Genomic DNA, 144,179 nt, shown 5'->3' with positions numbered 1-144,179 from the left:
ACACCCTAGATAAAGATAGTATTTTGTTGACCTTAGGTCACATCAAGGACGCAGCGTTATATATGAGAGAGGCTGCGAGAGATATTGGGCTTTTGGGTTCAAGAGCCAATGCCATGGCAGTTTCTGCTAGAAGGTCCCTGTGGACCCGTCAATGGACAGGTGATGCTGACTCAAAGAGACATATGGAGGCTTTTCCTTACAAAGGTGAAGTTTTATTTGGGGAGGGCCTCGCGGACCTGGTTTCCACCGCTACCGCGGGTAACTCTTCTTTTTTGCCTTACGTTCCCCCACAGCAGAAGAAAACACCTCAATACCTGATGCAGTCCTTTTGGTCTCATAAGTTCAGAAAGGGGCGTGGCTCTTCCTTTCTTGCCAGAGGTAGAGGGAAAAGAACACCAGCTACGGCTAGTTCCCAGGACCAAAAATCCTCCCCGGCCTCTACAAAATCCACCGCATGACGCTGGGGCTCCGCTGCAGTAGTCCACACCGGTGGGGGCACGTCTTCGACTCTTCAGCCAAGTCTGGGTTCAGGCGGATTTGGATCCTTGGGTGGTCGAAATTGTATCCCAAGGCTATAGCTGGAGTTCGAAGATGTGCCTCCACACCGATTTTTCAAATCGGCCTTGCCAGCTTCTCCCCCAGAGAGGGAAATAGTTTCAGCTGCCATACAAAAGCTGTGTCAACAGCAAGTGATTATCAGGGTTCCCCTAGTGCAACAGGGGAAAGGGTTTTATTCAACCCTATTTGTGGTCCCGAAGCCGGATGGCTCGGTCAGACCAATTCTGAATCTAAAATCCCTAAACCTATATTTGAAGAGGTTCAAATTCAAGATGGAATCTCTCCGGGCAGTGATCTCCAGCCTAGAAGGGGGGGATTTTATGGTGTCACTAGACATAAAGGATGCATACCGTTATGTCCCCATATATCCTCCTCATCAGGTGTACCTGAGATTCGCTGTACAGGATTGTCATTACCAGTTTCAGATGTTACCTTTTGGGCTTTCCATGGCCCCGAGAATTTTCACCAAGGTAATGGCGGAAATGATGGTGCTCCTGCGCAAGCAGGGGGTCACAATTATCCCATACTTGGACGATCTCCTGATAAAGGCAAGATCAAGAGATCAGTTACTAAAAAGCGTGTCTCTCTCCCTGAGAGTACTACAACAACACGGCTGGATTCTAAATCTACCAAAGTCGCAGTTGGTTCCGACAACTCAGCTGTCATTTTTGGGCATGATTCTGGACATGGAAAAAAAGGAGGGTTTTTCTCCCAATGGAAAAAGCCCAGGAACTCCAGAACATGGTCAAGGACCTGCTGAAACCAAAAAGAGTGTCAGTTCATCAATGCACTCGAGTATTGGGAAAGATGGTGGCGGCCTACGAGGCCATTCCGTTCGGCAGGTTCCATGTGAGAACTTTTCAGTGGGACCTTCTGGACAAGTGGTCAGGGTCCCATCTACAGATGCATCGGAGGATAAGCCTGTCCCCCAGGGCCAGGGTCTCTCTACTGTGGTGGCTCCAGAGTGCTCACCTTCTAGAGGGTCGCAGGTTCGGCATTCAAGATTGGGTTCTTGTGACCACGGACGCAAGCCTCCGAGGATGGGGAGCAGTCACACAAGGAAAAATTTTTCAGGGAATATGGTCAAGCCAGGGGGCTTGTCTACACATCAATGTGCTGGAATTAAGGGCCATATACAACGGCTTGCAACAGGTGGAGAATCTTCTTCGCAACCTACCCGTTCTGATCCAGTCAGACAACGTCACAGCCGTGGCGCATGTAAACCGCCAGGGTGGGACAAGGAGCAGAGCAGGAATGGCAGAAGCCACCAGGATTCTTCACTGGGCGGAAAATCATGTAAGCGCTCTGTCAGCGGTCTTCATTCCGGGAGTAGCCAATTGGGAGGCAGACTTCCTCAGCAGGCACGATCTCCATCCAGGAGAGTGGGGACTTCATCAAGAGGTCTTTGCAGAGGTAACAAGTCGTTGGGGACTTCCTCAAATAGACATGATGGCATCACGCCTCAACAGAAAGCGTCGGACGTATTGTTCCAGGTCGAGGGACCCTCAGGCAGTGGCGGTGGATGCCCTGGTGACACCGTGGGTGTTTCAGTCAGTCTATGTGTTCCTTCCACTTCCACTTATCTCAAAAATATTGAGAATCATAAGACGAACAAGAGTGCAGACAATACTCATTGTCCCAGATTGGCCTCGAAGGGCCTGGTATTCAGATCTTCAGTAAATGATCACAGAAGATCTGTGGCCTCTTCCTCCCAGGGAGGACATGTTGCAACAGGGGCCCTGTGTGTTCCAAGACTTACCGCGGTTACGTTTGACGGCATGGCGGTTGAACACCAAATCCTAGCTAGGAAAGGTATTTCGGGAGAAGTCATCCCTACTCTAATCAAAGCTCGGAAGGAGGTAACGGCGAAGCACTATCACCGTATCTGGAGGAAATACGTATCTTAATGTGAAGCCAAGAATGCTCCTACGGAAGATTTTCAGCAGGGTAATTTTCTCCATTTTCTACAGACAGGAGTAGATATGGGCCTTAAGTTAGGGTCCATTAAGGTGCAGATTTCAGCCTTATCTATATTTTTTCAGAAGGAATTGGCCTCTCTTCCAGAAGTGCAGACTTTTGTAAAGGGAGTGCTGCACATCCAGCCTCCTTTTGTGCCCCCAGTGGCACCGTGAGACCTTAACGTGGTGTTACAGTTCCTTAAATCACACTGGTTTGAACCTCTTCAAACAGTTGAATTAAAATTTCTCACTTGGAAAGTGGTCATGTTGTTGGCATTGGCATCTGCGAGGCGGGTTTCTGAATTGGCGGCTTTGTCTCACAAGAGCCCCTATCTGATTTTCCATGTGGATCGAGCAGAGTTGAGGACTCGTCCTCAATTTCTGCCTAAAGTGGTTTCGTCGTTTCATATGAACCAACCTATTGTGGTGCCTGTGGCTACGCGTGACGTGGAGGATTCCAAGTCACTTGATGTAGTCAGGGCCTTAAAAATGTATGTAGCCAGGACGGCTCGGGTTAGGAAAACAGAGGCACTGTTTGTCCTGTATGCAGCCAACAAGGTTTGCGCTCCTGCTTCTAAGCAGACTATTGCTCGCTGGATCTGTAACACGATTCAGCAGGCTCATTCTACGGCTGGATTGCCGTTACAAATTCGGTAAAGGCCCATTCCACTAGGAAGGTGGGCTCTTCTTGGGCGGCTGCCCGAGGCGTCTCGGCATTACAGCTTTGCCGAGCAGCTACTTGGTCGGGTCCAAACACTTTAGCAAAATTCTACAAGTTTGATACCCTGGCTGATGAGGACCTCATGTTTGCCTAATCGGTGCTGCAGAGTCATCCGCACTCTCCCGCCCGGTCTGGAGCTTTGGTATAAACCCCATGGTCCTTACGGAGTCCCCAGCATCCTCTAGGACGTAATAGAAAATAAGATTTTAAATCTACCGGTAAATCTTTTTCTCCTAGTCCGTAGAGGATGCTGGGCGCTCGTCCCAGTGCGGACAAATTCTGCAAGGCTTGTATATAGTTGTTGCTTACATAAGGCTTATGTTACAGTTGAGATCAGTCTCTGGCTGATGCTGTTTTGTTCATACTGTTAACTGGTTTAGTATATACCATGTTGTACGGTGTGTATGGTGTGGGCTGGTATGTATCTCGCCCTTAGATTAACAAAAATCCTTTCCTCGTACTGTCTGTCTCCTCTGGGCACAGTTATCAGGCAAGGTAGCATGCCGCTCAAAATACAATAGTTTAAGCATAACGTTTTTTAACTCAGCCAGGGACGGTGCGGTACGATGAATCCAATGATTGAATATCATCTTTTTCGCTGCAGTCACCAGGATTGTGAGGAGTGAAATGAGGGAAGGATCAAGCCCCATCGACACCCAATTAGTAAAGTTGGCATGTAATAATGCCAAGGGATCTAACGATAGATTCATCGCAAATGAGGACCTAAGGAAATATAATAGCTTATACCAGAATTTTTTGATTTTTCTACATTCCCAAAAGTTATGTATGAATGAAGCAGAGGGAGCACCACACTTTAAGCATTTACCAGTTTCATCAGGTACATAGTATTTTCGCTGTGCTTGTGAAATATAGGCTCTATGAAGCACTTTAGCATGAACGTCTTGCAAAGATGAGGAACCTACAATCTGCATGGTTTTATCATAATATCGAAAAATCATATCTCCATTTTCAATCACAGGAACTTCTCTCAGCCACTTATCAATTGTCGGTAGCAATAGAGTCGTACTAGATTGGGCAAGAAGTTCTAAATAAAGAAACCGAGTTCTATATACCTGTGTTTTGAAAATAGTAAGTAAATGTAGTATAGGGTCAATGTCAGTAACATTGGGCATAGCAGCAGGTAATGTGGTAATGAAATGTCTCATCTGAAGATAAGCATAAAAGTGGAGGGAAGTCAAACCATATCGATTTTGTAAATATACAAAGGAACTCACACGTCCTCCCGTGTCAAACACATCTGCTACTGATCTGATCCCTTTCAATTTTAGTCTGAGAAAAATTGGATTATCCAAACCCGGTGTAAAAAGTGGATTACCCCAGAAGGGGATAAATCTAGAGGTTCCAGGGTGTCTCCCTAGGTTCTTATTAATAGAATTCCAAGAGAGGTATGTATCATAAAATAAAGGGTTGTATCGATGGTGGGATCTTAGATTTTGGCGTATGGAGTAATGCTCCCGGGGAGTAAGGGGATAACAGGGCACAATCTAGATCATAGTAAGTAAAACCATCTCGTTCCAAAAACCAATCAGTTACATATCGAAAAAAGAATGTGAGGGAATAACTCTGAAGATCTGGCAAGCCAAATCCCCCATTCGTGCGAGGGGCACATTGTTTCTGACGAGCAATTCTAGGTTTCTTTTGGTGCCAAATAAACTTCTGAAACAGTGTAGATAAAGTGTGAAAGTCAGTATTTGTGAGTTTAATGGGGAGTAGTTGCATAGTGTAGGAGAGTTTAGGAAAAATTATTGACTTAAGAATTGCAATTCGTCCTAATAATGACAGTGGTAATATCATCCAGCTGTCCAGTAATTTAGAAATGGCAGCTATAAGTGGAGTGAAGTTAATACTATATAATTGAGAAAGGTGAGTTGGAATGTGTATCCCAAGGTATTTGAATTTATGGGAGACCAATCTGATAGACTGCAGCGAAGAATCTGAGGCTAGGAAGGTAGTATCACCCACTAAGAGCAATAATTCCGACTACTCAACGTTGACCTTGTATCCAGAGAATTTGATAAAACTGGAGAGAATCTGAAACACTACAGGTAATGACCGAGGCGGGTCAGACAGGAATAGCAACATGTCGTCAGCAAATAAAGCAACACGAAGGTCTATGCTGCCAACTGCGATACCCCTGAACAGAGGGGACTGTCGTAGTGCGATCGCCAATGGTTCCAGGGCTATTGCAAATAATAGGGGGGACAGGGGGCATCCCTGTCGGGTCCCACGCTGTACCTCAAAAGGGGAGGATAGATAACCATTACAAGAGATCTGGGAGTTCGGGGCAATGTAGAGTGTTCGAATATAAAAAGAAATTTGGATGGTATACCGAAACATGCCATTGAGTCAAAAAGGTGGGGCCAGAGAACCAAATCAAAGGCCTTTTCGGCGTCCAGGGACAATATGGCCCTGGAGACTGGAGTATCACGGGTATGAGTGTCGTAGATGGCCGACAGCACTTTGCGGATATTTACCACCGAATTTCTACCCAGGATGAATCCCGTCTGGTCAGGGTGTATCACAGCCGGCAGGACCCGCCTCAATCTATCAGCTAAAACTTAGTAAGTAATTTATAGTCAATCTTGAGAAGTGAGATTGGCCTGTAGGAGGCTGGGTTGCTAAGGTCCCTACCTGGCTTAGGGAGTAATTTAACCACAGCAGAATTGAAATATAATGGCATAAGGTCATGTTCCAAAATATAATTAAAAAGCGTGGTCAGAAATGGCGTTATCCTAGGAGAAAGCTATTTGTAGTAGTCTGCAGTGAGGCCATCAGGGCCCGGGGATTTGCCTATTTTTAATTTTGAAATGGCTCTCTGAACGTCTTGTTCTGTAATTGTCGCAGTCAGCAATTCTTTATATTGTTGAGGCAGTTGGGGGATAGGTAAATCTTCCCAGAATTGTGGGTCTGTAGTGGTATCTATAGGCGGTGCAGAATATAATGTGTTATAATAATCCTGCATTGTACTTGCTATTTGTTTACTGGAAGTAGTAATAGTGCCATCATTCAATTTGAGAGGGTGAATTACAGCAGGGGGGTTCTGGCCTTTTAATAAATTGGTGAGTAGCTTGCCAGGTTTGTTACCAAATGTAAAAAATCTATAATCCTTTTGAAAGGAGTAGGAGGCTTCTATATTAGTGAACAAGGCATCATAGTGAGATTTCGCAGCTAGATAAGCCGCTTTATGTGGTTGGGTAGGCATATGTTGGAAAGTCTGAAAAGTGTCAGTCAACACACGTTGAGCTTCTAGATAGTCAGCCGCTTGTATTTTTCTCTGAGCTGTGACATATGAAATTATGTTACCTCTAACAACAGCTTTAGACACCTGCCAAAATAGTAAGGGGTTTTCTGTGGCTGAAGATAAATTATTTAAACAGTAATCCTCCCAAAACCCTTCGACCTTGCCTCTAAATTTCAAGGAGGTGGAGAGATTAGACGGATATCGCCAGATCTTGCAGGGTCCTTTGTCTATGGCCGTGTGGAGAGTGAACCAGGGGCGGAACTACTGGCGGGGCAGGCAGTGCATTGCACTGGGGCCCCGCCGCACTCAGGGGCCCACAGCCGCCGGCCGGCATTTAGAACAGATTGACATGCGGACGAGAGTCCGCATGTCAATCTGCGTTCTCCTCTCCCTCCTTGCTGCTCCCCTGCTCCCCCGGCCCCCCCCCCCCCCTATGTGTTGGAGGGACACGAGCGCATCGCGCGTCTCTCTGTGTCCCTCCTGGCTCTCCCCCGGCCGCTCTAAGGAAGCATGTGCCGTTCGTGAGCTCTGATTGGCTCACGAACGGCACATGCTTCATTAGACCAGCGGGGGAGAGCCAGGAGGGACACAGGAGAGACGCGCGATGCGCTCGTGTCCCTCCAACACATAGGGGGGGGAGGGGGGACCGGGGGAGCAGGCACTGGGGGGACAGATCTGGCACTGGGGACATATACCTGGCACTGGGGGGACAGATCTGGCACTGGGGACATATACCTGGCACTGGGGGGACAGATCTGGCACTGGGGACATATACCTGGCACTGGGGGGACAGATCTGGCACTGGGGACATATACCTTGCACTGGGGGGGCATATACCCGGCACTGAGGGCATGTACCTGGCACTGGGGGCATATACCTGGCACTGGGGGGGAATATCTGGCACTGTGGGAGAATATCTGGCACTGGGGGGGCATATACCCGGCACTGGGGGCATATACCTGGCACTGGGGGGGAATATCTGGCACTGGGGGCATATACCTGGCACTGGGGGGGAATATCTGGCACTGTGGGAGAATATCTGGCACTGGGGGGGCATATACCAGGCACTGGGAGCATATAACTGGCACTGGGGGAGCATGTACCTGGCACTGGGGGCATATACCTGGCACTGGGGGGGAATATCTGGCACTGTGGGAGAATATCTGGCACTGGGGGGGCATATACCCGGCACTGGGGGCATATACCTGGCACTGGGGGGGAATATCTGGCACTGGGGGCATATACCTGGCACTGGGGGGGAATATCTGGCACTGTGGGAGAATATCTGGCACTGGGGGGGCATATACCCGGCACTGGGGGCATATACCTGGCACTGGGGGGGAAGCAGGCACTGGGGGGGAATATCTGGCACTGGGGGCATATACCTGGCACTGGGGGCATATAACTGGCACTGGGGGGGCATGTACCTGGCACTGGGGGCATATACCTGGCACTGGGGGGGAATATCTGGCACTGTGGGAGAATATCTGGCACTGGGTGCATATACCTGGCACTGTGGGGGAATATCTGGCACTGGGAGCATATGTGGCACTGGGAGCACGGCCCTAGCAACAAGCACTACCCACTAGCAACGAGCATGACACCCAGTGCATGAAACCCCTGGCAACGAGCATGACATCCTGGCACTGTGCATGGAACCAAGTGCATGAAACCCCTGGCAACAAGCAGGTAATTTCTTTTTTTATTTGTTGGGACTGCCTGCCGCAATGTGTAAAAAGGGGGGACTGCCTGCCGCTATGTATAAAAATGGGGAATCTGCATGCCGCAATGTAAAAATGGGGAATCTGCCTGCCGCTATGTGTAAAAAGGTAGAATCTGCCTGCCGTAATGTGTAAAAAGGGCACGCTATCTGCCGTTATGTGTAAAAGTGTATGGTGTCTGCCGTAATGTGTAAAATGGGGACGCTGTCTGCCGTAATGTGTAAAATGGGGACGCTGCCTGCCGTAATGTGTAAAAAGTGCACGCTGTCTGCCGCTATGTGTAACGAGGGCACGCTGTCTGCCGCTATGTGTAACGAGGGCACGCTGTCTGCCATTGTGTAAAAAGTGTATGCTGTCTGCCGCTATGTGTAACGAGGGCACGCTGTCTGCCGTTATGTGTAAAAAGTGCACGCTGTCTGCCGTTATGTGTAAAAAGGGGAATCTGTTCGCTGTAAGGAGTAAAAGGGTCTCTACCTGGTGTAGTGGTGCTACTGTGCGGCGTAATTTGAAGAATGGAGACTACTGTGCACCGTTTTATGAATTGGTATTATTTTGTGGACACACCCCTTCCCCACGAAGCCACGCCACTATGTATTTTTGTGCGCGCGCCTACGGCGCGCACTGCCCATGGGGTGTACTTGGATGGGGGGCCCAAAGCATTTTGTTGCACCTGGGCCCACCGCTTGCTTGTTCCGCCACTGGAGTGAACCATTGCAGTGCATGATCTGATAAGCAAATCGGCTCGAGTTCTGCCGCCGATACTCTGGGGAATAATGAGGCAGATAAAAACATGTAGTCAATTCTGTAAAGCGTCTCATGGGCTGCAGAAAGACAGGAGAACTCTCTATCTATGGAATGATGAGTGCACCAAATGTCTAAGAGTTGTAACCGTCTGAGAAACATAGGGGTACCAAATTTCGGTAATTGGCCACCTTTCTGTTTGGGTGTTTGCCTGTCTAGGTACGGGGATGTAATTAAATTAAAATCACCGCACACCACTTGTGGTATATTTGAGTATGGCTGTAATACTAACAATAACATCTGGAAAAAGGGTTTTGAATACTGATTAGTAGAGATGAGCGAGGTTCGGTTTTACTCGGTTCTCAAAACGGCATCTTATTGGCTATCCAAAACACGTGACATCCGAACCCGCTCATCACTACTGATTAGGGGAATAGATATTGCAAAAAAGAAAATGTTGCTGTGCAAGGGAAAGCTCACATAAAACATATCTGCCTTCAGGATCTATCACAGTATGGATTAGGTCTATGGAAAGCTGCGTCTTCACTAGAATAATGACCCCTCTGTTTTTTGAATTATATAAAGCAGACGTCAAAACTTTCCAATGCATAGTGTTTAACTTCAAAACTTCTTGAGATACTAGGTGGGATTCTTGTAAAAAAGGCAATGTCAAGTTTCATCTTAGTTCAGTACAGTAGAATTTTCTTACGTTTGCAGGGGGAGTTTATGCCCCCTACATTCCACGAATCTATATGTAATGTGGCCATGTCAACATATATGGTAGTAATCTAATAACCCAGATTGCTTGAGGGGAGTATGAACACAAAGGGAAGGAGGGGGTAAGGTGAAAACATGAGGGTTAACAGACAGGGGTAAATAACAGAAATAAGAGAGTAAAGAAAAAATCTCCATTGGTGTCGACTTCCGTAGAACAAAACCGGTAGGAGCAAACTCCAAAAAACATACAGAGATGCTCCCAACACACCAGACTCATAACGTAAACAAAGCAGAAATAACAGCAAAAATAAACAAACATGAAATGCAAAGGCCTGCTGAGACCAAAATCAATAACCGCCTCACCCCCGGGGAGGAAGAGAAGAACAGCATGAATACGTTAACATATCAATGTGTAGAGATGTGCCCTGTGGGCACATCTGTGGTGTTGTCCCTAGCTGGGGACAGCGCTGGGGCAGCTTGTCTGTCCCCAGCGCTGGGTGCATGGCGGCGGGTGTCCGGTGCAGGGATTACCCTTTTCCCTGCACCGGACCAGAGGCATTCGAATCTTGGCGCCCTCCGGGAGCCAATCGCGGCTCCCGGAGCGGCAGCCAATCAGAGAGGGACGCGGCGAGCCAATCGGCGCTCGCCGCGTCATAGGCCCCGCCCCCGGCGTCTGACGTCAGACGCCGGGCGGGAGCCTGAAGGAAAGGCCGCGCCGAAGAGCGGCGAAGAAGACAGGCGGGAGCGGAGGTCAGCGCGCGCGCGGAAGAGCGCGAGGAGAAGGCCAGCGGTCGGGCTCCAGGAAGAAGATGTCGCTGGCTAGGACGGGTCAGCGGCAGAAGACGGTGCCGGAGGCCCCCGGATTAGGTGAGGCCTCAGTGAGGCTATCCTTCCCCCTCCCCTTTTCCTCCGTCGACCACCAGGGACGGGCATTAGGCCCGAGGGCACAATTCAGGCACTAGGCCTGGGGCGCAGATAGGAGTTTGGGGTCACTATTTTATTAGGTGGTTTGGGCATTAGGCCCAAGCCACCCTCCCTGTGGCACTGTTAGGCGGGCATTAGGCCCGGGGGTGTATTTTGGCCGATTAGGGATACGATAAGGTGACCTTAGGCACAAGGCCCAGGTCACCCAACGGGCAGCAAGTTAGGCGGGCGCTAGGCCCGTGGGCGAAGTCAGGCCTCCGGCCTGTGTGCAGTTAGGGGGCGCTAGGCCCAGTGAATCAGTGTTTCCTCGAGGTGAGTACAGGTGGCCCTGGGCGCTAGGCCCAGGCCACCCTGAGGTATTTAGGTGGGTAGGCCGTGCGGCGCCCACCCCCTTCCAGCGGCAGGTAGGGATTTAAAGGGACCGTGCCGTCGCTTGCATTGTGTATCGTGATGTATGTTACCGTGCGGGGCAAAGTGTGAGCTTGTTAAGTGTGTTTAGTTTTGTTGCACCACACCCACAGAGCTAGTTCGAGGGCTCTGCCGTTGTAGTTAGTATAGGGTGTGACACTAGGTTAGAGTTAGGCCCCGCACGGCTGTTTGCTTGTTTGTTTACCTCCTTACAGGGACCTGTAAGAGAAGAAGACGTTCGCAGTGCGAAACTGACGGTGAGTAACATCTGTGTGCGTTTGTCCCTTGTCTGTCCCCGAGCGCCGGAATCGGGATTGCTCACGGACGTGAGAATCCTTTTCATCACACTACGTGCGAGAGCGCGAGTGTGTGAAATCTGGGTGGCTGAGGCTTTGTGCCGGTGATGACCATTCACCCAACCGGTGCAGGTCACGGTCACCCCTGGGGTATCCCCTGTTCCAGTGGAAGAAGGGTCGATACCCCCTTTAAGGTAAATTATTCTCTCCTCAGCTCGGTCGTCGGTCAGCTCCGAGAGGGAATCGCCGTGTCCGGATCCGACTGAAGATTTCCAGGTCCGTTGGAGGTTCCGGTACCTGAAGGTGAGAGAGAGCGGCGCCTGGTGAGTACCGAGTCTACACCTGCACGGCAGCAGGCACCACCACACCGCAGCCGCACCTCTCACAAATGTATCAATGACATAGGTGAAACAGCATGAAAAATGAGTAAGTAGGTAATAGCATGCACAATGGGAGAATATCTATCAACCACCAAACTATAAATCTAAAAATCTCAGAAATAGGTGGTAACGGTGAGGAAATGCTGAGTGCTGCAATTAGTCCTTATCTGGGGCATGCAGGTCAGCGAGGTAAGATTCGGCATCGGCTACCGTAGTAAAGTCCACATAAGAAGAGCCATTATACAGGCAGAGCCTGGCTGGGTATAGCAACGCAAACTTTTTCCCCTGCTGTATCAATTGCGAGCAGAGTGGGGAGAATTCCTTTCTCACCTTGGTGAGCTCCGCGGAGTAGTCTTGGAAAAAGTGTAATTTATGGCTTTCCCAAGCCAGCGAATGAGTGTTATGGTAAGCTTGCCAGATTAATTCTTTATGTAAAAAATTCAGACACCTGAAAAGAACCACATGTGGGCAGGTGTCAGCATGCGTGCGGACCGGCCCAACTCTGTCAGCCCGTTCCATGACTAGATCCACACAGGAATCCTGGATGTTTAATAATGAGGGCAGTACGTTGCGAACAAAATCAGACAATGCTGCTCCTTTCACTGTCTCTGGGAGACCCACAAGACGGAGGTTATTTCTTCTAGACCTATTTTCAAGGTCGTCAAGCTTATTTATAATGGGATAGTGTGCTTTATCTCGTGCTTTCTGAGCTGCAGTAAGGTTCGTGACATCAGCAAATAATTCCCCCACTTGGTGCTCAGTGGTGCTGAGACGCTAAGTTAGGCTAGAAATTTGGGAATTGATACTAGCTGTTTGGGCTGCTATAAGTGGCCCTTTAGCTTCCCTGATAGCACCCACACCGCATGTCCCTGGTACCCATATGTCACTGGGGTATCAGCAGCATGGAGTACCTGGTCGCTGGGCAGTGCAGCCGTGGGAGGGCTCAGGTGAGCAGTGTCCAGGAGATCCCTGTCCAGGTCCCCAGACGTGTGTGAGGGAGAAGAGGAGGCTGAGTCGCAGGCATCCCCCGCATCCGGCGCCATTTTGGAGTCTCCCCGGCGGGACCGGCGGTTCTTGCGGTGAGGCATGGGAGGCAGCAGGAACTTGTCCATGCAGGTCCCCAAGGTCAGCAAGGCAGTGGGAAGGCAGGCAGCTGTGTGTGGAAGCCCTGGGGGGGCCGAGAAATAGGTGTCGCGGGCGGCGGTAACAGAGCTCACTGCGAGTGCAGCTCACATGCCGGAGCACAAACCGGATGTCCGCAAGATTTGTAGATGTTAGAGAATAGAGCACTCAGCGATCTGTCTCCGTCCCAGCGCAATAGGCAGCTTCCCTGCTCTAGCCTTTACCCTCTAGTGTCAGCTCAATGCGGGAGTAAGTGCCTGATGCATACCCTCCAACTGTACCTATTTGGCAGGTACAGTACCTTTTTCCCTTTTTTTATGGTCTGTACCGATTTTTGACAAATTTCCATTGAAAGTATAGGAAAGGGGGTGTGGCCAGGCCCCTTTCTAATTTATACCAATTTTTATGTGTAAAATGTTGGAGGGTATGCCTGATGTTGCTGTACGGGCGGGACCACACACTTCTTCCGAGTTCTTCTTGGGAGAGACAAACTGCACGGAAATGCAGCTTATGCTCTCCTGCATAGTGTGACTTTATCTGTCCGCAGCTGCACCCTGCATATGTGTAGCCACTGTGAAACCACTGTACTGCACTGTCATCTTGGTGTAACTTCCTACTGCTGCAGAACCTCTTCACAGTATGTGTATAACGAACTGTCACCTCTGTTCTCTGAATAAACCTCCAATCTGGTTAATTGCCATTGTGTGGACTAACATCCATATCCAACACTGCAACACTCTGCCAACAGTAGAGGGGAAGTTTCCAAATGCATACCTCCCAACATGACCCTCTCCAGGAGGGACAGAATGCTCTGCTTCTGAACTTTCCTCTTAATTTATGATTGCCATCACCTGTGCTGAAACACCTTTCTTATCCATTAACCTGTTAAACACAGGTGCAGACAATCATAAATAAAGAAAAAAGCCCAGAAGTAGAGCCTTGTGTCTCTCCTGGAGAGGGTCATGTTGGGAGATATGCAAATGCAATCCACAATCTCCCACTCTGCGGAACATTGGAGTTGGTGGTCATCCCGTGGCCCCCAAACATTGAGAACCCCAAACGCACAGTGCTGATGTGATGTGATAAGTGGGGTCAGCATTACAGGGGAGCGCCGGGCTCGACAAGGGTTCCGTCATATACGAAGATGAGCTATACAGTATGTGTATACACATATAGCTTGTCCAGGTCCGGCTGGGTTCAGGTGATGTGTTTTTTTTTATTTTTAACCCCCTGGATACCTACTGGATAAGAGGATCCACTCTGCGCAAGGCATATGTGAGTATGGATCCCCCCATGTAGTGGATTCTTCTTGGACAAGTGGGCTGAACACGTCAGGGACAAGGTAAGTATATGTGAGTGTGTGTTCTAAAGCTATACTATCTATGGTGTGTGTGTGTGTGTGTGTGTGTGTGTGTGTGTGTGTGTCCTGTATTTATTTTATAAGCCTACCCCCAGACTCCCGTTGGCTAGTTTCACAGGAGTCAGCAGATCCCCAAGGTAAAGAAAGCCAGCACATATGTTTATATGTATTAACACCCCCCCCCCCCCCATCCCATACAATAAATGGTCAGCCACCACTGGTTATTATAACACGTGTGTGTTTGATATATAGGGAAGATCTGTTAACACTAGAAAAGTACAGTACCTAATGATATTAACGCTCTTTCTCTGGTAAATTAGTCATATTTATATGAGGTTAATAACTATCTGACAAGTGCTTAGACAAAATCCTGACATCATTTTTTACTGTTTGAAATTAAACTTAATGACTCCAGCAAGGCATGAACTTATCCGAGAGCAAAAAAAAGAATATAGTAGATAATATGTAAAATATATAACGCTGTGAAAGAACCTAGGAATGTATTAACATTAATGTAATTAACATACCCTGGAGACCAGTTATTGATAAGGGGCTGAAGACTGGTCAAAGGGGTATGCAGTAACTATCAAAATGTCAACACCAGAAGGTCAACATTAATGATGTTGACATGTTTTAAATTTTTACATAATTAATGTCCACACCGGCAAAATGTCGACATAGGAAAAATCGCCAGTTAGTGTTGGGATTAGCAATAGGATTTGTAGTGTTAGTGATAGAATTAAACAAAAAAGACATTGCCAACATTTCAACAATGTCGACATTACATCAGTGTCGACATAGTTAATGTTGATATTCTGAAAATGTTGACGTTAAATGTTGATATTACAACCATGTTGACAGTCTCATGTTGACCTAATGAATGTTGAAATTGTGTATGTAGACGGGATCAGTACGAGATACCGCCGGACGGGATCCCGGCGGTCGGAATACCGACACCGGGATCCCGACCGGCACAATCCCAACAGGGGGGTGAGCGCAACGTGGCCCCTGCGGGCTTGATGCGCTGGCCCGCTGCGGGTATGGTGACTCGCTACGCTCGGCACACTAATTTATTTTCCCAGTATGGGTGTCGTGGACACCCACAGAGGGAGAATATGTCGGGATTGTGCCGGTCGGGATCCTGGTGTCGGTATTCTGACTTCCGGGATCCCCTCCGGCGCGATCTTGACCGCATCCCATGTAGATATAATATGCTACACCGGGGGTGTAGCGAGAACCTTTTGGGCCCCATAGCAATATTTTGAAGAGGCCCCTGTCCCAGTGTTTCTAGAGAGACACCGCTCTGCAGCAGTTGTTATATTTATACCCCATAGTAGTGCTCTAGTTTATTTTATGAACCATAGTAGTGCCCAAGTTCACATTATGTCACATTGTAGGGCTGCCAGAACACATTATGTAACACAGTACACCCAATTCACATTATGATATACAGGGGGTCATTCGGAGTTGTTCGCTCGCTAGCAGATTTTAGCAGCATTGCACACGCTAGGCCGCCGCCCTCTGGGAGTGTATCTTAGCTTAGCAGAATAGCGAACGAAAGATTAGCAGAATTGCAAATAGAAAATTCTTAGCAGTTTCTGAGTAGCTCCAGACCTACTCACAGATTGCGATCAGCTCAGGCCATTTCGTTCCTGGTTTGACGTCACAAACACGCCCTGCATTTGGCCAGCCACTCCCCCGTTTCTCCAGACACTCCCGCGTTTTTTCCTGCCACGCCTGCGTTTTTCCGCACACTCCCAGAAAAGGGTTAGTTCCGCCCAGAAACACCCACTTCCTGTCAATCACACTCCGATCACTTCAACGATGAAAATTCTTCGTTCGGACGTGAGTAAATCTACTAAGTTTTGTGCTAAAATACTTACCGCATGCGCACTGCGTACCATGCGCATTTTTGCCTTAATCGCTCCGTTGCGAAAATCGGCAACGTGCGAATAACTTGGAATGACCCCCACAGTGTCCCCAGTTCATATTTTGTCACATTACAGTGCACCAGTTCATATGCCACACCACATTATCGCGACTTCATATTGAGCCACATTACACTGCCCCAGTTCATATTATGTAACATTAGAACGCCCTCCAGTTCATTTTATATCACATTACAGGGGCATACCTAGATGGGTGGTATTCATGTGACCAGCGGTCAGCAGATTGATGGTCACATAAACTCCCCCAAAATCCCGCCCCCTCACTATCCCGACGGTCGGCATGCCAACCAACAGGGACCACGACACCCATAGAGTGGGAATAGAACTCGTGGCGACCACAGGTCACCACCGAGCCCTCAAGGAGCTTGCTGCACTCACCCCTCCCTGCCGGGATCCCGGCGTCGGTATGCTGCCGGGATCCCAGCATCGGTATGCTGACCGGCAGTCAGGAGACCATCGGTCAGGCATACCACACCCACCTAGATATATTGCAGGCCTCAACGCAAAAGTTTGTAAGGGCCCCTAAGTACCATCCAATAGTGAAAACTGTACTGTATATAACACATGCAACTTTGACAGGGATGGTCAGCTCTTGGCCCTGTTGCAGCTGCACTCCCTGCACCTCTGGTAGCTATGCCCTAGAAGCTTTACTTAAGTATACTTCATACTGGTAAGTTAAACGCAGTAAAGATGCTGATATTTCTCACATAGGGAAAGTTGCAAGTACACACACAGTACTGTAAATCTATCTGATATCTTAATTAGTAATGAGCGGGTTCGGTTTCTCGGAAACCGAACCCCCCCGAACTTCACCCTTTTTACACGGGTCCGAGCCATACTCGGATTCTCCCGTATGGCTCGGGTAACCCGAGCGCGCCCGAACGTCATCATCCCGCTGTCGGATTCTCGCGAGATTCGGATTCTATATAAGCAGCCGCGCGTCGCCGCCATTTTCACTCGAGCATTGGAAATGTTAGGGAGAGGACGTGGCTGGCGTCCTCTCCGTTATTGTTGAACTTGATTGTGCACTATTGCTTAATTGTGGGGAGGACTGGGGAGCAGCTGTATACTATAGGAGGAGTACTGTGCAGAGTTTTGCTGATCAGTGACCACCAGTTATCCGTTCTCTGCCTGAAAAAAACGCTCCATATCTGTGCTCAGTGTGCTGCATATATCTGTGCTCACACTGCTTAATTGTGGGGACTGGGGAGCAGCTGTATTATATAGCAGGAGTACAGTGCAGAGTTTTGCTGACAGTGACCACCAGTATACGTTGTCTGCCTGAAAAACACTCCATATCTGTGCTCAGTGTGCTGCTTGATTGTGGGGACTGTGGACCACCAGTATAATATTATATAGGAGGAGTACAGTGCAGAGTTTTGCTGACCAGTGACCACCAGTATATAATATATAGCATTACGGTACAGTAGGCCACTGCTGTACCTACCTCTGTGTTGTCAATAAGTATACTATCCATCTAGATTCTATACCTGTGGTGCATTTCAGTTGTGCAGTTTGCTGACACAGTGACCACCAGTATATATAGCAGTACGGTACGGAAGGCCACTGCTGTACCTACCTCTGTGTCGTCATTAAGTATACTATCCATCTACATTCTATACCTGTGGTGCATTTTAGTTTTGCAGTTTGCTGACACAGTGACCACCAGTATACTATATATAGCAGTACGGTACGGAAGGCCACTGCTGTACCTACCTCTGTGTCGTCATTAAGTATACTATCCATCTACATTCTATACCTGTGGTGCATTTTAGTTTTGCAGTTTGCTGACACAGTGACCACCAGTGTACTATATATAGCAGTACGGTACGGAAGGCCACTGCTGTACCTACCTCTGTGTCGTCATTAGGTATACTATCCATCTACATTCTATACCTGTGGTGCATTTTAGTTTTGCAGTGTGCTGACACAGTGACCACCAGTATACTATATACAGCAGTACGGTATGGAAGGCCACTGCTGTACCTACCTCTCTGTCGTCATTAAGTATACTATCCATCTACATTCTATACCTGTGGTGCATTTTAGTTTTGCAGTTTGCTGACACAGTGACCACCAGTATACTATATATAGCAGTACGGTACGGAAGGCCACTGCTGTACCTACCTCTGTGTCTTCATTAAGTATACTATCCATCTACATTCTATACCTGTGGTGCATTATAGTTTTGCAGTTTGCTGACACAGTGACCACCAGTATACTATATATAGCAGTACGGTACGGAAGGCCACTGCTGTACCTACCTCTGTGTCGTCATTAAGTATACTATCCATCTACATTCTATACCTGTGGTGCATTTTAGTTTTGCAGTTTGCTGACACAGTGACCACCAGTATACTATATATAGCAGTACGGTATGGAAGGCCACTGCTGTACCTACCTCTGTGTCGTCATTAAGTATACTATCCATCTACATTCTATACCTGTGGTGCATTTTAGTTTTGCAGTTTGCTGACACAGTGACCACCAGTATACTATATATAGCAGTACGGTACGGAAGGCCACTGCTGTACCTACCTCTGTGTCGTCATTAAGTATACTATCCATCTACATTCTATACCTGTGGTGCATTTTAGTTTTGCAGTTTGCTGACACAGTGACCACCAGTATACTATATATAGCAGTACGATACGGAAGGCCACTGCTGTGCCTACCTCTGTGTCGTCATTAAGTATACTATCCATCTACATTCTATACCTGTGGTGCATTTTAGTTTTGCAGTTTGCTGACACAGTGACCACCAGTATACTATATATAGCAGTATACTATATATAGCAGAAGGCCACTGCTGTACCTACCTCTGTGTCGTCATTAAGTATACTATCCATCTACATTCTATACCTGTGGTGCATTTTAGTTTTGCAGTTTGCTGACACAGTGACCACCAGTATACTATTTATAGCAGTACGGTACGGAAGGCCACTGCTGTACCTACCTCTGTGTCGTCATTAAGTATACTATCCATCTACATTCTATACCTGTGGTGCATTTTAGTTTTGCAGTTTGCTGACAGTGACCACCAGTATATATAGCAGTACGGTACGGAAGGCCACTGCTCTACCTACCTCTGTGTCGTCGAGTATACTATCCATCCATACCTGTGGTGCATTTCAGTTGTGCGCAGTATATATACTAGTAGGCCATTGCTATTGATAGTTACTGGCATATAATTCCACACATTAAAAAATGGAGAACAAAAATGTGGAGGTTAAAATAGGGAAAGATCAAGATCCACTTCCACCTCGTGCTGAAGCTGCTGCCACTAGTTATGGCCGAGACGATGAAATGCCATCAACGTCGTCTGCCAAGGCCGATGCACAATGTCATAGTAGAGAGCATGTAAAATCCAAAAAACAAAAGTTCAGTAAAATGACCCAAAAATCTAAATTGAAAGCGTCTGAGGAGAAGCATAAACTTGCCAATATGCCATTTACGACACGGAGTGGCAAGGAACGGCTGAGGCCCTGGCCTATGTTCATGGCTAGTGGTTCAGCTTCACATGAGGATGGAAGCACTCATCCTCTCGCTAGAAAAATGAAAAGACTTAAGCTGGCAAAAGCACAGCAAAGAACTGTGCGTTCTTCTAAATCACAAATACCCAAGGAGAGTCCAATTGTGTCGGTTGCGATGCCTGACCTTCCCAACACTGGACGGGAAGAGCTTGCGCCTTCCACCATTTGCACGCCCCCTGCAAGTGCTGGAAGGAGCACCCGCAGTCCAGTTCCTGATAGTCACTGTTGAAGTACACCAGGATGAGGATATGGGTGTTGCTGGCGCTGGGGAGGAAATTGACAAGGAGGATTCTGATGGTGAGGTGGTTTGTTTAAGTCAGGCACACGGGGAGACACCTGTTGTCCGTGGGACGAATATGGCCATTGACATGCCTGGTCAAAATACAAAAAAAATCAGCTCTTTGTGGAATTATTTCAACACAAATGCGTACAACAGGTGTCAAGCCGTGTGTTGCCTTTGTCAAGCTGTAATAAGTAGGGGTAAGGACGTTAACCACCTCGGAACATCCTCCCTTATACGTCACCTGCAGCGCATTCATCATAAGTCAGTGACAAGTTCAAAAACTTTGGGTGACAGCGGAAGCAGTCCACTGACCACTAAATCCCTTCCTCTTGTAACCAAGCTCCTACAAACCACACCACCAACTCCCTCAGTGTCAATTTCCTCCTTACCCAGGAAAGCCAATAGTCCTGCAGGGCATGTCACTGGCAAGTCTGACGAGTCCTCTCCTGCCTGGGATTCCTCCGATGCATCCTTGAGTGTAACGCCTACTGCTGCTGGCGCTGCTGTTGTAGCTGCTGGGAGTCGATCGTCATCCCAGAGGGGAAGTCGGAAGACCACTTGTACTACTTCCAGTAAGCAATTGACTATCCAACAGTCCTTTGCGAGGAAGATGAAATATCACAGCAGTCATCCTGCTGCAAAGCAGATAACTCAGGCCTTGGCAGCCTGGGCGGTGAGAAACGTGGTTCCGGTATCCACCGTTAATTCAGAGGCAACTAGAGACTTGATTGAGGTACTGTGTCCCCGGTACCAAATACCATCTAGGTTCCATTTCTCTAGGCAGGTGATACCGAAAATGTACACAGACCTCAGAAAAAGACTCACCAGTGTCCTAAAAAATGCAGTTGTACCCAATGTCCACTTAACCACGGACATGTGGACAAGTGGAGCAGGGCAGACTCAGGACTATATGACTGTGACAGCCCACTGGGTAGATGTATTGCCTCCCGCAGCAAGAACAGCAGCGGCGGCACCAGTAGCAGCATCTCGCAAACGCCAACTCGTTCCTAGGCAGGCTACGCTTTGTATCACCGCTTTCCAGAAGAGGCACACAGCTGACAACCTCTTACGGAAACTGAGGAAGATCATCGCAGAATGGCTTACCCCAATTGGACTCTCCTGGGGATTTGTGACATCGGACAACGCCAGCAATATTGTGCGTGCATTGCATCTGGGCAAATTCCAGCACGTCCCATGTTTTGCACATACATTGAATTTGGTGGAGCAGAATTATTTAAAAAACGACAGGGGCGTGCAAGAGATGCTGTCGGTGGCCCGAAGAATTGCGGGCCACTTTCGGCATTCAGCTACCGCGTACAGAAGACTGGAGCACCACCAAACAGTCCTGAACCTGCCCTGCCATCATCTGTAGCAAGAGGTGGTAACGAGGTGGAATTCAACCCTCTATATGCTTCAGAGGATGGAGGAGCAGCAAAAGGCCATTCAAGCCTATACATCTGCCCACGATATAGGCAAAGGAGGGGGAATGCACCTGACTCATGCACAGTGGAGAATGATTTCAACGTTGTGCAAGGTTCTGCAACCCTTAGAACTTGCCACACGTGAAGTCAGTTCAGACACTGCCAGCCTGAGTCAGGTCATTCCCCTCATCAGGCTTTTGCAGAAGAAGCTGGAGACATTGAAGGAGGAGCTAAAACAGAGCGATTCCGCTAGGCATGTGGGACTTGTGGATGGAGCCCTTAATTCGCTTAACCAGGATTCACGGGTGGTCAATCTGTTGAAATCAGAGCACTACATTTTGGCCACCGTGCTCGATCCTAGATTTAAAACCTACGTTGTATCTCTCTTTCTGGCAGACACAAGTCTGTAGAGGTTCAAAGACCTGCTGGTGAGAAAATTGTCAAGTCAAGCGGAACGTGACCCGTCAACATCTCCTCCTTCACATTCTCCCGCAACTGGGGGTGCGAGGAAAAGGCTAAGAATTCCGAGCCCACCCGCTGGCGGTGATGCAGGGCAGTCTGGAGCGAGTGCTGACATCTGGTCCGGACTGAAGGACCTGCCAACGATTACTGACATGTCGTCTACTGTCACTTCATATGATTCTCTCACCATTGTAAGAAAGGTGGAGGATTATATGAGTGACTGCATCCAAGTAGGCACGCCAGACAGTCCGTACGTATACTGGCAGGAAAAAGAGGCAATTTGGAGGCCCTTGCACAAACTGGCTTTATTCTACCTAAGTTGCCCTCCCTCCAGTGTGTACTCCGAAAGAGTGTTTAGTGAAGCCGCTCACCTTGTCAGCAATCGGCGTACGAGGTTACTTCCAGAAAATGTGGAGAAGATGATGTTCATCAAAATTAATTATAATGAATTCCTCCGTGGAGACATTCACCAGCAGCAATTGCCTCCACAAAGTACACAGGGACCTGAGATGGTGGATTCCAGTGGGGACGAATTAATAATCTGTGAGGAGGGGATGTACACAGTGAAAGGGGTGAGGAATCGGAGGATGATGATGAGGTGGACATCTTGCCTCTGTAGAGCCAGTTTGTGCAAGGAGAGATTGATTGCTTCTTTTTTTGGTGGGGGCCCAAACCAACCAGTCATTTCAGTCACAGTCGTGTGGCAGACCCTGTCGCTGAAATGATGGGTTCGTTAAAGTGTGCATGTCCTGTTTATACAACATAAGGGTGGGTGGGAGGGCCCAAGGACAATTCCATCTTGCACCTCTTTTTTCTTTCATTTTTCTTTGCATCATGTGCTGTTTGGGGACTATTTTTTTGAAGTGCCATCCTGTCTGACACTGCAGTGCCACTCCTAGATGGGCCAGGTGTTTGTGTCGGCCACTTGTGTCGCTTAGCTTAGTCACACAGCGACCTTGGTGCGCCTCTTTTTTTCTTTGCATCATGTGCTGTATGGGGACTATTTTTTTGAAGTGCCATCCTGCCTGACACTGCAGTGCCACTCCTAGATGGGCCAGGTGTTTGTGTCGGCCACTTGTGTCGCTTAGCTTAGTCACACAGCGACCTTGGTGCGCCTCTTTTTTTCTTTGCATCATGTGCTGTTTGGGGACTATTTTTTTGAAGTGCCATCCTGTCTGACACTGCAGTGCCACTCCTAGATGGGCCAGGTGTTTGTGTCGGCCACTTGTGTCGCTTAGCTTAGCCATCCAGCGACCTCGGTGTAAATTTTAGGACTAAAAATAATATTGTGAGGTGTGAGGTGTTCAGAATAGACTGGAAATGAGTGGAAATTATGGTTATTGAGGTTAATAATACTATGGGATCAAAATGACCCCCAAATTCTATGATTTAAGCTGTATTTTAGTTTTTTTTTTTAAAACACCCGAATCCAAAACACACCCGAATCCGACAAAAAAATTTCGGTGAGGTTTTGCCAAAACGCGTCCGAATCCAAAACACGGCCGCGGAACCGAATCCAAAACCAAAACACAAAACCCGAAAAATGTCCGGTGCACATTACTAATCTTAATACTGTATGCATTTTTTATATTTTCTTATTTATATCTTGTTATGGAACTGTTTTATATGTTGAATATATTTATCAGCATGTTCCATCCAATTAAGGTCAAAATCTTGGTCGAGCCTATAGCAGAATATCCCTGGGTGTTACCATAAAGGTTAATCACTATTTTATGAGATGTGTCTTATAAGCCTACATTATGGGTACACATACAGTACATCAGTTAGTGTGTGTGCATTTCCAAAAATACTGTGTTCTCCATTGCAGATTGTTTTATGGCATTCACTATGTTGGTCAATGTACTGTATGCCAGACACCAGGATGTTTAATTAACTTTATGGCAGTCATTGGAATGCTGACTGTGCTGCATTTTGTTCACTGGAATGCTGTTTGTGTAGTTTGATGGTCACTGGGATGCTATCTGTGTTGTATAGTGTTCACTAGGATCTGTCTGTGCTTTATGGCAGGCATGAAAGTGCTGTCACAGGGATGTGATCTGTGCTGTATAGTGGTCACTGGGAAGCTATATGTACTGTATGAAGGTCACTGGGATATACACTAGCCTGTATGGCACTTGCTAAGATGCTGTCTATACTGTACGATGGTCACTAGAATACTGGCTGTACTGCATGGCGGTCACTGTGATGCTATCTTTACTGCATGTTGGCCATGCATTGTCTTTACTGTATTATGTTCATATGGATGTTTTCAGTATGGTGTGTTAGTCAGGTGGATACTTTCTGTAGTATAGTGTGGCTAGAGCTCTTAGTTTTCTAACTCTGCCTACATTTGTGTAAGGCCATGCTTACATTTGACTTGGTCCCACCTACATGAAGCAGCATTACATTTTTTTTGGGGGGATTACTTTCAGTTTTCATTTCTCAATTCAGCCCTGATCATAATCAAAGTTTATTAATAAGGTACTACTGTACAAGTGCCGCTGTGATGGACAGGCAAGGAACTGTTAAAATACTGTACATAAGATACATGAACGTAACAAACAGCTACACATAATGGCAGGGTGTGTGTAAACTCTCAGAGCAGGTATAATGAGTAAGTACAGAGTCTGTATAAAATCAGTCATGTGGAGGTCACATGGTTAGAGATAACACAAATGATGGAAAGTGTGCCAATGGATAAGCACAGGGGTGACAGACATGATACAAAAGCTTTAAAGGGCTCTACCTATTTACAGGAATGGGTAAATGAAGACAGAAGGAGTGTGTACAACAGGGTCAGACTGAATAGAGGTATGAGATTTATCTAGTCAAGGTGAAGCAGGCACTGATTAAGAGATGGGGTTTAAGGGACCATTTGAATGAGTGAAAATTGGTTATGCTCTTTGTCAGACAGGGTAGGGCATTCTACACGTGGGGAATAGCATAAGTGAAGGGGGTAAGTGCAAGTCCATAAAGATAGAGGGTTAGAGTGAATGTATCTTGTGACAAGGTCAGTTACAGATGTAGCCATGCTCATCTTACTGCGAAGTGGCATGCTGCATGGCGTGCCAATTCCTAAAGGAATTATTGGGGCGATGCCAGCTGTGAATAGTCGCAGCCTGGCATGCCATGCATCAAGCCGTGTTGCAGCATGCTGCATCGCAGCAAAGATGAGCATGTACATAGCTACATCTGTATGGGTGTGGTATGGAAGGTCGACCACACTTAGGTTGACAGTGTCTAGGTTGACCACTATTGCTTGACAGTAACTAGGTCAACAGGGATACTAGGTTGACATGTTCTAGGTCAACAGGTTAAAAGGTCGACATGAGTTTTTTTATTTTTTGGGGTGTCGTTTTCACCGTACAGTGACCGGGAACCCCAATTAGTGCACTGTCTCCTCGCATGGCTCGCGTCTCTCGCCATGTTTTGGGCAAGGTGCCTCACAGGTTACTATTCCCAATCGTAGTTCAGGTGGATCGTTAAGTATGAAAAAGTTCAAAAATAGAAAAAAATTGTGAAAACATGTCGACATTTTGACCTGTCGACATAGAACATGGCGATCTAGAGACCCTGTCAACCTAGAAACCCTGTTGATCTAGTTACCGTCGACCAATAGTGGTCGACCCAGACATTGTCGACTAGAGACCGGATACCCATCTGTATATATGGGATATAAATCAGTTTAATTATTTTAACATACAAAACAGCTGGGAGACTAGCAGTGACGTGCGCTAAAGTCAATGGCTGGGGAGGCACCATCTTCTGCACTTCTCCACTACATCCCCAGCAGCACAAGTCACTTCCCACCCAGCCCACTGCCTCCGCTCTCACCAGGTATCCTGGGCAGACGTGCCCTGTGCAGAACCCCCGTTCCAGGACAGTGCAGGCGCAGGTGCTGCTGCTGTTGCTAAATGGGAGGGTGGAGGGGGAGGAAGGAGAGAGAAGAGCGCTGGCTATGTAGAGATACAGGCAGTGGGCCCCATAGGCAAACGCAGGGGGTTTTCCGGTTGCCCAGAAACCGCTCTCTTGGCAACTGGCTCAAATTTTGACAATAATAGCAATGGTATATAGGTCGTTATTCAGGTTGCATCACTACCGCAATAACCCTGGCAGCGGTGGCAGTGAACACGCACAGGTACTGCCCTGCACTTGCGTGGTCGCCGAATGCAATGTGATTGCATTGGCTGTGAATGCCTCTGCCTGATTGACAGACAGAGGCATTCGCAAGGCGGAGGCGGCAACAGAGCATCGCAGGGGTTTGCATCATTTTTCAGGGCGGCTGTGTGACGTGGCACGCAGCCGCTCTGCTCTAAGAAATGGCGGCAGACCTCCTGCATACACAGCCTAGCTGCGGCTGCAGGGGATCATAAACAGATGCTGCAACTGCCATTCTGCATGCTGGGCGGCCTTATCCTGCAATGGGTGACCCCTCAGCATGCAAAAGAATGGATTGCAGATTCTGCTTTCCATAATAATCCATAATCGTCAATCCATAATAAATAACTCCCATAATACGATTACTCGAGCTGCCGACAAATCACGCGGTTTATAATCCCTTTATAATCTTTAGGTTTCATTAAGTGGCTCTGAACATGGACTTGTCTCTTTCATCTATGCTACTTCTGATCAGCAGCCACCAGTCTTGGGGAGGGGGCAGAGGCACAGTAGGGAAGGTGGCTAAGGCAAAGTTACAAATAGGGAAAGGGGGCCAGAGGAACACTTGGGGAGAGTGGGTCAGAGGAGCATATGGTGAGGCGGATCAGAGAAACACATGGGAAGGAAGGGGCCAGAGGTACACATGGGAATGGTTGGTCAGTGGCATGTTTGAGGTAGGTCAGAGGCACATATCATGAGGGAAGATCATTGGCACAGATAGGGAGGTAGGAGGCAGTGGCACTCATGGGGAAGTGGGTCAGAGGCACAGGATCAGAGGCACTCATGGGGAGGGGGGGTAGAGGTACATATGGGAAAGGGAGATGATAGATGCACATGGGGAGGTAGGATTCAATGGCACTCATGGGGAGGTGGGGTCAGAGGCATGCTTGGTGAGGCAGGAGGCATTGGTACATATAGGAAAGGGAGATGATAGGTGCCCATGGGGAGGTAGGAGACAGAGGGAATCGTGGGAAGGGGGGCCAGAGGCATGCTTAGGGAGACAGGAAGCAGCGGTACATACTGTATGGGAAGGGGCGATGATAGGTGCACATGGGGAGGTAGGAGGCATAGATACATATGTGGAGGGGAGATGACAGGTACACATGGGGAGGTAGTAGGCAGAGGCACTCATGGGGAGGGGGGGTCAGGGACACACTTGAGGAGGCAGGGGGCAGTGGCACACATGGGAAAGACTTGCCTATATTACTGTGACAGTGCTCATCTTAGCTTATACAATTAGTGGTTATCTAGCTGTGAGTGTTCACAATACTAGCATTACCCTCAATAAGAAGTATCTACAGGTTAATAGCAATACCTATTCATGTGTGAATTGGGTCACAGGTGATATTTTACACACAGGGAAGGACTGCCTATCTGGCACTTCTGGCAAATGCCAGAAGGGTCGATGGGCTGGTGGGCCAGACAAGTCACACAGAGAGCCGGAAAGGCAGCAAACAGCGCCCGGCCACTCCCCCACCCATCTCCATGGAAATGGAGGCATGCCGCGAGGCCACGCCACCCTGACTCGCAGCATGCCCCTGTCGGTAGTGTCCGTGCACCCTCTTTCGTTGTGCATGCGCTCGCACATGCCAGGGCTGATTTCAACCCCCAGTCCATCCCTGTTTACACATAATGTATCGCTTTGTGTGCATATCAGCATACAAGTTATACATGGTATTGTAGTGGAAGATGGTGTGGGATCCCGGCATGGCCTGACCGGATCCTGCTGTCATATATTTTTCCTTGTTTCCTATCACAGTATGTAATATTGTTACTGCAATATATGTATTAAGGACTAAACATATGTTTGTGTATGGCTGCCCATAACCCCAGTATATGCAGCAGATTAGTAGAATGTGATTTTCAAATAATACTGAATAATGCATACATGTTCTATCTCAATGTCTCTGTATTAAGGAATTAATTGAACAGAATTCAGAATACAGAAAATGTTAATTCTGCATTGTATCCTGTTATTGTTCTACTTGGTATGGTGCATCAGAACCCATTGATATGTAAAGCAAACACAAGAAGGATTTTTTTGTGAGTAGCAATATCTCATCTCAATGTTTGCACAACTAGAGTCTATGAGGAATTGATACTGTGTCCTATTTATATTTTGGAGGTGCAGAGTTTGAGGTGTGAGGTGAATATGAAAAGGAGATGGGAGAACATAGAGGCATACACAATTGAATTCTTCTCAGTTAAATAGACTACTGTCAATTGGAGTGAATGTCTATTGAAGTATAATTTTGGGATCCATTTTGAAACCAAATTTCCACCATTAATAACCATTGAACCTGATACACATAATGGAATATTTGTTTTAGGTTTCATTTGAACTTTATTTTTTATTTTATTGGTGTTTCCTAGTTTGTTTGTTTTTTGGCCATTCAATTAAATTTATCATTTTTATTTTCCTTTAATTTTTAATTTATTTTTGTGTTTATTTCTTCTGTGATTTGATTGGCTTGGTTCACTAATACTACATGGTTTACATAAAATATATTTACTTTAAAATTTCCATCTCCCTGGTTTGGACTGGGAAATTTCCACACATACAGTACAACAACACAAAAATATACTCACTAGATACATTGACATTTATAGCCGACCTAGAAGGATTGGTTTCACCTATTGACTACTGTGAGTAAAGGATATACTTCTTATTTTAAAGTACACATGATATTTCATTATTAATCTAAATGATCTGGGGTCTGGCAAGTAGACCATTTTCTGATTATAAATATTTTTTTACAGTAAATCACAATAAGTGTAGCTTAAATTATTGTACATCTATATATATAAAAGGCAAATACCTCTGACTCATCACAAAATCTCTTGAACCATAAGGACTAGGAACTTGAAATTTGGACAGTAGCTTACTTTTGTGATGTACACCCACTAAGAAGGGATTTTTCAAAATTGCACCCACAAAGGGGTTAAAAGGTGTGAGATGATTATTGGGAATTCCTCCTCACAGAGAAGTGTTAACACAGCCCACCCAGACGAGGCTATAAAGAATGCATGGTGCCGACGATACCAAGTCGCGGAGGGGGGAGGACACAATGCTCTGCTCCTGGACTTCCTTGCCAGTGGCAGAGCAGTCCATTATTCAAATAGGGGAACCACATCAGCTGCCACCCCTAAACAGTGTCAAACATCGCTGGGTGTGGTTCCCCTATTTGAATAATGGACTGCCCTGCAACTGCCACTGGCAAAGAAGTCCTGCCTTATGTTTCAGAAGATTTTGTGATGAGTCAGTGGTATTTGCCATATATATATATATATATATATACTGTATATATATATATATATATATATATAAGATTTAAAGCACTGAGCAGGGCAGCATCAGAGTTGGGACGTGGTAGAGAAGGAGGTGGATTATTCTCCTCAGCGCCAGCCTTTTGACAGCATCAATCCGGGGAAGGCCCACCCGCAGGTGTGGCCTGACAAAGTCTGGCAGCAGTGAGCAGAGCATGTTCTGTTGTAAGTCTAATTGCTAATCTTCTGTGATAAACTAACCAGTTTCCTTTAGGTATATCCCCTTGTATAGAAAATAAGACACAGAGACTACTATTTCCCGTACAATAAAATCCATTTATTGTTTTGGTGTGTTCTTGTCCGGTTCCGTGGAGGGGCACTTTGATGCTTCCAGTTCTTAACAACTTCCTACCAGAAGTGAGCCTATTTTAAAAACAGTATTAAATTTGCTTAAATACCATCGCTTTTCATCTCTTTGTGATTATACTTAAAAATCCATAGAGATGCATGGGTTTTCAGCTAGTATTATATACAAAGGGTGTAAACTTAAAGATTATTATATATTTGTATAAAAAAGAGCAGTGTTTATAGAGAAACTGTCCAGATTATTTTCCTGCAAAAAAATTATAATACCACTTTGGGCAGAATGTTATAGCCTACAAATTATGTCCTGCAAATCACAAGGAATTGTGCATTCAAAATCACCAAATGTAATAAGAAATCTGCCAGCAATATTCAGTGGGTTTCAAACCCACGCACTGCCAATGGCTTGGGCTAGCTTGGCGTTCTTATAAAATTAAAAATAAACAAAAGGAAAAAAAACTGCATTGCTCGCCCTCTAGTAGGCCCATGCTGTTCAGCATCAGTTCAAGTACTCTGAGGGAGGCAAACAAATGTGTGGCCCCCTCATATAAGAGATAAATGGCCCTATATTAAACAGCATTTTGACCATCAGGTTACCCATGGGCTGTGAATTTCATGGAAATAGTAATGTTAATACTGCCCCTTTGTAAAATGATTTTGTATTCTTATAATATTAATAATAATCTACTAATACAATTTAAATTAAATTAAAATAATTAAATATTACCCCACAAAAATAAAAGTACCCTTTATAATACAAATAAAATATTGGCACCTTATAATAAATACCTGATTATAATATTATCTCCTTATTGATAATAATCCTGGTTATTGTTGATAATATTTTTTTGGGTTCAAAAAGAAAATAATTCCTTAGCTTAACACTTACTTGATCTTAAGACGTCCAACAACACAATGAGTTAAAATGAGGCAGTCTGGCCCTAGGGGTGCTGCGTAAAACGTCTGAGACACTAAGGGTGCCATAAATGAAGAAAGTTTGGGAACCATTTGTCCAAGCAATACACAAATTTACAAAAAAGGAAGGTTTAGCAGGGGGGTGGCTGTAGAAGAATGGGGGGTAGGGGGGGCCATCTAAAAGAAGTCTCATCTCATACCAGGAGATACTGTGGAAACATTGATGGATTTCAGTGTAGATTATAATGGGCATAGCTCTCCCATACAGAGAGTGTGGGAGTGTGGGCCTCCTTATATAAGAAGGCTTCCACCCACCCCATCAAAAATACAAAGTAAAATTTGTAAAGGAATCTAATTTTGGAGATAAGATTGTCTCACTGTGCTGTTGGGGCTATTATGAGAAAGTCCCATTTAGAGTACTGTATGTGAGGTTGTTTTTATATTAAGAAAAAAATTCTCGTTGCACTCCATCTCATCAAGCCAAGTACATTTTGTTTTAGGGATTTTTTTTTTTTTAATGATACAGTAGCAATTTTTTTTTTTTTGGGGGGGGAAGTGGGACAAAAAAAAAAAGAATTGCACTGCTTTTTTATATTATCAATAAAGTGACAGTGATTTTTGCATTTTATTATAAGGCAACAACATTGTATTAAGAATTTTAAAATGGGGCACAATTTTGTTTGTTTTTTAAGGGGAATGCTTTATTATATATTATGTAAAAGGACACTAGTTGATTGCTATTGATTACTATTATAAGGCAACAATAAATTTATATTCATTTAATAAGGGGGCAAAATTAACATTATTATAACACTGGTACCCAGAATTTTTTATCTCTGGGTTGGAGGGTTTGCACAATCATACGCCTCACCCCCAGAGGTCCAGACCCAATGTTATTATAAGAAAAAATGTGAGGGTGGGACATCGTTTTATTCTACAGTATAATTTTTTTTTTCATAGCTGTTAGAACCACAAATATTGTTTTCCAACAACTTTACCTCTATTGCTTTTGACAGTTTTCAAGTCAATGGAAATCACAATAAAACTGCTGTTTTCTAAAGTTGTAAGGTACTGTATAACAATTATTTCCTTATTGTCTTGAAATCATTTAGATATATAAATGGGTATACACCGTGTATACACAAGTTTGAACTCCTTATGTCTATCACTCGGAAGATGAAGAGATGCCACATAATATTTGTATTCAGTCCAGAAGCTGGAAACTTTGCAACTTAGTAGGTTAAACAATTGAATACGGAGGTGGGCAATCTTTGGATTCTGTTTTAACAGCCTCCTCATATGATGGCAGTGCTATCTGTAACATAAAAAACAAAAAACAAATACATATTGTATAGTGAGTAATTGTTATAGTAGAATCAACAAGCAACTGTTATGTTTCACAGGAAATGATTACTCAAGTTTTTGTCAATTTGCATTTTATTTGTGCAGAATGTTTGTTTATATTAAATATTTACTGTAGCTTTTATAATGCTGGGTACTCATTAGACGATGTGTACCAAGCACCATCGCGGGTGACAGAACCTGGTGTGATATTTGGCATCAGCAAGTGCATACACACTTGCCGATGCCAACAGCAATGGAGCAATTTTTTGTTCCGATCCGTCGGATTCGGGCAAATCATTTAAAAAATCGTCTGTGTACCCTTCTTACAGCAACATAACCACAAATCATAAGACTATCCCTGCTCTAAAGAGCTTAAAATATTTGTAGTTATAAATCAAGTAAACAAAAATATACATAAGAATATAAGGGCATATTGACTAAATTAATAAATATGTTATCAACATTAGAGAGATAAGGGCCTAATTCAGGTTGGATCGCAATATTTGTGAATTGCAATCTGGCCAATTATCGAATGACGCGCTACCAAAAACAGCAACAGAAAATGCGTACACATTGTTATCGCAATGCATCTGCTGTTTGAGTGACAGAAAGCAGGCATTTCTGGGCGGAAACCCGCAATTTTCTGGGTATATTTGAAGAAATGCAGGTGTGCCCAGGCGTTTTTAAGGAGGGCCTCTGACGTCAGCGATAACCACTTCCAGCCTCTTGTTTAGCAAAAATTGAGGACGACCTTGCCTGGCGCAGACAGGAAAAAATCTTCAATGTTCCGGTAATTGCATAGGAATTTGCAATCAGCCCGCATATTGCGATGCATTCGCAATTTTTACGATGGACGTTTTTTCTCTATTTCTGTCCGGCAACTATTTGATCGCAAAAACTGCTTTTTAGCAGAAACATGCAATCCTTACTGGATAAGGTCCTAAATTCTGAAGAATGTGGAGAAGTGATACACAGGGTGGGATGCACCAATGTCAAAAATGCGGTCAAACCTCCGAAAATGCCATCTTAGGAGGTGTTTCCGCATTCCCCATATGCACTAAACTCATCTGGATGCAGTGTTCCCTGTGTTCTCTTATCGGGAGAGCTGTCCCTTGTGGCACTAATCACATATGCAGAGCCGGCACTAGGCATAGGCAAACTAGGCAATTGCCTAGGGCATCTGGTATGCCTATGTGCACAAGCAGCTTCTGCTGATTAAAATGATATGCGGCATGCCTATATTCTGTTTGTAGCATTTCATATGTAGATGCAGCCACAGTCGCACACAGTATATAGGCATGCTGCATATCATTTTAATCAGCAGAAGCTGCTTGTGCATTCTAGCCACATAGCAATGCAAATAAAATGTATTTTCATAAAAAATAGGCACCCAACGTTAGCAGAGCTGCCAATTGACTCACGCCAGGAACTATATGTGTCATTATGTGTATAAGGGCATTAATAATGTGTAACATATGTGTAAGGGGCACTATGTGTGTCATTATGTGTATAAGGGCACTAGTAATGTGCAGCATATGTGTAAGGGACATTATGTGTGTCATTATGTGTATAACGCCATTAACAATGTGCGGTATATGTGTAAGGGAAATTATCTGTATAAGGGCATTAATAAGGGTTGGCATAATGTGTAAGGCCCATTATGTTTATATGGACATTAATAATGTGTGTCATATGTGTAAGGGGTATTACTGTGTGGTATTATGTGTATAAATGCATTACCAATGTGTGCCATTATGTGTATAAGGTGCTCTACTGTGTGGTTTAATGTGAATAAAGAGCAATATGGTGTAGTGTAATGTGAATAACGAGCAATATGGTGTGGTATAATGAGAATAAAGAGCAATATGGTGTGGTGTAATGTGAATAAGGATCAATTTAGTATGATGTTATGTGAATAAGGGGCACTACTGTGAAGAGTAACGTATATAAGGTAAAGTGGTACAACTGTGTGATGCATTGTGAATAAGGGACGCTATTGTATGATAAATTGTGAATAAAGTTGCACTACTGTGAGGCATAATTTGAATTGGGGGTACTATTGTGTGGCCATGCCCCTTACCAGCAAAAAACACATACCTTTTTGGGCTGTGCGCCGAATGTGCACACTGCTCTTATTTAAATTACAAAATTATAGGGGGTAGGAAAAAATAAAAGGACTGCTATGGGTAGGGGGTGATGGTGCTTGGGATAAGGGTGCAGGGTTAGAGGCGGAACTAGTGGTGTTGCTAGGGGGCACCAGCCAAATTCTTGCATAGGGCATCATATTGGTTAGGGCCGGCTCTGCACATATGTTAGTACATATGCGGTTAGTAACAATGCGATGTGTGGCAGGATGTACCACGGATGCTTAGTACATCCTGCCCTGTATGTGATGGCATGTCCGTTAGCCTGCGCATGTGACAATACTTCATATAGACTGTAAGCTCCACTGGGGCAGGGACTGATGTGAATGGTCAAATATTCTCTATAAATGTGTAAGGTATATGAATAACTGGTAATAAATAATAAATAAATGTAAGAGGCCTTTGAAGGATATGTGATTCAGCAAGTCAGCAGGGACGTCAGAATGGGGGGTGGGCAAGGGGGCACAAAGATGAGAGAGGCGTCTATTTACTACCAGTAGCGGCTCTTGCCACGGCAAGCAGGCTTTTTGCCCAGGGTGCCGCTACCCTGAGGGCGCCGCCGCCGTGGTAAGAGCCGCTACTAATCCACCCTCCCTCCCTCCCTGCTCCCCAGCCCCCGGCTGCAGCGAGCACCGCGTGCGACCGCTGCAGCCGGTGTCGCTGACTGACGCTAGAGGTCAAAATTGACCCCTAGTGTCAATACGGCGCTGCTATGGGAGAAACGTCATGACGTCTCTCCCATAGAGAGGAGCTGGCGCCCAGAGACAGCGACAGCAGCGGTCCGGAAGCAGCAGTGAGGCTGGTAAGTATTGTGTGTGGTTTATTTTAGGGTTTACTTTCAAAGCGGCACTACTACAGGGGGCACATACTGGGGGCACTACTACTGGGGGGCACTACTACAGGGGGCACATACAGGGGGCACAGCTACTGGGGGCAGATCTACAGGGGGAACAACTACAAGGGGCACATACTGGGGGCACTGCTACAGGGGGAACAGCTACTGGGGGGAAATCAACTGGGGGCACAGCTACAAGGGGCACAGCTACTGGGGGCACTACTACAGGGGGCACTGCTACAAGGGGCACAGCTACAGGGGGCACAACTACTAGGGGCACAACTACAGGGGGCACAGCTACAAGGGGCACAACTACAGGGGGCACTACTAAAGGGGGCACTGCTACAGGGGGAACATCTATGGGGCCAGATGAGATACATCCAAGGATACTAAAATAACTTAAAGAGGTGCTGGTAGCACCATTGACAGAATTATTCAACCAGTCATTAGCTACAGGAGTAATTCCAGAGGACTGGAAAAGAGCAAATGTAGTCCCACTGCACAAAAGTGGAAGCAAGGAAGAGGCAAACAACTACAGACCAATGAGTCTTACATTAGTAGTAGGGAAATTGATGGAAACACTCTTAAAAGAAAGAGTTGTAGATTATCTCAAATCCGGCAATTTACAGGATCCCAAACAGCATGGATTAACTGGGGGAGATCAGGTCAAACAAATCTTATTGACTTTTTTGACTGTGTGACTAAAGTGATGGATAAAGGTGGAACCATGGATATAGCTTATCTAGACTTTAGTAAGGCTTTTGACACTGTTCCACATCGCAGAATGCTAAATAAACTTGAAAGTTTGGGATTGGATATTAGGATTATTGAATGGATAAGATCTTGGTTGAAGGATAGAAAACAGAGAGTTGTGGTAAATGGGGTGCATTCACAGGAGGGAAATGTTACCAGTGGAGTACCCCAGGGATCTGTACTTGGACCAGTGCTTTTTAATATCTTTATTGGTGACATTGCAAATGGCATTAAAGGGAAAGTATGCCTTTTTTTGCAGATGACACAAAGGTATGCAACAGGTATAACAAATGACTGAGGATCTAGGTAGACTAGAGGAGTGGTCAAGGGTGTGGCAGTTACAGTTTAATGCCAAAAAATGCAAAATCATGCACTTGGGTCTCAAAAATCCAAAGGCTAAATATAGTATTAATGGCACTATACTGGAAACTACTGAGGAGGAAAGGGATCTAGGAGTCACTATTTCAGATGACTTAAAGGCAGGTAAGCAATGTAACAAAGCAATGAGGAAGGCTAGTCAGATGCTTGGCTGCATTGGGAGAGGAATCACCAGCAGAAAGAAAGAAGTAATAATGCCACTGTATAGGTTATTGGTACGGCCTCATCTAGAATACTGTGTTCAATTCTGGAGGCCATATCTTCAAAAGGATATTAATACATTAGAAACTGTACAAAGAAGGGCAACTAAAATGGTGCATGGCCTACATCACAAAACATACCCAGAAAGACTAAGAAATCTCAATATGTATAGTTTGGAGCAGAGAAGGGAAAGGGGGGACATGATAGAAACTTTCAAATAAATCAAGGGTTTTTACAAAGTCCAGGAGGGAAACATTCTCCAAATGAAGAGAAGCAATAGGACACGAGGACATGCACTGAGACCGGAGGGGGGGGGGGGGGAATTTGAGGAAAAAATACTTCACAGAAAGGGTAGTGGACAAGTGGAATAGCCTCCCATCAGAGGTGGTAGAGGCTAAGACAGTAGAGCAATGTAAACATGCATGGGATAGACATAAGGATATCCTTACAAAGAAATAAGGATCAAATAAGGTTAGAGATAAAAAATAATGTAAAAAAAGGGGCAGATTAGATGGGCCAAGTGGTTCTTATCTGCCGACAAATTCTATGTTTCTATGTTACTGGGGGAAAATTAACTGGGGGCACAGCTGCTGGGGGTACAGCTACTGGGGGCACAACTACTGGGGGCACAGCTACAGCGGGGCACAAGTACAGGGGGATAACTGTGGGCATGCCCCTTCCCTATGAAGAAGCCACGTCCCTTCCCTATGAAGAAGCCACGCCCCTGTTTTGGGGCGTGCGCCCTCGGCGTGCACCAACTGTATTTTACCTGGAGGGGGGGGCACCACAGGAAACTTTCGCCCTGGGTGCCACAAGGTCTAGAACCGGTCCTGTTTACTACAGCAGAGGTGCGGCAGACGGTCATGTGAATTACCGTTGCCGGCTGCCTCACTTTACAGCTAATTTGCAGCAGCAGCTCCTCCTGCTTTCTTGTGTGTCTTAGGTGATCCCGAACTCCTCCTCCATGGTGCCACCTCCTCCCCCGCAGTGGTTCCGCACCCATCCACAGTGGCTCCACTCCATCCTCCCAGTGGCTGTGCCAGGAAACTGCCCTGAAGCTATGGAGGATGTAGCGGGAGAGGGGATAACAAGCCTGACCCATCTTGCTCTGCCCGTGCCCTGGATGGCTCACGGTGGCAGTGCCTCGATTTGTGGATATTCAGGGGGTGGAGCCTAATGCCGTAAAGTGTCCGTCCCCATAAGATACCTGTACTGTAGTCAGGTAGTGTTTGTTTATCTGGCTGGCTCCTTCTCTCTCTCTTTCCCTCTCCCTGACACTGTCTCTCTGTCCCCTCCCCACGCTCTCTTTCTTTGACACTGTCTCCTTCACTCGCTTCCTGACACTGTCTCTCTCTCCTTGGCACTCTATCTTTCTCTCTCTCTGTGACACTGTCTCTCCCTCAGTCCCTTATACTGTATAAATATCTCTCCCTGGCACTGTCTCTCTGTCTCTCCCTCTCTTTGACATGGTATCTTTCTACCTCTCTCTCCCTGACACTGTCTCTCTCTCCCTGGCACTCTATCTTTCTCTCTCTCTGTGACACTGTCTCTCCCTCAGTCCCTTATACTGTATAAATATCTCTCCCTGGCACTGTCTCTCTGTCTCTCCCTCTCTTTGACATGGTATCTTTCTACCTATCTCTCCCTGACACTGCCTCTCTCCTGTTTCTCATTCTCTCTCCCCCTCTCTCTCTCCTTGACACTCTCTCTTTCATCTCTTTCTCCCCGACACCCTCTCTCTCTTGCTCCTCTCTTTCGGTCATTCCCCCTTGTTCCATGAAACCCTCTCGCCCTCTCTTTCTTGCTCCTCTCTCTCTTTCTCTCTCCCCCTGATTCCTGCTTTGTCTGTCTCTTTTTTATGGGACCACAAAGTTCTAATTATACCCCTGCCTCACACCATCCTGCATCAGCCGCCTCGTCACTGCCTAATCTCCCCTCCTCCCGCCTACCTCCCTTCCACGACCTCCTGCAGAACTACTGACTGGCCAGAGAGACAATGCAGCCTCCTCCTGGAGACCTCCAGGTAACTGCTCTCTCGGGCACCTCACATTCTGCTGCTGCTGATATACCTCTCTCTCTCACTCTCTCTCTCTCTGTCTCTCTCTCTCCATGTATCTCTCTCTGTCTCCATGTATCTCTCTCTGTCTCTCTCCATGTATCTCTCTCTGTCACTCTCCACATCTCTCTCTCTCTCTCTCTCTCTCTCTCTCCATGTCTTTCTCTCTCTCTCAATCTCTCCATTTTTGTTATGAGGTATAACACAGAGGGGGCGACATTTAGTGATTTAGGGATGCCAAATGGAAATTATATCTTGCCCCCCCAACCTAAAAATGTTCTGACGCCCCTAATAATAATGATGTAAGCCGATTCCCCCAGCAAGTTATTCTTGATGTGCCATTTGAGCTAAAGGGCGAGATGCATCAAGCATTGCATTTTCAATGCAATACATCCTGCCACTTACATCCCGCCACTTACCGCATATATATATAGCTGCATTTATTAACACGGGCCCTCATTCCGAGTTGTTCGCTCGCAAGGCGATTTTAGCAGTATTGCACACGCTAAGCCGCCGCCTACTGGGAGTGAATCTTAGCATCTTAAAATTGCGAACGATGTATTCGCAATATTGCGATTACACACCTCGTAGCAGTTTCTGAGTAGCTCCAGACTTACTCGGCATCTGCGATCAGTTCAGTGCTTGTCGTTCCTGGTTTGACGTCACAAACACACCCAGCGTTCGCCCAGACACTCCTCCGTTTCTCCGGCCACTCCTGCGTTTTTTCCGGAAACGGTAGCGTTTTTTCCCACACGCCCATAAAACGGCCTGTTTCCGCCCAGTAACACCCATTTCCTGTCAATCACATTACGATCGCCTGAGCGAAGAAAAAGCCGTGAGTAAAAATCCAAACTTCATAGCAAATTTACTTGGCGCAGTCGCAGTGCGGACATTGCGCATGCGCACTAAGCGGAAAAACGCTGCGATGCGAAGAAATTTTCCGAGCGAACGACTCGGAATGACCTCCACAGTATGCATGTACAATTGCCATTAAATCACAAAGAAGAACTCTTCTGATCCGTCCATAGCATTCTGGGGACTTATAGGTTTATGATCCGAGAGTTTTTACTTTGCATGCATGTCTGTTAGCTTGCGCATGTGACAATACTTTAGATCCCTCTCAGGGGAAGTCTGTAGTAAGAAGCCTATAGGATTCTATAGGCAATGCCATCTATTGATAAAGTTGCCTATCCAGAACAAGCTCCGAAAAGTTTAGATTCATACTTACACTTTGCAGCCCCATAGAACTCTTTAGGGACCGCAGAGCCAGCGGGCTGCAGCAGATATCGACAATACCGCTGCGGACCACTTTAGTGCATTTGGAGAATGCTGCAATGCTCCAAAAATTGCAGTTTTCGGAGGTTTGCCCGCATTTTTTGGGTTGATACATCTCGCCCATAGGGGGTCATTCCAAGTTGTTCGCTCGCAAGCTGCTTTTAGCAGCTTTGCACACGCTAAGCCGCCGCCTACTGGGAGTGAATCTTAGCTTATCAAAATTGCAAACGAAAGATTAGCAGAATTGCGAATAGACACTTCTTAGCAGTTTCTGAGTAGCTCCAGACTTACTCGGCATCTGCGATCAGTTCAGTCAGTTTCGTTCCTGGTCTGACGTCACAAACACACCCAGCGTTCGCCCAGACACTCCTCCGTTTCTCCAGCCACTCCCGCGTTTTTCCCAGAAACGGTAGCGTTTTTCACACACACCCATAAAACGGCCAGTTTCCGCCCAGAAACACCCACTTACTGTCAATGACATTACGATCACCAGAACGAAGAAAAAAACCTTGTAATGCCGTGAGTAAAATACCTAACTGCATAGCAAATTTACTTGGCGCAGTCGCACTGCGGACATTGCGCATGCGCATTAGCGACTAATCGCTCCGTTGCGGAAAAAAAATAACGAGCGAACAACTCGGAATGACCCCCATAGTCTTTATCAGTATGTTTGCTCACTGCATCTGTGTACCTTTGAGAAGTCCTGCAATTGAGGTGCACCTTTTGATTTATTCTGTTTTGAAGCATTTAATGACTTGAAGACTCTCCACATGCACCAGATCATGTGTACCTATAGACAATGAAAGAAAATAGGATTTTAATTACCTACCAGTAAATCCTTTTCTAGTAGTCCGTAGAGGATACTAGGGTCCATTTAGTACCATGGGGTATAGACGGGACCACTAGGAGCCTTGGGCACTTTGAGAATTTGATAGTGTGCGCTGGCTTTTCCCCCTATGCCCCTCCTACCAGACTCAGTCTAGGAAACTGTGCCCGACGAGACAGACATACCTTGAGAGAAGGATTTAAAGGACAGTGGTGAGATTCGAACCAGCACACACAAAACAAGAGGAAAGCCATGCTAACCAAACTTGATGAGGAACAGCAACACCTGAATCGACAACAGTACTTAACAAGTAACAGTGCAAGAAAACACGAAGCACTGGGTGGGCGCCCAGTATCCTCTATGGCAGTGATTTTCAACCTTTTTTTACTCACGGCACACTGAACAATATTTTACAATTGCCAAGGCACACCACCAGTTCCCCACAGAAAAAAAACAACAACACACATTGGCCCTCACAGTAAAAAAAAATCCACACATACATTGGCCTACACAGAAAAAACAATCACATTCTCCCCACATAAATCCTATTACTCCCCACATGAATTATTTACATTGTTCATTCCATAAATCCATAAATTCTTATTCTCCCCACATAAATCCTATTGAAATCCTATTGTTCCCCACAGGAGAAATAAAATAACAAATATTAGCCCCTACCGGTCAGCTGTCCTCCTTCCTGTCCCTCAGTGGCAGGGGATGGTTCATAGTGGAGTGCTGCGAATACTGAGCAGCAGGCGGTCGGGCAGGTGTGGATGTGGGTGTGCAAGGAAAGCTGTGTATGCAGGCGGGAACTGGAAGATGTGTATACAAGCGTGTGGGCTGGCTGGGTGGTGAGACGCGGCAGCCGTGACTTATGATATCACATCTTCGCGTTTTCAAGGCATAAGTCACGGCCGGAACACGACTGATCCTCTAAGAAGATCGCGGGTCAACAGTTCACTCTGAAGGTGCAGGAAGATGCTCTGGCTCTGCGGCACACCTTACAACTGGTCGCGGCACACTAGTGTGCCACGGCACACTGGTTGAAAAAGCCTGCTCTACGGACTACGAGAAAAGGATTTACCGGTAGGTAATTAAAATCCTATTTTCTTTTACATCCTAGAGGATACTGGGGTCCATTTAGCACCATGAGGATGTACCAAAGCTCCCAAACCGGGTGGGAGAGTGCTGAGGTTCCTGCAGAACTGATTGACCAAACTGAAGGTCCTCAGAGGCCAAAGTATCGAACTTGGAGAACTTAGCAAATGTGTTCGAACCTGACCAAGGAGCTGCTTGGCAGAGCTGTGAAGCCAAGACACCCCAGGCAGCCACCCAGGAAGAACCCACCGACCTAGTAGAGTGGGCCTGTACAGATTTTGGAACCGGCAAACCTGCCGATGAATAAGCATGCTGGATAGAAAGCCTGATCCAGCGATCAATAGACTGCTTTGAAGCAGGACACCCAATTTTATTGGGATCATAGAGAACAAACAGCTGTCCGCTTCATGTAGATCTTCAAAGCCCTCACAACATCGAAGGACTTTGAAGTAGCAGAGGTGTCGGTAACCACAATAGGTTGGTTGATGTGAAACACAGACGCCCCCTTAGAAAGAAATTGCTGACTAGTCCTGAGTTCAGCTCTATCTTCATGAAAAATCAAACAGGTTGGAATAATAACCTTTGTTGCGCAGATGAGGTGGAACTGGAACAATGACCTGAGTCTGTACCAGTTTTTTAATTGCTTCCTGTAAAGTCATACTTGCTTCCTGAGAAGCTGGTAAGCCTGATTTGAAGAATCTGTGAGGTGGGAGTTCCTGAAACTCCAGCCTGTACCCCTGGGTGATAAGATCTTTGACCCAGGGATCCTGGCATGATGTCACCCATATGTGACTGATATCTCTTAATTGGGCTTCCACCTGCCTGTCTTCCAGGCAGTGCGGTCCACCATCATGCTGAAGGCTTTGAGGAAACAGAACCTGAGTTCTGTTCCTGTGAACCTTCAGTTGCTGGTTTTCTGGGTTTACCTCTATTGCCTCTGGAGGCTGTAGAAGAACCTCTGGTTTTATTTTCTAAATTCAGCTGTCCGAAAGGACTGCAAAGTTGGAGTAGGTCTTCCTAACTGGAAGGGGGTGGGGGGGGGGGGGGGCTGTGGAAGGAAGATATGTAGACTTACCGGCCGTAGCCTTGGATATCCACGTATCCAGTTCATTTCCAAATAGGGCCTCACCTGTGAATGGTAGACTTTCCACGCCCTTCCTGGGATCCGCAACTGCTGTCCACTGGCGTTGCAATAAGCCCTTGCGTGCTGAAACTGCCATGGCAGTGGTGCTTGCGTTGAGCAAGCCTATTTCTTTTATGGCCTCCACCATAAAATTTGCAGAGTCCTGTATGTGTTGTAGGAGTAAAACTACCTCCCCCCTGGATAAGGAATCCCTCAATTAGGTTACCTGACCATTTTGCAATAGTCCTAGTGATCCATGCACAAGCAATTGTGGGTTTTTGGGCCACCCCAGCAGCTGTAAATACAGATTTGAGAGTGGCCTCAATCTTGCGATCAGCCGTGTTTTTTAAGGAGGCTGCCCCAGGAACAGGTAAGATTATCTTACGTGATAAACTAGATACCGATGCATCAACAATCGATGGATTTTCCCATTTCTTCCTATCATCCTGAGAAAAAGGGAAGGATGTGAGTAACCTTTTAGGGATCTGAAATTTCTTATCAGGATTAACCCAAATCTCTTCAAATAGGGAATTCAACTCTTTTGATGCAGGAAAATAAGATTCCTCATCCTCTTCTGTCACCTTATCAGGAATGTGCAGGACGTCTCTAATAGCTTCTATCAGGGCCTGTATTCCTTGTGACAGAGCAGCATCCCCCCTCCTTAGTCCACCTCACCCTCCTCCGCGTCTGATACGTCTACATCAGTGTCAGCCTGCAGGATCTGGGCCAGTGTACGCTTTTGCGGACAAATGGTAGGGGTCTGAGACGCTGGTTTGGGAAGTGAATCTCTATTCATCAGGTCATCCACAGACTGCCTTAAGTATTGCGTCTCTCGTTCATTATGGGATAATTTATTCAAAATATTTGAGATCATCCCTTTAAGGGAATCCAACCATGCTGGATCGGACCCCCTAGCCTGAGAATGTGTACTATCCTAAGCACACTGTAGTGATCCCCCTGAGGAAGAAAGACACTCTGCCATGCATGAAACACACTCCTTGCCTGACACTGTAAATGTGAAGCGCACACACACACACACACACACACACACACGAAAGGTTAAATCACAGTTAACCCACACAGAGCCCTTCTAGGGTGACACAGAGTATATAGGAGCCAGCCACACCGCGCCCTTAGCACTAATGCCAAGCTTAGCTGGGTCGCAGACTAAGTACCCTGATAGGGGCTTAGTACTCTAATAACGCCCCCCTTTACTATGACCCCCTGGTACCACTGAGGTAAGCTGGAGTCCTTCTGGAGAAGCTGCGCTTCCCTGCCAGTCTGTCTGTGTAGAACTGCAGAGGCAAAATGGCGCTGGTGAGCCACTGGAGCCCCTCTTAGTGAAGCCCCACCCCCTTAATGGCGCGTGGTCTTCCCGGTTTTATATTAAACTGGCTGAGGTGTTTTAGATGCCTAAACAGTGGGACATAGCCCCTGTAAGCGTATTTGCCAGTGTGGATACTGTATAGGATGACTCAGCCCGCCCCTTATAGCGGTGCAACCTGCGCTGATCTGAGCCTGGAGACGCAGCCTGCTCCTCATGCCGCCAATAATAGCTAGCGACCCGCTAACCGGGATGCTGGCATAACACTCACCACTCTTCTTTCTTCTTTCTCTGTTAGGGGTGGTGGCGTGCTGCGGGAATGTACGCTCACCGTGGTGGGGCTTGCGGATGGTTCCCTCAGGAGCTCAATGTCCTGTCAGCTGGGAATGGAACCTTTAGCCCTATAGGAGGTTGGGCCATTTCCCCCCCCTAAGTCCCACGAAGCAGGCAGACTGGTGCCAACCAGACTTGCCTGAAAATAACAAACAGAAAATAAATGCAGAAAACTCTTCAGGAGCTTCCCTAAGCGTGACCGGCTACTCCAGGCACGGTAGGAGGAGCATAGAGGGAGGAGCCAGCGCACACTATCAAATTCTTAAAGTGCCAAGGCTCCTAGTGGACCCGTCTATACCCCATGGTACTAAATGGACCCCAGTATCCTCTAGGACGTAAGAGAAAGTGGAATATTTATTTCCATATTACAGTATATGACAACATATTTGTAAATACAACTGTGCACATAGGGGGTCATTCCGACCCGATCGCTCACTGCAGTTTGTCGCAGTGCAGTGATCGGGTCGGAACTGTGCATGCGCCTGCGTCGCAGTGCGCCGGCGCATGGCAGTCATCGCTGCCTAGCGATCGCCTCTGAGAGGTGGTCGCTGGGCGGGAGGGGGCTGAACGGCGGTGTTAAGCCGCCGTTTAGGAGGCGCAGTCCGGCCAACGTGGTCGGACCGTTGGGGGGGCTGGCCGCGGCGGCTGTGTGACGTCTCACGCAGCCGCTGTGGCCAGCGGCAGCGACAAACAACTCCCGGGCAGCTGCAGGAGCTGCGCTGGCCGGGAGTTACTCCTGCAATACAAAAGCATCGCCGCTGTGCAATGCTTTTGTATTTGTACGGGGGGGGGGGGGCTGCACTGACATGCGGGGCGGACTAGCCCTGTGCTGGGCGTCCCCCCGCATGTCAGGGAAGATGATCATAGCTGTGCTAAATTTAGCACAGCTACGATCAACTCGGAATGACCCCCGTATTGCGTACAATTGCACGCAATACAAAATATCCACTAGAACATGGAAATTAAAATAAAGATAAAAAATAATATAAAATTTAGAATATTTTCTTTTTAAAAACAAAGTTATCAACACAGTCTAGTTCCCCATCAGTGTACTGTCGGCCTATTTGTTATCAGTTGGTGCCATATAGACTATTATTTTTAGTGACAGTTTATGAAAATCCTCTTGCCGGAACAGTGGCTGTGGCTCCAATAAAATCTCATCCTGGCAAAGAATGAAATGCCAGATACCAAGAACCATCCCTGGTGGAAAGATAATCTATAGACTACAATCATGACAATAACTATCAGGCCAAGCTTTGAAAGGCTACAGTTTTCAGAGCTTGGTAAATTGAACTACATTGCGCTTCCATAATTGTCTATGGAAGAGGTAATGTTCTGCCGGTCCCTAATTAATGCAGGAGATATCTATGACATGATACTAAAAATAATGTATAGCCCTCTTTGTGCCTTAAATACTAGATGAATGCAGGCTATGGGCTTGATTCCATTGGTGTATCCTTAATGGTTGCAGTGTGTACGATGCACACAGGCCCCTGGGTCCAGTGGGGTCCATACCACACACCCTGCACCTATATAATTATACATACCCCCAGTGTCAGACTGGGGCATGTAGGGCCCACCGGGGGAATGCAGTGGTAGGGGCCCATGTTAGGGGTGTGGCCAGTCTGCATAGGGGGTGTGGCCTGCTACCTCATTGGTTTGACTAACCATTAGAGAGTGCAATGTCTGGGCCCCTTCTTAAATATATACAGTAAATTCAACTGCTGCATGCATGATAATTAATAACAGATTAATAAGAGCAATGCACTGTAGAAAACACACCATTGTCCAGTATAAGGTAACATATGTATAATGTATAATTCAAGTTCACAGTCTGGAACCTGATCTTTAGAGCAGAATTTGGGGCCCCAGGCAGTAGGGCCCACCGGTGGTTCCCCCTGTACCCCTGTGGGCCAGTCCAAGCCTGCATACCCCTCCAGAGTCCCATGGTGGTCGCCGGCATTGCAACAGAAACCACTGGGAAAATGGCATGGTGACCGAGTGATGTCCCGGGAACAAGGCACGGGTGCCATGTTCCCAGAGTCCTGAGCATGTGCATATGCACAAAGCCAGCTGGTGGAGTCTCATGCGCTGCTGCCAGAGAAGAGGGGCCCATCACAGAGCATGAACATGGGCCCCTTCCTCTCTTAAATCACCCCTGCTTGAATCCTATGTATTTAGTACAACTTGGAGCATAAGCAAGATAAATATAAGATGTAGGACACATTGCAGACTGACACAGCACCACAAATAGAAGATTTGTTTATTCCGCCTGTAAACAACTTTTTCAGCCAATAAAATCAGTTTGTTTAGCACAAAGTATAAAATGTCCTGTTTCGAAATGAACTAATAAGTAAAAGAACATGCTGTAAAAGTGATGTTGTCAAGCAAATATTTGTATCATTGTGTTGCTTTATTTTAGCATAAACATTTTCTCCTTTACTGCCCCCTGCTGCCACCATCCAGTGATTACCCTGGACACAATCAGTAAAGGAAAGCAGGAGAGTTACAGCCGATAATCTAGTGTGAGATCCAGGGGCGCTTTAAGAGAGGAGGAGGTCCGTGTGCTTTCACCTCCATTCAGTCCACCTGCTCTCTGCCGCCTGCGCTGAGAGTCTGCACATGCACAGATCTCTGTAAAAATGACGTGGTGGCCATTTTCCTAGTGATTTATGCATAACGTTGTGAAAATGGCAGCTGCACTATTTTTACGGTGATTTAACAGCACTGCTGATATTGGCATGGGACTACGGAGGCATAGGTGTGCGCAGCACATTTTATTAGGGGGTGCACAACTGGAGTGGCGTGTCTAGCACCGTCTACCGAGCGTGCCTAGTGCTGCCTAATGGGCATGTATAGCACCAACTCCTGGGCTTCAGTAATATAGAGATAGTCAATGAAAGGCTGCGGCTCTCAGGGGTGTATCTAGGGGTCCGGGCGCCCCAGGCAAAATAAGGGACTGGTGCCCCCCCTAAAAAAGGGACATGATCTTGTGGGAAAGGGTTACTACACAGTAGTAACCCTTATACACACCATGCCCACACAGTAGCAGTTCCCTTTACACTTTATGCCCACACAGTGATTCTTAAAACACTGAGGAGACATCAGCAGTGCCTAACCTGGCTGAGGAGGCAATACCACCCTAGGCCAGGTAGTATAATCAAATAGTAGTGCAAAGAAGTGCAATGCAGCGTACTACCCAGTGGTGCAAGTAGAAAAGAATCCTTACGCGTGTACGCCAAAAAATGGGTATGGCCACCAGCCACATGGGGCATGGCCAATGAAAATGGGGGCATGATACATATATGACCCCAATAGTGCAGTGCCAGATACACACATGCTACCACAGTGCCAGATACACACATGTCACCACATTGCCAGATACACACATGCCACCACAGTGCCAGATATGCCCCAACGGTGTTTGATATGCCCCCATAGTGCAAGATACACATATGCCCCACAGTGCCAGATACACATATGCACCCAAAGTGCCAGATATGACCCCATGTTGCCAGATATGCCCCCACATTGCCAGTTACACATGCCCCCACAGTGCTAGATATGCCCTCACAGTGCCAGATATGCCCCCACAGTGCTAGATATGCCCCCACGGTGCCAGATACACATATGCCCCCAGAGTGCCAGATAAGCCCCCACAGTCATAGTCATAGTCCCCCTCCCAGCACATAGCCATAGTCCCCTCCCAGTAAATAGCTATAGCCCCCACCAATAGTCGTAGTCCCCCCAGCACATAGCCATAGTCCCCACCTCTCCCAACACAGTTACATAGTAGTCCCCACCCCCCTCCCATCACATAACAATAGTTCCCTGTCAGCATAGATAGCCATAGTCCTCCTCCCTGCACATAGCCGCTCACCTCCACAAGCACATAGCCATAGTTCCCATCCCCCTCCCAGCACATAGCTGTAGTCCGCGCTTAGCAGATAGTAGTAGTCTCCCTCACTCCCAGCACATACATAGCCTCCCCACACAGCACATAGCCCTAGTCCCCACCCCACAACATCCCAGCAGATAGCTGTAGTGTCTGGCAATACCTGCTGTGCCGAGCTGCTGCCTGGGATGGAGGATGGAGGATTGCTCAGCAGGCAGGAGCTGGTGCCAGTGTCCGGCACCGCACCAAACTATGTGAAGAAACTGAAAATAAACTACAGCTCCCAGCAGCCCTTGCCGCTGGGAGCTCCCGACAGCAAGGGTTGCTGGGAGTTGTAGTTTATTTTCAGTTTCTTCCCTGTAGTGCATTGGGGTGCCGGATACCAACGCCAGTTCCTGCCTGCTGAGCGATGCTCCGCTCTCCATCCCAGGCAATGCACAGGCAGCTCGGCACAGCAGGTAATGCCAGACACTACGGCTTAAGGGATTCCACCCATTGGCCGAGGGTGGCACCGTCGGGCGGCGCCCCCTGCTCGGCTGACGCCCCTGGCGAGTGCCACCCTGGCCAATGGGTAGATACGCCCCTGGCGGCACTCGCAGGTCTTGTAATCTGTATGCAGGTTATTTGCTGGTCCACCTCATCGTAGCAGGACACTCCAATCCAACGTTTCATTTAATTACATAAAATTTTGTCAGGACATACAAAATTTTATGTAATAAAAGAAAAAGTTGATCTGTATATGGATTGGAGTGTCCTGCTACGATGAGGTGGACCAGTAAATAACCTGCATACAGATTACAAGACCTGTGAGTGCCGCAGCCTTTCACTGACACACATTATATATATATATACATACACACATATACACAGTGGTCGTAGTGGGAATTTTGAAGTGGGGATATGGAAATTGAAAGGGTACAGTGTCTACTCAAGGCTGTACTGTTGCGCACGCCTCCGGTGTGCGCGCCAAAAGAGGGGTGTTGCCAATCACAAGGGGCGTATCCTTAAGAGGCACTGGATGAGAGGGAGGACACTTGGTGGAGGAAGGACTGAGGAGAACGGGGCCATTGGGTGAGAAGGGGGATGCAGCGTGGTAGGAGGACATATTGGGGAGAGGGACAGAGGAAGGGGGGATGCTGGGTGGGAGAGGATGCAGAGTGGGAGATGGACATATTGGGGATTGGGACACTGGATGGGAGAGGGTTGCAGGGTAGGAGAGGGGCACCAGGTGAGAGGGGGGATGCAGGCTGGGAGAAGGATATATTTGGGAGAGGGACAGAGGAAGGGGGGGATGCTGGGTAGGAGAGAACGCAGGGTGAGAGGGGGATGCAGGGTGAGAGGGGGGTGCAGGGTGAGAGAGGACGCAGGGGGAGAAGGGGGGTGCAGGGTGGGAGAGGACGGGGTGCAGGGTGGAAAGGACACAGGGGGAAAGGGGGTGCAGGGTGGGAGAGGACGAGGGGGGGTGCAGGGTGAGTGCAGGGTGGGAGAGGACGCAGGGTGAGGGGGGGTGCAGGGTAGGAGAGGATGCAGGATGTGAGTAAGACATATGGGGTAGAGGGACAGAGGAAGAGGGGGGATGCAGGATGAGAGAGAGGGGTAATACAGGGAAGGAGGAGGATATATTGGGGAGAGGGACAGAGAAAGAGGGGGTTGCTGGGTGGGAGAGGACGCAGGGTGAGAGGGGGTGCGGGGTGGAGAGGAACATATTGGGAATTGTAATTTAATATTAAAGCCTACCAGTCTGCTGTGGCAGGTACAGGGGCTCCGCCTGCAGCAGTGACGAGTGCAGGGTGCACCACACGTGGACACCTGGTGGGGCTCCGGCGGCGGCAGTGACAAGAGCCGGGCACACCCCACATGGGAGCCCGGTGGCACTCCTGCTGCGGCAGGGAAGGAGAGCCGGGTGCACCCTCAGTGGGCGCTGGGCAGGTACGGGAGCAGCATCCTATTAGTGCACACTTCTGCACACTTCTAGATCAGTGAAAACAAAGTGCCGAAGTGACGTTTGTGTCTGTGTTTGTCTGTAGATGATGAACTGTGGAACTGTGGATGGTAGTTGAAGACGTGGCTGGAGACGTGGACTGTGGTTTGGAGGATGAGGCTTAAGATAACAATCTGCAGGTTGTGGTCGGTGGTACAAAGACGTGGCTGGTGAAGTAGAACTGTGGAGTGTGGCTTGAAATACGAGGCAGAAGACCCGGGGCCGACTGTGCCCAAAGAGTCTTACTGGACCGGGTTTTCCAGGAGCGCTTCCACAGACAGTAGCAGGTTAGGAACAGCAGGACTGCAGCAGCAATAGGGAACCAACCAAGCAGGAGTAGGAGTAACCAGAATACGACAAGGATCCTGGGAGCACAGGCTAAAGCACCTACAACAGGGTTGTAACTTGAAGCACTGGCGTCCCTGTCCTAAACCAGCCCCCTTTTATAGGAAGAAGCTTCCCTGGATTGGCTGGAAGGAACAGGAAGCAAGAACTATACCTCAAACTTGGTCTCCAACATGGCGGCGTCCAATAATGCAGACCTTTTTACATAGCCACACAGCTCACTGCCCCTAGTCTCCTAGCAACAGCTCAGCAAGAGAGACCCGCTGCAGCGGCGTCCAGCCGCCACGAGCGGACCCCCTCACTACCGCTACCGCTGCACTTGGACCCAGCGCAACAGCCCACCTCAGCCGCTGCCTAGCCGCCTGTGAAGTCAGCCCCGCGGCCCCAGCGTGCCGGTAAGACCCCGGATGCTGACAATGGTAATAAGATGCACCTGGCGTCTGCAGTATATATTAGAGCTGGCATTTTAAATATTTATTAGAAATTAATCTGACTTAAACAGATGGGGCTGCATCTGCGATATCACGTTATTAATTATGCACTGTACAAACGCAGCTGTGGTCTACCAGCTAAAGATGGACGCATCTTGATGCTGCCGAATCACGTGCTGTTTTGTGTTTTTTTGTGTTATCAGTAAGGCGCTGATATGAAATTCAAAGGACAGTGTGTTTCTCACAATAGTTAAAATACTACAGCGTATTTTTATTGTTGCAAAACAAAGTTCAGATAAGTCATATTGTGTTTGATTCAGATTGGATTGTTTATCTGTTAAGTAAATTTAAAGAACATTTAAAAGTTGGTGCATAGCCATAATATAGCTGTGTTAGCATGCTGAGGCAAATTCGTATACTTTTAAACCCAGGCCTAAAGTAACTTTTGGTGCTTGTATAGAGTGTGATTTCTTTGTGACAAAAGAGCCGCATGGTCTGTCCTCCATTTTGGGCTAGCCACATGGCCTGTCCACCATCTTGTTCAAGCCACAAGGATGTGAAAGGGGGAGGAGCAGTGGCCATTTTAGGAAGGTCACTTTATCCAATTTAGCTAAACAGCTGACTTTCAGTGTGGTTAAAACAATCAGTTTCCTTTGTCACAAAGAAACAACATATGTGTACAAATCCAACACCATTTATAAGTTACCAATGAATTTATTTAACCCATGCCATAGTCAATTACAAATACTGTAGTTTCAATTAGGCCTAGTGAGAGTTAATGGTGAGATAAATGAATACAGAAAAAAAAGTGTTTTTTTCCTCTTCTTTCCCAGGATTTAGTTAACTCTGGGGGTCATTCCGAGTTGTTCGCTTGCAAGTGAATTTTAGCAGATTTGCTCATGCTAAGCCGCCGCCTACTGGGAGTGAATCTTAGCATCTTAAAATTGCGAACGATGTATTCGCAATATTGCGATTACACACCTCGTAGCAGTTTCTGAGTTGCTTCAGACTTACTCGGCATCTGCGATCATTTCACTGCTTGTCGTTCCTGGTTTGACGTCACAAACACACCCAGCGTTCGCCCAGACACTCCCCCGTTTCTCCAGCCACTCCTGCGTTTTTTCGGGAAACGGTAGCGTTTTTTCCCACACGCCCATAAAACGGCCTGTTTCCGCCCAGTAACACCCATTTCCTGTCAATCACATTACGATCGCCAGAACGATGAAAATGCCGTGAGTAAAATTCCTAAGTGCATAGCAAATTTACTTGGCGCAGTCGCAGTGCGGACATTGCGCATGCGCATTAAGCGGAAAATCGCTGCGATGCGAAGATTTTTACCGAGCGAACAACTCGGAATGACCCCCTCTGTTTGCTAGGGTATGATAGCCATTGAAATGTTAATTAACCTGTCCCACTACCCTCTTGAACAGGCATATGAACCTCTATTGATATGCAAATTAGAGGCAGTGAAGGGGTGAGGTGTTTCATAGAAGTGCAGTATATAGTGTATGTGTGTGTGTGTGTGTGTGTGTGTGTGTATGTATATATATATTTATATATATATAATATTATTATAATTATGTGTATTTATATCAGTGTATGTTCTGCAAGATATCTATCCAATCTGAATCATAGCATTTAAATTATAGATTATTGCAGTCATTATAGATCTGTGTGAAATTGGATACATTTATTTGCTATATATATATATTTGAATTAGTGTGTTAAGGGAGTAATTATAAAAAGATGAAACGCAGTTCCAGCCTAAACGTTTAGGTATACATTCAAAGGGGGATCATCTTTGTGGGTGACTTCCGGCGAATGTAAGGAACAATTGTGTGTTGTGTTAGTGAGCAATAGTAGTTTTATTGCTCACAATTATCGAGATAGTGTGGTCTATTGAATTGCGAACGCACATTTGTACACGTGGTATGGTACGTGAGGACAGCATACAAAAGCGCGCACGTGGCGCAGGGTGTTTACGCAAGGTTGCATAGAGTTGCGAGCGCAAATTATATACGCACAATAGCAGTTCAATTTAAGGCAGGATAGAATACATTTAATACTATAGCACATAACTATCCGATTTCAAAAGCAGATTATTGTAATACTTTGTTTAAACTGTACTGCCACTGGGTTAAAACCATCAATCAAAGGGAGGGATATTTTTCTGTACAGAAAAGAAAAACATTGTGTATCTGTGTGAGCCGAAAGTAAGAGTGAGTGGATTGAACCCCGGAAATTCGGGATCCCGTGGAGACACTGAGTTAGCAGAGGCTCAGTGGCGTAAGGTCGGCTAACTTACGTTAATAATAGAGGAGTACGCAAGTCGTGAGGAGACTTGCACAGGAGCGTGATAGAGCATAGATTGTGAATTGAAGTTTAAGGTTTTCTTTTTGTGTTATGCTCCGGCTGAGGAGCGCAGCTTGTGAATTCGATTCCACTAATCGTAGGGCGGATAGATAACAAGCATCTATAGGCTGTGCGATTCGACCGCGCATTTGTGTATGCGATGTGGCGCAATGTGATACCAGTTTGCGTGCTTTTGCGTAAATTGCGTTATCATATGCGTTGTTTAGAGCATACGCAATTGTGATTTGTGTATAGTAGAAGGAAGTTTTTTCGCTGTTTCTCTCTCAGGAAGAAATTTTCCAAGGTGAGACACTCACTGGAAAGGGGGATCGATAGTCTGTTTCTCTCCCTATAAAAGTTCCAGTGAATAGAAACCAGTTGCTGATAGGGTCCTCACTGGGTACGCGGTGTTCACTATTGGAGTGAGTCGTGGTACGGCCAGCGGAGAAGGAGCGAGTGAAAGCGCTAGGTTAACTTTCACCGTCTACTCGTGTTGTGCATTTGGGGATTGTGTATAAGGCAAAAAGTCCACGATGGGATCCAATTGCACAAGAGGTGGGCGTTCGGCAGCCAGGGTTCAGGCTGGAGAGTTGCGGCCCAAGGGTTCAGCAAGGTTGATAATGTGTGAGAAGTATGGTCCACACACGAAGGCTTTTTGCGATGAATGAGTACGCATGACTGCTGAAGATAGGGCATCATTCCCTAGGGTTGGTGAGTTTGATCCTGAGGTATTGCAGGTAGTATGTCTAACCAAAGTCATATAAGACAAGAACGGAAATATAAGAACTGTTTGAACTTGTAGCAACAATAAACAAGTAGAAAAAAAGAGAAAGCAAGTACAACGCCATATGTAGATGTGGAAGCAGTTACAACCAGCATACTAACGATAGAAAATAATACAAATAAAAAAATGAAAAAATATGAATGTAACCTATATATGTACTAATGAATGTCGAAGTTTTATTTAGGAGGAGAAGGCGACCTGACTGGTTTCAGCTATTTCTCATGCACTCAGAGGAGTATCCAACCGGTAAAAGAGGAGCACTAGCCTGCATGGGAAGTGGCTGAGACCAGTGGAACTGGTAAGTATGGAGTCATTCGAGTACATATATAGTAAAACCCGAAAATAAAATAAAAAAATCAAGAAAGTAATGTCAGAAATGGAGAAAATCCTGTCCGCACATTAGTATTTGCCAGTAGGAAAGCGGACAGAGATAGGGTAACCCCCGGGTATTTCTTTTAGTTACCATATAAGAAGTATTCATTTCTAGTAATGCCCTTAGTCAAGATGAGCTCGGAAATGTTTGTTGGACCATGTACAGACCCTTAATACGGGATGAGAAGGATTGAATGAATACTTCGCATGACCTAGAAGCTTGTAGATTTTTTGTTTTCTTTTGCAGTAATAGAAAATTCTCGGATAAGATCACTGGTAAACACTAATTCAGCAAATGGGAGGAACGAGAGAAGTACAACATTACCCTTTGACAAAACCTGCTGAAGTTATGATTGGGCCTCTATGATGCTAAACCCTTTCCTTTTTTTCTAGCAGCAGTGGCCCCTAACTAACTTAATCGACAGAGATTTTGTTAAATGTGAAATACATATATTGTACTCCCGCTCAGGAAGTACAAGGTATGTTAGATACCCTCAAAGACTAATGTTGCATTTCACTGTTCTAGATTCATGTCCATCACAGGTAGAGGAAATTATCTCACAGATACCGGGTTCCCTTTGAACTTAGGATGGACAGGACACTGGATTGATGGCTGAGGTAGTCCCAGTAGTGACACAGCATGCACAAGCTTTAAGGGGGGTAGACCAAGTAGTTAATCAATTCCTGTAGTGCCCAATCGAGTTGTCATTTTAATAAAATCCCCTCCACCTCTACAAACTTATCTGTCACCAACCTCTATTCTGTTTCTCCACAGTTTCCTCTTCATCTTTTGCGTTCACACAGGGTAATACAATACATGGACCTGATTCTCCCAAGATTTCGAATGACAGCCTGAGTATTGTCTCCCAGGCCCTGCATGACTCTTTACAGTCCTTTCAGCCTGAGAGTGGGTCAGTGCTGATACAATATGTTGATGACTTGTTGTTGTGCGCTGATTCATTTGAGTCGTTCCTGGCAGATACGAAGCAGTTTCTGTTTCGTCTCTTCCAAACAGGACACCAGGTATCAAGGGATAAACTACAGTTGTGTAGGACAAGGGTCAAATACCTGGGACGTAGTACTGGTACATGATTTGACAGTTCATAAACCACATGCCGTATTGGTCCTTCAAAGTTCTGCCTTAACCTGGTATGTCTCATCAGCACGATGACACCAGTATTACTGCAGTTTGTCTTGTCATGCACAAAGGGTGGAGGAAGGATGAGAATACTGGTGAAGGGAAATATTGTATAGACACTGATATGCATGATGGTATAGAATATCTGAATCAGACCTTTGCTACGAGACCAGACATAAGTGACAGCCCGTTGATGAACGCAGACCTGATATTTTCTTCTTCTTTCTCTCCTCTAGAGAGGTTTTTTTCTCTTTTTTTTTAGTTATGTTCATGGTACTCTACATTGCAAACACACAACAGTTAAATTAAGATACAAATTTGTGTTCCCTACAGGAAAAGGAGGTCTGGAAGTCGAAGGGGTATGGTTAGGAGTCCTCAGGACTCTGGAGAGATGGACAAGGTAAGCCAGTGGCCCCCAGGACGTATCTCCCAAGCCTAGCTGAGGCGGCATATGGTCTGACTCACCTAGGGTAAGGAAGGCATGTGCAAATTAGTAAGAGCTTACTGGCGTGTACCAGGGTTCTCTTCTCAGGCAAGCAGGAAAGCAATGACTTGTCTTACTTGCATGAGGAAGAACATTTGGTAAGGTAGTACTAACAGAGCCATCCCATATCCCTCCTGCAGACGGACCTTTTCAGGTAATACAAATCGACTTCGTACAGTTAACACCCTTTAGGAATTATTGTTATGTATTGGTGTGCACTGATGTTTTCTCAAACTGGGTAGAGGCATTTCCTGCCGCCACGGATGCTGCTGTGTTTACCGCAAAGAAAATTGTGCAGAAATTTGTGTGTAGATATGGTACCCCTAGGAGTAGGAGCAAAGTAATAGCTTGAAACTGGACTATTGTGGTCATAGACACTGCCACTAGTATTAGGTAGCATCGGAACCACTCCCAGATCTTCACTTAACGAATCACCCTCTTCGAAATTTTTGTTTTTGTTTTGGGTTTTTGTTTAGTTTTTTTGGAAGACAACCTCATGTCATGATTGATCCGCACAATGATCAGAAATACACCAATGAGGTGACAGTACCTTATCGAGATGAGCCAGCATTTGAGAACTTGACAAAAGAACTTGAAACTGTTGATTCCTGGTATGCCAAATACTAACTGTCTTGATTGTGAAACAAGAGACTGTGTGATTGTTCTTACGCTCAGGTTGACTAATAGACAGGTGGGAAGGACCATACCAAGTTTTGTTGACCGCACGATCCCAGTGAAAGTAGCAGAGAGAGACTTGGGTCCACGATTCCCATCGCAGGAAAGTCGGTAGTCCGGAAGGAACTCGTAAATGGAGTGAGATCGCAGAAGTACCACCAGAGACTCTGTTCCGTGAAGACTGAGAGGCGGCACTGTTGAACACTACCTGAGCGTACTAAAAGATTACAGAAAAAACAGTCGTTGTAATTGATTTGCTATGGACGAGATTTGTTGTGTTCTATTTTTTTTTCCTTTTTCCCGCTGACAAACATTTTTTTTCAGGACATTCAATTATTGTGAGGTTTTTCATGAGGAGTCGAGTGTGGGACTGGAAATGGTTCTGGAGAAAGGAGTGATTTCTTTATAGGATCCCCGGATCAGCATATCACTTTGTTAAAGCCAGAGAAAATCAAAGGTCTACTAGTTACGGAGTTCAGAGGTAACGTGATAGGCTATTGTCTGAGGAATACTGTATTTTGTAGTTATTGTGACCCCATAATTGAAGATGAGTGCATCCAGAGATGTCAGTCTAGCAATAAGGCAGCATTTGACAGACATCCATTGAGTGATTGCCACTCACTAGTGGGTAAGGTCTTATACCAAACGGAATGTTGGATGTGCTCACAGGTACCTCTAAGACGAAATGATGCAGGATTAGTGCCATATTTCTTTAGCGTTAGCTGAGGTACTTGAATTACACAAAGGGGGAGGGGACCGGTGGACAAAGAGTATAATATAAATAGACCCCCTAGTCTTAAGATCCACCAGTATCATAGATAAATCCTTGGTGTGTTTAAATCTCACCAATTTCAGGAAATCAGGTACTTGGGAGGTAATCAGGAACAATCAGGCAATGGCTATTCACACATAGCAGATAAAGAGCACATTAATATATGTGGAAGAAAGATTTATCAGTGGCTCTCCCCGAACTCTGAAGGTTTATGTTATCTAGGAAGGATACTACTTATAACCCTTGTTCAATGATGAAATAGACCTAGCATACACTCCAGAAATGGAAACAATGTTCAGAAAATGATAGGAATATATATACCATGAAAATCTTATATGTCTCTTTCACGATTTGTTTGTGCTTTCTCCCTCTACCTAGCAAAACCTATCGAATCTGAACATCAGTGTACAAAGACGTAGGTACATGTATGTGTGAAACGTTCGTTCAAATCAGACATCATGGGCTATAGCACTGTCCCATCATACTCTAAAGGTTGAATGTTGTCCCACACCCAACCAATGGTCCCGTGACCGCTGAGTGCATATAGAGGATGTCTCGTCCTCCTCCCTGTCTTCCCCAAATACTGTATAGTCAAATGTCTTATTTGCGAAATGAAAACATACTTGTGTCTAGGTCACCGATTATTGTTTAAAATATTTTTCTTATGTTAATAATTTATGGCAGTTATTGTTTACTGCCAAAGGGTGGACTGTCAAAGTAAAAAATTACATAGAGAGAACATCCAAACTCCAAACAGATGAGTTTCTATGCTTGTAAATATGCGCAGCGAGCACAGCAATATATAGTAACATACGCATTTACACAGACATGCCACAAAGATATATTCACATATTTCATACAGCACATAAATTGAAACATATCAAGCACCAGACATCATAAGATTTCAAATTATATAATAGAAAATAATGTCATGTATGTGTATTGTTGGAGCGGAGCAAGATGGGCATGTCATGCATGGTGTCAGGATGACTGGGAGAATGTGAGTGTCAATTTGATGCCTGTGATTAAGTTGTAGCACATTGCCATGAGTAGTTATTACTAAATGTAGGAATATGAAGTCACTTTTACTGGAACAAAAGGATTTTCAAAGGAGCATGTGTAGACAGGAAATCAGAGGCCAGCAACCTTGAACAAAAGCCCTCACACTGACCAATGACTCATCATGAATGAGAAAGTTCCCTCCCCTAGACCAATAACAAGAGATCTGTACACCCCCTACAGATTCAGTGTATAGCTGATCCCACACAGAAGAGTTTCCTGTTCTGTTTTTCTCCTGGGTCGTGAGCGAGATGGTGTTTTGGTGATACTCTGCTGCTGTTAGCTAGTGTTGAGGCAGAGCTAAAGATGGAGGAACTGGAGCGATTAGTGCATAAAGTGCATTGAGGGAGATGGTAATTGTATGCTGGCTGTGGCTGTATTTGAATTAGTTTGTAATAACTGCTTCCTGTGTAAATTATAACCATGTAACTATATATATACTGTACATTGTGATACAGGTTGAGTATCCCATATCCAAATATTCCGAAATACGGAATATTCCGAAATACGGACTTTTTTGAGTGAGAGTGAGATAGTGAAACCTTTGTTTTTTGATGGCTCAATGTACACAAACTTTGTTTAATACACAAAGTTATTGAAAATATTGTATTAAATGACCTTCAGGCTGTGTGTATAAGGTGTATATGAAACATAAATGAATTGTGTGAATGTAGATACACTTTGTTCAATGCACAAAGTTACAAAAAATATTGGCTAAAATTACCATCCGGCTGTGTGTATAAGGTGTATATGTAACATAAATGCATTCTGTGCTTAGACTTAGGTCCCATCACCATGATATCTCATTATGGTATGCAATTATTCCAAAATACGGAAAAATCCCATATCCAAAATACCTCTGGTCCCAAGCGTTTTGGATAAGGGATACTCAACCTGTATATTGTATACATATCCTTTTAATAACAAATATATACATCAATGAGCTTTGGAACTCAGACAATGTGTGTGTGTGTATTGTTTCCTCTTATGGGAAGTAGTGTTTTGCGACGTACAGCGCACTTTTATAGCACATGGTAATAAGATTCGCCTGGCGTCCGCAGTATATATTAGAGCTGGCATTTTAAATATTTATTAGAAAGTAATTTGACTTAAACAGAGGATAGCTCTGACTTCTGAACTCTCATCCCCAGGTCCCCAGTACCTCCTAAATGTTGGGACTCTCTTTTATAATTTTTTTTATCCCATTCAAATCCAAGAAATTTCTTTCCAGCAACTTGAGATATCTGCAGTCAAGCAAACTGCCCTCCCACCAGAACATTATGAATATTAAGCCCACTCCACTATCCACACTTCTCCGCGTATTAAACACCCCTTACCAACCTGGAAGTCATGTACCCGTTCCCCTTCATTCAGCCCAATGCCCCCATCTACAGTTTAGTGTTCTCTCTCCCGCCCCATCTCCCACCATCTGTGCAGTAAAGGAGTAATTAGCAGAAATTACTGCTTCAGGTCCAAGATAGAACACCCTCTACCGCCTGCGGGACATCAAAGCTGCCGCTGATAGCACTCCCAACCCCTACCGCTGCAGGATGGGTAGGGGCCCCAGTGCTTTGCTGTGCCCAGGGGCCTATTCTGATGTTAAGATGGCCCTGGAGCGCAGGCGTGATGTGTAAGGGGTGCCGGACATTAGGGGGTGCCTGTGCGCACCAGACATCCCCTGTGCGCACGCCTATGTCCGGAGGGGTGAGTATTCAAAAAAGGGTTGCAGTATGTGCCCCCCCTGGAATCAGGTGCCTGTGTGCACCGCACACACTATACCCATTATAGATACACCAGTGATTAGATCGACCATATACTGTATGTAAGCAACAGTAGTTTGCAGGAATCTATGACCTGCAAACCTTCTTTGTTCTAGGGAATAGGATTGCCACCTAGCATCAGCTGGTGGGTTATGTAGCAAGCACCCTGATTCTCCGCTGTAAGGCAGGGAAGTGAAATTTTTACATCACTAACATCCTGCTGACACTAACAGTGAAATGTCACCTTCCCAGCAGACTAGGTTGTGTACAGGTCACATGCACACTGGCAGCTGGGCGGGGCTAATGCTCACTGAATCAGATTTTTGGAATCTTGCAGATATTGCAGTTGGAATAACAATACATGTACAAAACTAGAGAATAAAGTCTATGCAGTAAATTTACTAAGATGGGATTTCTTTTAAAAAGGGGATGTTGAGATGTTGCCCATAGCAACCAATCAGATTCCAGGTATCTTCTAAAAGCTGCTAGATAAATGAGAAGCAGAATCTGATTGGTTACTATGGGCAACATCCCATCTTAACTAGAACTCTCATCTTAGTAATTTTAGCCCTATGTCTGAACTGACTTTTTCAGCTATATTTGCTTTGTTTTCCAGTAATGGATGACAAAAATAAGAATTTACTTACCGATAATTCTATTTCTCGTAGTCCGTAGTGGATGCTGGGGACTCCGTCAGGACCATGGGGAATAGCGGCTCCGCAGGAGACAGGGCACAAAATTAAAAGTTTGACCACTAGGTGGTGTGCACTGGCTCCTCCCCCCATGACCCTCCTCCAAGCCTCAGTTAGGATACTGTGCCCGGACGAGCGTACACAATAAGGAAGGATTTTGAATCCCGGGTAAGACTCATACCAGCCACACCAATCACACTGTACAATTTGAGATCTGAACCCAGTTAACAGCATGATAACAGAGGAGCCTCTGAAAAGATGGCTTCCAACAATAATAACCCGATTTTTGTAACAATAACTATGTACAAGTATTGCAGACAATCCGCACTTGGGATGGGCGCCCAGCATCCACTACGGACTACGAGAAATAGAATTATCGGTAAGTAAATTCTTATTTTCTCTGACGTCCTAAGTGGATGCTGGGGACTCCGTCAGGACCATGGGGATTATACCAAAGCTCCCAAACGGGCGGGAGAGTGCGGATGACTCTGCAGCACCGAATGAGAGAACTCCAGGTCCTCCTTAGCCAGGGTATCAAATTTGTAGAATTTTACAAACGTGTTCTCCCCTGACCACGTAACTGCTCGGCAGCGTTGTAATGCCGAGACCCCTCGGGCAGCCGCCCAAGGTGAGCCCACCTTCCTTGTGGAGTGGGCATTTACAGATTTTGGCTGTGGCAGGCCCTGCCACAGAATGCGCAAGTTGAATTGTGCTACAAATCCAACGAGCAATCGTCTGCTTAGATGCAGGAACACCCAGCTTGTTGGGTGCATACAGTATAAACAGCGAGTCAGACTTTCTGACTCCAGCCGTCCTTGAAATATATATATATATATATATTTTTAAGGCTCTGACAACGTCGAACAACTTGGAGTCCTCCAAGTCGCTAGAAGCCGCAGGCACTACAATAGGTTGGTTCAGGTGAAACGCTGATACCACCTTAGGGAGAAACTGAGGACGCGTCCGCAGTTCTGCCCTGTCCCAATGGAAAATCAGATATGGCTTTTGTACGAAAAAGCCGCCAATTCTGACACTCTCCTGGCCGAAGCCAGGGCCAGTAGCATGGTCACTTTCCATGTAAGATATTTCAAATCCACCGATTTGAGTGGCTCAAACCAATGGGATTTGAGGAATCCCAAAACTACATTGAGATCCCACGGTGCCACTGGAGGCACAACCGGGGCTGTATATGTAGTACTCCTTTGACAAAAGCTTGGACTTCAGGAACTGAAGCCAATTCTTTCTGGAAGAAAATCGACAGGGCCGAAATTTGAACCTTAATGGACCCCAATTTGAGGCCCATAGACAATCCTGTTTGCAGGAAATGTAGGAATCGACCCAGTTGAAATTCCTCCGTCGGAGCCCTCTCCTTCAGGATCCGGCGTTCAACCGCCATGCCGTCAAACGCAGCTGCGGTAAGTCTAGAGGTAGAGTGCACGGATCCTCCGTGCGCATCTCTTGAAGTTCTGGGTACCAAGTCTTTCTTGGCAAATCCGGAACCACGAGTATCGTTCTTACTCCCCTTCGCCTTATAATTCTCAGTACCTTGGGTATGAGAGGCAGAGGGGGGAACACATACATTGGCTGGTACACCCATGGTGTTACCAACGCATCCACAGCTATTGCCTGAGGGTCTCTTGACCTGGCGCAATACCTGTCCAGTTTTTTGTTGAGGCGGGACGCCATCATGTCCACCTTTGGTTTTTCCCAACGGTTCACAATCATGTGGAAGACTTCTGGATGAAGTCCCCACTCTCCCGGGTGGTGATCGTGTCTGCTGAGGAAGTCTGCTTCCCAGTTGTCCACTCCCGGAATGAACACTGCTGACAGTGCTATCACATGATTTTCTGCTCAGTGAAAAATCCTTGCAGCTTCTGCCATTGCCCTCCTGCTTCTTGTGTCGCCCTGTCTGTTTACGTGGGCGACTGCCGTGGTGTTGCCCTACTGGTTCAACACCGGCTGACCCTGAAGCAGAGGCCTTGCCAGGCTTAGAGCATTGTAAATTGCCCTTAGCTCCAGTATATTTATGTGAAGTGAAGTCTCCAGGCTTGACCACACTCCCTGGAAATTTCTTCCCTGTGTGACTGCTCCCCAGCCTCTCAGGCTGGCATTCGTGGTCACCAGGACCCAGTCCTGAATGCCGAATCTGCGGCCCTCCAAAAAGGTGAGCACTCTGCAACCACCACAGAAGAGACCCCCTTGTCCTTGGAGACGGGGCTATCCGCTGATGCATCTGAAGATGCGATCCGGACCATTCGTCCAGCAGATTCCACTGAAAAGTTCTTGCGTGGAATCTGCCGAATGGAATCGCTTCGTAAGGAGCCATCATTTACCCAGGACTCTTGTGCATTGATGCACTGACACTTTTCCTGGTTTTAGGAGGTTCCTGACTAGCTCGGATAACTCCCTGGCTTTCTCCTCCGGGAGAAAAACCTTTTTCTGAACTGTGTCCAGAATCATCCCTAGGAACAGCAGACGTGTCGTCGGGCTCAGCTGGGATTTTGGAAAATTTAGAATCCACCCGTGCTGTTGCAGCACTACTTGGGTTAGTGCTACACCGGCCTCTAACTGTTCTCTGGATCTTGCCCTTATCAGGAGATCGTCCAAGTAAGGGATAATTAATACGCCTTTTCTTCGAAGAAGAATCATCATTTCGGCCATTACCTTGGTAAAGACCCGGGGTGCCGTGGACAATCCAAACGGCAACGTCTGAAACTGATAGTGACAGTTTTGTACCACGAACCTGAGGTACCCTTGGTTTGAAGGGCAAATTGGGACATGGAGGTAAGCATCCTTGATGTCCAAGGACACCATAAAGTCCCCTTCTTCCAGATTCGCTATCACTGCTCTGAGTGATTTCATCTTGAACTTGAACCTTTGTATGTAAGTGTTCAAAAGATTTCAGACTTAGAATAGGTCTCACCGAGCCGTCCGGCTTCGGTACCACAAACAGCGTGGAATAATACCCCTTTCCTTGTTGTAGTAGGGGTACCTTGACTATTACTTGCTGGGAATACAGCTTGTGAATAGCTTCCAACACCGTCTCCCTGTCGGAGGGAGATGTTGGTAAAGCAGACTTCAGGAATCTGCGAGGAAGAGACGTCTCGAATTCCAATCTGTACCCCTGTGATACTACCTGCAGGATCCAGGGGTCGACTTGCGAGTGAGCCCACTGCGCGCTGAAATTCTTGAGACGACCCCCCCACCGGTCCTGAGTCCGCTTGTAAGGCCCCAGCGACATGCTGAGGACTTTTCAGAAGCGGGGGAGTGCTTCTGCTCCTGGGAAGGAGCTGCTTGCTGCAGTCTCTTACCCTTTCCTTTGCCTCGGGCAGATATGAATGGCCTTTTGCCCGCTTGTTCTTATGAGAACGAAAGGACTGAGGCTGAAAAGACGGTGTCTTTTTCTGTTGGGAGGTGACCTGAGGTAAAAAAGGTGGATTTTCCGGCTGTTGCCGTGGCCACCAAGTCCGATAGACCGACCCCAAATAATTCCTCCCCTTTATACGGCAAACTTCCATATGCCGCTTGGAATCCGCATCACCTGACCACTGTCGCGTCCATAAACTTCTTCTGGCAGAAATGGACAGCGCACTTACCCTTGATGCCAGAGTGCAAATATCCCTCTGTGCATCTCGCATATAAAGAAAATGCATCCTTTAAATGCTCTATAGTCAATAAAATATTGTCGCTATTCAGGGTATCAATATTTCCAGTCAGAGATTCCGACCAAACCCCCCCAGCACTGCACATCCATGCTGGGGCGATTGCTGGTCGCAGTATAACATCAGTATGTGTGTATATACTTTTTAGAGTATTTTCCAGCCTCCTATCAGCTGGATTTTGAGGGCGGCCGTATCAGGAGACGGTAACGCCACTTGTTTTGATAAGCGTGTGAGCGCCTTATCTACCCTAGAGGGTGTTTCCCAGCGCGCCCTAACCTCTGGCGGGAAAGGGTATAATGCCAATAACTTCTCTGAAATTAGCAACTTCCTATCGGGGGTAACCCACGCTTCATCACACACTTCAATCAATTCATCTGATTTCAGGAAAAACTACAGGTAGTTTTTTCACACCCCACATAATACCCATTTTTGTGGTACTTGTAGTATCAGAAATATGTAACGCCTCCTTCATTGCCGTGATTATGTAACGTGTGGCCCTACTGGAAAATACGTTTGTTTCTTCACCGTCGACACTGGAGTCAGTGTCCGTGTCTGTGTCTGTCGACCGACTGAGGTAATGGGCGTTTTAAAGCCCCTGACGGTGTTTGAGACGCCTGGACAGGTACTAATTGGTTTGCCGGCCGTCTCATATCGTCAACCGACCTTGTAGCGTGTTGACACTATCACGTAATTCCATAAATAAAGCCATCCATTCCGGTGTCGACTCCCTAGGGGGTGACATCCCATTACAGGCAATTGCTCCGCCTCCACACCAACATCGTCCTCATACCTGTCGACACACACGTACCGACACACAGCACACACACAGGGAATGCTCTGATAGAGGACAGGACCCCACTAGCCCTTTGGGGAGACAGAGGGAGAGTTTGCCAGCACACACCAAAGCGCTATAATTATACAGGGACCACCTTATAGTAAGTGTTTTCCCTTATAGCAGCTTAATATATAATAATATCGCCAAAAAAAATGCCCCCCCTCTCTGTTTTAACCCTGTTTCTGTAGTGCAGTGCAGGGGAGAGCCTGGGAGCCTTCCCACCAGCGGATCTGTGTGGGAAAAATGGCGCTGTGTGCTGAGGAGATAGGCCCCGCCCCCTTCACGGCGGGCTCTTCTCCCGGTTTTTTCTGTAATCCTGGCAGGGGTTAAATACATCCATATAGCCCAGGGGCTATATGTGATGTATTTTTAGCCAGTAAAGGTAATTACATTGCTGCCCAGGGCGCCCCCCCCCCCCCCCCCCCAGCGCCCTGCACCCTCAGTGACCGCGGTGTGAAGTGTGCTGAGAGCAATGGCGCACAGCTGCAGTGCTGTGCGCTACCTTAAGAAGACTGGGAAGTCTTCAGCCGCCGATTTCTGGACCTCTTCTCTCTTCAGCATCTGTAAGGGGGCCGGCGGCGCGGCTCCGGTGACCCATCCAGGCTGTACCTGTGATCGTCCCTCTGGAGCTAGTGTCCAGTAGCCTAAGAAGCCAATCCATCCTGCACGCAGGTGAGTTCGCTTCTTCTCCCCTTAGTCCCGCGTTGCAGTGAGCCTGTTGCCAGCAGGACTCACTGAAAATAAAAAACCTAACAAACTTTTATTCTAAGCAGCTCTTTAGGAGAGCCCCCTAGATTGCACCCTTCTCGGCCGGGCACAAAAACCTAACTGAGGCTTGGAGGAGGGTCATGGGGGGAGGAGCCAGTGCACACCACCTAGTGGTCAAACTTTTAATTTTGTGCCCTGTCTCCTGCGGAGCCGCTATTCCCCATGGTCCTGACGGAGTCCCCAGCATCCACTTAGGACGTCAGAGAAACTATATTATAAATGTAACCCCTTCTCTCTAAGCTGATAGTTATCTGGGGGTTACCGTTAAGTGAAAATAACTATGAATATCTTGTGCCTCCACCCAAACCAATTTGTAAACCCGGGCTTGTTTGGGTAAGCCCTGCCGTTAGCTAGTGTATGTATGTGTGATCAGTATGTTGTGTTATTTATATACACTAGCATACCTTATACCTTTCTCTCCTTTTCCCTCTAGGTTCTTTGGATCCTTCTTTCACTTCGACTCAGTGATGGTAAGTATAACAGGTTTTATTATGTTGCAAATGAATAGCATATGACCAATAACTCTTATGAAACACTCAATAACATGCAGTAGGGTTTTCCCCGCTAATCCCTCTCTATGGGCCTATACAAACAGATTTGCATGCAATACAAAAAACAAAATAATAGTAATACTATATATATGAGTGACCCGGGTACTCAGAGTTATTTAGTGCACTGTTGGGGCCCTGGTAAATTAGTTCACACTCTAACAGTGTTCTGGTTTACCTGGTAGTCTTGGTTTATTTGTATTATCCATCAGTCTTCTGCTCAACTTAACTATCTCCAGTAGTATAGCTGTGATATTTCCTCTGCGGTACACTAGTAAGCAAAACGATCACCTCTTGTAGTCAGCAGATTGATGATGTAAGTGATTACTTTGTCGCTAAGGCCAATCAAGGACACTCTTTCAGGGAGTACTTCACCACTGGGCTTCCAAGGTCATATAGTTCAAATTGTCTTAGTCAAATGACTACTTGGTGGGTCAGTGGTATAGTGGTGTCTATTCGCTAGAAGGGGGTATCAATATAGGTGCATTGTGTTTCTACCTCTCGCGGCTCGGAGAGTGGTTTTGCTAAAGTGGCACACCCCTCGTCCATCCATACAATTTCTGGCAGGGGGGGAGGAGATCCTTGTACCCTGGGGGTTGGTTTCACTGACACTGAGCATTAATGTCCATCATACTCCCTTTCCTATCGACCTGTGAACAGTCGAGAGGGAGTAGTGCTCTCTTTCTACTCTGAGTAGTCAATAACTTTATTAACATCTGTATATTTAGGCTGCAGCTCATAAATGACTTAGTCCTCTTCCTCCTGATATGACTTCCAGTAATGCATTTGTGTATACCGCTCAGTCTCCCTGTGTTAATGGTATCACATTCAATATGTAAATGTTCAGAGTGCCATATCCAAATACGAGGCAAAACTACTTCTCCACTGCTATCACCGTTAGCAGCCTGTCCCCATGCATAGAGGGCTATGAATTGGGCTACCAGGTATTAACTATAATCTGGTCCCCTATTGATGTACTTTATCCTTTGATCCTCCCCTCTTCTCCGCCTCTCTCTTTAGTGTCAGTCACTGTGTATATGTAAGTACTCCCCCGACTCTCTTCATCCACACTAGTCTTGACTTATCTGACGTGTAGTTCAGGGACACGGGCACTGAGCACAATCACCTCACCGACCTCCTCTGCAGGTGCGTTGCTACGGGTACCTGTCAGATACCTGACCTCACTGTACCGCTGCTGCCGCTGCCGTTCTCTACTCCTTCAATACCACCACCGCCGGTGGTGTCTCCACATATCCCTCTTTCTCTATCCGCCTGATCTGCTGCTGCTGCTGTGCTCTCCCTCAGCACTGCCGCTCGCACCAACTGTCTTTTTCAGCCGTTACTTCGGGTCTCGTATGTAGTCCGTTTCTGCTGGCTCATGCTCCCTTCCCAGCAGGGAAAAGTCCCATTCCTCGAGACACCCCCGCTCTAGAAAGTTCTCCTGTTCCCTGCGTCGCATATCCATACTTTCTTGTTCAATATATATATATATGTATGCATGTACATTATAACAATATCATATAGCACACTATCATTAAAGTTATATACATATTTGTATTTAGAAGTTACACTTGTCTCTATATTTTAATATTGTTTTATTTATCTGGGTTACATAATGAAAACTTTTTTTTACAAGTAAACAGAGAAAATCGAGGTTTCTCAATTTCTAGGGTCCTCTGTAGCCAGACTCTGTTATTTTTATGTCCCTCCGAAGGCCTATGCAAATGTAAGGAAATATAATAGACTAATATTTGGAAGAGTAACTAACAGAGATCAACAGTTACTTTGTATTTTTGGGGGGAGAGGGTGGGATGGGCTCTGCTGCTAGGTGGCAATCCTATTCCCTCATAGATTCCTACAAACTACTGTTTGTTCATCCAGGAGGATTGCCACCTAACAACAGCTGGTGGTCAGACTACCACATACAGGGGCAGATGTATTAACCTGGAGAAGGCATAAGGAAGTGATAAACCAGTGATATGTGCAAGGTGATAAAGGCACCATCCAATCAGATCCTAACTGTCGATTTGCATATTGGAGCTGATTGGCTGGTGTGTTTATCACCTTGCACATATCACTGGTTTATCACTTCCTTATGCCTTCTCCAGGTTAATACATCTGCCCCACAGTACCTATTGGTTGTTCTGAGATACCTAATCTTTTCTTAATCATAAGTCTCCATTAATGTTATGCATATGACCGCATTAGTGACAAATGAGCCTTGTGCATAATTATTTATAAGGGAAGACCTTCTGAGGAGCCTTCATTTTGGTAACTCCTCTCAAAGTTGCCTTTGAGTAGTGTCAAACCTGCACTCAGAGTCATATTGAAGTTGAGGGTATATCAGTGTGTGAGGTACCTTTCCCTTCCAGGTTCCATAGTATTTTGCCAATGCACGTGCAGGTGATCAGCTTGCAGCATGCATGATAGTTTGACGTGGCAAGACTTTGAAGCAGCTTTAGATGCAGTGTCACCCAGTAAAGAGAGGCCTTTAGATTGAGAAATATCAATACCAGACACTATCATGTAACCATATATCATGTAAGGGTGGAGGGTTTAGCTGTACAGAAAGGTTTTCTACACTTAATAAATAATTGCTGTATATTGTAACAAGTAGGGTAAGAGCAAGGTAAGTAGACAAACAGGAGAGAACATAACAGTTTGGTTCTTTATCATCTTTACTTTGTCTTATTCTGCTAAGAATTCTACATAAGAGATATTTTGGTATGACCCTTGAAAATAATTTGGTACACTTTGGGGGGGGTTAAGAAATGGGTATGAAGAAAATAATATTGTAAGCTCAACTCCTCTTATTGCAAATGCTAAAGTTAAGAGGGAAGCCAGTGTCTTAGAAATAGACATAATATATAATAAGGAAGTCAAGGTAGTCAAAGAGAGGAAAGGTAATCTGCAAGTTAGATTATATTTTTAGGTAGGTTTATTGTTTTTAGAATTATGTTCCGTTCTATGATATCCTGCAAAATGTCCAAAGCTGCCGTGCAAAGGAACATTAAAAGATTTTCTCCCTTCTGTTGATGTAGGACATAGCTGTCATATTGTCTACAGCAGAACTAGAGCATTGTGTGTCTCGGAAGGTTAAAGAGATTCAAAAGTTATTTCTTAGCTCTCCGTTCTATGATACTTTTAGAAAGCCTATTTTCTTTCCATTATAATTCTCCTCGCATGGATCTTTGTTGGGAGAAATTATCCTATCCCAGTTGAGACACATGTAATGTTTTCGCTAAAATCAGCGGTGCCTGTCATTTGGAAGTGACAGAGAATTCCAATTGGATATCATATCTCCCATATGACATGGGTGAATAGGTATAGCTGACTAGCAGGGGAAAGCATGTGAGGTCCTGCATAGGAGAGAAAATGTGTAAGAGAGAGCCACCATTGTCCCAGTTACTGCCGCTAAATCATTGAGAGAAATTGTTGGCTTTGGCAAGAAAGTCAGAGCCAAACTCTCTATTGCTCCCCATTTCTTTTGGGGAGTCAGGTCCCATTATTCAAAGCATGTACTGAAGGGGTGCGTTACAGGATTCAGTCTTTCCTGTAGAAGCCGCTGTTCTGTTGACTGCCCTGTTATGGCAGTTTATGATAAAGGCCAATTCTATTATGAAAGATACTGTTAAGTCCCTGTGGTGTATGATTTTAGCAAATTGTTTATGTATACCACTCTCTAGACTCCATGTAGGTGGAGAAATGTGGTGACTACTACTGTTTCAATAGGTAAAATATAAGGTGTGTTTGAGAAGCAAAATAACAAGACAGGATGCTAGAATAAAGGCATTTTCCAATAAAATTGTAACCTACTGTTGTTTAGATTTATGGAAATGGGAAGGATAGCATTCTGGAAATCTATATTAACACATAAACCATTCTGGTTTAGTAAAAAGGGAATGCCATGCAAACTCTCCACATGGATCTTTTAAATTATGAAAAGCTTTTTAGCACTCTTACATTTAATACTGGTCTGAAAGACAAATGTTTTTTTTTTTATAGGGATGTTATGACTGATCAGCTATGTAAAAATGAGTTTTCTCTTACGTCCTAGAGGATGCTGGGAACTCCGTAAGGACCATGGGGATAGACGGGCTCCACAGGAGACATGGGCACTTTAAGAAAGAACTTTAGGTATGGGTGTGCACTGGCTCCTCCCTCTATGCCCCTCCTCCAGACCTCAGTTTACTACTGAGCCCAGAGGAGACTGGGTGCATTACAGGGAGCTCTCCTGAGTTTCCTGACAGAAAGTATATTTGTTAGGTTTTTTATTTTCAGGGAGCCTGCTGGCAACAGACTCCCTGCATCGAGGGACTGAGGGGAGAGAAATAGACCTGCTTTAATGTTAGGCTCTGTTTCTTAGGCTACTGGACACCATTAGCTCCAGAGGGATCGGTACGCAAGTCTCACCCTCGCGGTCCGTCCCAGAGCCGCGCCGCCGTCCTCCTCGCAGAGCCGGAAGATAGAAGCCGGGTGAGTATGAGAAGAAAGAAGACAGAGGTGGCAGAAGACTTCAGATCTTCACTGAGGTAACGCACAGCAGTAAAGCTGTGCGCCATTGCTCCCACACAGCACACACAAACGGCAGTCACTGTAAGGGTGCAGGGGGCAGGGGGGGCGCCCTGGGCAGCAATAAAACCTCTTTTTCTGGCAAAATGTGTATATATACAGCGGGGCACTGTATATATAAAGAGCCCCAGCCAGGTTTTTTCGATATTTGAGCGGGACAGAAGACCGCCGCCAAGGGGGCGGGGCTTCTTCCTCAGCACTCACCAGCGCCATTTTCTCCACAGCACAGCGCTGAGAGGAAGCTCCCCGGACTCTCCCCTGCTTATCCACGGTGAAAGAGGGTTTTAAAGAAGGGGGGGGGCACATAATTGGCGCAATATACAGATTACAGCGCTATCTGGGTAAACATATTGGGCCAGATGTACTAAGCCTTGAAAAGTGATAAATATCACGGTGATAAAGTACCAGCCAATCGGCTCCTAACTGTCATTTCTCTATCGTCCTAGTGGATGCTGGGGTTCCTGAAAGGACCATGGGGAATAGCGGCTCCGCAGGAGACAGGGCACAAAAAGTAAAGCTTTTCCAGATCAGGTGGTGTGCACTGGCTCCTCCCCCTATGACCCTCCTCCAGACTCCAGTTAGATTTTTGTGCCCGGCCGAGAAGGGTGCAATCTAGGTGGCTCTCCTAAAGAGCTGCTTAGAAAAAGTTTAGCTTAGGTTTTTTATTTTACAGTGAGTCCTGCTGGCAACAGGATCACTGCAACGAGGGACTGAGGGGAGAAGAAGTGAACTCACCTGCGTGCAGGATGGATTGGCTTCTTGGCTACTGGACATCAGCTCCAGAGGGACGATCACAGGTACAGCCTGGATGGTCACCGGAGCCGCGCCGCCGGCCCCCTTGCAGATGCTGAAGTCAGAAGAGGTCCAGAATCGGCGGCTGAAGACTCCTGCAGTCTTCTAAAGGTAGCGCACAGCACTGCAGCTGTGCGCCATTTTCCTCTCAGCACACTTCACACGCAGTCACTGAGGGTGCAGGGCGCTGGGGGGGGGCGCCCTGGGAGGCAAATGTAACCTATATAAAGGCTAAAAATACCTCACATATAGCCCCCAGAGGCTATATGGAGATATTTAACCCCTGCCTGGATTCACTAAATAGCGGGAGACGAGCCCGCCGGAAAAGGGGCGGGGCCTATCTCCTCAGCACACGGCGCCATTTCCTCTCACAGCTCCGCTGGTCAGGACGGCTCCCAGGTCTCTCCCCTGCACTGCACTACAGAAACAGGGTAAAACAGAGAGGGGGGGCAAATTTATGGCGATATTTTGATATATATAAAGCAGCTATAAGGGAGCACTTATTATAAGGCTATCCCTGTTATATATAGCGCTTTTGGTGTGTGCTGGCAAACTCTCCCTCTGTCTCCCCAAAGGGCTAGTGGGTCCTGTCTTCGTTAGGAGCATTCCCTGTGTGTCTGCTGTGTGTCGGTACGTGTGTGTCGACATGTATGAGGACGATATTGGTGTGGAGGCGGAGCAATTGCCAAATATGAGGATGTCACCCCCTAGGGAGTCGACACCAGAATGGATGCCTTTATTTATGGAACTACGGGATAGTGTCAACACGCTAAAGCAGTCGTTTGACGACATGAGACGGCCGGACAATCAATTAGTGCCTGTCCAGGCGACTCAAACACCGTCAGGGGCTGTGAAACGCCTTTTGCCTCAGTCGGTCGACACAGACCCAGACACAGGCACTGACTCCAGTGGTGACGGTGACGAATCAACCGTATTTTCCAGTAGGGCCACACGTTATATGATTTTGGCAATGAAGGAGGCGTTACATTTAGCTGATACTACAGGTACCACTAAACAGGGTATTATGTGGGGTGTGAAAAAACTACCTATAGTTTTTCCTGAATCAGAAGAATTAAATGACGTGTGTAATGAAGCGTGGGTTGCCCCTGATAAAAAGCTGATAATTTCAAAGAAATTATTGGCATTATACCCTTTCCCGCCAGAGGTTAGGGAGCGCTGGGAAACACCTCCTAGGGTGGACAAGGCGCTAACACGCTTATCTAAACAAGTGGCGTTACCCTCTCCTGAGACGGCCGCACTTAAAGATCCATCAGATAGGAGGATGGAAAATATCCAAAAAAGTATATACACACATGCAGGTGTTATACTACGACCAGCTATAGCGACTGCCTGGATGTGCAGTGCTGGGGTAGTTTGGTCAGAGTCCCTGATTGAAAATATTGATACCCTGGACAGGGACAATATTTTACTGTCGTTAGAACAAATAAAGGATGCATTTCTTTATATGCGTGATGCACAGAGGGATATCTGCACACTGGCATCACGGGTAAGTGCTATGTCCATTTCGGCCAGAAGAGCTTTATGGACGCGACAGTGGACAGGCGATGCGGATTCAAAACGACATATGGAAGTTTTGCCGTATAAAGGGGAGGAGTTATTTGGAGTCGGTCTATCAGATTTGGTGGCCACGGCTACAGCCGGGAAATCCACCTTTCTACCTCAAGTCACTCCCCAACAGAAAAAGGCACCGACTTTTCAACCGCAGCCCTTTCGTTCCTTTAAAAATAAGAGAGCAAAGGGCTATTCATATCTGCCACGAGGCAGAGGTCGAGGGAAGAGACAGCAACAGGCAGCTCCTTCCCAGGAACAGAAGCCTTCCCCGGCTTCTACAAAAGCCTCAGCATGACGCTGGGGCTTCTCAAGCGGACTCGGGGACGGTGGGTGGTCGTCTCAAAAATTACAGCGCGCAGTGGGCTCACTCGCAGGTAGATCCCTGGATCCTGCAGATAATATCTCAGGGGTACAGGTTGGAATTAGAGACAGATCCACCTCGCCGTTTCCTGAAGTCTGCTTTACCAACGTCCCCCTCCGAAAGGGAGACGGTTTTGGAAGCCATTCACAAGCTGTACTCTCAGCAGGTGATAGTCAAGGTACCTCTTCTACAACAAGGGAAGGGGTATTATTCCACTCTTTTTGTGGTACCGAAGCCGGATGGCTCGGTAAGGCCTATTCTAAATCTGAAGTCCTTGAACCTGTACATAAAGAAGTTCAAGTTCAAGATGGAGTCACTCAGAGCAGTGATAGCGAACCTGGAAGAGGGGGACTTTATGGTATCCTTGGACATCAAGGATGCGTATCTCCACGTTCCAATTTACCCCTCACACCAGGGGTACCTCAGGTTCGTTGTACAAAACTGTCACTATCAGTTTCAGACGCTGCCGTTCGGATTGTCCACAGCACCTCGGGTCTTTACAAAGGTAATGGCCGAGATGATGATTCTTCTTCGAAGAAAAGGCATATTAATTATCCCATACTTGGACGATCTCCTAATAAGGGCAAGGTCCAGAGAACAGCTAGAGATGGGATTAGCACTGTCGCAAGAAGTGCTAAAACAGCACGGGTGGATTCTGAATATTCCAAAATCCCAGTTAATGCCGACAACTCGTCTGCTGTTCCTAGGGATGATTCTGGACACGGTTCAGAAAAAGGTTTTTCTCCCGGAGGAAAAAGCCAAGGAGTTATCCGAGCTTGTCAGGAACCTCCTAAAACCAGGAAAGGTGTCTGTACATCAATGCACAAGAGTCCTGGGAAAAATGGTGGCTTCTTACGAAGCAATTCCATTCGGCAGATTCCACGCAAGAATTTTCCAAAGGGATCTGTTGGACAAATGGTCAGGGTCGCATCTTCAGATGCACCTGCGGATAACCCTGTCTCCAAGGACAAGGGTGTCTCTTCTGTGGTGGTTGCAGAGTGCTCATCTATTGGAGGGCCGCAGATTCGGCATACAGGATTGGATCCTGGTGACCACGGACGCCAGCCTGAGAGGCTGGGGAGCAGTCACACAAGGAAGAAACTTCCAGGGAGTATGGACGAGCCTGGAAACGTCTCTTCACATAAACATTCTGGAACTAAGAGCAATATACAATGCTCTAAGCCAGGCAGAACCTCTGCTTCAGGGAAAACCGGTGTTGATCCAGTCGGACAACATCACGGCAGTCGCCCATGTGAACAGACAGGGCGGCACAAGAAGCAGGAGTGCAATGGCAGAAGCTGCAAGGATTCTTCGCTGGGCAGAGAATCATGTGATAGCACTGTCAGCAGTGTTCATCCCGGGAGTGGACAACTGGGAAGCAGACTTCCTCAGCAGACACTATCTTCACCCGGGAGAGTGGGGACTTCATCCAGAAGTCTTCCACTTGCTGGTAACCCGTTGGGAAAGACCAATGGTGGACATGATGGCGTCTCGCCTCAACAAAAAACTGGACAGGTATTGCGCCAGGTCAAGAGATCCGCAGGCAATAGCTGTGGACGCGCTGGTAACGCCTTGGGTGTACCAGTCGGTGTATGTGTTTCCTCCTCTGCCTCTCATACCAAAAGTATTGAGAATTATACGGCAAAGAGGCGTAAGGACGATACTAGTGGTTCCGGATTGGCCAAGAAGGACTTGGTACCCGGAACTTCAAGAGATGATCACGGAAGATCCGTGGCCTCTACCTCTAAGGAGGGACTTGCTTCAGCAGGGTCCCTGTCTGTTTCAAGACTTACCGCGGCTGCGTTTGACGGCATGGCGGTTGAACGCCGGATCCTAAAGGAAAAAGGCATGCCGGAAGAAGTCATTCCTACTTTGATTAAAGCAAGGAAGGAAGTAACCGTGCAACATTATCACCGAATTTGGCGAAAATATGTTGCGTGGTGCGAAGATCGGAGTGCTCCGACGGAGGAATTTCAACTGGGTCGATTCCTACATTTCCTGCAATCAGGATTGTCTATGGGTCTCAAATTGGGATCTATTAAGGTTCAAATTTCGGCCCTGTCGATTTTCTTTCAAAAAGAATTGGCTTCAGTCCCTGAAGTCCAGACCTTTGTTAAGGGAGTGCTACATATACAGCCTCCTGTGGTGCCTCCAGTGGCACCGTGGGATCTCAATGTGGTTTTGGACTTTCTAAAATCTCATTGGTTTGAACCACTAAAGAAGGTGGATTTGAAATATCTCACATGGAAAGTGACCATGCTTCTAGCCCTGGCTTCGGCCAGGAGAGTGTCAGAACTGGCAGCTTTATCTTACAAAAGCCCATATCTGATTTTCCATTCGGACAGGGCAGAACTGCGGACTCGTCCGCATTTTCTCCCTAAGGTGGTGTCAGCATTTCATCTGAACCAGCCTATTGTAGTGCCTGCGGCTACAAGTGACTTGGAGGACTCCAAGTTACTGGACGTTGTCAGAGCATTAAAAATATATATTGCAAGGACAGCTGGAGTCAGAAAATCTGACTCGTTGTTTATATTGTATGCACCCAACAAGATGGGTGCTCCTGCGTCTAAGCAGACGATTGCTCGTTGGATCTGTAGCACAATCCAACTTGCACATTCTGTGGCAGGCCTGCCACAGCCTAAATCTGTAAAGGCCCACTCCACAAGGAAGGTGGGCTCATCTTGGGCGGCTGCCCGAGGGGTCTCGGCATTACAACTTTGCCGAGCAGCTACGTGGTCAGGGGAGAACACGTTTGTAAAATTTTACAAATTTGATACTCTGGCTAAGGAGGACCTGGAGTTCTCTCATTCGGTGCTGCAGAGTCATCCGCACTCTCCCGCCCGTTTGGGAGCTTTGGTATAATCCCCATGGTCCTTTCAGGAACCCCAGCATCCACTAGGACGATAGAGAAAATAAGATTTTACTTACCGATAAATCTATTTCTCGGAGTCCGTAGTGGATGCTGGGCGCCCATCCCAAGTGCGGATTATCTGCAATAATTGTACATAGTTATTGTTAACTAATTCGGGTTATTGTTGAAGGAAGCCATCTTTCAGAGGCTCCGCTGTTATCATACTGTTAACTGGGTTTAGATCACAAGTTGTACGGTGTGATTGGTGTGGCTGGTATGAGTCTTACCCGGGATTCAAAATCCTCCCTTATTGTGTACGCTCGTCCGGGCACAGTACCTAACTGGAGTCTGGAGGAGGGTCATAGGGGGAGGAGCCAGTGCACACCACCTGATCTGGAAAAGCTTTACTTTTTGTGCCCTGTCTCCTGCGGAGCCGCTATTCCCCATGGTCCTTTCAGGAACCCCAGCATCCACTACGGACTCCGAGAAATAGATTTATCGGTAAGTAAAATCTTATTTTTTCAAACACAGCCAGTGACATGGTAGTTAGGAGCTGATTGGCTGGCAGTATATCACTGTGAAATGTATCACTTTTCAGGCTTAGTACATCTCCCCCATTGTGTGTTTTTTCCTGGGTCATTAGCGCTGAGTGTGTGCTGGCATACTCTCTCTCTGTCTCTCCAAAGGGCCTTGTGGGGGAACTGTCTTCAGATAAGAGGATTCCCTGTGTGTGTGGTGTGTCGGTACGCGTGTGTCGACATGTCTGAGGTAGAAGGCTCTCCTAGGGAGGAGGTGGAGCAAATGAATGTGGTGTCTCCGTCGACAACGCCGACACCTGACTGGATGGATATGTGGAATGTTTTAAGTGCTAATGTGAATTTATTGCACAAAAGATTAGACAAAGCTGAGGCTAGGGAACAGCCAGGGAGTCAACCCATGTCTGTCCCTATGTCGCAGGGACCTTCGGGGTCTCAAAAGCGCCCACTATCCCAAATAGTAGACACTGATACCGACACGGATTCTGACTCCAGTGTCGACTACGATGATGCAAAGTTACAGCCAAAATTGGCTAAATGTATTCGATATATGATTATTGCAATAAAAGATGTTTTGCATATCACAGAGGAACCCCCTGTCCCTGACACGAGGGTACACATGTATAAGGGAAAGAAACCTGAGGTAACCTTTCCCCCTTCTCATGAGCTGAACGAGTTGTGTGAAAAAGCGTGCGAATCTCCAGACAAAAAACTGCAGATTCCCAAAAGGATTCTTATGGCGTATCTTTTCCCGGCAAAGGACAGGATACGGTGGGAATCCTCCCCTAGGGTGGATAAAGCGTTGACACGCCTATCCAAATAGGTAGCGCTGCTGTCACAACTGGGGGCTGGAACTGACCAGGGGGAAGCCTCAGTTGTAGGGGCTGAGGTATATGTGTACCTGGGAGGCAGTACAGGGTTCTTGGACATGCAGGGAACCTTTAGAAGAAATGCCCGAAGGCGTGACCAAGACAACAAAGGAAAGTTCAAAGGTTTTATTAAACACAGTTCAGAGGAATACTGATGACTTGGTACTGGTAATAGGAAACACAGTTCAGAGGAATACTGATGATGGAAAACCGATGGTGACTTGGGATCGATGACGGAACACCGATGGTGACTTGGGATCGATGACGGAACACCGATGGTGACTTGGGATTGATGACGGAACACCGATGGTTGCTGGGATCGATGACGGAACACCGATGGTGACTTGGGATCGATGGCGGAACACCGATGGTGACTTGGGATCGATGGTGGAGCACCAATGGTTACTGGGGATCGATGGCGGAACACCGATGGTTACTGGGGATCGATGGCGGAACACCGATGGTTACTGGCAGGGCAGAGCACCGCTGGAAGCTAGAAGCTGGAAGCCAGTCTCGGGTAACTGCCAGTCACAGGGTGCAATGTTGAGACACTGCAGAGTCAGGCTGTACTGCAGAGAAAGTCCATGGGAGAACTGCACACTGGAATCACTGAAGACAATTGAAGCACTGACATCTTTCCACCCCAGGAACAAGATATTTATACCAGCTGGGAAACAGGGATTGGCTGGCTGATTAACCAGAGACCAGAGTGCAGCTGCTGGGTAATCAGGCTGAGAGTAGAGTGCAGCTGATAGGCTGAATGGTAACATGTGATAAGGAAAACATGGCTGCGCCCATGTTAGCTTTTTGGAGGGAAAGATTGTTTGTAACTTGCATGTGAAACTTATCCCTGATGCTGCCAGAATCACAGTAAAGAGATTAGAGACAATGAGATGCAGCGTGCTGCACACAGACAGTGCAGATGGAATCCAGGCTTGGAACGCTGGGACAGTCTCAGGAGGTATTTGGAAGGTAAATACTGATAAGGAATTACCTGGATCGTGACAGCTGCCATCCCAAGATACGGCTACCCTAATGGATCCTGCTGATCGCAAGCAGGAGGTTATTTTGAAGTCCATTTACACACATTCTGGTACTTTACTCAGACCGGCTATTGCGTCGGCTTGGGTTTGTAGCGCTGTAGCAGCGTGGACAGATACCTTATCAGCGGAGATTGAGACCCTGGATAAGGATACCATATTATTGACCCTAGGACATATAAAAGATGCTGTCTTATATATGAGAGATGCTCAAAGAGACATTGGTTTACTGGGTTCTAGAGTCAACGCTATGTCGATTTCTGCTAGGCGAGTCCTATGGACCCGGCAATGGACAGGTGATGTCGAATCAAAAAGGCATATGGAGGTTTTACCTTACAGGAGTGAGGAATTGTTTGGAGAAGGTCTCTCAGACCTGGTCTCCACAGCTACAGCTGGTAAATCCAATTTTTTGCCTTATATTCCCTCACAGCCTAAGAAAGCGCCACATTATCAAATGCAGTCCTTTCGGTCACAGAGAAACAAGAAAGTATGAGGTGCGTCCTTTCTTGCCAGAGGTAAGGGCAGAGGGAAAAAGCTGCACAACACAGCTAGTTCCCAGGAACAGAAGTCCTCCCCGGCCTCTACAAAATCCAACGCATGACGCTGGGGCTCCGCTAAGGGAGTCCGCCCCAGTGGGGGCACGTCTTCAACTTTTCAGCCACATCTGGGTTCACTCACAGGTGGATCCCTGGGCAATAGAAATTGTTTCTCAGGGTTACAAGCTGGAATTTGAAGAGGTGCCTCCTCGCCGGTTTTTCAAATCGGCCCTGCCGGCTTCTCCCTCAGAAAGGGAGTTAGGGTTAAATGCAATTCACAAATTGTATCTTCAACAGGTGGTGCTCAAGGTTCCCATACTTCAACAAGGGAGGGGATATTACTCAACACTGTTTGTAGTCCCGAAACCGGACGGTTGGGTCAGACCCATTTTAAATTTAAAATCCCTGAACCTATAATTGAAAAGGTTCAAGTTCAAAATGGAATCACTCAGAGCAGTCATCGCCAGCCTGGAAGGGGGGGATTTTATGGTATCCCTGGACATAAAGGATGCATACCTTCATGTTCCCATATATCCACCTCATCAGGCGTACCTAAGATTTGCGGTACAGGATTGTCATTACCAATTTCAGACGTTGCCGTTTGGGCTTTCCACGGCCCCGAGGATTTTCACCAAGGTAATGGCGGAAATGATGGTGCTCCTGCACAAGCAGGGTGTCACAATTATCCCGTACTTGGACGATCTCCTCATAAAAGCGAGATCAAGAGAGCAGTTGCTGAGCAGCGTGTCACTTTCACTGAAAGTGTTACAGTAACACGGCTGGATTCTCAATATCTCGAAGTCGCAGTTGGTTCCTACGACTCGTCTGACCTTCTTGGGCATGATTCTGGATACGGACCAGAAAAGGGTTTATCTTCTGATAGAAAAGGCTCAGGAACTCATGACCCTGGTCAGGAACCTATTGAAGCCAAAACAGGTGTCAGTGCATCACTGCACTCGAGTCCTGGGAAAGATGGTGGCATCGTACGAGGCCATTCCCTTCGGCATGTTCCATGCGAGGACCTTCCAATGGGACCTACTGGACAAGTAGTCCGGGTCACATCTACAGATTCTTCAGTTGATCTCCCTGTCCCCCAGGGCCAGGGTATCTCTCCTGTGGTGGCTACAGAGTGCTCACCTTCTAGAGGGCCGCAGGTTCGGCATTCAGGACTGGATTCTGGTGACCACGGACGCAAGCCTCAACTCCAAAGTCCAAGGACTTTGGACAAGTCAAGAGACTTGTCTTCACATCAACGTCCTGGAGCTGAGGGCCATATACAACGCCCTTCGTCAAGCGGAGACCTTACTTCCCGACCTACCAGTTCTGATTCAGTCAGATAACATCACCGCAGTGGCTCATGTAAACCGCCAAGGCGGCACAAGGAGCAGAGTGGCAATGGCGGAAGCCATCAGGATCCTTCGCTGGGCGGAAAATCATGTAAGCGCACTCTCAGTAGTGTTCATTCCGGGAGTGGACAACTGGGAAGCAGACTTCCTCAGCAGGCACGACCTGCATCCAGGAGAGTGGGGACTTCATCAGGAAGTCTTCGCACAGATTGCAAGTCGGTGGGGACTGCCCCAGATAGACATGATGGCGTCCCGCCTCAACAAAAAGCTACAGAGGTATTGCGCCAGGTCAAGAGAACCTCAGGCGGTAGCTGTGGACGCCCTAGTGACACCGTGGGTGTTCCAGTCGGTTTATGTGTTTCCTCCTCTTCCTCTCATCCCAAAGGTGTTGAGAATAATAAGAAAAAGAGGAGTACAGACAATTCTCATTGTTCCAGATTGGCCGCGAAGGGCCTGGTATCCGGATCTGCAGGAGATGCTCACAGAAGATCCGTGGCCTCTTCCTCTAAGGCAAGACCTGTTGCAACAGGGGCCCTGTCTGTTCCAAGACTTACCGCGGCTGCGTTTGACGGCATGGCGGTTGAACGCCGGATTCCAGCGGAAAAGGGCATTCTGGATGAGTCATTCCTAATCTGATAAAGGCTAGGAAGGACGTGACAGCTAAACATCATCACCGTATATGGCGAAAGTATGTTTCTTGGTGTGAAGCCTGGAATGCTCCTATGGAAGAATTCCATCTGGGCCGTTTCCTTCACTTCCTACAAACTAGAGTGATTTTGGACCTAAAATTAGGCTCCATTAAGGTTCAGATTTCGGCCTTATCCATTTTCTTTCAGAAGGAATTAGCTTCTCTCCCAGAAGTACAGACTTTTGTGAAGGGAGTGCTGCATATTCAGCCTCCTTTTGTACCACCGGTGGCGCCTTGGGACTTCAATGTGGTGTTGAGTTTCCTTAAGTCGCACTGGTTTGAACCACTTAAAATGGTGGAGTTAAAATATCTCACTTGGAAGGTGGTCATGTTGTTAGCCTTGGCTTCGGCTACGCGAATGTCGGAATTGGCGGCTTTGTCTCATAAAAGCCCCTATCTGGTTTTCCATGTGGATAGAGCGGAATTGCGGACCCGTCCTCAATTTTTGCCTAAGGTGGTGTCATCTTTTCATATGAACCAACCTATTGTGGTGCCTGTGGCTACACGAGACTTGGAGGATTCCGAGTCCCTTGATGTGGTCAGGGCTTTGAAAATTTACGTGGCCAGAACGGCTAGAGTCAGAAAAACAGAAGCACTGTTTGTCCTGTATGCAGCCAACAAGGTTGGAGCTCCTGCTTCAAAGCAGACTATTGCTCGCTGGAACTGTAACACGATTCAGCAGGCTCATTCTACGGCTGGATTGCCGTTACCAAATTCGGTAAAAGCCCATTCCACTAGGAAGGTGGGATCTTCTTGGGCGGCTGCCCGAGGGGTCTCGGCACTACAGCTGTGCCGAGCTGCTACTTGGTCGGGTTCAAACACTTTTGCAAAATTCTACAAGTTTGATACCCTGGCTGAGGAGGACCTCCTGTTTGCTCAATCGGTGCTGCAGAGTCATCCGCACTCTCCCGCCCGTTTGGGAGCTTTGGTATAATCCCCATGGTCCTTACGGAGTCCCCAGCATCCTCTAGGACGTAAGAGAAAATAAGATTTTAAACCTACCGGTAAATCTTTTTCTCCTAGTCCGTAGAGGATGCTGGGCGCCCGTCCCAAGTGCGGACTACTTCTGCAAGACTTGTATATAGTTTTGCTTACTAAAGGGTTATGTTATAGTTTCATCAGTCTCGGACTGATGCTATGTTGTTTCAGTGGCGTAAGTTCGTCACAGTTGCCCGGAGGCAAGATAAATATTGGTGCCCCCCTAATTCCTATATTAAGATAAATATATGTATGTATGTGTGCGTGTGTGTGCGTGTGTGTGTGTATGGAGTATTCTGAAAAAAATGTATATACTGTATTTATACATTTAATTGTCTTTTATTTTAAATCACACGTTTTTTAGCAGTCATACCCAGGATTAGAACCCATGACCTGTTACACTAACAGCAGACACTGTACTTATGGAGTTATTTGCTCCTGTAGAGGAAGCATGACAATTCTAACTATATGAAGTTATGTGTAATTGTCAGAGAAGTATCTTCATATAGTTAGAATTTTCATATTGCCTATACAGGAGCAAATAGCTTCATCAGTAAGATGTCTGCTTCCAGTGTAATAGGTTGTGGTTTCTAATCCTGGGTATGACACTTGTAAAATGTGTATATTCAGTATAATAAAGTGGGTGTGATTTGTAAGGTGCAGGGACCAGTGAGGAAGTCGGCCACTGAAAAGACAGCGACAGCTATCAATTAACTTAATTCAATGGTGTCACAGAATGGGAGGAGAGGTGCACCCCTTCAGAGCAGGAGCCCGGCGGCAGATGTCTCCATTGCCTCCCAGAGTTCTGCCTCTGTGTTGTTTTCATACTGTTAACTGGTTAGTATATCACAAGTTATACGGTGTGAATGGTGTGGGCTGGTATGAATCTTGCCCTTGGATTAACAAAAATCCTTTCCTCGTACTGTCCGTCTCCTCTGGGCACAGTTTCTCTAACTGAGGTATGGAGGAGGGGCATAGAGGAAGGAGCCAGTGCACACCCATTCCTAAAGTCTTTCTTAAAGTGCCCATGTCTCCTGCGGAGCCCGTCTATCCCCATGGTCCTTATGGAGTCCCCAGCATCCTCTACGGACTAGGAGAAAAAGATTTACCGGTAGGTTTAAAATCTTATTTTCTCTATTTTGTTCAGGTCAGAGAACTGGTTGTAATATATCATTCGTAGGAGACTGCATAACAAACAGTGTAATGTACATGCCTTTGATGAGAAATCAAATTAATAGCAACTTGACACCAACTTGTATTGTTTTTAACCATTTTGTCTATGGTAAGCTCTCTCTACTAAAATCTAGCTCTGGAAGCACACTACTCTTGCACAAAGAGCTTCATACAGTATGTTTACCTTGAGCTCTAGGCTTCAGCACCGCAAAGAACCTGTGAGCAGGGGTGTAGCGAGGGTTGCTGCCTCTAGCTGTGCCGTGGACCGCTGTACAGACAGCAGCAGAGCAGGAGGACAATACACTGACTCTGACTCTGAGACTAGGTAGGGAACAGGGAAGGACAGAGGCTACAGAAGAAGATACTGAAAGCCAGCACATGCTGGTGCCCTGCCTGTTGTCTTTAGATGGCTCACTGTGTGCTTACAGCTGTGCAGCAGGTTTACTTCTGTCCTGCAGCACCACTCTCTCCCTCTGCTGCTGTAGCACCTCTCTCTGCCAAGCCTAGCTGTTGCAGCACCTCTCTCTGCCCCAGTTGCTGCATAATCTCTCTCTGCCCCCACTTTTGCAACATCTCTCTCTTTCCTGGAAGCTGCAGCACATGTCTCTACAGTCCTTCAGATGCTGCAGCACCTTTCTCTGCCCTAGTTGCTGCAGTACCTCTTTCTGTCCCAGCAGCTGCAGCACCTCTCTCTACATTGATGCTGCTGCACCTCTCTCTACCCCACCTGCTGCTGCAACATCTCAATCTGCCCCTCAAGCTGCTGCGGCACAGCTCTCTCTGCCCCTCAGGAAGATCTGGGACATTAGTTTCATTGAGGCATAGTGGGATTATCAGGTTTGAGATGGCAGTTTTAGGGAATTATTTTCATTAAGGCATTGGAGTTTTGGTGCATTATTTTCATTGAGAGTTTGGGGGGAGGGTTCAGGTCTGTGGGGAGTGGCCACATTTGGGGCATTATTGTTATACAGACATTGGCTGGTTGTGAGGTCAGGTCAGTCGAGGCATACATAGCATTTTTTATTTATTTTAATAACAAGTAAATAGTTAAATACAGCTACTTCCATAGTGACTCTACTATGGTGTAACGTGTATCAGGGGCTCTATCATGGCAGAACATGTATAAGGGGTCAACCATGATGTAATGTGTATAACATGTATAAGGGGCTCTACTGTGGCATAATATGTATAGGAGCTCTACTGTGTGGCGTAACATGTATAAGGGGTACTACTGTTTGGTGTAGTGTGAATAACAGACACTACTGTACAGTGTAATGTGAATTGGTACTATTCTGTGACTCTTCCCCATGAAGCCCAATATTTTAGTTGCGTGCCTTCAGCGCAAACTCTCCATATTTTAAACCTGGGGGTCACCCAAAGGAAACTTTCGCCCAGAGCTCCTCAAGGTCTAGAATTGACTCTGTCACCAATTTAGGATTTTAAAATATTTTTTCTTTTCAAATGTATAATGCCACCACATGTTAGACAGTACCCCAATTCAGTACAGGGGAGGTGGGCACCAAAACATACCCTTGCGCCGGGCACCATGGCACCTAGCTACACATCTGCCTGTGAGCCATATAACAAGACCTTACTCCTGACAGAAACTCTGGTCCAACCAGGTCTGTGTGTGAGATACTAGAATAGTTCAGATACTTTGATTCTAGTTTTGATAAGCCTGCTCTAGCGAGCCATCATGCTATTGCAAAGTTTGTAAAATAATTAACTGCTTGTCCCACAATAAAGTAGCCCTGCTAACATTCAAATACATACAATGCTAGCACCTACAGTGTACTTGGGACATTGCATATTCCTTTTTGAAGATTTTTCTATATATCCTAGGAACAGACACAGCTTGCCATCTAGCCAAAAGAGCTTTCAATCTAAATGGGATGCAGTAACTAACAGGTGACTAGAGAAGGATGCTAGAATCACATGGGGAACTACAATTCCCAGAAGGGAACTGATCTATCAGAGATTCAAGCCATAGGATCCTGCGGGAGAGTCCCATTTGAATCTGTTATCTTCCACTGCCCTGCATTATAAATCAAATCTCCTGATTTTTTGTATTATTCACTGTAAATGGGAATTTTTGGGCAAGGACAGGTATTTTGCTGCAGTCACTATAACTTGTCTGAGCTCATCCGCCCCTGCTGTTGACTCCAAATCCTTGTGGGACCCCCGGGAGTAGAGAATACAGTTTGCCTGAGCCCTGTGATCTGTGTCTTCTTATCTCAGCTGCTAGTGTGTGTGAGCTGTGGAATGTTTTATTAGTAATCTGTAGTTAAACATACAAAAACAACAATAAAACAAAAACTTTTAAAAACTTTTTTTATCAAGAGATGATCATTAAAGTAAGGATAAAATGATATGGGTAACAGCGCACAAGATGAATGGAGGAGTAGCCCAATTCCTGGCAGTGTTAGGCACTAAAAGAGCAGACTTTTATTAATCAGATACAGTAGTCAATAGTTGAGACCAAGCACACTAGGTCGGCTAAAGACGTCAATGCGTCTAGTGACTAAATTTTGGTGTTGTACGTGTGGAAATTTCCCAGTCCAAACCAGGGAGATGGAAATTTTAGAGTAAATATATTTGATGTAAACCATGTAGTATCCAGTTGTTTACAAAGTATCTTTTTATGTCTTAGTTTTTACAGATCCATGCTTTTTCCACTACTTTCACTTTATGGTCAATTGAAGAAACGGGACAGATACAGGAATTGATCCACCGGGCCTACGGAATCTTTCAGCCTCCACAGCAAGTGTCAATAGCAACTATTTTCTGTACAAAACCATAATGGAGCTGATCATCAGCAGGGACGTGCAGGGGTGAGCAGAGGGAGAGGACTGGTACAGATTACTCATGCCTGGGTCTCTGTGGCAGACCAAGAGTACAGGAGAGGTGGAACCATACCCCCTGGATATGACCGCATTTTTCTGTGCCATAGATTTGCACTAAATGAGGAGTGTAACCATACACCTTCTATGCCCACGCCCCCGTGCAGCTCAGAAGTCTCAGCATCCCTGATTACCTGTACAGCAACTCACCTGAGCTACAAGTCTGATCTTTTAGTGCCTAACACTGCTGGGAATGATCAGACTATTCCTCCATTTATCTTGTGCCTTGTTACCCACATCATTATATACTTACAATTAACAAATTGAGTGGTTATAGGAAAAGATTGGGACATTTAACATGACACAAGGTGAAGTGTCCTAATTGGTAATTACTGTCATTGTTGACTTTATGCTACTCTAATTGTTGTCACTGCTGATTCCTCTCATGGCTAATGCGGTTGTTGATCCTTCTGTTCAATATTATTGCCAAATGTTATTAATGAATGCAATTAATGAATGAATTGTGTTATTTGCCAGCTAAACTTTTGCACCAAAACTGCATGTTTATCTTTCTCACTTTATTTCTATTTTATAGTTAGTTACAGTATATCAATTTATCTTTGTCAAGGACAGAATCATTCTTCCATTATTTACTAATCTACTGGCCTTCCAGCTATCAGGTTATTTAATGAATACGCCAAGTAGCTTTTCGCAAATTACCTAGTGTGTGTGAGTCGGGTGTAGATCATAGGATAGAGCACACTTAGGTCGACAGTCAGTAGGTCAAACACTATTGCTCGACAGTGACTAGGTCGACACCTGAAATAGGTCCCCATGTTCATTAGGTCGACATGAAAAAGGCAGACGTGGAAAACATCAACATGAGGTGTTTTTTTGTGTTGTTTTCTTCGTAAAATGATCGGGAACCACAATTAGTGCACTGTGTCCCCTCTCATGCTTCAGGCAAGGTTACTATTCCCAATCGTAGTACACGTGGATCATAAAGTATGAAAAAGTTACAAAAATGGGGGAAAAAGGTGAAAAACTCATGTCAACCTTTTTCCATGTGACCTAGTACAAGTCGTCCTAGTGACCATGTCGACCTACAGACCATGTCGACCAGTAGTGGTCGACCTAATGACTGTCGACCTAAGTGTGGTCGACCTAAAGACCGGATACCGTGTGAGCCACCAGTTATTTATACTGAGTTCAGCTGGGGTTCCCCAGTCAACCACAGGTAGACCTTGGTTGGAACCACTGAGAAGAGGCAAGACTAATACCCCTTTCGCACCATGTGGAGAACCCAGGTTGTTGCCGGGGCAAGCTGGTGTGACCCGGGTCCTGGCTCGGTGTGAAAGGGCTGACCCTAGTCATTACCATGGTTTTTCCCAAGACCTGAGTTGGCTGCAGTGTTCAGTATCCTGGGCTGGACACAGGCGGGAGCCAGGTCTTCTGTCTGAAAGGGGTACTGAAGAACTGTGCAATTTACCATTCTACCTCTAAGGTGACTGGTGATGAGACCATGCACAGTGTCGGACTGGGGCGTGTAGGGCCCACCAGGGGAATGCAGTGGTAGGTGCCCATGTTTAGCGGTGTGGCCAGTCTGCAGAGGAGGTGTGGCCTGCCACCTCATTGGTTTGACCAACGATTAAAGAGTGCAACGTCTGGGCCCTTTCATAAATATATACAGTAAATTCAGCTGCTGCATGAATGATAATGTACAAGATTACTTATCAGCAATGCACTCTAGACAATACACTATAGTCCAGTATAAGGTAACATATGTATAATTCAAGTACACAGTCTGGAACCTGATCCTTAGAGCAGGAGGTGGGCCCCCAGGCAATGGGGCCCACCGGTGGTTTCCCCTATACCCCTGTGGGCCAGTCCAAGCCTGACCATGCATCCCATGCTTGTTTTAAATGTTTTACATTGTTAATCATACAAAATTGTAAATGTGCTGTTGAATAAAATTGTACCTGAAAGATACATTTGTAGTTCTACAGAACGAAACTCTTCTGTGCTTGACAATATTATTTATAAAGGTTTTCAAGAGCATTTTTTTCTGCCCTCCAATATACAGTAACAGAGATAAAAAGAACACAATGTATTTTCTTTTGTAGTCTGAAAGCTTAAGATATCTAAATTGTCCATTCAACATAAAAGCCTTTACAGTGAAGTTAGGAGCAACAGTGCCAATGTTAGGATATTCTGCTGACATGTACAGTATATAACACTATATTATATACTGTAATGCTCAGATGTATGTAGAGAACACAGAAATTATGGTGAACACCAATACGCTCTCTCCTGTGTAAGTGCTGTTGGAAGATCTTACTGACATTGGGAATATGTTTCCTGAGATTTATTGTGTTCAGAGAACTTTATGCAACTGATATTGGCCTTTTAATAACAGAATACCGGGCATCATGCCTTGTTTATTTCAACCAGTCCTCAGTGCTGAAATGGCGCTAAGTATGGAGTTTATGAAGCAGGCATGGTATATATTGCTCTAGCTAATTGCATTACAGTGATTTGCTGAATCATCCTTCTCTCACTAGCTCAGTTTGATTAAACAGCCCACTGTAACATTTATATTCAAAGACTGAAATCTTACCTTATATAGGAACACAGCAGTGTGAAGCAAGATGAGAATGATGAGCTTGGTGACGTATTTCTGAGAAGACAACTTGTTCACTTGAAAATAATTCTAAAATAAGGGGCATTGTTACTTACTGTTTCATACCACATACACCAGATACACTTCTAATGAGTTTTTGCAATCCAGTAAATTTAGCATAAGAAGTAAGTGTAATAAGTATAGCCAAATCAGTCCATGTGACTAGCATAGGGAATATTCATTTATTCAGATAGCATTTAGATGTATTAGTTCTTCTGCCTCGTATGGCTGTCCTTTACTTTAATGAACACCCATGGCATGATGACCTTCTGTAACATTGTTACCCCCTGATGGCAATACACCTATAATGTTCTGTAGTGAATGTTCTGTGGTTGCAATCTGATATCTGTCAATGGTAGGAACAATGAAACAAGCATAACATTGACTAGTGTGGTAAGTATTCATATCACTGTCTTTTAAACTAAAAAGAACAGGAGGTGGGAGAGTGGTGGACATATGGTGGATGTATGAGACATGTGAGACCTTAAAGTCCATACAAAAAGAGTTCAGTCCATAAGGTTTACTGCTTACATCTTGTTTGGGTACAGACAGAGCAAGGTAGTTATTTGTATGCAAATCTATGCGCAATTTTTTACTCTGTATGTACAGTATGGAACAACTGTAAATTGAATGTAATTGTTTGTATCGTCTATTGGTTTTTGTTTAGATAAGAAATTAATGATAACTAGTATATGCTATGTTGGGGGTTGTACTATTATTCTACACTAGGAATGTGGACACAAGATAAAGGTTTTCTAAGTGTTATTGAAGCCTAATAGCAAATGCCCATTTTGCAAGCTAAACAAGTTGTTTAAACATATGTGATATTTGCATACTGTAAACACGGTGAATATGATGCTAGTGACGTCCTGCGCGCATCTTGTGATACGTGCAGCTTTGTATATGCCCAAAATTGCGGCTATTCTAAACAACACATTTTATGTCTATGATTTGGGACAATTGTCTTCATCTCAGTATCAGCTCCATCATTATACAAATGGAGCCCAGGATGTTAGAATATGTTATTATTGAGTACCAAGCTGAAACGCTAGAGGGAATAAGTGCAGGACAAGAGAATGTGAATGGCCACCGACAGATAAGAAATCTGGCCCCTGAGGTTGTGTACCTTGCTGAACAATTTAGAGCTATATGGCATGCTGGTCTATTGGAGGCTCCATAGTATGCTGGACAACAGGGCTCTACTATATTCCGAAGAGATCGGCTTGGAGCACATTTGTTGGAAAGCTCACTGACTGTGCTTATTACATACACTACTCTGTATAGCCACATACTGCTTCAAAACTAACGGGTCTATCTGTCACAGGCAAAAACTGATCTTTGTTCACCCAAGATACATTTTTTTTTTTCTATTTATCAAAGGCTTCTGCCAGTTGTCAGTGTTTGGTATCTTAGTGTTTGGTATCTCCGGTGATAGCTTCCTCATGCTTTTGCTACTTAACAAGTACAGTGACTGTACATGCACCACACCACTGTTCTCCAAACATATCACCATATTTGGATGGCAATATCAGAGCCGGTAAGGAAAAAAATATTTCATATAAAAAAATAAAGTATTTTTTCCCCTTCTTTAAGTAATACACAGAAATATAAACTAAAGCAGCGGCACTCACAGGGCTTGATAATTCTTTGGAAACAGGTAATGAAGCTCTCTCCTTAGATCAGTGTACCAGTTATAATATAAACTTTAATAAAATGTTTAAATAGAAACATTGATCTGAGGCGAGAGCTACATTGTTTGCTTCTATAGTATTATCAAGCCCTGTGAGTGCCACTTTTTTATATTTACATGTGTTCCACATCGTAGGGCACACATGTGTTCCACATCACCCATTGATTGCCAGTGCTTCTTGACAAATCTATCTATCTATCTATCTATCTATCTATCTATCTATCTATCTATCTATCTATCTATCTATCTCTCTAACACGGGAATTAATTAACCATTTGAACTACAGTACTGCTCATCAGTTTCAAAGCAAGAAGAAAAGTACCAAATAATCATTCTATTAGTGTTGTCTCACAGAAAGCTTTACTGGTGTCTACATACTATAGCCTGGCAAAGGATTATTTATATATGGAAAAGTTAGCGTTCATTCACATCCAGCTTTCTAGGACTGATACTGTAAATATCATTGGCCATAACTTACCGTGTATCTGTAGTTTATAGAGCCGAGATTTAATAAGGTTGGAGCCTCAACATAGCAGCTACAAAAAGTCATCAATCTGAGACTCATTTCAAAATACCCCCAAGCTGAGGACTGTGATGGAATCTTAGACATTGCCTGGAAGAAATTGACATTATTTATATGGATGCATGTAATGGATGTATACAAGAGCTGACTGAAGGAAACACTCACGTACCATATTGTCTTCTGAGATCATTTGTTTGTTGAAAGGCACCTCACTGAAAATGCTAAAGAACATTAGAGAGCTCAGGATGAAATCCATTATCTGCAAAGCCATAAATGGTATAACCAGGTATCCCCGATTCTAAAACATGGGATAGGAAAATATAAAGGAAAGAAAAGAATGATAAACTGGTTAAAAAGAGAAAGGCAACAATAGTTATTTAACTGGTGGATGATCACAATCTCAATAGTCTGCACGATTTTCCCTTACAAGCACACCCCCAGTCTTGTCAGACCCATAAGGCTTACATCTCAGTATTTGTCTGCATGATGCTGACATTTACTGTATAGTAAAAAGAATATTCAGCCTGGAAAATCAGCAAATATTCTGACTATCAATGAACACAGGCACACAGAAGCAGGGGCGTTTTAAGAAAGGAGGGAGTCTGTGTGCAGACTTTGGGTTGGCCCACTCCTCTCCATGGCACAGTAGCCTCTGGCATTGTGCTGGAGTCTACTGCGCAGGTCTCTGGAAACATGGCGTCCTCCATGGTCTGGAGACTTATTACCTACTGCGCATGCAAGGCCTCCATTGTGCAAGCAATTGTTGCTGAGGCTGCAGCACCCGTTGCGGTGCAGTCTGTGCGGTGTTGGCCCCCCCTGGACACAGGACCCCGTGTGCACTATACACATTGCACCCGTTATGCACAGAAGAAATGATGCACTTATTGACAGTTATACTCTAGATTGCTACACATTTAGGTTTTATCCAGTCATATTTTAAATAAAATATAAATTCAGCCTCAGGGGGAGATGTATCAAACCTTCAAGAGAGATAAATGGAGAAGTTGCCCATGGTTACCAATCAGCTTCTGTCTTTTTATAGACTGTGCTAGATAAATTATAGCTAGAATCTGACTGGTTGCTAAGGGCAATTTCTCTACTTTAATACAGTACATCTCCCCTCAGGCAGTTAGCACATGGATTGTTGTCTTTATATCAATGAAATAATGTAATTCACGTACCAGTACAACACCACAGAACAATAGGATGCTGAGCAGAAGAAGGACCAGAAGAAGGAGGTAGCCTGAACTTACGTATGCTGAAATCAAGGGGACAAAAATTAGAAATACAGTACGTGCCGAAGTGTATCTCAATTAATCCAGGAAAGCTATTTAAATTTTAATAAGTAGGTTTTTAATACAATGTACAGTTCATTAGACATCCAGATGGATTATAGATAAATAAGGAGGCATAGGAAAAACACGGTCAGTCTCCCCCCCCCCCCCCCCCATTCTAATTGTTGAATGCCATGCTCTCTCAGCCTACTAAATATTTATGAAATGGGGAAGAGAATGAGATATTTTCTTTACTTGTGTAAACGCTGGCATAAGGCTCTTTTTCCAGCTTCTCTCCATTTCTCCAGCCTTTCTCTACTTTGTTCTCTTTACTGCTGTACCCATAGACTCTGTGAGGATGGAGGCTCTTATTACCTGCCAGTGACCAGATTTGATTTTCGCTGCTAGGCACAGTGAGGTCATCTTCAGATGGTGTTACTGTACCTACTGAATATCAAGAGGCCCATTTATCAATGAGTTTTAGCCATTTAAAACTCATTGCATATGATAAATGTTCTCTAGTCAGTCAGCTCCTGTCATGTGTTTAAAATATGACAGGAGCTAATTGGCTGGAGCACCATTTATCATATGCAACAAGTTTTAAATATGGTAAATATGGTCCCTTGCCTCTAGCCAGCAATATGGACCAGTAAAGCTTCTCTGGCTCCTCTGTATACCTACCAGGTTAAACGGCTATGTGCATTCAAAGTCGGCTGCCATGCAAGCGCATCTCACATTCACTCAACACAGCTGCTGCTTCAATAAACATGATCTATCCACCCTAACAGTTATATCAAGCACTTTGGACATTGATTTTATAGAGACAATTTAAGGTATACAGTACGGTATGTGGCCACTCTCACCGATGGACATTTACAGTACCTCATCTAATGCTTGGACTGCTTCAATAAATGCTCTGAGATTAATTCTACATGTGTATAGTCCTTAATATATAGATACCAGATATACAGTATAATATACACAGACACAAGCACAGATCCACCTCCCCCTATTCTTTTAAGTACAATACTTACAGTAAGTAGAGCTAGATTGGGTCATTTCTATAGGGACCTGCAGCTATCCAACTATATAACATAGTAGTGAGCGCTTAGTAACCATACATTTGTTATGCTTGTAAGCCAGAAAAAGATGCTGCCATGGAGAAAGTTCTTGATGTTGCTGGATAGTTGAGTATTGATGAAAGGCAGCAATGCCTGAGCATTCCTGAAGATTCACAAAATGAAAAGCAGTGCTGCTTTATCAAAGATGTTGATAAATATACCCTTTAGTATAACGACTGGACCTGAATCAAGCCCAATGATTCTTTAAGCACTTCACCTTTTTTGCTGTAAACCTTTTTTATGTGAACTTCTCTATCAGTCTTTGTAGCAGAGAAGACTTTGACATTTACTGTTATGTGTGTAATGCATTTACTTGGTACTGCTGTGTTGTGAAGGCTTAAGATGTGCTGCAACCCATTCCTTCTGCAGACCATTGGTAAGTAACAGGTGATTCTTACCATATAGCAAAGTATTTCCAGTTTGTTACTTAAGAAACAAATGGTGAAGAACCAATGATACGTTCTACAGTATCTCTAGTAGACGATCTGTAATTCTTGAAAACAACTTGTTTGAATTACCACCATTGTTTATAAGAAATACTATTAGCAGAACAGTGTAACAGTCATGTGCTCACCTATCTGGTTATAGTTGCTGATCTCCAAACAGTTCTTCCTTATTTCAACTGAATATGCAATAAAGAGAAATGTGCTAATTATCTGTAAAAAAAAAAAAGGACAAGTTTAGTAGTGAATACTAGTGGCATAAGGTCTACAATCTTTATGCCCAAGATGTGACTAGTGATTTGGGATGTAGCCAGGTCTGTGAAAAACCAAACATAATATGGGTTTGGTATATTATAGTCAGTCAAAATTTGACAACATGTCACCATGTTGACATTCAACATGTCAACTCAGACATTGTTACAATGCAGGTTTTATTCTCCTTCTGTCCCTAGCCCTAACAGCGACCCTAACTCAGTGGGGCAGTTGTACTAAGACTTGGAGAGTGATACATTGGAGAGAGATAATATACTAACCAATCAGCTCCTGTTATTTTTCAAACACAGCCTGTAACATGACAGCTAGGAGCCGATTGGCTGGTACTTTATCTCTCTACTTTATAACTCTCCTAGGCTTAGTACATCTCCCCTAAGTCTTTTGGAAATGTTGACTTTTCCACAGTAAACATTCTGTCAATGTTTACATACATTTAAGATGTTGATATTCTGTCAATGTAGACATTTTTGCAAATGTCGACATTAATGATGTTGACATTTTTACCATCTCAACATCATCAATGTTGACCCTCTGCTGATGATATTATGAATGTCGACATCTTAACTATTGACATATTGGGGGAAATTCAAATGTTTGAAAAGTCCGTTGGGTGTCTGTTTTTTCCTGTCTATTAGATAGGAAAAAACAAACACCCAACTGACTTTTCAAACATTTGAATTCCCCCCATTGACTTAATACACAGTTGGCGAGATGTATTTTCTGCTCAGCCTCATGTCAAATACATTTAAAAGTGAAGATTTTACATGAGTATAGAACACAGAGGCCATTACAATAAGGTAGAAGTGTCATAAACATCTAGGCCTGTACAGTCACACTTCTATCGGACACAAGAAAGGGTTAAGCTATTTGAGGGTTTTTATTTCTCCTTGGCCAATGAAGTGGCTTGATTTTGGATTGGGACAGTTTGCTATACTGGCCTTTGTTGGAATTGGAAGAGAATCGGTCTCTTGCGTTTTGATCGCTGTCCACCCTGTATTTGTGATAGTTGTTATTGGTTGTGTTGGCTTTTGTTTATTTGGTGGCCGGTTCAGTATGGCCTTGGGGTTTGAAGGTCTCTTTATGTCCTTTCCCTGGAGTGCTAGCCAGGCCATGGAAAAGGCTAGGTGTGGATGTCAGCTTGGAGCAAGGGCACCATCAGTCCAGGTGGGCCCTTTGTCTTCTTTGGGTAGGGTTGATAGCGATGTTGGCAGTTGGCCTCAACGGTCTAACTATAAGGTCCCCGTAAGGGGTTGGGCAGATGGCCTTTCTCCTTACAAGTAGATTGGCAGTATGTCGGGAGATGGCTTCATCTTTGTAATTGTGGGCAGTTTTCTCTGGGTTGATTTTGTTCTGTTAAGTTGTTGCTTAAGCTAGGCTGTTCTTTCCCCGCCACTATACCCTAGTTTAGTTTAAATTTAAAATGAAAATCCCTCCAAATATAAAGCTAGCCCTTTCACTGCCAATTCAGTTGTCTGAGTCATTAATTATTAGATAAGTGTTGTGTGAATGAAGTGTGAAGTGCATCGGTCGATAGATTTTTATGAACATCACTGAAACATCAGTAAAAGTACAGTAAGCAGATGTGGACTTTATTTATTTTTTGTTACTTTAGGCTGCTCACTTGTCTAGGAGTGTCATCTGTATTGATAAAATACTAAAAAAAAAAATTCTAAAGACATGGAACTGGTTAGAATTTACAGTAGTAATATATTTTCTATGTACCAGCAAATGAACAAAGGTGTTTTTGGCCACTATACTGAATATTCCCACCAACTCACAAAAAATTATAAATTTGTACTAAATACAGACAGGAGCAGGAGTTGGAATCTGTAACAACTTTTGATGATTCATCTATAATTGATGCCATTGGAGAAAATGGATCTAATCACACTAGCTATCGTTTTGAATAATCCAATAATTTCACCTCCAGGCACAAATCTGGGTGCAGTTCTAAAAGCATGCACACCTGTTTATTGTCAAACCAAGTGTGGGTTTCTAGTGTCCTACAGAGCAATGGTGAATTTCCCATCAGGAATGTGAGGCACGTGCCTAGGGGTGGCACCTTTTGGTGTGCAGCACTTGGATGCTTGTGTTGGCACTGTCAGCCCAAAAATCTACCAGTAACTGACAAATATTTCCGCTGAGCTGTACCATATGCCTTCTTGAATGGAGTGGAAATGGGAAGTGCATACACATACTGCCCCTGAAAGCTGCCCTACTTAGCAAATATGTACACACAGTGGCAGAACTAGCGAGTGGTGGGCCCAGGTGCAAAAATATGCTTTGGGCCCCCATCCTGCTATATGACTCCCTATACATGTGACACATATAGCATACCTCCCAACGTTCTCATACTCTGCAGCTGGACTTTTTGTGAGTACCAAAGAGGGCATGGCCTCTTGATCACTAAGCCATGCCGCCTGTAGTATGATGCTTTGTGGGCATGACCACATATCACACCCCAGTTTCTCATCATTCTAGGGGTTAGCCCAGCACTCTGGCAACTGCTGGTCTGACCCCAGCCTCTCTAGGCACTAAATGCAAGCAGCATCCTTTCACCAGTGTCAGCAGAGCCCCATATACACATTGTGCAACAGTGAAGCTCCCCTCCTCCTCCTCCTCATCCCTCAATCTCCTCATGTTTCACCCAACCCCGACAAAACAGTACTACTATATTATTATACCCAGTGGTGCAAGTAGAAAAAATATCTTATAGTGTGCGCGCCGAAGGCGCGCGCGCGCCAAAAAAGGACAATAGTGTCAGATACACGTTGCCCCACAGTGCCAGATACACATTGCCTCACTGTGCGAGATACACAAATGCCCCCAGAGTGCCAGATACACATTGCCCCCAGTGCCAGATACAGAAATATCCCCAGTATCAGATACACATGTCCCCCCAGTGCCAGATATGCTACCAGTGCCAGATACAGATATGTCCCCCCAGTGCCAGAAACACATGTCCCCCCAGTGCCAGATATTCCCCCAGTGCCAGATATGCTCCCAGTGCCAGATACAGAAATGACCCCACAGTGCCAGACATGCTCCCAGTGCCAGATACAGAAATGTCCCCAGTGCCAGAAACACATGTCCCCCCAGTGCCAGATATGCCCCCAGTGCCAGATACAGAAATGCCCCCACAGTGCCAGATATGCTCCCAGTGCCAGATACAGAAATGCCCTCACAGTGCCAGATATGCCCCCAGTGCCAGATACACATGTCCCCGCAGTGCCAGATATGCCCCCAGTGCCAGATATGCCCCCAGTGCCAGGTACACATACCCCCCCCTTTCCCTGCTGCTCACCGCTGCTCCTGTGCTGTCCTGTGTGTGAGGGGAGGAGAGCGCAGCGTACGCCTCTCCTACCCCTCAGTCTTCGGTGGCGGTGCGAGTCTCTACCTTCAATTCTGCGCCAATCCGTGAGCCAATTAAAGCTTGCGGTCCGGCAGCCAATCAGGAGCCTTGGCTCCGGGGCAGTGAGCTCTGATTGGCTGATGGCACGGCGCTGAATTGAAGACATTGAGGGGCAGGAGAGGTGCACGCTGCACTCTCCTCCCCTCATGCAGCGGCGGAGAGTAGCAGCAGCAGTGGAGGCAGGGAGCAAGCGTGCAACAGCCCATTGGCATGAGTATGGCATGCCCACAGCTAAATTGTGAAGGGTATGCTGTACCCACCCATACCCACCCACTTGCACCCCTGATTATACCCCCCAAAACCATACAGAGGGCAATAGGGTCATCAATTATGAATACACATGGTTACACATCAGCATAACAATGCTGTGCTGAGGCTATGTACACACACACACACACACACACACACACACACACACCTTTGTTTCAAGCATGTTGTATGTAACATATACATAATAAGTAGAGGCCCCTTCCTGTGCATTTATCAGGGTGCCATGTGAGGAGTCAGCACAGGTGTGAGCTGCGTTACTATAAAGTACAGTAATAGAGCATAATGGGGACGAATGTAGTAACCTGTGTGATGAGTGGCTCCTAGGCTTGCAGCACGGTTCTGGCCCGTTGACAGGGAAGAGTGAATGTCCCCAGCAGCGCAGCTAGAGTTAGGAAGGCACATTGCTAATGTAATACCCTGGAACTGCAAGCACAAATCAACTGTGGCACTACAGGTGCCAGCATGGCTGTGTAATATAGAACAGAGCCAGCAGCCTACAGCTTGCAGCACAGAAGGAGTTAACAGCCCAGCTCACAGCAATACAGATCAGTCTGCAAAATGCAAAGGGCATGACTCACCCATTTGCAGACTCAGAGCGGGAAATCCCAGATGGAATGTGTCCCTGGGAATGCAAGGTTATAAAAAGGTTGTCCTGCAGCAGACAGTGAGGAGAGTGAGGAGATAGTGAGTAGTGTGTGTTGTCTTTGCAGCCCAGAAGCAGGAAGTGTTAGCAGGAGAAGCACGTGTATTAGCTAGCAGAAGTGTGGTGGATTAGCCAGAAAGATGTAGCCCCAGTGAAGACTCCCCACATGTTTTGGTGGGGAGTGATGCCAGCCACAGCAAGGCACTTGACAGAGGGAGACATCGCAGTGTGAGAGCAGCAGTATTCAGAATCTAGTGAAAGGGTGATGCCAGGAGAAAAGTGTGCTAAAGGTGTGAGTCTCGAGAGGTATCTGGGTGAAGTGGTCGGAAGCCACGCGGCGTGATTAAAAGCCCCCATGGAAAAGAATCTCGAGAGGTATCTGGGTGAAGTAGTCGGAAAGCCACGCGGCGTGATTAGAAGCCCCCCCATGGAAAAGAATCCTCGCTAAGTAAAAGAGAGAGAGAGAGACGGTAACCTGATGTGTAGCACTACTGGTCACAGAATGCCCTGGTACGTACTGATGTTCGCCATATATATATGCCGCTGCGACTATGTGATGCGCTGGAGGAGGTGCCCTGATATGTGATCCACTGTAACTGTTATGCTTTGTGCTGGAGGAGTGTTCACAAGTTATCCCTGCAATATCCCTGTTTGATGTTAAAATTAACGTTATTCTGTTTTATGAGATGGCCTGGCGCCCAATTCTTTATGCACTGCACCGACACCTGTAGTCCACTCCCACAATGTACCTGTAATTAAACACCTGATTATTCAGGGGACCCTCTGGTATCTGTGCCTGAACCCATGACAAGCCGGAGCAGAGTAAGTGTGATGCACTATACACAGTGACTGCAGTTTTTGCATACCTAGTACCAGTGGGGTTTTACACTAAGGTACTAGCCGCAGGGCATCTGTGCAATGTCTGCCTTGGCTCAAACCTGTACCCGGCGGGAGGGGGCGGAGCAACTGGGACTCGGGAGGAGGGAAGGGTCGGGGAGGATCTGTGGCTCTGCAATTGAAACTGATGGAAGGGGAGGGAAAGAACGGGAGGGTCCCCCTTCTCTCCTCCGGCCGGGCGGCCTAGTCAAGGCTCCATAGTTACGCTCCATGGCCGCCGCTGTGCAGTGCGTACAATTCTGACATGGTGCTGCCGGCTCTGGGCCCCTTTATATCGTTGGGCCCAGTGCATTGCACCGTCTGCACTGGCGGTAGTTCCGCCACTGTGTACACAATTATCATCTTCCCGATGTGGGATCTCAAATGTTTGGATTACATAAAGTCCCTCCCTCGTGATTCGGGCGTCATTTCACACAAGACGCCAGAGGAAGAGTGTGTGGGATTTTTGGCTCTGAAGCATAAAAAAGAAAAAAGCACACACAACACATCACAATGCAAAAACCACACAGACAGGACACATCACACACCAGTGGCAGTGACAAGAGGGAGAGAGTGTGGGACTGTGGACTTTAAGGCACTGGAAAAAAAAAAAACCCACACATACAGGAAACATCACACATCAGTGGCAGTGACCAGAGGGAAAGCGTGTGGGGCTGCAGGCTCTGAGGTACTGCAAAATAAACACACGTTCAAGCACTGTATAAAATAAAAATAAAACTGTTGTGTGTTGTTCAGGCACTATGTTAAAAAATAATGATATTGGGGTGTCATTACTAGGAGTGCAGTGAGTCGATATGGATTAGTCAATAGAAGGGTTAGTACTAGTACCCAGTACTAGTGCTGTGGCTGCTGACAGTCATGATAGTACTTCAACAACTACTAACGGTGGCCCAGCGGACAAAACGTTTAAGAAAGAACACCTGAAATCTAATAGTCAAGTAGCTGAAGATAGTGAAGCTGCGCCTAAAGACGCAGCCGTGGCTTCACCATGCCAATCTTTTTTTCTAACGCTGCCCGCCACCATCAATCATGCTGCGGCCTGGGGGCACTGTGTGTGATCTCACAGAATAAGATCTGCAGAGGCATCTGGGCATGTGCAGATTAGAGATGTGCACTTGAAATTTTTCGGGTTTTGTGTTTTGGTTTTGGGTTCGGTTCCGCGGCCGTGTTTTGGGTTCGACCGCGTTTTGGCAAAACCTCACCGAATTTTTTTTGTCGGATTCGGGTGTGTTTTGGATTCGGGTGTTTTTTTTTAAAAAACACTAAAAAACAGCTTAAATCATAGAATTTGGGGGTCATTTTGATCCCAAAGTATTATTAACCTCAAAAACCATAATTTCCACTCATTTTCAGTCTATTCTGAATACCTCACACCTCACAATATTATTTTTAGTCCTAAAATTTGCACCTAGGTCGCTGGATGACTAAGCTAAGCGACCCTAGTGGCCGACACAAACACCGTGCCCATCTAGGAGTGGCACTGCAGTGTCACGCAGGATGGCCCTTCCAAAAAACCCTCCCCAAACAGCACATGATGCAAAGAAAAAAAGAGGCGCAATGAGGTAGCTGTGTGAGTAAGATAAGCGACCCTAGTGGCCGACACAAACACCGGGCCCATCTAGGAGTGGCACTGCAGTGTCACGCAGGATGGCCCTTCCAAAAAACCCTCCCCAAACAGCACATGACGCAAAGAAAAAAAGAGGCGCAATGAGGTAGCTGTGTGAGTAAGATAAGCGACCCTAGTGGCCGACACAAACACCGGGCCCATCTAGGAGTGGCACTGCAGTGTCACGCAGGATGGCCCTTCCAAAAAACCCTCCCCAAACAGCACATGACGCAAAGAAAAAAAGAGGCGCAATGAGGTAGCTGTGTGAGTAAGATAAGCGACCCTAGTGGCCGACACAAACACCGGGCCCATCTAGGAGTGGCACTGCAGTGTCACGCAGGATGGCCCTTCCAAAAAACCCTCCCCAAACAGCACATGACGCAAAGAAAAAAAGAGGCGCAATGAGGTAGCTGTGTGAGTAAGATAAGCGACCCTAGTGGCCGACACAAACACCGGGCCCATCTAGGAGTGGCACTGCAGTGTCACGCAGGATGGCCCTTCCAAAAAACCCTCCCCAAACAGCACATGACGCAAAGAAAAAAAGAGGCGCAATGAGGTAGCTGTGTGAGTAAGATAAGCGACCCTAGTGGCCGACACAAACACCGGGCCCATCTAGGAGTGGCACTGCAGTGTCACGCAGGATGGCCCTTCCAAAAAACCCTCCCCAAACAGCACATGACGCAAAGAAAAAAAGAGGCGCAATGAGGTAGCTGTGTGAGTAAGATAAGCGACCCTAGTGGCCGACACAAACACCGGGCCCATCTAGGAGTGGCACTGCAGTGTCACGCAGGATGGCCCTTCCAAAAAACATTCCACAAACAGCACATGACGCAAAGAAAAATTAAAGAAAAAAGAGGTGCAAGATGGAATTGTCCTTGGGCCCTCCCACCTACCCTTATGTTGTATAAACAGGACATGCACACTTTAACCAACCCATCATTTCAGTGACAGGGTCTGCCACACGACTGTGACTGAAATGACGGGTTGGTTTGGACCCCCACCAAAAAAGAAGCAATTAATCTCTCCTTGCACAAACTGGCTCTACAGAGGCAAGATGTCCACCTCATCATCATCCTCCGATATATCACCGTGTACATCCCCCTCCTCACAGATTATCAATTCGTCCCCACTGGAATCCACCATCTCAGCTCCCTGTGTACTTTGTGGAGGCAATTGCTGCTGGTCAATGTCTCCACGGAGGAATTGATTATAATTCATTTTAATGAACATCATCTTCTCCACATTTTCTGGATGTAACCTCGTACGCCGATTGCTGACAAGGTGAGCGGCGGCACTAAACACTCTTTCGGAGTACACACTTGTGGGAGGGCAACTTAGGTAGAATAAAGCCAGTTTGTGCAAGGGCCTCCAAATTGCCTCTTTTTCCTGCCAGTATAAGTACGGACTGTGTGACGTGCCTACTTGGATGCGGTCACTCATATAATCCTCCACCATTCTTTCAATGGTGAGAGAATCATATGCAGTGACAGTAGACGACATGTCCGTAATCGTTGTCAGGTCCTTCCGTCCGGACCAGATGTCAGCATCAGCAGTCGCTCCAGACTGCCCTGCATCACCGCCAGCGGGTGGGCTCGGAATTCTGAGCCTTTTCCTCGCACCCCCAGTTGCGGGAGAATGTGAAGGAGGAGATGTTGACAGGTCGCGTTCCGCTTGACTTGACAATTTTCTCACCAGCAGGTCTTTCAACCCCAGCAGACTTGTGTCTGCCGGAAAGAGAGATCCAAGGTAGGCTTTAAATCTAGGATCGAGCACGGTGGCCAAAATGTAGTGCTCTGATTTCAACAGATTGACCACCCGTGAATCCTTGTTAAGCGAATTAAGGGCTCCATCCACAAGTCCCACATGCCTAGCGGAATCGCTCCGTGTTAGCTCCTCCTTCAATGTCTCCAGCTTCTTCTGCAAAAGCCTGATGAGGGGAATGACCTGACTCAGGCTGGCAGTGTCTGAACTGACTTCACGTGTGGCAAGTTCAAAGGGCATCAGAACCTTGCACAACGTTGAAATCATTTTCCACTGCGCTTGAGACAGGTGCATTCCACCTCCTATATCGTGCTCAATTGTATAGGCTTGAATGGCCTTTTGCTGCTCCTCCAACCTCTGAAGCATATAGAGGGTTGAATTCCACCTCGTTACCACTTCTTGCTTCAGATGATGGCAGGGCAGGTTCAGTAGTTTTTGGTGGTGCTCCAGTCTTCTGTACGTGGTGCCTGTACGCCGAAAGTGTCCCGCAATTCTTCTGGCCACCGACAGCATCTCTTGCACGCCCCTGTCGTTTTTTTAAAAATTCTGCACCACCAAATTCAAGGTATGTGCAAAACAAGGGAAGTGCTGGAATTTGCCCATATTTAATGCACACACAATATTGCTGGCGTTGTCCGATGCCACAAATCCACAGGAGAGTCCAATTGGGGTAAGCCATTCCGCGATGATCTTCCTCAGTTGCCGTAAGAGGTTTTCAGCTGTGTGCGTATTCTGGAAAGCGGTGATACAAAGCGTAGCCTGCCTAGGAAAGAGTTGGCGTTTGCGAGATGCTGCTACTGGTGCCGCCGCTGCTGTTCTTGCGGCGGGAGTCCATACATCTACCCAGTGGGCTGTCACAGTCATATAGTCCTGACCCTGCCCTGCTCCACTTGTCCACATGTCCGTGGTTAAGTGGACATTGGGTACAGCTGCATTTTTTAGGACACTGGTGAGTCTTTTTCTGAGGTCTGTGTACATTTTCGGTATCGCCTGCCTAGAGAAGTGGAACCTAGATGGTATTTGGTAACGTGGGCACACTACCTCAAGAAATTGTGTAGTTCCCTGTGAACTAACGGCGGATACCGGACGCACGTCTAACACCAACATAGTTGTCAAGGCCTCAGTTATCCGCTTTGCAGCAGGATGACTGCTGTGATATTTCATCTTCCTCGCAAAGGACTGTTGGACAGTCAATTGCTTACTGGAAGTAGTACAAGTGGTCTTCCGACTTCCCCTCTGGGATGACCATCGACTCCCAGCAGCAACAACAGCAGCGCCAGCAGCAGTAGGCGTTACACGCAAGGATGCATCGGAGGAATCCCAGGCAGGAGAGGAATCGTCAGAATTGCCAGTGACATGGCCTGCAGGACTATTGGCATTCCTGGGGAAGGAGGAAATTGACACTGAGGGAGTTGGTGGGGTGGTTTGCGTGAGCTTGGTTACAAGAGGAAGGGATTTACTGGTCAGTGGACTGCTTCCGCTGTCACCCAAAGTTTTTGAACTTGTCACTGACTTATTATGAATGCGCTGCAGGTGACGTATAAGGGAGGATGTTCCGAGGTGGTTAACGTCCTTACCCCTACTTATTACAGCTTGACAAAGGCAACACACGGCTTGACACCTGTTGTCCGCTTTTCTGTTGAAATACCTCCACACTGAAGAGCTGATTTTTTTGGTATTTTCACCAGGCATGTCAACGGCCATATTCCTCCCACGGACAACAGGTGTCTCCCCGGGTGCCTGACTTAAACAAACCACCTCACCATCAGAATCCTCCTGGTCAATTTCCTCCCCAGCGCCAGCAACACCCATATCCTCCTCATCCTGGTGTACTTCAACACTGACATCTTCAATCTGACTATCAGGAACTGGACTGCGGGTGCTCCTTCCAGCACTTGCAGGGGGCGTGCAAATGGTGGAAGGCGCATGCTCTTCATGTCCAGTGTTGGGAAGGTCAGGCATCGCAACCGATACAATTGGACTCTCCTTGTGGATTTGGGATTTCGAAGAACGCACAGTTCTTTGCGGTGCTTTTGCCAGCTTGAGTCTTTTCAGTTTTCTAGCGAGAGGCTGAGTGCTTCCATCCTCATGTGAAGCTGAACCACTAGCCATGAACATAGGCCAGGGCCTCAGCCGTTCCTTGCCACTCCGTGTGGTAAATGGCATATTGGCAAGTTTACGCTTCTCCTCCGACAATTTTATTTTAGGTTTTGGAGTCCTTTTTTTACTGATATTTGGTGTTTTGGATTTGACATGCTCTGTACTATGACATTGGGCATCGGCCTTGGCAGACGACGTTGCTGGCATTTCATCGTCTCGGCCATGACTAGTGGCAGCAGCTTCAGCACGAGGTGGAAGTGGATCTTGATCTTTCCCTAATTTTGGAACCTCAACATTTTTGTTCTCCATATTTTAATAGGCACAACTAAAAGGCACCTCAGGTAAACAATGGAGATGGATGGATACTAGTATACTTATGGATGGACTGCCGAGTGCCGACACAGAGGTAGCTACAGCCATGGACTACCGTACTGTGTCTGCTGCTAATATAGACTGGATGATTGATAATGAGATGAAATCAATATATATATGTATGTATATATAATATCACTAGTACTGCAGCCGGACAGGTAGATAATATATTTATTAGGTAATGATGACTGATGACGGACCTGCTGGACACTGTCAGCTCAGCAGCACCGCAGACTGCTACAGTAAGCTACTATACTATAGTAGCATGTACAAAGAAGAAAGAAAAAAAAAAACCACGGGTAGGTGGTATACAATTATGGATGGACTGCCGAGTGCCGACACAGAGGTAGCTACAGCCGTGGACTAACGTACTGTGTCTGCTGCTAATATAGACTGGATGATTGATAATGAGATGAAATCAATATATATATGTATGTATATATAATATCACTAGTACTGCAGCCGGACAGGTAGATAATATATTTATTAGGTAATGATGACTGATGACGGACCTGCTGGACACTGTCAGCTCAGCAGCACCGCAGACTGCTACAGTAAGCTACTACACTCTATAGTAGTATGTACAAAGAAGAAAGAAAAAAAAAACCACGGGTAGGTGGTATACAATTATGGATGGACTGCCGAGTGCCGACACAGAGGTAGCTACAGCCGTGGACTAACGTACTGTGTCTGCTGCTAATATAGACTGGATGATTGATAATGAGATGAAATCAATATATATATGTATGTATATATAATATCACTAGTACTGCAGCCGGACAGGTAGATAATATATTTATTAGGTAATGATGACTGATGACGGACCTGCTGGACACTGTCAGCTCAGCAGCACCGCAGACTGCTACAGTAAGCTACTATACTATAGTAGTATGTACAAAGAAGAAAGAAAAAAAAAACCACGGGTAGGTGGTATACAATTATGGATGGACTGCCGAGTGCCGACACAGAAGTAGCTACAGCCGTGGACTAACGTACTGTGTCTGCTGCTAATATAGACTGGATGATTGATAATGAGATGAAATCAATATATATATATGTATGTATATATAATATCACTAGTACTGCAGCCGGACAGGTAGATAATATATTTATTAGGTAATGATGACTGATGACGGACCTGCTGGACACTGTCAGCTCAGCAGCACCGCAGACTGCTACAGTAAGCTACTATACTCTATAGTAGTATGTACAAAGAAGAAAGAAAAAAAAAAAAACACGGGTAGGTGGTATACAATTATGGATGGACTGCCGAGTGCCGACACAGAGGTAGCTACAGCTGTGGACTAACGTACTGTGTCTGCTGCTAATATAGACTGGATGATTGATAATGAGATGAAATCAATATATATATGTATGTATATATAATATCACTAGTACTGCAGCCGGACAGGTAGATAATATATTTATTAGGTAATGATGACTGATGACGGACCTGCTGGACACTGTCAGCTCAGCAGCACCGCAGACTGCTACAGTAAGCTACTATACTATAGTAGTATGTACAAAGAAGAAAGAAAAAAAAAACCACGGGTAGGTGGTATACAATTATGGATGGACTGCCGAGTGCCGACACAGAGGTAGCTACAGCCGTGGACTAACGTACTGTGTCTGCTGCTAATATAGAGTCTAGACTGGATGATAAATTATTGATAATGAGATGAAATCAATATAATATCACTAGTACTGCAGCCGGACAGGTACTATATATATTTATTATGTAATGACTGATGACGGACCTGCTGGACACTGTCAGGTCAGCACAGCACCGCAGTAAGCCACTATAGTAGTATGTATAAAGAAGAATGAAAAAAAAAAAACACGGGTAGGTGGTATACAATATTATATATATATATATATATTATATACAATTATATATATATATATATATATATATATATATATATATATATTAAACTGGTGGTGATTGATTATTAAACTGGTGGTCACTTCAGGTCACGTTGCAACTTGCAACTAGTACTCCGAGGCCTAAGCAGACAATCACAAAATATATTATTATACTGGTGGTCAGTGTGGTCACAACAATGGCAGTGTGGCACTGACTCTGGCAGCAAAAGTGTGCACTGTACGTTATATGTACTCCTGAGTCCTGCTCTCAGACTCTAACTGCTCCCCACTGTCAGTGTCTCCCCCACAAGTCAGATAATACACTTACAGTCACACTATCTATTATCTAATCTATAAATATCACTTCAGCAAGTAGTATAGTAGTATACAGTATAGTAGTACTCCTCCTAATAATGCTCCCCAAAATACTGTGTCTCTCTCTTCTCTAAACGGAGAGGACGCCAGCCACGTCCTCTCCCTATGACTCTCAATGCACGTGTGAAAATGGCGGCGACGCGCGGCTCCTTATATAGAATCCGAGTCTCGCGATAGAATCCGAGCCTCGCGAGAATCCGACAGCGTGATGATGACGTTCGGGCGCGCTCGGGTTAGCCGAGCAAGGCGGGAAGATCCGAGCCTGCTCGGACCCGTGTAAAAAACCTGAAGTTCGGGTGGGTTCGGATTCAGAGGAACCGAACCCGCTCATCTCTAGTGCAGATCTCTCACCATTGGAGTTGTACTTAAACCTTCTGATTTTAGTCAGGCTCTGTCTGCGTTTGTAGCATACTTGCTGATATTCGGGCTGCTCACTCTGGGAGTAACGGGGAATGCCATATGATCACATCACCGTAGCCCCACCCCTACATGCAATGCTGAGTATGAACCGGCATAGTAGGGCAGTGGGCGGGGCTATGATGATGTGATTCAGTGCGAATTGCATCATCGGACCCTCAGACCGGCCACTTTGTACAGCGACATCAAGGGGCTGCGGATGGGTGATTTTCGGGAGCTTCCCAGCTGTTCCGTGAAAGTGGGCAAGTATGTTTTGCAGACAGAAACAGGTTGGATTTTTACAGTTTGTCCTCAGCTGTCCATTTAGTGAGAAGCCGTTTGCCCACCTGTGGTAGGTGTAAACATAGTGCATTGGTTTGAACTTTAAAATAAAGAAAATATATTTTCATTACATACTGTACAATCTCTTTACTCCATACCTATTTAAGGCCTGATTCAGGGTTTCTAGAAAACCAAAAAAGCACACAACTGGGGAATACCATGCTGTATTGCAGGTGGGGCAGATGTAACATGTGCAGAGAGAGTTAGATTTGGGTGGGATGTGTTTAAACTGAAATCTAAACTGCGGTGTCAAAATAAAGCAGCCAGTATTTATCATGCACAGAAAAAATATAATAAAAACCAAATATAACTCTCTTTGCACAGGTTACATCTACCCCACCTGCAGGGCAACATGGTTTTGCCCAGTTGTGTGCTTTTGCTTTGCTAACAAACCTCAATCAGGCCCTTAGTTTCTAATAAGGGTAAAAATATCAGTCCATCATCAGTACTTTGTAAAACAGCTTCGCTGCAGTGGGTGCCTAGTGCACACAAAAGTTCTGCTAAATTGCAATGGGGATTCAGTCTTAAATCAACCCAAAATTCCTGTCACTGTTGCACGTCTATACCTGCCTGTCAAAGACCACCAATAACAGCTGTATATTTCACACTCTAATACCCATGACTCACCACTAGCTGGAAATGTTTTCACCTTCAGTTTCAGTGGTAAGGTAGCAGTTTCCATTGTCAGTTAAGCTTAGACTCCCCTGAGAGATACATACGTAATCTCTGAGACAGGATGATCATAGCATGGTTGCACCTGCTTAGACTACTGTGACCACATGATCCAGCTGCTGTATATGTTAAATGCCTAGTAATGTCCATATGTACAGGATTATGTTACAGTATAACCCATCTCTAAGTTACACTGCAGTTTTTGCAGTATATTTTATGAGTTTTGATACATACAGGACAGATAGTCCTACATATCAAAGAGAGACTTAGATAGACAGACCGTCACAGTGATAGGACTCATTGGGTTTTAGTCAGTGAATAGCTTCCAAAGAAAACGCAGCCAAATCACCACATAATATAAGGGAGTAGTATATTTTATCTACATTCATAATGTAAGTAAGAAACAAAAAAATAAAGTTATTATGTGTTGTAATGTGGGGTAAATGCTCTATTTTATGACATGATCAATTTTCCTGTAACAATCCCTTGCTGTCACCATTCCATACCACTACTGTCCTTAATACACAGACTTCTGCACATTTTTCAATCTCTATGTGGTACTCTCTAATCACCTACAGTATTATAGACAGAATATTCACATTAAGAAAGATGCACTGGTGAGCTGTGTGACCGAGCTGAGCTGCTCAGTCACGCTTTTAGGCTGGACCGGCCCTTCAGGCCATCGGCCCTTCTGGCATTTGCCAGAAGTACCAGATAGCCAGTCCGGCCCTACATGTAAGTACAGTACCAATCATTTGATGTCATGGCAGGTTTGGAAGAATTCTATAAATGTGTATGCTGGGAGTGGTTGCAGGTAGAGAGCAGGGCAGTCTGACAATTATCGTAATATTGTGTGACAGTCCAGCTCCTCCTTGTTGCACTGCAAGAACAGTTGGGCAGTATGTTCTGCACTGCTTGTTAAAGGGGAAACTGTGTGCACCTAACAGTAGTGCACTCAGAGCCTGATCAACCAATAGGCTGATCAGGTTGCTGCTTTGAGCACTGGGTCCTGGGGGTGCGCAGCGTCGGCACAATAGATTAATTAGGTTTCTTTCTTTTCTTCTTTTTTTTTTTTAGTGTGCGATCATGCGGCAGTGCGGCTGTGCCTAACGTCTGTGCCACTCACACACCACTGCTGCAGATAGTCTGCAGTGCAGTGATGGCTGATTCAGTCATCATCGCTGCTGTGCACTGCCAGAGCTGCAGCGTCTTCTGTGTCTGGCCCCTCCTCACTCCGTCCTGCTTATGCTGCTGCGTGATCACAGAGAATCTGACATGCGCAGTAGGCATTCCAGGACGCTGAGAGGGCCATCAGGGTGCCATTTTAAGCAGCAGAGCTCGGTGCCTCACAGGGCTTGATCAACCAATAGGCTTCCTGTCGGACCTGGTGTGTGTGTGTCCCGAGACTATCTAAGTGTGGCTGTATCACAGTCCTGACTCCAGTCCTTTAGGTAGCACTTTATTATTATGGGGACCCAGGGTGGGGGTTGTCGGGTCTGGTGCATATTATTGGGGGTGGGGCACATCTGTATTAGCCTAAGGCAGCTGGAACCCTTAGGGGCCCTATACACTAGCCGATCCGCCGCCAAGCTGCCCGACGGCGGATACGGCCGACGAGCGACCCGGCGGCGGGGGGGCAGTGACGGGGGGAGTGAAGTTTCTTCACTCCCCCCGTCACGCGGCTGCATTGAAGTGCAGGCAAATATGGACGAGATCATCCATATTGGCCTGCATGCACAGCCGACGGGAGACCAGCGATGAACGAGCGCGGGGACGCGCATCGTTCATTGCTGGAGCCTCCACACTGAAAGATATGAACGAGTTCTCGTTCATTTATGAACGAGATCGTTCATATCTTTCCAAAAATCGGCCAGTGTGTAGGGCCTATTAGTCAGGACATGAGTGCACTACACACAGCATTACCTGTGTATGTGAAGTGGATAGCAAGTTGTTGGAGAGCAGCCACACACTGACTAAAATTTCTGCCATGATCCTTGCATGTTAGACATTTCTACTCTGGGCCCATGGAAACTCCCTTTACAAAACATGGATTTTACCCTGCACATCTCCGTTGTCACTGCTAAACTGCCATGTGTTTGTGTGCACATGATGATGTGATGTCACCAATTTAATGCAGCTGCTCAATTATGTTCACACCCTACACCAGGGGCGGGGAACCTTTTTTCTACCAAGGGCCATTTGGATATTTATAAAATCCTTCGAGGGCTATACAAAAATGATCAACTTAAAAATTGGTGTATATTGATAAATCAAGGAAATATCAGAAAAACAGGCGCTACCCGAGCTGGTTCTCCAAGCTACTGTAGCAGGAGATAGTCACACTCCACAGGTTAAAACAATATAGATGAATAACAGCGCTCAAGACTAATTCACATATACACTGCTCAAAAAAATAAAGGGAACACTAAAATAATACATCCTAGATCTGAGTAAATGAAATATTCTTATTAAATATTTTGTTCTTTACATAGTTGAATGTGCTGACAACAAAATCACACAAAAATTATCAATGGAAATCAAATTTATTAACCCATGCAGGTCTGGATTTGGAGTCACACTCAAAATTAAAGTGGAAAAACACACTACAGGCTGATCCAACTTTGATGTAATGTCCTTAAAACAAGTCAAAATGAGGCTCAGTAGTGTGTGCGGCCTCCACGTGCCTGTATGACCTCCCTACAATGCCTGGGCATGCTCCTGATGAGGTGGCCAACTCCTGGACAGTCTGTGGTGCAACGTGGCGTTGGTGGATGGAGCGAGACATGATGTCCCAGATGTGTTCAATTGGATTCAGGTCTGGGGAACGGGTGGGCCAGTCCATAGCATCAATGCCTTCGTCTTGCAGGAACTGCTGACACACTCCAGCCACATGAGGTCTAGCATTGTCTTGCATTAGGAGGAACCCAGGGCCAACCGCACCAGCATATAGTCTCACAAGGGGTCTGAGGATCTCATCTCGGTACCTAATGGCAGTCAGGCTACCTCTGGCGAGCACATGGAGGGCTGTGCGGCCCCCCAAAGAAATGCCACCCCACACCATTACTGACCCACTGCCAAACCGGTCATGCTGGAGGATGTTGCAGGCAGCAGAATGTTCTCCTTGGCATCTCCAGACTCTGTCACGTCTGTCACATGTGCTCAGTGAGAACCTGCTTTCATCTGCGAAGAGCACAGGGCGCCAGTGGCGAATTTGCCAATCTTGGTGTTCTCTGGCAAATGCCAAACGTCCTGCACGGTGTTGGGCTGTAAGCACAACCCCCACCTGTGGACGTCGGGCCCTCATACCACCCTCATGGAGTCTGTTTCTGATCGTTTGAGTAGACACATGCACATTTGTTGCTTCCTGGAGGTCATTTTGCAGGGCTCTGGCAGTGCTCCTCCTGTTCCTCCTTGCACAAAGGCGGAGGTAGCAGTCCTGCTGCTGGGTTGTTGCCCTCCTATGGCCTCCTCCATGTCTCCTGATGTACTGGCCTGTCTCCTGGTAGCGCCTCCATGCTCTGGACACTACACTGACAGACACAGCAAACCTTCTTGCCACAGCTCGCATTGATGTGCCATCCTGGATGAGCTGCACTACCTGAGCCACTTGTGTGGGCTGTAGACTCCGTCTCATGCTACCACTAGAGTGAAAGCACCGCCAGCTTTCAAAAGTGACCAAAACACCAGCCAGAAAGCATAGGAGCTGAGAAGTGGTCTGCGGTTAGCACCTGCAGAACAACTCCTTTATTGGGGGTGTCTTGCTAATTGCCTATAATTTCCACCTGTTGTCTATTCCATTTGCACAACAGCATGTGAAATTGATTGTCAATCAATGTTGCTTCCTAAGTGGACAGTTTGATTTCACAGAAGTGTGATTGACTTGGAGATACATTGTGTTGTTTAAGTGTTCCCTTTATTTTTTTGAGCAGTGTATTTAGATACACATGTGTACCACACAGAAGTCCTCAATTAAAAAAAATATTTAATACTTAATCAGCAGATATTTAAAATAGCATAATTATGCACATATCACATACATTATAAGTTTAAAAATAAACAACAATGATAGAATGCATATGTCTGTGTTCCCCCTTGTTTGTGGTCTAATTATATGGGTTATGTTTAAAAGTCCTAGGCTGGATGAATGCCAAATAGTAATATTGAATTCGGTCAAATGACCAATAGCAAATGTCCAATGGTGGAAATAGTTACCGGTCCAAAGGTAATTGACAGGGTGAGTTCCAATTTAGCGATGATCCAGATGGATACCAGCGGATGTTAGGCGTAATTGTTTGTAGACCCTTAACCTTCAATGCTGGAACCGTGCACGATTGGAGATCCACGTGATGAGGAGTCCGGATGGACAAGAAGACACACTTCAAACCCACTGACCACAGGGGTAAACACTTGATGCGTTTCGCTGTCTATGGGCAGCGTTATCAAAGGTCCTTTGATAAAGCTGCCCATAGACAGCAAAACACGTCAGGTGTTTACCCGTGTATTGAAGGTTAAGGGTCTCCAAACAATTGCGCCTAACATCCGCTGTATCCAATTAAAATGGGACGTGATACACATATGCCCCCAATAGTGCAGTGCCAGATACACAAATGCCCCACAGTGCCAAATATACATTGCTCCACACATGCCCCCCCCCCACCCCACCCCATTGTGCTGCTCACCACTGCTGCTGTGTGTCAGGGGAGGGGAGAGCGCAGCGTGCGCCTCTCCTACCCCTTAGTGCTCCCTACGGCGGCGGCGTGTGTCAGGGCAGGGAGGAGAGTGCAGCTATGTCGGGCGGCGGTGGCATGTAGGACCTCAAACTAGCCGCCGGATCGTGAGCCAATCAGAGCTCGTGGACCGGCAGCGGCGGCTCCTGATTGGCTGCCGGTCTGCGAGCTGTGATTGGCTCATGAACCAGCGGCTGGTTTGAGATCGTACCCGTCGCTGCTGCCGGACATAGCTGCGCTCTCCTCCCTGCCCCGACAGCTGAGACACGCCGCCGCCGGACCGGAACAAATGTCTTTGCGGGCCTTATATGGCCCGCGGGCCAGAGGTTCCCCACCCCTGCCCTACACTATAGCCACTGGCAGCATGCCAAACATACACAAAACCTTCTGAACACTGCACTGCCTCCACCTGGTACATGCACTGGCAGAGGGTGTGGGGGGGCGGGTACAAATGATCCAGGCCTGATGTAGAGTCCTGATGGGGGCCCGGGTCCCCCCCCCCCATGTAGACTTACAGTACCTTGCTTCGGGAAGCTGGTACCTTCTCCTCCATGGTCCCATCTTCCCAGTGACATCTTCCAGAAGATGGCACCACAGAGTAAAAGTAAAGACGAATATCACTGGGAAGATGGCGGCGGCCGAGGAGGAGAGACTCACTTCCTGGAACAATAAAGGTAAGCTGCTGATGCGCATCCCCCTCCCTATGTACACGGCAGAGCAATCATGGTCTCCTTGCATTGAACTCTGCATCACTTCCTTACTGTGCAAGTTAATAGTACAGCTTACTGTAGTTCAATAAAAGATATTGATTACATTCATGAAAAAACAAGATGTTCACTAGACCAAACTTGTTAAAAATATATCACACAGAGTATGATACTCTTAAAACTGTGAAAAAAATAAAGGAGCCAAACACGGCACACAGCATTTACAGGGATTGGGAAAGGAGTCTGTACTGGACAGTATTTACAGAGAGCAGCCGACATGGTAAACTTCCCTCTACTCCAAAGCATTCTATACAGTTCTGTTCTTCATGTTATAGGCAAGAGAATTTCAGAGGAGGGCTAACAAGTGCTGGTCCAGTGGGGAAGCACAAATACTGTAGATGGTCCATGGTACCAGCTGCAATGATATGCTTTTACAGGATGTAATGGACAGGAAGCTAGTTATAAAGGACTGGACCTTCCTTAGGATACCTCATGGCTAAAAACTATTTCATGACCATGAAGTGTCCAGTTCAATGCTTTTAGTTCTCACACTGACAACTGTCTTTGGGAAATGATTTATCGTGACAGCCATGGCCTGCATGATCTAGCTCTGTACCCCTGTGATCAATATGAGGATTTTAAAAAGAAATAGGACAGTAAGAAGTAGATTTACTAAAGCTTCTAAAACAGACAAGTGGTGATGTTTTCCATAGCAAACAATCAGATTCTGTCTATCATTTCTCTATTGCATCCTAGAAAATGATAGACAGAATCTGATTGGTTGTTATGGGCAACATCACCTCTTTTTATTTTTAGTAGTTTTAGTAAATCTACCCCTTAGTGCGGAGCTGTGTTTGGGCAATCCTGCAGTCACAGCTGGAATTGTCTTACACATTTCATACCTGAAAGGAAGGATTTGAGTACACAGTTTGAATGGAGTGGCAAAAAGAATAAAATCATACAACAACATCGAACTGTCAACATACAGTAAGCTATTTCCATATTGTGTGAATTTTCTTTTGATTGCCTTCACTTGTTTTCATAAAAATACTGTACCTTGAGCTGGATTTGATATTGTATTTGATACTAAAATACTCTTGCAACAACAAATAATTATTTACGATTTTACTAAATCTGTTATATTGGCAGTCTGGTGAATAAAATACATTGTACAAATAGATGCCAGAATTGCTGATTCAGTTGCTCCAAAAGATAACTTTTGGAGCAAAATGGCTTCTAGTCTGTCTCGTCTTCAGAGAAATTGATTGCCAGCCAATCTCTCTTGTCTTAGGTTCACCGGGCATTCCACGCATGTTGAGCTTTAACACAAGATGGCATTACTTAGCTACGAAAAGCAAATATTTTAATTGTTTACAAAATTGTAGTGAGCATCGGACCCCAAGGAGGTTGATGGCGGAAAGCAGTTCTATTTATGAAGGTGAAAAATCCCACCATAGAAAGGGGAGTAATTGCCTTCTCTCAATTTATAAAAAAAATGAACCTACTTTATTTAATGCCGCGTACCACTACCCCATAGACTTCTAAGAAGATGGTAGCTTAACCCAAAGCTAGTTAATGACATCTTCAGATAGCGTTTCCATAAACCTGACACTGAAAGACCTGAGCAGCTGCAAAGGCTTTGTTTGATCCCTGCAAGGTCAAACTATTGTGACCCTTCATTAGCAGCATTAGGCGAAAACCCTTGTGGGATGCGTTTAATTTTGCAGAGGCTACAAAAGAGTTTTCACTGATCCACCAAATGGAGCCCTGGATTAGAAATTGCAGTACTACTAAAATCTGTATTGCTGTAATAAGCAGTGATACAGATTGTAAATTAGCGCCTGCTCTACCTAAATGGATGACTTATTAGATCATCATATTTATGGAATATATAGAGGCAATTTTAGCGGTCAGGTTGCCCCATGGAACAATATTATTGGCCTCCTACCCTCATGCCGCCTTCATGACTGAGCCACTGCATAGGCGGAATGATAGTGTCCCTGTTGGCTCAGGCTCCACCTCCTGGTCCCAATACTGAAGCCTCCTTGGAGACAGCAATTAGGCAAGTAGCCCTAACCCCTCCTACATCTTCTGTATGCAAATCGATGCCCCCCCCCCCCCCCACTAGTGCTACATTGAAAAGAGATCAGCAGTTCTGATGCAGGGGACGAGTGACCTGCTGTACCAACCTCAGCAGGTGGCACCCCTAGGCACATGCCTATTGAATAATCCGCCACTGCATATAAACATATATTCTTGCAATAGTAATGCATGATTTTTCATATTTCTTTTAGGTAAGAATACTCCAGACTCCAGAACGGCTTCCCCTTCCTCCATAGAGCTGTCAGTGTGTGATGGATGTGCGTCAAGGCCACAGACATAGGTGTGCGCAGGGGGGGTGCCTGGTGCACACAGGCACCCCCTAATGTCTGGCACACCGATCTCACATGCCTGATGCAGGGATCGCCGAGCAGGCTGATTACTGTCTCCTCTGCGCTGCACCCTGTCAGGACCTCATTACCGACCGGACGCCTGGGTTAATCAAGGGTGCCACTTTCACCGTCTTTCAAATTCCCAGCTCCACCTCCATGTACAAAAACAGTGTGATGTAACGTTATTACGTCATGCTGCTCGCATACCCACCACATATACACCGCTCTCTTTCTATGCTGTGCCAACGCCAGCCACTGATGAGGAGCAGCATGCAGCCAGCGTTCTTCTTAGGAAGACAAATTCAATACTGGCAGGCAGTCGGCAGCAACATTGACACGTCACTCGTTTTTCCAGCAGCGGCAATACTAGTCTGCGACTGTCATTGTCAGTGAGTGACTGACTTGTAAGTAAGCTGTTGCAGCTTGCAGGGGAAAGAGAGGGGGAGCCAGACCAGGCTGAGTAGGAGCACTGTAACTGCAATGAGTGCCATCAGGGGTGTTTGTTTGGTGCACACCGCAACATCTGACAATGTATCTGCTTTATTAGGATTGGTACAAAGGTGGATATTTTATATGCGTTGACCATCAATAGATGGTGCTAGACACGCCCAAAAGGCGGTGCTAGACACACCCCTCCGATGGTGCACCCCCTAATAAAATGTGCTGCGCACGCCAGTGGCCACAGATGCACACCCAACACTCAACAGTCCAGTTAACTGATGTACTTATTAAATCACCTGTGCTCAAGTATAGTTATACTTTAAACCTGAACTGTTAGTGTGCCTTGAGGACAGAAGTTGGGAAACAATGGTGTAGAGGCTGATTTATAGCAGAGCTCCACCTCATATATATACTGGCAGTACAGCACATGTTACATATGTATATTACACTTCTCAACTCCGCAGCCCTAATACAGGACAAACTGCATTCCATATTGAATCAATAGGAGACAATCCAATGGCCCACCTCGCACACCCCTTCCTACAGCCCTGCTTGTAATAAATCAGGTGCATAGTATATTTGTAATGTTACCCTCGGCCCTGTTTTCACCTGGACAGTAAGGTGTACTCGCCTGTTTTCAGATCAATCAATACATTTGAAAATCAGACACTGGCATATAATGGCATCTAAGCTTACACAGCCAATAGCATCACTGCTTAAACCTCTGGACTTTAGTGTAAAAGTAATACTCCTTTCAGACCATGACTCTGAGCAGGGATTTTATTGGGACAACCCTGGTCCTGGTTTGGTGTGAAATGATCAACCAAGGCTGTATGTCCTGGGATCTCGACCCTGGTCGAGACCAGGGTTATTCCCGGGACAAATATGGGTCATGCCTAAAATTAGCTGATTGGTGGTTCAGGAGTGCTTGGAGATGACGTCAACTCCAAGCAGCCACTTTAGATGATGCGCTGGCAGACACGGGTCCAGTGTGAAAGGCGATGACCCTATGATATAACCCGGGTCCATCCTGCGGTGTGAAAGGGGTAAGTACATCTGAACATGGCTTGAAAGTCAGCTTCAAACCGTGTTCAAAATCCTGTGTCAACCCAGGGTTTTGGTCTGAAAGTAGTATAAGACTACTGCAGTAATGTTCTCATTAGAATTGTACTAAGGCAATAAGAATTAGGGGTGTATTATTTATGAAGCTGAGCTAAACCCTTTCTGCAGAGAAAATGCTGCAGAAAGGTCTTATCTCCACAGACTTGATAAACAGTAATAGAAAAAAAAATTAAGAGGAGAAAAATGCTAATCGGAACGGTATGAGAAATACTGTAAGAGAATATAACTTATAATTAGTACTATATTACTTTAATCTTTAATGAGGGGCCATTGGTTTCTGCACAGCAAAAGGTGACAAACCTATAAAATTGTCTATTGGCATTCTTTATTACTAATTACATTATTTGTGTACAAGTTGATTATGAAGATATAAATTATATGTAGATTTCCAGCACACACTAAACCATAGTTCTGCAAACTCGGTCCTCATTACCCCACACAGAGCATGTTTTGCAGGTCTTCTCACAGAATCGCAAGTGAAATAATTACATACCTCCCAACTGTCCCGATTTTCGCGGGACAGTCCCGTTTTTTGGGGACTGTCCCGCTGTCCCACCCGCGGGCCGCAGTGTCCCGCGGTGGGGGGGGGCAGTTGGGAGGCTCTGTCACCCGCTGCCCTGCTTAGCAGAGCAGCGGTGAATAGACGCTGTGCGCATGCGCGCAGCGTCTATTCAGTGCAGACGGAGGGATAGGGAGCATGCCAGCGGCTCACAGAGCGCTGGGCATGCCCCCTCAGTGACGAAAACGGGGGCGTGACTCGCGATCGCGGGTCCTCCCGCGAAACCACGCCCCTTTCCGTAGGCCACGCCCCCTTTTCGGGAGCGCGCGCGGCTTCGCCGCGCGAGTGTCCCGCTTCCCAGGAGAAGAAAGTTGGGAGGTATGTAATTAACTCCACCTGCGGACCTTTTAAATGTGCCAGTGAGTAATTAATACACCTGTGCACCTGCTGGGTTACCTGCAAAACATGCACTGTGTGGGGGTAATGAGGACCGAGTTTGCAGACCTATGCACCAAACAGAAGCAATACACACATACAGTATGTGACTCACCCCATGGTATATGGCCAAAATACGTGCCACAGCTCCAACCTTCAGGCTGCTGGACTTGGAGACTTCTTTGGATGGTTCTGATGTCATGTTTAATGCTGGTGTTTCTCTCTGCTAAGTCAATATAGATGAGGCAGAAAACTGTGTGATGTGCAAACTCTGCCCAGCTTCCTTCCTGTGCTAATTCTTCTTTACATAAGTGAGTAGGTCAAAACCAACAAGATTGCATCTGCCTGATACAAAGAAAGAACCAGTAAAGCAGATGCATCACTTTAAAGCTTTGTACTAATTTTTGCTCTTTACAAGACAATGAGGGAGATATATCAAAGTTTGGAGAGAGATAAAGTACTAACCAATCAGTTTCTAACTCATTTTACAGACAGGTAGTGTTTAAAAAATGACAGGTAGGGGCTGATCGGTTTGTACTTTAGCTCTCTCTACTTTATCTCTCTCCAAGCTTTGCTAAATCTCCCCCAATGTATTAAAATGACATTTACTGGGTATGATTGAACTTCTTATACTTTAATTATCTTGATACATAAAATGATTGGCAAAGCTCTGTGTCTTTTTTTGCACTCTTGCAACCAGCTGTATGTTCAGTAACTTGTTTTATGCAAATACTGCTTTTTTCTAGGTTACTGCTAATCATCATCGCAAGTGAAGCTGCCGCACAGGAAAGAAGACAGGCACCCACCAGAGCCATCGCAAAGTCTCAACGCTGGCGCCATGTTTATCTTCGTACATGATCACAGCTGAAGGCCGATACACGCCTCCAAAATGATCATGACACCCCAGCGTTTATGCCATCACTTCCACATAACGCCCCCAAATGGTCCCTTCCTGTCAATCACTCTGTGTATAAAATGCAAAGTTATCTTGGTAACTATGTGGGCAGTGTGATCAGTGTGTGCAGTCTTCTGATAATCGCTAGGAAAATATAGGTCATACATATGCTCATACATAAGGTCATACATTCTGAGATAGATTTAATTACACCGGCATTGCGTGCACAGGGAATAATGCAGAGTTGTCTGACCATACCACCTCAGTTAATATGCTTAGTTTCATAACTGTCACCATTATGCACTTGCACAAGCCCTACGATCATGTCTACATAACTCTGAGTAGTGATTCCAGGTACACGCCCAGAAACATCTTATACCCACCAAGTAATGCTTCTTCAGTCACTTCAGATGAGATGCAGCTGAGTTGTGTATGCCTGAAGATCAGAGACAATATAAGAGAGGAGGGGGCCCATGTGCCCGACAGTGCAGTAGACTCTAGCATTGTACCAGAGTCTACTGCGTACTGTATGCGTGGGTCTCCAGAAGGATGGCACCTGTTCTGCATTTCCACAGACATCTCTATTATGCATGCGCGAATCACTAGAAAATATTCGTTTTCCCAGTGATACCGATAGAGCAGTAACTATAATTAAATGGGTACAGGGTATGATGGTGTGTGGGCCCCCCTGGACCCAAGGTCCCATGTGCAGCACACACCTTGCACCCATTATAGATACGCCACTGCAGGGTCGGACTGGTCCACAGGGGTACCAGGGAAACCACCGGTAGGCCCCACTGTCCGAGGGCCCACTGCTTCCTCTAGGGATCAGATTCCAGACTGTGCACTTGTATTATACATGGTAGATATGTTACATTGCACTGCACTAGACTATTGTGTATTTCAAGCCTCTGTGGAGGCTGGCCACACTCCCTTTGTAGGCTGGCCACACCCCTAAGTATGGGCCCCTATAACGGCATTCCCTCGGTGGGCCCTTCATGCCCCAGTCCGACACTGCGCCAGTGCTGTAGATACATGTGCTTAGCTTTGAGTGTGGAGTGTGCTACTGTGCAGACTCCATGTTGCATGTGCAGGGCCATCTTGGGACTGTGTGAGCATACCACAGTGGGTTACAGTAGTTTTCCACTTAGCTCTAGTGAGACCTTTGATTACTGTACATGCTGTTGTAGACGCTGTTCCAGCATCCTGTACCGCTATCTGGTATCTACATACAGTATACTTACTGGCGGGTGGTCTTCAGTATGCAGGCGGTCGGCCTCTCGGCGACCAGCATACCGGCGCCGGGAGCCCGTCAGCCGGCATACCGACACTTATTCTCCCTCGTGGGGGTCAATGACCCCCCTGGAGGGAGAATAAAATAGTGTGGCGCGCGTAGCGCGCCACCGTGCCCGTTGCGTGGCGAGCGCAGCGAGCCCGCAAGGGGCTCATTTGCGCTCGCCACACTGTCGGTAAGCCGGCGGCCGGCCTCCCGGCGCCGGTATGCTGGTCGCCGGGAGGCCGGCCGCCGGCAGATCGTAGTGAACCCTTACTAGCTGGTGAGCAGTATTACACCCCGCTCCGCTCAAGCTCTGCTCCATCTACAAGTGTGTAAAACTGTGAGAATGGCTGTACCTGCTTTATAGTCAATGAAAGCACTCCACTGGTCAGGGGCGCATCTAGAGAGGAGGAGACCCGTGTGCAGGCTCCGTCTGGGACCCCTCCTATTTAGCCAGCATTAGGGGATCCTAGCGCTGTCCCAGAGTCTAGAGTGCATGTGCAGGTCTTTGGGAAAAATGGTGCTGTGGTCATTTTCCCAGTGATTTCTGTGGTAATGGGTGCAGTATGTGTTGTGTTGTCCCCCCCCCACCGCACAAACTGCACTCATTATAAATATGCCAGTGCCACTGGTTAAGTAACGGGAAATCCGCTGGTGTGTACAGCAACTCTGCTACATCGTCGAGCCTGTACACACATATTTCCAACAGTGGAGCACGCATAGTGGCCCTCATTCCGAGTTGTTCGCTCGTTATTTTTCTTCGCATCAGTGCGATTTTCCGCTAATTGCGCATGCGCAATGTTCGCACTGCGGCTGCGTCAAGTAAATTTGCTAAGAAGTTTGGTATTTCACTCACGGCATTACGAGGTTTTTTCTTCGTTCTGGTGATCGTAGTGTGATTGACAGGAAGTGGGTGTTTCTGGGCGGAAACTGGCCGTTTTATGGGTGTGTGTGAAAAAACGCTACCGTTTCTGGGAAAAACGCGGGAGTGGCTGGAGAAACGGGGGAGTGTCTGGGCGAACGCTGGGTGTGTTTGTGACGTCAAACCAGGAACGACAAGCACTGAACTGATTGCACTGGAAGAGTAAGTCTCGAGCTACTCAGAAACTGCAAAGAAAAATATTTTCACAATATTGCGAATACTTCGTTCGCAATTCTGCTAAGCTAAGATTCACTCCCAGAGGGCGGCGGCTTAGCGTGTGCACTGCTGAGAAAAGCGGCTGGCGAGCGAACAACTCGGAATGAGGGCCAGTGAGAGAAACACCTCAGCAAAATCTGCAAATTGAACTTGCATGCAATTCTGCATCAGCCCTTCTTGGTCCGAAATATGATTGTAATCAATCTGCAAGTGCTACCTGTGTACCAAGTCTGCACTTCAAAGGTGCAAAATCACAGTCCTTGCACCAAGCCCATCACTTCATTACCTTTCTCAAACTACTATCATTTAGCCCTGTGTTTTTCACTGATATTATTACTAAACCAGTGGTGCAAGAAGAAATTTTTTCTTAGTGGTTCTGATAGTAAAAATGGGCGTGGTCACGTGTCATGAGGGGGTGTGGTCACATGAAACTAGGGGAGTGGCTACATGACAATAGAGGCATGGCCACATTATGCCACACACCATAATGCCCATTACGCATTATGCCACAAACCATAATGCTTATTACACATTGGCCCTCATTCCGAGTTGTTCGCTTGCAAGCTGCTTTTAGCAGCTTTGCACACGCTAAGCCGCCGCCTACTGGGAGTGAATCTTAGCTCATCAAAATTGCGAACAAAAGATTTGCAATATTGCGAAAAGACTTCTTTGTACAGTTTCTGAGTAGCTCGAGACTTACTCTTCCAGTGCGATCAGTTCAGTGCTTGTCGTTCCTGGTTTGACGTCACAAACACACCCAGCGTTCGTCCAGACACTCCCCCGTTTCTCCAGCCACTCCCGCGTTTTTCCCAGAAACGGTAGCGTTTTTTCACACACTCCCATAAAACGGCCAGTTTCCGCCCAGAAACACCCACTTCCTGTCAATCACATTACGATCACCAGAACGAAGAAAAAACCTCGTAATGCCGTGAGTAAAATTCCTAACTGCATAGCAAATTTACTTGGCGCAGTCGCAGTGCGAACATTGCGCATGCGCAATTAGCGGAAAATCGCTGCAATGCGAAGTAAATTACAGAGCGAACAACTTGGAATGACCACCATTATCCACACACCTTAATGCCCATTCCACATTATGGCAGACACCGTAATGCCCATTACACATTATGTCACACACCGTAATGCCTATTACAAATTATACCACACCGTAATGCCACACACAGTTATGCCACTAACACCATTTGATGTCCAAAAATGCCCCTTACAAATTATGCCCCACAGTAAGGCTTCTATTTTCTTGCTACCAGGGGATTCATGGCAAAAGATGCAGCTTTCTGCATCTTCTCCTGGCGGCACCAGCGTTCCCGGCACTTCTGGATTACGCTATACATGCAGGTGCGTAATTATACATTTTGCGCCCCCCTCATGGCATTATAGTGCAGCTTACACGCATAATGCCCCCTGTAGTGTCACTTACATGACTAATGCCCCACTGTAGTGCCTCTTACACACACAATACCCCCTGTTGTGCTTCTTACACGCATAATGTCCCACTAGTGTTGCTTACACACATAATGCCCCTTGCAGTGCCGCTTAGACACATAATTCCTCTAGTAGGACTTACCGCCCTACATGCTTGTTGCCAGGGGTTTCTTTCTAATTACCAGGTGTTACATGTTCATTGTCAGGTTTTTTTTTGCTCATTGCCAGGGGTTGCATGCTCATTGCGGGCAGAGACCCTGCGGCGATGGGCTGGTGGTAATGTGTACCACCACATTTCTTAATGGTACTCCGTACCACCCTGTACCACCCTACTTCAGCACTGTACTAAACTCAGGTAAGTAATTGACTGTGTCTCACAACTAGTGATGAGCGGGTTCGGTTTCTCGGAATCCGAACCCCCCCGAACTTCACCCATTTTACACGGTTCCGAGGCAGACTCGGATCCTCCCGCCTTGCTCGGTTAACCCGAGCGCGCCCGAACGTCATCATCCCGCTGTCGGATTCTCGCGAGATTCGTATTCTATATAAGGAGCCGCGCGTCGCCGCCATTTTCACTCGTGCATTGGAGATGATAAGGAGAGGACGTGCAGCGTTCTCTCAGTTTCTGTGTTCAGTGTGCTGCAAATATCTGTGCTCAGTGTGCTGCAAATATCTGTGCTCAGTGTGCTGAAAATATATAAGTTCTCTGCCTGAAAAACGCTCCATATCTGTGCTGCATTGTAGTATAGGAGGACAGTGCAGAATTTTGCTGACCACCAGTATTATATAGCAGTACAGTACAGTAGGCCACTGCTCTACCTACCTCTGTGTCGTCAAGTATACTATTCATCCATACCTGTGGTGCATTTTAGTTGTGCGCAGTATTATATAGTAGGAGGACAGTGCAGAATTTTGCTGACCACCAGTATATAATATATAGCAGTACGGTACAGTAGTCCACTGCTCTACCTACCTCTGTGTCGTCAAGTATACTATCCATCCATACCTGTGGTGCATTTTAGTTGTGCGCAGTATTATATAGTAGAATGGACAGTGCAGAATTTTGCAGACCACCAGTATACAATGTATAGCAGTACGGACAGTAGTCCACTGCTCTACCTACCTCTGTGTCGTCAAGTATACTATCCATCCATACCTGTGGTGCATTTTAGTTGTGCGCAGTATTATATAGTAGGAGGACAGTGCAAATTTTGCTGACCACCAGTATATAATATATAGCAGTACGGTACAGTAGTCCACTGCTCTACCTACCTCTGTGTCGTCAAGTATACTATCCATCCATACCTGTGGTGCATTTAAGTTGTGCGCAGTATTATATAGTAGGAGGACAGTGCAGAATTTTGCTGACCACCAGTATATATATAGCAGTACGGTACAGTAGTCCATTGCTCTACCTCTGTGTCGTCAAGTATACTACAAAAGTTCAGTAAAATGACCCAAAAATTAAAATTAAAAGCATCTGATGAGAAGCGTAAACTTGCCAATATGCCATTTACGACACGGAGTGGCAAGGAACGGCTGAGGCCCTGGCCTATGTTCATGGCTAGTGGTTCATATTCACATGAGGATGGAAGCACTCATCCTCTCGCTAGAAAACTGCAGTGCCACTCCTGGGTGGGCCAGGTGTTTGTGTCAGCCACTTGGGTCGCTTAGCTTAGCCATCCAGCGACCTTGGTGCACCTCTTTTTTTCTTTGCATCATGTGCTGTTTGGGGACTATTTTTTAAATCGGCCATCCTGTCTGACACTGCAGTGCCACTCCTAGATGGGCCAGGTGTTTGTGTCGGCCACTTGGGTCGCTTAGCTTAGCCATCCAGCGACCTTGGTTCACCTCTTTTTTTCTTTGCATCATGTGCTGTTTGGGGACTATTTTTTAAATCTGCCATCCTGTCTGACACTGCAGTGCCACTCCTAGATGGGCCAGGTGTTTGTGTTGGCCACTTGGGTCGCTTAGCTTAGTCATCCAGCGACCTCGGTGCAAATTTTAGTACTAAAAATAATATTGTGAGGTGTGAGGTGTTCAGAATAGACTGGAAATGAGTAGATATTATGGTTATTGAGGTTAATAATACTGTAGGATCAAAATGACCCCCAAATTCTATGATTTAAGCTGTTTTTTAGGGGTTTTTTGTAAATAAAAAACCAATCCAAAACACAACCGACTCCGCCAAAAAAATGTCAGGGAGGTTTTGCCAAAACGCGTCCGAATCCAAAACACGGCCGCGGAACCGAATCCAAAACACAAAACCCGAAAAATTTCCGGTGCACATCACTACTCACAACTAGTGTACATCAAGCCATTTGTTCCTGTTGTGCAGGTGGCATTCTGTGGAAAGTTAGGATCAGCCATAACAATAAACCTGTTACTGTTTTTATGGTGCATTATGCTTGAAAATTGCATTTAGTTAAGTTCAACTTTCCACTGCAATTTGTTCATGATCCATTCAAGTTTATTCTGGAATATAGAGGCTCTTAGCGCAATGATGTAATAAATGGTTTAATTCAGATTTTGCACTGCACTTGTAAATGGTTCCCAATTAATTCACTATTATTTATTTATATATTAACAGTTTCTTATATAGCGCAGCAAATTCCGTAGCGCTTTACAACTGGACACAATTAGAAGACAAAACTGGGTAAAAACTAACACTCACAGAAGTAGGAGGGCCCCGCTCACAAGCTTACAATCTATGGGGAAATAGGCATTGATACACAAGGATAGGTGCTATCTATTGCATAGTTGTCAACCAGATTGCAAAGCTTCTTGGTGGGCTGCATAATATCACATCACAGCAGTGATGAGCCAGGGTCAGGAGTGTATAATTAAATATGTGGGGGATATGTGTGGACTGTACTGTGGGGATATAATTGGATATGAAGGTAATTTGAGTGGTTCTGGAATTTGATAAGCAATGTATGAGTTTTCAGGGAACGCTTGAAGGTTTGAAGACTAGGGGAGAGTCTTAATGTACATGGTAGGGCATTCCACAGAGTGGGTACAGCCCGAAGAAAGTCCTGTAATCATGCATGGGAGCAAGTAATGAGTGTGGATGAGAGACGTGGAAAGTGAAGGGGCCGGGATGGGAGATATTTTGAGATAAGCAAAGTGATGTACGTTGGTGTAGTTTGGTTAATAGCCTTGTGTGTAAGTAACAGAATTTTATATTGAATACGGTAGAATACAGATATCCAATGGAGGGACTGACATAGTGGGTCTGCAGACGATGAAGGTCTAACAAGGAATATTAGCCTCACAGCTGCATTCAGAATGGATTGTAATGGTGAGAGTCTCTTAGTAAGACCAGTAAGAAGACTATTGCAATAATCAATGTGGGAGATAATGAGAGCATGAATTAGGGTTTTAGCAGTGTCTTGAGTAAGATATGATCGTATATTGGATATGTTTTTTAGATGCATGTAACATGATCTTGAGACAGATTGAATGTGGGGAGCAAAGGACAGTTCTGAGTCAAGTATGATACCTAGGCAGCGAGCTTGTGGTGTACGGTTGATTGTTGAGTTCACAACAATATCAAGTTGATAACTGCAATTGGCTGGTTGAAATATAATTAACTCTGTTTTAGAAATATTAAGTTTGAGGTGGCGAGATGACATCCAAGATGAAACAGCAGAAAGGCATTCAGTGACCTGCCCCAATACAGATAGAGACAAAACAGGGGAGGATGGGTAGATTTGAGTATCATCTGTGTACAGATGATACTGAAATCCAAAAGAGCTGATTAGTTTCCCTAGAGATGAAGTATAGATTGAGAAAAGCAGAGGACCTAAGACTGAGCCCTGCGGTACTCCAACTGAAAGAGGTAGCGAAGAGGAGGTGGATTTAGAGAAACAGACACTGAAAGAGCGATTAAATATGTAAGATAGGAACCAAGGGAGGGCCGTGTCCTGAAGACCTAGGGATTGAAGTGTTTGTATGAGAAGAGAGTGGTCAACAGTGTCAAAAGCAGCAGAGAGATATAGAAGAATGAGTAGTGAGTAATGGTCTTTAGACTTTGCAGTGACCAGATCATTCACTACTTTAGTCAGTGCTGTCTCTGTGGAGTGTTGGGAGCGAAAGCCTGATTGATGTGGGTCCGATAAGTTGTATGAGTTAATAAAGTGTGTGAGGCGAGTGTAGGCAAGTTTCTCAAGTAGCTTGGAGAGACATGGGAGCTGAGAGATGGGGCGGTAGTTTGAGAGAGAGAGTTAGGGTCAGAAGTTTGTTATTTCAGAATGGGAGTAATCACTGCATGCTTGAATAGTGATGGAAAGATACCAGTAGAGAGAGAGATTACAGATGCTAGTTAAGATTGGGAGGAGCACAGGAGACAGAGCTTTACTTATTTGTGAGGGTATAGGATCAAGAGGAGAGGTAGTAGAGTAGCAGGATGAGAAGAGTGTTGATACTTCATATTCATTTGTGGGATCAAATGAAGAGAAAGTGCCAGAGGGTTCAGGTAGGGAATTAAGTAGGTCACTGGTTGAGGAATAACATTCCATTTCATCTTGGCTCTTATCAATCTTGTCCTTGAAGTAGAAAGCAAGATCTTGCGCCTTGATAGTGGCTCGCGGGTTGGGTGAAGGAGGGTTGGGAAGTGATTTAAATGTATTAAAAAGGCGTTTGGGGTTAGAGGCTTGAGCAGAGATGAGAGTTTGGAAATATATTTGTTTGACAGTGTCCAGGGCATTACAATAAGTGTGGTAGACAGTCTTACTGTATATGTGAGAAAGTCACTTGGGATACGAGATTTACGCCACTGGCGTTCAACTTTATGTGACAGTTTTTGTAAATGTCTTGTTACTTTAGAGTGCCATGGTTGACATCTAGGCCTACGTGGAGTGTGATGGGTAGCTGGAGCCACTTTATCAAGGGCTATCTCTAGAGTCTGGTTCAGGTGTGATACAGCCATCTCAGTAGAAGTGAATGCAGAAATAGGTAAAGGCAGGTGTTGCAGTGAGGTGGAAAGTTCTTGAAGATTAATTGCATTAATATTTCTGCGTGTTTGAGGAGGATTGGAGGATGTCAGAGACACTGAGTTTGAAGTATTAGAGGAGAGCATGCAGGTGATAAGGTTGTGATCTGAGAGAGGGAAAGGCGTGTTAGTGAATTCAGAAACTCAGCATAATCTGGTGAATACTAAATCAAGGAAGTGGCCCTCCTGATGAGTAGAGGAGTCAGTCCATTGTGAGAGGCCGAGAGAGGAGGTTAGAGAGAGTAGATTGGAGGCATGAGCAGCGGATTTTGGACTATCAATAGCAATATTTAAATTTCCCATGATAATGGTGGATATGTCAGAGGATAAGAAATGAGGGAGCCAGGCAGAAAAATCATCTAGAAATTGTTTGGATTGCCCAGGTGGGCGATAGATAGCTGCAACACTCAGAGAAAAAGGAGTGTAAATGTAAATGTGAGTGATGGAACCTGTTGTAGAACTGTGTATGTGAAAGATTGGGATAGTAATAATCCAACCCCACAACCTTTACTGTTACCAGGCCTAGGGGTGTGTGTGAAGTGGAGACCACCGTGTGACAGTGCTGCAGGGGAGGCCGTGTCTGGTTGTGTGAGCCATGTTTCTGTAATAGCCAGCAGGTTGAAGTTGTTAGATATGAAGAGGTCCTGAACAGATGTTAGTTTGTTACAAACATAGTGTGCATTCCATAAGCCACATTTTAGTGATTTGGAGGGTGATGGGAGACATGTGATGTTTATGAGGTTAGCTGTATTTCTATATTACTGTGATTTAGGTGAATGTGAGTGGGGCATGTGTTTGGCGCCTGGATTAGGTGAAATGTCACCAGCTAATAGCAGTAAGAGAGAGAAGTAAATATAGTTGTATGAGGTTTGTGAATGTTTTTTATGGTGTCCAGTTGTGGATGTTATTGTTAAAGTACAAAGATGTTTAAAAAGCTCATGAGTGTTAATAAGAGGTTTGTGGATAATTGAGGCGACAACGTGTACAGAGGGGTGGGTTGCAGAGAGAATAGACAATGTATTTGCTTTGAAAAGTAGACCATGGAGTGCAATGACGTACAACAATTTGAGGTGCATGGTGTGTTTGTGAAAGAAGTTATTTAGGCTAGAGCATGAATGTATGCGCAAGTTTTTAAGTTGATCATTCAAATTACTTGTTTACTGGTGTTATTTAGCTGTTCATTTACAAACACCTTATGAATGTGAATGCACATTGACAAGCACAGCTGACCCTAAATTGCATGTAATAAATACTATGGATAACTGATACAGGCTACCAACAAGAAAAATGTGATGTTGATGAAAGGCGATAGATTACACTGTATTGGACTAGGCAAACAACAGCCATATAGACCTTCATTAAGTATGTATTAATAAGTAAAATTAAAAGTACAAGTATTATAATTGCATGCAAATCATGACATAGCAAAAGTTGCTAAGCATACTGTAGATTGTTTGCATAGTGATCACAAAGTGAAGGTTGCAGAGTAATATATATACATACATACATTAGAAGTTGCAAAGAAGTTCATTTGTAGTTTTAGGTGCTTGATGTTTCATTTTAGTTTTCGTACAGTTTAAGCATATCCTCCAACTGTACCTTTTTGGCAGGTACAGTACTTTTTTTTATGGTCTGTACTGATTTTTGGCTCTCCAAACTTCCATTGAAAGTATAAGAAAAGGGGCGTAGCCATGCCCCCTTTACCCGTGGCTACACCCCTATTTGTAGTTTGTACCGATTTTTATGTGTAAAATGTTGGAGGGTATGTGTAAGTACAGGATAAGTACAGGCTGAAAGACACTTATATTTCTACATTTTGATTTCTATACCCTGCCTATGTCAGCCTTGTATCCCTAAATACAGTTTGTAGACCAACTACCAAGTGTTTGAATTTACCCTGATTAAGGCCACACCTCACTACCGATCACCCACTGAGGGGTAGTGAGGAGTACAATAAATTTAAAACAAACAGATGCTGAGGGGAGAGATACCATCACAGAATCACAAACACTAACAGATCAGACTGTTCTTAAAATTATTTCAAATTTCCTAAGAATGCAGTAATACAGTATTAACTAAGCCCAATGTATCAGTGTCTGTTGGGAGCAGTAGTTCCAATTGCCTAAAAATGCAGTAATATTAACTAAGACCAATGTACCAGTGTCTGCTGGGAGCAGTAGTTCCAATTACCTAAGAATGCAGTAATATTAACTAAGCCCAATGTATCAGTGTCTGCTGGAAGCAGTAGTTCCAATTAACTGTAGATGAGAAGATGAACATGAATATAGAAGTTAGATCACAGTCTTTGCAGGGGTTGAATGTGATTGATAAGAAGTACAGGATAAGTATAGGCAGGCTTGGACTGGCCCACAGGGGTACAGGGGAAAACACAGGTAGGCCCCACTGCATGGGGGGCCCTCCTCTCCTAGGGATCAGGTTCTAGACTGTGCACTTGAATTATATATTATACATATGTTACCTTATACTGCATAGGATTATGATGTATTCTCTACAGTACATTGCTGTCTCTAATCTGGTACATTATCATGCATGCACTAGCATTAATTTCTATATAAATTATCAAGGAGTCCAGACCAGGTTCTCTATAATGGTTAGCCAAACCGCTGTGGTGGCTGACCACACCCCCTTTGGTGGCTGACCACACCTCTAATCATGGGCCCCTACCACTGCATACCCCCGGTGGGCCCTTCATGCTCCAGTCTGACACTGACTATAGGCTGAAAGACACTTATATTTTTACATTTTGATTTCTACACCCTGCCTATGTCAGCCAGGCTATGTCAGCCTTGTATCCCTTAATATCACTTATACTGTATTCACTACAATGAAAATGTTAGAAACAATATACTGTGTCAATTACTCATATTTATAGTTTCTTCTTCTAGCACATTGGCAATGGGAATTATTCAGTAAGGGTACTTTCACATCGCACAAATAACCCGGTACCGACACGGCATATTGCCGTGTCGAACCGGGTCAGTGTGCGATGTGAAAGCACACTGGGCGATTTAGCGGGTCGCCTGACCCGGTAAATCAACCCGGTAAAAAAGAAGGGTTTTACCCGGGTTGATTACCGGGTCAGGTGCGGTGTGAATGGGAGCCGTGTCGATGCGACACGGTTCCCATTCACAAGATAGGGAGAGGCGGCGCTGGAGATGAGCTCATCTCCCGACGCCGCCTCCACCCCCGCCCCTGCTGCTGCTGCGGCCTCCGTTGTCATGGCAACCGACCCGGTATATTGCCGGGTCGGGAAGCCTGCAACGGAGCGCAAATGCCGGATCCCACCCGGTAAGTACACGTTTGTCTTACCGGGTAGGACCCGGCATTTGCGGTGTGAATGCAGCATAAGTATTGCAGATTCTGATAAAAAAGCAGTATCTCCAATCCGTTCTATCGCATGCTGGTGGCCACCCATCGCACGGCAAGGCCACCCAGCATGCAGAATGGCCTACCCAGCGGCTGCGACCGCAATTAAACTGCGGTCGAAGCAACTTTGGACAACCCCATGCAGCCGCAGCTAGGCTGCGTATGCAGGAGGTCTGGTGCTATTTTGTAGATCGGAGCGGCTGCGTGTGATTACTTAGCAATGCGACCTAAATAACCCCCAATATGTACATTTGGTCATTTCAGTTGTTCATTTCTTTAAAAACTGGCTCCTATGCGGTGCACCTGTCATACTTCAATGATAATAGGAGATTTTTCCACTGATTATAACACAGGAATCTGCAACTTTCATTGGAATATGAGAGGTGAGGCTCTGCTTCCTCTGACTGCACACTAAACTGTATGAGGTGAGAGGAGACGATGATGATGTTGGTGTCCAGGCGTTCCAATAGTATTCTGATGGCACTGCACAGACATAACTAACAATTGATTTTTCCCCCATCTTCAGATGGCATTGGAAATATTGAATTGCTCCAGTTTTTAGAATCCACTGCCGCATCTCAACTTAATTATTAGGAAACAATTGATAAAGAATAGGCCCACATACTCTTAGAATATCTATTTCAATATCCAGACCCAATTACAATGATTCAGACAATAAAGATTAATACCACCATTTACAGCTGTCCTCATGATGTGGAATTAGCAAAATGTGATGGATTGGACATTCACTTGAAGAGTAAACATATTGGGAGTGCCTAGTAGAGGATTTTCTTTCAAAAGTGATTCCACATGGGGGTTGAGGGGTTCCTGAGTGCCCCAGTACCTTGCTTACTTTTGAAAAAGCATTTCAGGGAGATGTGAAAGTAACACCTATCAGCGCGGGCGTGCACTGCTACATCTGAGAGTCGTGTCATAAAAATAACTCACATCCAAATGTAAATGAGCCCCAAAGTTAGTAAGATCTACTTGTTGAAGAAAAGACTCTTATATTTTGCAGAATATGTTTGTGTATTTTGCTTTACAAGAGGTTCCATATACTATAAGTGGCCACAAGAAACTTTATTTAAAATGCATGTAGCCATAGCCATTGTGTCTTATAACCAATGCAGGGAAATGGCACTGATGTTCCCATTTGAATGTACAGTATGTATCTGTGATTTATTTATACCCGGAACAAAATGGGTTAAAGAAGACTCTTGTTAAAGTTATTATGACAGTATTAAAACATAACGTTTATTATAAATGATTAAAATAAGTTCAGTATCCACTCATATTCTCCCCATGGAGTTGGTACACAAAAACACAAACAAAGCATAAACAAAACAAACACATTGGTAGGATAAAATATAAGGATTCTAATTGATATATAGAAGAGCTCTAACAGCACTTAGGGACTGCGGGCAATACAGCAAACACTATATAACATATTGCCTGAAATTGAGTGATCTCCATATGATGTACAGATAAGTCTATGTGAGATATTGAGATATTGAGATAAGCGTATGTGTCGACGAAGCATCCTAGACATTGGAGAATAATATGTGATAGCGGATATATGGAACAGATACTCCCGTTGCACTAGGTACCTATTCATGCATGACCTATTTAGGTCCCATTAAAACAAGCATTACTTGTACTGGTAAGGCATAAGATAGATGTGTGACGACTGTGCCTACATCCCTATGCCAGTCTATTTTGGGTATAGACCAAACCAGAACATACCTTATATTTTATCCTACCAATGTGTTTGTTTTGTTTATGCTTTGTTTGTGTTTTTGTGTACCATCTCCATGGGGAGAATATGAGTGGATACTGAACTTATTTTAATCATTTATAATAAATGTTATGTTTTAATACTGTCATAATAACTTTAACAAGAGTGCACCCAAACAAGAGTCTTCTTTAAACCATTTTGTTCCAGTTTTCCTCTGACTCTGGGTGCACCACCAGACTTCAATTAGAGATTTTTCTCTGTATAAAAGAATACTGGTTTTGAAATACACACTGAATTGTGTAAGACTGGTGCGGAATCACCAACCTTCCCTGGTCAACATTTATTTATACCCCCAAGAATGTAACAGCTATATAATGGGGTTAAGGTGCAATCAGGGAGATCACTGGACTATTCAGGGAGTCAGGGAGATTGCTTCTATTTCAGGGAGTCTCCTGCAGAATGACGAGCGTAGACAAGTATGGTGTGTGTGTGTGTGTGTGTGTGTGTGTGTGTGTGTGTGTGTGTGTGTGTGTGTGTGTATGTATGGGGTTGGGAGCTTCTGGATATATTGAACATATCTGGAGACCCAGGGGCAGATTCTGAGTTTGCCTTTGCTCAGTGAAGATGTTTAGGGGGCCCCGAAAACAATTATTAAATAAAAGAATGTCATACATTTGTTGTCATTCATTTTTCCACAGTACCCTGTCATCAGATGCTGACATGGATTAACAGTAGCCAGCAGCTTCTGGCTGCTGCTTTCCCATGTTAGCAATGTACTGGGAGTGCAGCACTGGGCTATGATGTCATGGTTTTTATAGAGAATTGTTAGGGGAATTCGTTGGCGCTCCAAATGATCTCTGCTGCCTCCTACTTTTATCCCGGATCTATCCCAGAAGATCCAAAAGAAATACGGAAACAGTGGACAAAGGTGGAAAAAGAGGGATGGCGCTGAGAATAAATCGCTAATACTTATCTAAATATCAGGGTGTGCTGATATTGTGAGTGATCTTCCTTCTCCTTCTGTTTTCTTTGAAGGTAATCTTCCAAAGAATTTCGGATGGTGCATGCAAATAGAAAAATTGGAATAACTAGGTTATATTCTAGTTCCAATTTTTTCTATATGGATTTATGCGATATTATTTTATTGCCGGATATACCTAGCTTACACAATAAATAATAAATCACAGCACATAACGGTTTCTTTCAATGATGATTGGAGCTAAAAGGTCTTCCAATCGGGCGCACATTTAGAGTGAGTGCGTACCTCCACTTACACTATAACGATAGGTGGTAAACTTGTAAAGGTATCTTTTTTTCCCCAAAATTGTATCGTGGTTCAATCTTGACTTCAGATGGTGTTAAAAATACATAGACATGGATATCTACAATGCGTACCTAACTTACACTCGTTAGGTACAATTTCCTCATGTAAAGGTATCTTTATAAGTGTAGAAAGTCGTACCAGTACTCACGATGTTGGTGTGTGTTATATTCGCATCAAGGTTTCTTTGTTCTTCATGAAGATAGAGGCTCATATATATATATGGTAAATTTTAAAAAAAACTTTTTGACAAATTTTTTTTTTACAAAAAACAAAGATGAAATCCAAAAATTAAAATAAAATATTGGCTGCCGGAGGGCACCGCCCGTATAAAGGATTAGGAAGACCAACCAAATCTGTACATAGGAACCGGTATCTATGAAACTGAGATGGAAAAAGAGCCTTGAAAAAGAGTAGCATACTCGAAACACGTCGGCTGAGGACTATTGCCTGCTGGACACCACACCGCCCGCTATTTGGAATAAAGGTATGACCATTTCTGATTTTTCCATCTCAGTTTCATAGATACCGGTTCCTATGTACAGATTTGGTTGGTCTTCCTAATCCTTTATACGGGCGGTGCCCTCCGGCAGCCAATATTTTATTTTAATTTTTGGATTTCATCTTTGTTTTTTGTAAAAAAAAAATTGTCAAAAAGTTTTTATTAAAATTTACCATATATATATATGAGCCTCTATCTTCATGAAGAACAAAGAAACCTTGATGCGAATATAACACACACCAACATCGTGAGTAATGGTACGACTTTCTATACTTATAAAGATACCTTTACATGAGGAAATTGTACCTAACGAGTGTAAGTTAGGTACGCATTGTAGATATCCATGTCTATGTATTTTTAACACCATCTGAAGTCAAGATTGAACCACGATACAATTTGGGGGAAAAAAAGATACCTTTACAAGTTTACCACCTATCGTTATAGTGTAAGTGGAGATACGCACTCACTCTAAATGTGCGCCCGATTGGGAGACCTTTTAGCTCCAATCATCATTGAAAGAAACCGTTATGTGCTGTGATTTATTATTTATTGTGTAAGCTAGGTATATCCGGCAATAAAATAATATCGCATAAATCCATATAGAAAAAAATAAGAATTTACTCACCGGTAATTCTATTTCTCGTAGTCCGTAGTGGATTCTGGGAACTCTGTAAGGACCATGGGGAATAGCGGGCTCCGAAGGAGGCTGGGCACTCTAGAAAGATTTATGACTACCTGGTGTGCACTGGCTCCTCCCACTATGACCCTCCTCCAAGCCTCAGTTAGGACACTGTGCCCGGACGAGCTGACATAATAAGGAAGGATTTAGAATCCCGGGTAAGACTCTTACCAGCCACACCAATCACACCGTACAACTCGTGATACTATATCCAGTTTGACAGTATGAAAACAACTGAGCCTCTCAACAGATGGCTCAACAATAACCCTTTAGTTAACAATAACTATTTACAAGTATTGCAGACAATCCGCACTTGGGATGGGCGCCCAGCATCCACTACGGACTACGAGAAATAGAATTACCGGTGAGTAAATTCTTATTTTCTCTGACGTCCTAGTGGATGCTGGGAACTCCGTAAGGACCATGGGGATTATACCAAAGCTCCCAAATGGGCGGGAGAGTGCGGATGACTCTGCAGCACCGAATGAGAGAACTCCAGGTCCTCCTCAGCCAGGGTATCAAATTTGTAGAATTTTGCAAACGTGTTTGCCCCTGACCAAGTAGCTGCTCGGCAAAGTTGTAAAGCCGAGACCCCTCGGGCAGCCGCCCAAGATGAGCCCACCTTCCTTGTGGAATGGGCATTCACAGATTTTGGCTGTGGCAGGCCTGCCACAGAATGTGCAAGCTGAATTGTACTACAAATCCAGCGAGCAATAGACTGCTTAGAAGCAGGCGCACCCAGCTTGTTGGGTGCATACAGGATAAACAACGAGTCAGATTTTCTGACTCCAGCCGTCCTGGAAACATATATTTTCAGGGCCCTGACAACGTCTAGCAACTTGGAGTCCTCCAAATCCTTAGTAGCCGCAGGCACCACAATAGGCTGGTTCAGGTGAAACGCTGACACCACCTTAGGGAGAAATTGGGGACGAGTCCTCAATTCTACCCTATCCATATGGAAAATCAGATAAGGGCTTTTACATGATAAAGCCGCCAATTCTGACACTCGCCTGGCTGAAGCCAAGGCCAATAACATGACCACTTTCCACGTGAGATATTTCAGATCCACGGTTTTTAGTGGCTCAAACCAATGTGATTTTAAGAAACTCAACATCACGTTGAGATCCCAAGGTGCCACAGGAGGCACAAATGGGGGCTGAATATGCAGCACTCCTTTCACAAATGTCTGAACTTCAGGTACTGAAGCTAGTTCTTTTTGAAAGAAAATCGACAGAGCCGAGATCTGTACTTTAATGGAGCCTAGTTTTAGGCCCATATTCACTCCTGCTTGCAGGAAATGCAGAAATCGACCTAGTTGAAATTCCTCTGTTGGGGCCTTTTTGGCCTCGCACCATGCAACATATTTCCGCCATATGCGGTGATAATGCTTTGCCGTAACATCTTTCCTGGCCTTAATAAGCGTAGGAATGACTTCTTCCGGAATACCCTTTTCCTTTAGGATCCGGTGTTCAACCGCCATGCCGTCAAACGCAGCCGCGGTAAGTCTTGGAACAGACAGGGCCCCTGCTGTAGCAGGTCCTGTCTGAGCGGTAGAGGCCACGGGTCCTCTGAGAGCATCTCTTGAAGTTCCGGGTACCACGCTCGTCTTGGCCAATCCGGAACCACGAGAATGGTGTTTACTCCTCGCTTTCTTATTATTCTCAATACCTTTGGTATGAGAGGCAGAGGAGGGAACACATAAACCGACTGGTACACCCACGGTGTCACTAGAGCGTCCACAGCTACCGCCTGAGGGTCCCTTGACCTGGCGCAATATCTTTTTAACTTTTTGTTGAGGCGGGACGCCATCATGTCCACCTGTGGTTTTTCCCAACGGTTTACCAGCATCTGGAAGACTTCTGGATGAAGTCCCCACTCTCCCGGGTGGAGGTCGTGTCTGCTGAGGAAGTCTGCTTCCCAGTTGTCCACTCCCGGAATGAACACTGCTGACAGTGCTAGTACATGATTCTCCGCCCATCGGAGAATCCTTGTGGCTTCTGCCATCGCCATCCTGCTTCTTGTGCCGCCCTGTCGATTTACATGGGCGACTGCCGTGATGTTGTCTGACTGGATCAGCACCGGCTGGTGTAGGAGCAGGGATTTTGCTTGACTTAGGGCATTGTAGATGGCCCTTAGTTCCAGAATATTTATGTGAAGGGAAGTCTCCTGACTCGACCATAGTCCTTGGAAGTTTCTTCCCTGTGTGACTGCCCCCCAGCCTCGAAGGCTGGCATCCGTGGTCACCAGGACCCAGTCCTGTATGCCGAACCTGCGGCCCTCTAGAAGATGGGCACTCTGCAGCCACCACAGTAGCGACACCCTGGTTCTTGGAGACAGGGTTATCAAGCGATGCATCTGAAGATGCGATCCGGACCACTGGTCCAATAGGTCCCACTGAAAGATTCTGGCATGGAACCTGCCGAAGGGAATTGCTTCGTAAGAAGCCACCATCTTTCCCAGGACCCGCGTGCAGCGATGCACTGATACCTGTTTTGGTTTCAGGAGGTCTCTGACTAGAGATGACAACTCCCTGGCTTTCTCCTCCGGGAGAAACACTTTTTTCTGGACTGTATCCAGAATCATACCCAGGAACAGTAGCCGTGTCATCGGAACCAGCTGTGACTTTGGGATATTCAGAATCCAGCCGTGCTGGTGCAGCACCTCCTGAGATAGTGCTACTCCCACCAACAACTGTTCCTTGGACCTCGCTTTTATTAGGAGATCGTCCAAGTACGGGATAATTAAAACTCCCTTTTTTCGAAGGAGTATCATCATTTCCGCCATCACCTTGGTAAATACCCTCGGTGCCGTGGACAGTCCAAACGGCAGCGTCTGGAATTGGTAATGGCAATCCTGTACCACAAATCTGAGGTACTCCTGGTGAGGATGGTAAATGGGGACATGCAAGTAAGCATCCTTGATGTCCAGGGATACCATGTAATCCCCCTCTTCCAGGCTCGCAATAACCGCCCTGAGCGATTCCATCTTGAACTTGAATTTTTTTATGTATGTGTTCAAGGATTTCAAATTTAAAATGGGTCTCACCGAACCGTCCGGTTTCGGTACCACAAATAGTGTGGAATAGTAACCCCGGCCTTGTTGAAGTAGGGGTACCTTGATTATCACCTGCTGGGAATACAGCTTGTGAATTGCCGCTAGCACCGCCTCCCTGTCTGAGGGAGCAATCGGCAAGGCAGATTTTAGGAACCGGTGGGGTGGAGACGCCTCGAATTCCAGTTTGTACCCCTGAGATACTATTTGAAGGATCCAGGGATCCACCTGTGAGCGAGCCCACTGATCGCTGAAATTCTTGAGGCGGCCCCCCACCGTACCAGGCTCCGCCTGTGGAGCCCCACCGTCATGCGGCGGACTTGGCAGAAGAAGCAGGGGAGGACTTTTGCTCCTGGGAACCTGCTGTTTGTTGCAGCCTTTTTCCCCTACCTCTGCCTCTGGATAGAAAAGACCCGCCTTTTCCACGCCTGTTTTTCTGGGTCCGAAAGGACTGAACCTGATAAAACGGCGCCTTCTTAGGCAGCACTGCACATCCAAGCTGACGCAATAGCTGGCCTAAGTATAATGCCTGAGTGTGTATATACAGACTTCAGGATCGCCTCCTGCTTTCTATCAGCAGGTTCCTTGAGGGCGGCCGTATCCGGAGACGGTAGTGCCTCCTTTTTTGACAAACGTGTGAGCGCTTTATCCATCCTAGGAGGTGTTTCCCAACGTGACCTATCCTCTGGCGGGAAAGGGAACGCCATTAGTACCTTCTTAGGAATTACCAATTTTTTATCAGGGAAAGCCCACGCTTCTTCACACACTTCATTTAATTCATCTGATGGGGGAAAAACTAGTAGTTTTTTCTCCCCAAACATAATACCCTTTTTAGTGGTACCTGTATTTATATCAGAAATGTGTAACACCTTTCATTGCCTCAATCATGCAGTGAATGGCCTTAGTGGGCATCAGATTAGACTCATCGTCGTCGACACTGGTGTCAGTATCAGTGTCGACATCTGGGTCTGCGGTTTGAGGTAGCGGGCGTTTTAGAGCCCCTGATGACCTGTGCGACGCCTGGACAGGCACGAGCTGAGAAGTCGGCTGTCCCACATTTGGCATGTCGTCAAATTTCTTATGTAAGGAGTCTATACGTGCACTCATTTCTTTCCATAAGCTCAACCACTCAGGTGTCTGCCCTGCAGGGGGTGACATCCCTTCTAAAGGCATCTGCTCCGTCTCCACATCATTATCCTCATCAAACATGTCGACACAGCCGTACCGACACACCGCACACACACAAGGAATGCTCCAACAGAGGACAGGACCCACAAAAGCCCTTTGGGGGGACAGAGTGAGAGTATGCCAGCACACACCAGAGCGCTATATAATGCAGGGACTAACTGAGTTATGTGATGTCCCCTATAGCTGCTTTTTCTATATAATTTATACAGCGCCTAAATTTAGTGCCCCCCCTCTCTTTTTTTACCCTTTTCTGTAGTGTAGACTGCAGGGGAGAGCCAGGGAGCTTCCTTCCAGTGGATCTGTGAAGGAGAAATGGCGCCAGTGTGCTGCAGGAGATAGCTCCGCCCCATTTCCGCGGCCTATTCTCCCGCTTTTTTCTGGATTCTGGCAGGGGTATTTTCCACATATATAGCCTCTAGGGCTATATATTGTGGTATTTTTGCCAGCCAAGGTGTTACAATTGCTTCTCAGGGCGCCCCCCCCCCCCCAGCGCCCTGCACCCTCAGTGACCGGAGTGTGAAGTGTGTGTGAGGAGCAATGGCGCAGAGCTGCAGTGCTGTGCGCTACCTTGGAGAAGACTGATGTCTTCTGCCGCCGATTTTCTGGACCTCTTCTTGCTTCTGGCTCTGTAAGGGGGACGGCGGCGCGGCTCCGGGACCGAACACCAAGGACTGGGCCTGCGGTCGATCCCTCTGGAGCTAATGGTGTCCAGTAGCCTAAGAAGCCCAATCCGGCTGCAAGCAGGCGAGTTCGCTTCTTCTCCCCTTAGTCCCTCGCTGCAGTGAGCCTGTTGCCAGCAGGTCTCACTGAAAATAAAAAACCTAAATTTATACTTTCTTTCTAAGGGCTCAGGAGAGCCCCTAGTGTGCATCCAACCTCGGCCGGGCACAAAATCTAACTGAGGCATGGAGGAGGGTCATAGTGGGAGGAGCCAGTGCACACCAGGTAGTCATAAATCTTTCTAGAGTGCCCAGCCTCCTTCGGAGCCCGCTATTCCCCATGGTCCTTACGGAGTTCCCAGCATCCACTAGGATGTCAGAGAAATTGGAACTAGAATATAACCTAGTTATTCCAATTTTTCTATTTGCATGCACCATCCGAAATTCTTTGGAAGATTACCTTCAAAGAAAACAGAAGGAGAAGGAAGATCACTCACAATATCAGCACACCCTGATATTTAGATAAGTATTAGCGATTTATTCTCAGCGCCATCCCTCTTTTTCCACCTTTTTCCACTATGATGTCATGGTCTTGTGTCACTCTTAACAGGATTACATGCTACCCCTGCTACATACAAGGTAAGAAGCATGGGGATGAGGAGGCGGCATTTTGTGGGAAAGATTTTATATCATCTAGGGTGTGCACACTCAGCACTCCCTATACTAAAATAATCCCAGGTGGCCAGTGCACTTTCACTGATCCCCTTAATAAAGTAATAAAGATAATGCACTGTATAGTCAGAACTGCAAGTCACCCCTCCAGCGCAATACTGTTGGGCACTAGGACTCAGCAGCTCTCCAGAGGTGAGACCTCTTACATGAGCCTTCTGCACATATACCACTCACTGCTGCAGCTATCATCCACACTGTGCCACTATGGAAGAGAAGTACAAAGAGGAGCATGCAGCAGGCTGTCAAAGAGGAAGGTGGCTGGGGAGAGGGTTGATGAGATGACAAAGGATGTTTCAACACAAATATTTGTTTACTAGCTAAAAACTCCCTCACTGACAGTGAGCAGGTGCATTGTCATCATGCAAGAAATGAGTTGTTGGCAAAAAAAAGTTTGGGTTGTTTCCATCATTTTCACGCAGCCTTTTCAGTACTTCCTAACTGTTTTTCTGTTGATATTCACTTGTTCTATTATGCTCCTGACAGTGGCCCTCATTCCGAGTTGTTCGCTCGCTAGCTGCTTTTAGCAGCATTGCAAACGCTAGGCCACCCCCCTCTGGGAGTGTATCTTAGCTTAGCAGAATAGCTAACGAAAGATTAGCAGAACTGCTACTAAATAATTATTTGCAGTTTCTGAGTAGCTCCAGACCTACTCCTAGACTGCGATCACCTCGGTCCGTTTAGTTCCTGGTTTGATGTCACAAACACGCCCTGCATTCAGCCAGCCACTCCCCCATTTCTCCAGCCACTCCTGCGTTTTTATCTGGCACGCCTGCGTTTTTTAGCACACTCCATGAAAACGCCCAGTTTCCGCCCAGAAACACCCACTTCCTGTCAATCACACTACGATCACTCGAGCGATGAAAAAACGTAGCTCGAGCTTGTGTAAATCTACTAAGTTTTGTGTTAAATTAATAAGCGCATGTGCGATGTGTACCATGCGCATGCGCATTTTCCACCTAATCGCTCCGTTGCGAAAAATGGCAATGAGCGAACAACTCAGAATGACCACCAGTGAGCTGACTATTTTCTAGAGATGTGCACCGGACATTTTTCTGTTTTTTCGTTTTGGATTCGGTTCCGCGGTTGTGTTTTGGATTCGGACGCGTTTTGGCAAAACCTCCCTTAAGAATTTTTGTCGGATTCGGGGCGTTTTGGATTCAGGTGTTTTTTTTTTTTTAAACCCCTCAA

At 45.8% G+C, this 144,179-nt stretch overlaps 1 protein-coding gene across 3 annotated transcripts; it reads right to left on the bottom strand.

The window, feature by feature from the left end:
- Window positions 1-29,556: 29,556 nt before the first annotated feature.
- Window positions 29,557-120,334, bottom strand: LOC135036976 (lysosomal-associated transmembrane protein 5-like). Of its 3 annotated transcripts, XR_010231606.1 has the most exons (9): window positions 120,111-120,334; window positions 94,779-94,860; window positions 92,991-93,067; window positions 91,979-92,107; window positions 91,765-91,899; window positions 89,534-89,626; window positions 40,197-40,295; window positions 31,518-31,834; window positions 29,557-29,664 (listed from the first exon to the last, which is right to left on the bottom strand). XR_010231606.1 is itself a non-coding variant. In XM_063954497.1 (8 exons), the coding sequence occupies exons 1-8, from the start codon at window positions 120,195-120,197 to the stop codon at window positions 31,760-31,762; spliced, it is 777 nt and encodes a 258-aa protein (XP_063810567.1). In that variant the 5' UTR covers window positions 120,198-120,334; the 3' UTR covers window positions 29,557-31,759. The 3 variants fall into 3 exon arrangements, 2 of the variants coding, with proteins under 2 accessions (XP_063810567.1, XP_063810569.1); XM_063954497.1 differs by having other exon boundaries at window positions 29,557-31,834; XM_063954499.1 differs by lacking the exon at window positions 40,197-40,295 and having other exon boundaries at window positions 29,557-31,834.
- Between the last annotated feature and the right edge of the window lie 23,845 nt (window positions 120,335-144,179).

Source organism: Pseudophryne corroboree, chromosome 2 (genome assembly GCF_028390025.1).
Source record: "Pseudophryne corroboree isolate aPseCor3 chromosome 2, aPseCor3.hap2, whole genome shotgun sequence".
NCBI classification, from domain to species: domain Eukaryota; kingdom Metazoa; phylum Chordata; class Amphibia; order Anura; family Myobatrachidae; genus Pseudophryne; species Pseudophryne corroboree.
Note: the sequence above shows the minus strand (reverse complement) of the source record. Positions and strands in the feature narration are given on the sequence as shown.

Bases quoted from the DNA above. Each gene is read 5' to 3' on its own strand.
- LOC135036976 (XM_063954497.1), bottom strand. From the start codon at position 120,197: ATGACATCAGAACCATCCAAAGAAGTCTCCAAGTCCAGCAGCCTGAAG. The intron at 92,108-92,990 runs GTACGTGAATTA...CCCATGTTTTAG, and splicing joins TGTTCTGTGGTGTTGTACTG to AATCGGGGATACCTGGTTAT. The intron at 91,900-91,978 runs GTACGTGAGTGT...AATTTCTTCCAG, and splicing joins TGATCTCAGAAGACAATATG to GCAATGTCTAAGATTCCATC.